Genomic DNA, 144,179 nt, shown 5'->3' on the forward strand with positions numbered 1-144,179 from the left:
GCACGTCTGATCTGCAACTACAGGAAACGTTTGGTTGAAGTTATTGCTGCCAATGGAGGTTCGACCAGTTATTAAATCCAAGGGTTCACATACTTTTTCCACCTGCACTGTGAATGTTTACATGGTGTTTTCAATAAAAACATGGTAACATTTAATTCTTTGTGTGTTATTCGTTTAAGCAGACTGTGATTGTCTATTGTTGTGACTTAGATGACAATCAGATCACATTTTATGACCAATTTGTGCAGAAATCCATATCATTCCAAAGGGTTCACATACTTTTTCTTGCAACTGTATATACTCTGGGGATTGATATCAGTATTATACTCCCCTGGGATTACAACATGGTTCTACCCACTGGAAGCTGGATCCTGGTCTTGGGCCCAGGGTGGGTGGAGGACAGCGAGAACCCAGCCAAGCTATAACGCTGGAAGTGGGGACTACAGTGCTGATGGTGTCCGGTGGAGTGCTTGTAAGTACTCAGTGAGCACTAGGAAGCATCGATTGGCGGAGGCACCCTGTCAGGGTGCCAATCGGTCCGTCACATTCTCCATATTACCACACACATCTCCATATCATACATTACCACATAATAAGTATACAGTACCTCCATATAACCAGAATATCTCCATATCACCACATACATCTCCACGAAATCAGTAAACAGCTCCTCCATATAACCAGCACATATGCATATCATATATCAAGGGTTGTGGAGTCGGTGTCCATTTTAGTGGAGTCAGAGTCGTTATAAAATAGACAGAAAGACTCTAAAAATATATAATAAATTGGTACAGTTAGTTCAATGCAGTATGTGCTGAATATATTTTCATAAGAATTTGGGAAAATGATGAAATGTCCTATAAAAGGTCTGTTCCTGTTCTAAGGATCTAGGCTTTTAGTTGAGATGTATGTGTGCTGCCCTTTATTTAGATTCTCAGTAGTGAAGCTCCTCCGCTAGAGATCAGAGGAGAAAGGCACTAAGAAGGAATGGCTGCACTCATCTCAGATCTGCTAGAGAAAACTTCCAAGAGCAAGAGGAATTGGGTCTTGACAGTGCTACTGCTACCATATCTTCAGCCTTATCAGATGAGGAGTTGGATGATATGGAGCAAGCAAAGCGTTGCCACAGGGAAAAAGATTCCGCTGCCATAGAAAACAGATTGACCGTATTTCAGCAAAATTTTTCACTTTCTCTCAAAGAAGTAGAGGAGTTCAATCGATCATCAAAACTGACTGTACAGGAGGCAATTCCTTTATACCCTGAGATTGTTAGAGATGTTGCCCATGTGGTCACCGCTTTGCCACCAACCCAAGTTAGTTTAGAGAGGCTGTTCTCTAGGCTTAAAATAATTCGAACAGATTTCAGGTCATCTATGAAGGAGGATCTGATAGAGGCAATACTATTTCTTAGAACAAATTCATAGACTTACCCCACAAATGTTATTCAGGACATTTTTGATTAACTTTTTTTTCCCACTTACTGCTGCGTTTACAATTTATGAAAGTTTTTTTTGTGTTCTAAAGTTGTAGCCAATTAATATATTTTATGTTCTACCTAAATAGCTTGATTTTTATATCATAAGGGTGATAAAAAGCTTAAATTAAGTTATCACTTAAACATGCGCCATGTATGAGGGAGTGGGAGTCGGAGTTAGGGGAAATTGAGGAGTCGGAGTTAGGGGAAATTGAGGAATCGGGGCTTTGGCTTACCGATTCCACAGCCCTGCATACATCACCATATAATCAGTATACAGTACCTCCATAAAACCAGAATATCTCCATATCACCACATACATCTCCATATCATGCATCACCACATAATCAGTATACAGTACCTCCATATAACCACAGAAATCACCACACAACCAGTATATAACTAATATACCTTTATATAATCATTATTATACATCATTATAGTGTTATGCACCACTAAACAATCGACAGGCTTCCAGCAATTCCCCTATACTAGTTATTGCTCAATAGCTACACTAGTCTTTTAGTGGTGTCCATACATAACATGCAAACAAAGGGGTTTAGTCAGCACCTCCCAGTGCGCAGGTGCACGCTGCCATGGCAAAGACCTAGAGGGAAAAAAGGGACAATGCAGCAGCACTCTGCGAATCAGACAAAGTACAACAATGCTTACAAAAATTATGGTGCTAATACTACGCTTATTTATAAAAGTGAGATGCTTGGACAATGCATTTTGTACAAAACCATCTAAGCCCGTCTGCCGAACGTCAAGGCGATCTCTGTTAGACGGGTCCTAACACTAAATACTACCTGTTATGCGCCATAATGACCGCCATAAAATTCAGGGAGTGTTGGACCCACATGCATGTTGGATCCACTCTGCCTTTTTCCATTTTTTGTGCCAAAATGGCCTCCATTACAAGGGAGGCAGGTACCAACATGCATGCTGACCCCACTCTATACCCTTCCTGGTGCTAGACAGCTTCCAATGAATGTAGTGAGAGCAGGCCACAGCTTTATACTGAAAGTAATTAAAATCAGCCTATGGGGCAGACAGGCTAATCAGGAGTGCACGACTCGCTGGAGTGCCACATCTCCAGCATTATAAATCTGCAAAAAAAGGGGGTTAGTCAGCACCTCCCAGTGCGCAGGTGCACGCTGCCATGGCAAAGACCTAGAGGGAAAAAAGAGACAATGCAGCAGCACTCTGCAAATCAGACAAAGTACAACAATGCTTACAAAAATTATGGTGCTAATACTACGCTTATTTATAAAAGCGAGATGCTTGGACAATGCATTTTGTACAAAACCATCTAAGCCCGTCTGCCGAACGTCAAGGCGATCTCTGTTAGACGGGACCTAACACTAAATACTACCTGTTATGCGCCATAATGACCGCCATAAAATTCAGGGAGTGTTGGACCTGTTAGCACCAGGAAGGGTATAGAGTGGGCTCAGCATGCATGTTGGTACCTGCATCCCTTGTAATGGAGGCCATTTTGGCACAAAAAATGGAAAAAGGCAGAGTGTATCCAACATGCATGTGGGTCCAACACTCCCTGAATTTTATGGCGGTCATTATGGCGCATAACAGGTAGTATTTAATGTTAGGACCCGTCTAACAGAGATTGCCTTGACGTTCGGCAGACGGGCTTAGATGGTGCATTGTCTCTTTTTTTCATACATAACATGCAGCCATATAGTTATCACTAAAACAGTGAGTGCTACTAACCATCATGTAGTGACCATAGTGATAACCAGAGTGAGCACTGACAACCATAACGTAGTACCCAAACGGTACAGCCAGCAACATAATAATGTTCATAGCGCCATTCACGGGGTATTTCTGATATTTTCCAGATAATAATGCCATATCTATAGTAATGACATCCACATACTTCCTGGTATTTTCTCTAGTTACTAGAAATAATGTTTATTTGAAAGGACAAAAGTTTTTTCGGTGATTATCTATTTTGAACCATTAAAAAACATTTTTCCCTTCACATTTTTTGGTCACTTTGTTCAGACTCTGATGGTATGAGATATCTGCTAGGATGGCTCAGGAGCAGACCCAGAAATGACGGTGCCCCCCCAGAATAATAAGGTTCATGGGCTCCTTACCACAACATGTGTGAGGAAAATGGGGAAATATAATTTGATGCCTGCTAATTTTCTGTCAGGGTTGATGAGCAGCTTGCATAGGAAATAGGTTCCCCATGTGGCCCAACCCTAAAAGCCTCAAAGTGATAACATTTCACACCTCCAGCAACCAGGCTGGAAGCAAGCTTCTCTGACAGGAAGACCCCCTGCTTGGGGGCCCGAGTTGGCCAACTGCATCAAAGCCCAGACAGTCTGGAACTGTGAGTTCATAAGGATTTATGAAATTACCGTACATCTTAGCCGTATACCAGTTACATCTTCGAGATCCCGGGAATGAGCTGGAAGTTCCCCTGGGCTTCCCTTGCTTACAAGACCCAGGGAAGGGGAGATATGGAAACTCATAGTAGAAGCCAAGTATCAACGTTGTGTTTGGTTTCCAAATGTACCAGGGATCCGGCCGGATCCAGTGGCACCATAACTGCCTCCCTACAGTATGACCTTTCGGTGTCATGATCCTTATTAGGTTTTTGGAGTTTTAGCTACCATACCCAAAGGGAGGTTGAATGTGACCCTCCCAGGGGTTATGAGGGGAGTTATTGACCAACAGTTTAATTGCCCATGCTAGGCAGTAGCGGGGTCTTTCTTCTGAAGGGAGGTCATGACGTGTATTGTGTTGGAAGAGACCATGCATGGTGGCCTTTGTTTTTGTGGCGCTGTGCTGGTGGGTTGGTGGGACCCAGTGCCATGGGTGGCATTGTCAGACAGCAGGGTTGCTGTTTTACTCCTGGGTCCTGCCGCCTACTAGGGCAATGCCGTTTTGTCACTACATTGTGCTGCGCCTTTTTGTCAGAGTAGGTCACACTCAAAGAGGCAACCTTGGCGTGGTGAGTGGGCTTAAGCCTTTTGATCAAAATGTACACTAATGCTTCTTGTACAGCATGCAGTATAGGGGGCTGTTAGCGTTTTTTCTCCAGGCAGGTTCATGATGGTTATACGATGAGGCATCAGACCTCCAACCCGTGAATATTTTCCTGTGCAATGAATATCCGATTTGCTCTGGCCAGGAGATAAGACAGCCCAGACTCAACTTAGGTTGTCAATATCTAAAATCTTTATTCCACAGCACATATGCAGCCAGCCAGTACCGCAGGGGCAACATGTGAGGTTCACGGTGGGCTGATGAGGGGCCAAACAACAACACAGTTCATCAGTTTACTCACGGTTAGCAGAAAGCCTCCCTGGGCTGGCAGCACAGTGTTGAGGAAGACAGCAAGAAATCCTCCGGGGCACGCTCTGTGGTAGGGAAGCATCAGCCAAGATGGAGGTTGAGGTGCCCTTGATGTCAGGGGTGCTTAGGGTGCTTGTTGCGGCTGAGTCCCTTGATGGTATTTGTCGTGACGCCAGTACCGTTAATGGTGGTACAACCAGTGGTAAGAATGAAGTAGACAGTGGTAGGATACAACTCACAACTTTTACTGATGTTGGTTCCAGTTGCAGCATTTACATCCAGACAGAATACAGTCTTTTGCAATTTAGAGGAATTCTGTTGATCCACTGTTAATAGGTTTGGCTGGGTTTAGCTTGGCTTGAAGGTTCTGTATCAGTAGTTCTGGTAGGTAACTTTGCTTCAGGTCCCTAGTAAACCAGAGCTATTTGGTGAGGTTGCCTGTGATACTTATTTGGTATGCTTAGTCCTTCTCGTTTCTGTGACTTCCAAGCCCTTGAACAGGTAGCTAATCTGTATTCTTCAAAGTATGGTGAGGCTGCCTGTAGCTAGATTGTCCTCCACCATGTGCAAAGGTGCCTATTAAGCCTTTAGTAATGGCTGTTGTCACCGATGTCTCTCTTTTGCTTGGTTAACTTCTTCCAGGGACGAAAACGCTATCCTCTGGTTGTAGGTTCTGGGATCTAAGAAGGTCACAGGAGGAAAACGCTCTCCTGCGCCTCATACCTTGGCTCTACCTCATTTCTGCATTTGGCTTACCCCACTAATCTGTGGTGTGTAGCCCCAGAGTAACCATTGACTCTGCTACTCTAACCTAATCTTCCAGACTCTAGAACTATCCCACTAATCTGTCTCACTAGGCTTGACCTAGGTATTTACACTCACCTAAAGAATTATTAGGAACACCATACTAATACGGTGTTGGACCCCCTTTTGCCTTCAGAACTGCCTTAATTCTACGTGGTATTGATTTAACAAGGTGCTGATAGCATTCTTTAGAAATGTTGGCCCATATTAATAGGATAGCATCTTGCAGTTGATGGAGATTTGAGGGATGCACATCCAGGGCACGAAGCTCCCGTTCCACCACATCCCAAAGATGCTCTATTAGGTTGAGATCTGGTGACTGTGGGGGCCATTTTAGTACAGTGAACTCATTGTCATGTTCAAGAAACCAATTTGAAATGATTCGAGCTTTGTGACATGGTGCATTATCCTGCTGGAAGTAGCCACCAGAGGATGGGTACATGGTGGTCATGAAGGGATGGACATGGTCAGAAACAATGCTCAGGTAGCCCGTGGCATTTTAACGATGCCCAATTGGCACTAAGGGGCCTAAAGTGTGCCCAGAAAACATCCCCCACACCATTACACCACCACCACCAGCCTGCACAGTGGTAACAAGACATGATGGATACATGTTCTCATTCTGTTTACGCCAAATTCGGACTCTACCATTTGAATGTCTCAACAGAAATCGAGACTCATCAGACCAGGCAACATTTTTCCAGTCTTCAACAGTCCAATTTTGGTGAGCTCGTGCAAATTGTAGCCTCTTTTTCCTATTTGTAGTGGAGATAAGTGGTACCCGGTGGGGTCTTCTGCTGTTGTAGCCCATCCGCCTCAAGGTTGTGCGTGTTGTGGCTTCACAAATGCTTTGCTGCATACCTCGGTTGTAACGAGTGGTTATTTCAGTCAACGTTGCTCTTCTATCAGCTTGAATCAGTCAGCCCATTCTCCTCTGACCTCTAGCATCCACAAGGCATTTTTGCCCACAGGACTGCTGCATACTGGATGTTTTTACCTTTTCACACCATTCTTTGTAAACCCTAGAAATGGTTGTGCGTGAAAATCCCAGTAACTGAGCAGATTGTGAAATACTCAGACCCGCCCGTCTGGCACCAACAACCATGCCACGCTCAAAATTGCTTAAATCACCTTTCTTTCCCATTCTGACATTCAGTTTGGAGTTCAGGAGATTGTCTTGACCAGGACCACCCCCCTAAATGCATTGAAGCAACTGCCATGTGATTGGTTGACTAGATAATTGCATGAACAGGGATACAACAGGTGTTGTAATACAAAATGACATGCAATAGGATAATGCCGTTTCACTGTCATTTTGCAGTTCCCACGTGTCCTGAGTGGGACGCTGCACATACTTATAGGGCTTTGGGGGTGGGAACATAGTGTCTGGCAAGATACAAGTGAAACTTCGTTAAACAATACTGGTATCTGCTATATACAATACATGAAAGGGTTATTTTACATATTGACCAAGGTTAATCTAAATGCTAATAAGTTGAATGACTCATCATAGGTTGCTGTCATTGTATGTGAGATGTGATTTTAAATAGCCTTATGTTAAGGGAGGAAGGTGCTATTCTGTACACCAACTGCCAAAGGGTGTGAGATGTGCTAATTCTGGGTACTGTATTCTACAAGAGATGAGGCTTGTAGACCTTGTATAATCTGTGATGTATCAATAGTAAAATTATGAAAAATCCCTTTCAACCCAACCATTGATCCCAACATACACTGTGTACAGAATTATTAGGCAAATGAGTATTTTGACCACATCATCCTCTTTATGCATGTTGTCTTACTCCAAGCTGTATAGGCTCGAAAGCCTACTACCAATTAAGCATATTAGGTGATGTGCATCTCTGTAATGAGAAGGGGTGTGGTCTAATGACATCAACACCCTATATTAGGTGTGCATAATTATTAGGAAACTTCCTTTCCTTTGGCAAAATGGGTCAAAAGAAGGACTTGACAGGGTCAGAAAAGTCAAAAATAGTGAGATATCTTGCAGAGGGATGCAGCACTCTTAAAATTGCAAAGCTTCTGAAGCGTGATCATCGAACAATCAAGCGTTTCATTCAAAATAGTCAACAGGGTCGCAAGAAGCGTGTGGAAAAACCAAGGCGCAAAATAACTGCCCATGAACTGAGAAAAGTCAAGCGTGCAGCTGCCAAGATGCCACTTGCCACCAGTTTGGCCATATTTCAGAGCTGCAACATCACTGGAGTGCCCAAAAGCACAAGGTGTGCAATACTCAGAGACATGGCCAAGGTAAGAAAGGCTGAAAGACGACCACCACTGAACAAGACACACAAGCTGAAACGTCAAGACTGGGCCAAGAAATATCTCAAGACTGATTTTTCTAAGGTTTTATGGACTGATGAAATGAGAGTGAGTCTTGATGGGCCAGATGGATGGGCCCGTGGCAGGATTGGTAAAGGGCAGAGAGCTCCAGTCCGACTCAGACGCCAGCAAGGTGGAGGTGGAGTACTGGTTTGGGCTGGTATCATCAAAGATGAGCTTGTGGGGCCTTTTCGGGTTGAGGATGGAGTCAAGCTCAACTCCCAGTCCTACTGCCAGTTTCTGGAAGACACCTTCTTCAAGCAGTGGTACAGGAAGAAGTCTGCATCCTTCAAGAAAAACATGATTTTCATGCAGGACAATGCTCCATCACACGCGTCCAAGTACTCCACAGCGTGGCTGGAAAGAAAGGGTATAAAAGAAGAAAATCTAATGACATAGCCTCCTTGTTAACCTGATCTGAACCCCATTGAGAACCTGTGGCCCATCATCAAATGTGAGATTTACAAGGAGGGAAAACAGTACACCTCTCTGAACAGTGTCTGGGAGGCTGTGGTTGCTGCTGCACGCAATGTTGATGGTGAACAGATCAAAACACTGACAGAATCCATGGATGGCAGGCTTTTGAGTGTCCTTGCAAAGAAAGGTGGCTATATTGGTCACTGATTTGTTTTTGTTTTGTTTTTGAATGTCAGAAATGTATATTTGTGAATGTTGAGATGTTATATTGGTTTCACTGGTAAAAATAAATAATTGAAATGGGTATATATTTGTTTTTTGTTAAGTTGCCTAATAATTATGTACAGTAATAGTCACCTGCACACACAGATATCCCCCTAAAATAGCTAAAACTAAAAACAAACTAAAAACTACTTCCAAAAATATTCAGCTTTGATATTAATGAGTTTTTTGGGTTCATTGAGAACATGGTTGTTGTTCAATAATAAAATTAATCCTCAAAAATACAACTTGCCTAATAATTCTGCACTCCCTGTATATATATATATATACACTGCTCAAAAAAATAAAGGGAACACAAAAATAACACACCCTAGATCTGAATTAATTAAATATTCTTCTGAAATACTTTGTTCTTTACATAGTTGAATGTGCTGACAACAAAATCACACAAAAATAAAAAAAATGGAAATCAAATTTTTCAAGCCTTGGAGGTCTGGATTTGGAGTCACACTCAAAATTAAAGTGGAAAAACACACTACAGGCTGATCCAACTTTGATGTAATGTCCTTAAAACAAGTCAAAATGAGGCTCAGTAGTGTGTGTGGCCTCCACGTGCCAGTATGACCTCCCTACAACGCCTGTGCATGCTCCTGATGAGGTGGCGGACGGTCTCCTGAGGGATCTCCTCCCAGACCTGGACTAAAGCATCTGCCAACTCCTGGACAGTCTGTGGTGCAACGTGACGTTGGTGGATAGAGCGAGACATGATGTCCCAGATGTGCTCAATTGGATTCAGGTCTGGGGAACGGGCGGGCCAGTCCATAGCATCAATGCCTTCGTCTTGCAGGAACTCCAGCCACATGAGGTCTAGCATTGTCTTGCATTAGGAGGAACCCAGGGCCAACCGCACCAGCATATGGTCTCACAAGGGGTCTGAGGATCTCATCTCGGTACCTAATGGCAGTCAGGCTACCTCTGGCGAGCACATGGAGGGCTGTGCGGCCCTCCAAAGAAATGCCACCCCACACCATTACTGACCCAATGCCAAACCGGTCATGCTGGAGGATGTTGCAGGCAGCAGAACGTTCTCCACGGCGTCTCAAGACTCTGTCATGTCTGTCACATGTGCTCAGTGTGAACCTGCTTTCATCTGTGAAGAGCACAGGGCGCCAGTGGCGAATTTGCCAATCTTGGTGTTCTCTGGCAAATGCCAAACGTCCTGCACGGTGTTGGGCTGTAAGCACAACCCCCACCTGTGGATGTCGGGCCCTCATATCACCCTCATGGAGTCTGTTTCTGACCGTTTGAGCAGACACATGCACATTTGTGGCCTGCTGGAGGTCATTTTGCAGGGCTCTGGCAGTGCTCCTCCTGTTCCTCCTTGCACAAAGGCGGAGGTAGCGGTCCTGCTGCTGGGTTGTTGCCCTCCTACGGCCTCCTCCACGTCTCCTGATGTACTGGCCTGTCTCCTGGTAGCGCCTCCATGCTCTGGACACTACGCTGACAGACACAGCAAAACTTCTTGCCACAGCTCGCATTGATGTGCCATCCTGGATAAGCTGCATTACCTGAGCCACTTGTGTGGGTTGTAGACTCCGTCTCATGCTACCACTAGAGTGAAAGCACCGCCAGCATTCAAAAGAGACCAAAACATCAGCCAGGAAGCATAGGAACTGAGAAGTGGTCTGTGCTCACCACCTGCAGAACCACTCCTTTATTGGGGTGTCTTGCTAATTCAGAAAAATATTTGTAAACTGGGATTCAATAAAACGTAACCTTTACTAGGTCAATTAAAATAATTGTCACACTGGGTGAGAGACGACATAGACAACACTTACAACAGTAAATTCCTCCACTGCATCAGTTCATATTCATATTCCATTTGGAAATAATAAAAAAGAAAAAAAGATGGGTGGATCTCACCTCGTCTGGGCGGGGTCCAACTGTGGAGGATGGTCCTGGCAATGGTCTTACCTTGGACCTGTGTGACCAGGTGCTGGTGTGGTTTTGGCACGATGTTATATCCTGCAAGGCCCTGTTATGGCTTTCCTGCCTGCCTAGGGGGATAGGGACTCATTACAAGCCTGCCTACCACAATGGAGCACCCGCCCCGACAGGGGCGACCCCACACCGAGCCTTTCCCTCAGTATGGGTCTTAATCCTATCAAGCCCTAACTACAACGCCCTACATGCCATGTTTCTGTCACTTCTGGACATCATCAGGGGACTTCATATGTATATTCCAGGGCAATCAGAATCAAGGTGGTTTTAGCCTCGTATTCTTAGGACAAGATGATGGATAAATCTTGTCCACACTGATGCAGGGGAAGTGTCCCTTGTCAGTCCGTGTCTCACCCAAAGTAACGGTGATTTGGGTGAGCCATTGCTAATTGCCTAAAATTTCCACCTGTTGTCTATCCCATTTGCACAACAGCATGTGAAATTGATTGTCACTCAGTGTTGCTTCCTAAGTGGACAGTTTGATTTCACAGAAGTGTGATTGACTTGGAGTTACATTGTGTTGTTTAAGTGTTCCCTTTATTTTTTTGAGCAGTGTATATATATATATATATATATATATATGGCTGTACACTTTAATATTGCGCTGAGAAGCGAGGTCAATTAGATCTAAGCATAGCATTGTGGATGTGCGATCCAGTTATGTTTTTCTCCCCTTGATATATGACTTTTACATTATGCACTAATTCTGATTACTACCACCTGTATTTTGAATCGCTGACCATTGTATATATACTTTGTGTATATAGTGTTGTCTAGTGTGCCCTTAAGGCTATTAAATATACAATTTTATCTTGGGTTGTTCTTTCATCTCGATCCAAAAATCCACACGTCCGAGTCTCGGATTAACTTTACATGCTACCTGGGCTGATTTCTGGCCTGATATAATCCCGTTAACGGACCGGGCTTATATCTAACGAGGAAATGGTGGCAGTCTACCGGACTGACAGGGCTCTGTTTCACTGGGGCACTGAAAGGTCTCTGTCTTTCAGGGTTGTCAGCGAGTGTTGTGCTACACGGGAGGTCACGTGGGCCACCCTCTCTCACTCTCCATGCCTCCCTGTGCAGATAGGGGGTGCCTGAGTAAAACTGTGCCAAGCTGACCTTACATACCCCCAGAGGGTGCGGAACCTCACGTCTTGGTGAAAGTGAAGAGACCTACTGCGTGCTCCTGACGTCGTAGTGACGTCTGGAGGAGCTGTGAGGTTCGGAGTGTAGTATTTCTTCTCCAAATCCTTCAATTACTTTAATGCTACAAGGCAAAATTGTCTGCTTGCAGCCACCATTAGTGAAGGCTCACTGCATGCACAATGACACAGCTCCCATTATTTTATATAAAGTGAGCTCCCTCCAGTGGTGACTGCTGCCAGACAGAATTCTCAGAGAATTTGTAATTCTGTGTAAGAGAAACAGAACCCTTATCCCCCATAAAGTTATAATGCATTTGGAAAGTCTTCAGACCCCTTCACTGAGAGAGAGAGAGAGAGAGAGAGAGTGAGAGTGTGTGTGAGAGAGAGTGTGTGTGAGAGAGAGTGTGTGTATGTATGTGTGTCTGTCAGTGAGTGACATGAGGGGGCGGCAAAAATTGATCTTTGCCTAGGGCGGCAAAAATCCTTGCACCGGCCCTGGTTACATCACACCTTACCATTCTTTCAGGAGAGAAGCAACACATGGTGACACCTTGATGGTGTCCAGAGGACCCAGCATAGCGTCGGGGCTACCCCAAACCCGGCCACTGTAACATAACAAAAAGTGAAAGGGTCTGAAGACTTTCCAAATGCCCTGTATATGGTGTGTCTCTTATATGTGGGGAGCTGGGGACCACCACTAACACTAACTGCCAGTTTGCAAGGGTACGATCACATGTGGTGGGGCCTCTGGCTGTCGTGTTTTTTTGTTTTTTTTTTGCAGTGATGCTTACTCCTGCCTTATAAAGTATATTTAATTCTGAGCACTATTAGGTTATGTTCATACACCAGATTTTTGGAGAGGGATTTCGCACCGAAAACCGTGCAGCATCTATGCCGAAACTGCCTCCCATTGTTTTCAATGGAAGGCCTCACCATAGTATGCAGTCTAGGATATTTTATGTGCGGTTTTCCAGACCGCAACAAGAATGGACATGTCCAAACTCGGACTGGCCCACCGGGGAGGTGGGGAATTCCTCGGTGGGCTCCTGCACCGTAAGTCAGCCTTCATGTTTGAAAGGTCACTGTCACTAAAACTTTTTCCTTGAGCTGCAGGCAGGTGGCGGTCAATGAGCTGAGGGGAGGGGCGGCCCGCCTCCTGTCTTCATCGGCCCTGCCCCCTGAACATATCCATGATCCCCTGCTGCAATCTGTCAACCACTGGGGGGGGCCACCATGCTGTCCCAAGCTGTAGTACAGGCAGTGCTTCCTTCCTGAATAGGACGGCTGATAAAAGTACTCGCAGGCTCTCCTCCGCTTTAACTGACAGGGGTTCCTCCAGTCCGCACTCCCACTCAGTGAGCTAAACAAGCTTATATCCACATGTTCTGATTTTCACAAAAATCATGGCAAAATGCAACATTTTTTGCCGCGATTTTTGTGAAAATCAGAACATGTGGCTACAAGCTCACTGACATGAAGTGCTGGCTGGATGCACCCATTAATTCAAAGTACTGACAGGCTCTCCTCCGCTTTATCAGCCTTCCTATTCAGTATGGAAGCACTGTTGGGCCCTGCTGCTAGGAGAGGGGGACACAACAGGATGCTGCAGCCACAATACACATGCCAGAGAGGGCCACCATATGAAGTAGGTGTCCAGTGTTAAAGGGTGTATAAAACCCTGCCTTATTGTATGCCTGTTAGGGCTTGTGCTCTACACCAACTTTGCCGCACAACACACACTGTGCAGCCAAAAACTGCAATAACAAAATTATTCTACATTGCAACTACCGAGAGTGAATGGTGTTGTGACTCGACAGTCACCCCATTCACTTAACTGTAGCACCGCATTGCTGTGCAACATGTGGCACAGGCCAATGATGCTGTGTAGCCCAAGCTTCAATGTGTGTCTATGTGGGTAAAAACGCCTGCCTATGTTGTATATTAAAGTGTGCCTTTATGTGTAGAAGCAAAAGGCATTACCATAAAATAGTAGTGTGCTACACTGGTTTTCCGAGTTCTATTTTCTTTTTTGGGGCAATGGCAGGAACATGAATAAAATAATAAAATAAACGCACCTCCCCACTCCTCTCCAATCCAGCACTACCACTTCCTATTCTTCCCCAGGCTACAACACTGATATACTGTTGTGGTTGCAGTGGTGACATCCCACATACCGCTGCAGCCAATCACTGGTCCCATTTGACGGCTGCAACCACAACAATACGTCACTATTGCAGCCTGGGGAAAAATTCTAAATATTGCATATAAACGTATGCTTGTGTGTAGAAAAAAAAAAAAAGAGCATGAAAGTTGCTTGTGTGTGTGAAAACATGCATCTTGGGCCTCATGCACACAGCCGTATTTTTCATTCGTGCGTTAGCCACATTTCATGCAGATCGCACACAGATGTCATCTCTGTGCTGTCTGCATCCCTATGTCCATTCTGAAAATTATAGAACATGTCCTATCCTGTTACGTATTGTGGACGAGAACAGTTATTTCTAGGGAGAGTGAGAAAAATGTGGAGCACACACTGAGGGGATCTGTATTTTGCAGTTCTGTAGTTTGAGGGACATACGAATACAGTGGTGTGCATGAGGCTGTGTGCCTGGATGGAGAAGATCCTATTAGGACCCTGAGAGATGCGTTCTTCCCTACATCACTTTAAATCAAAAGAAGCATCTAAGTGTGACTCAAAGGGGAAAGGAAATGTTCACTAATATTTTCTTAAGAAAAAGAGAAACCATTCCTAAAAACACACCCCAGTCCTCCTTTTGATCTGAAAACATGTAAGGGAAAACAATCTCCCAAATGTGAAGTAAAAGGGAATGGATTTTGGGGATAGACAGAAGCTGCATGCAACTTAGCGATTTCATAAGAAACAAAACTGCATACGAGTTGCATGGAACAGCTGACAGATCTCCCATCAAAATGAGAAATTTCTGTGGCAGTTGCCTGCAATGTAATCACTGCAGTATCAGTATTCGGTTATGTGCTGGTTGGTGCGATTGTCGACATATTTGAGACTGACTTCTGCTGCTTTATCTAAATGAGCTCGGTCCCGTTACCGTCTCTGTGCACAGAGCTCAGTTCCATTGACTTATCCAAGTACAACAGTTAGTTATGATGCCATCTGTTAGTGTATGATAGTTCTGAGCTCGGCTCCGTTATCGTATCTATAGGTTCTGAGCTTGGCTCCATTATCGTATCTATAGGCACAGAGCTCGGCTCTGTTATCGTATCTATAGGCACAGAGCTCGGCTCCGTTATCGTAGCTATAGGCACAGAGCTCGGCTCCGTTATCGTAGCTATAGGCACAGAGCTCGGCTCCGTTATCGTAGCTATAGGCACAGAGCTCGGCTCCGTTATCGTAGCTATAGGCACAGAGCTCGGCTCCGTTATCGTAGCTATAGGCACAGAGCTCGGCTCCGTTATCGTAGCTATAGGCACAGAGCTCGGCTCCGTTATCGTAGCTATAGGCACAGAGCTCGGCTCCGTTATCGTATTTATAGGCACAGCGCTCGGCTCAGTTATCATATCTATAGGCACAGAGCTCGGCTCCGTTATCGTATCTATAGGCACAGAGCTCGGCTCCGTTATCGTATCTATAGGCACAGAGCTCGGCTCAGTTATCGTATCTATAGGCACAGAGCTCGGCTCCGTTATCGTAGCTATAGGCACAGAGCTCGGCTCCGTTATCGTAGCTATAGGCACAGAGCTCGGTCCGTTATCATATCTATAGGCACAGCGCTCGGCTCAGTTATCGTATCTATAGGCACAGCGCTCGGCTCAGTTATCGTATCTATAGGCACAGAGCTCGGCTCCGTTATCGTAGCTATAGGCACAGAGCTCGGCTCCGTTATCGTAGCTATAGGCACAGAGCTCGGCTCCGTTATCGTATCTATAGGCACAGAGCTCGGCTCCGTTATCGTAGCTATAGGCACAGAGCTCGGCTCCGTTATCGTAGCTATAGGCACAGAGCTCGGCTCCGTTATCGTAGCTATAGGCACAGAGCTCGGCTCCGTTATCGTATTTATAGGCACAGCGCTTGGCTCAGTTATCGTATCTATAGGCACAGAGCTCGGCTCCGTTATCGTATCTATAGGCACAGAGCTCGGCTCCGTTATCATATCTATAGGCACAGCGCTCGGCTCAGTTATCGTATCGATAGGCACAGCGCTCGGCTCAGTTATCGTATCTATAGGCACAGAGCTCGGCTCCGTTATCATATCTATAGGCACAGCGCTCGGCTCAGTTATCGTATCTATAGGCACAGCGCTCGGCTCAGTTATCGTATCTATAGGCACAGCGCTTGGCTCAGTTATCGTATCTATAGGCACAGCGCTTGGCTCCGTTATCGTAGCTATAGGCACAGAGCTCGGCTCCGTTATCGTAGCTATAGGCACAGAGCTCGGCTCCGTTATCGTAGCTATAGGCACAGAGCTCGGCTCCGTTATCGTAGCTATAGGCACAGAGCTCGGCTCCGTTGACTTATCCAAGTACAAAGCCTAGTTATGATGCCATCTGTTAGTATATGATAGTTCTGAGCATGGTTCTGTTAGCATTTCTTAGTGCTCAGCTTGGTTCAGATATTGTATGTTAGTACTGAGCTTGGTTCTATTACTGGGTCTAAGTACTTGGCTCTTCTGCCATATCTATGTTTAAGGCTTATTTCTGTTACCATATCTTATTGCTGAGCTCAGTTCAGTTAGCATATCTAAGTAGCAGCTTAGGATAATCTAGATAATTTAGTGTATATATCATATGGATATGTTGCACGGAATTAACTTTACTAAAAATGTACTCCTTTCAAGACGATAACTTATATGTAACTCTAACAAACTAAACCACTTGCATTAAAAAAAAAAAGCCCTCAATCAGCTACACAGCTAGAAAAATAAGGTTATGGCTCTTGGAATACTCTCCACAAAACATGCTTTTACAGTTCAAAACTAGTAAACTATGACAATCTATACAAATCTTTTTAATAATGTTATTTATACTGCACTGTTCATGCAATAAAAAGCCATGTAATGATAGCGGTTTTACCATTTAAAACGTTGTGTCCTGGAATTCTGTGTAAAATTGCTGTGTCATAAAGGCCTAACAATGAACTAGCAATATTTGCATGCAACTGTAGGGTGGGCCCCCCAAAGTCCCTTCCACTGGTGGGCCCTAGGGTTCCCAGTCCGACAGTGGACATGTCCATTCTGGTTTCTGCCATGGGATATGCAGCAGATTTAGGGGATAACTATAAGATCAGTGGGGGTCCTACTGCTGGACACTCCCACCAATCACGAGAACAGATCTCCCTGCAGCCCCCTGAAATAAACGGAGCAGTCGGTTGCACATGCGTGTGGCCATTCCATTTATTTCTATGGAAGTTCCAGAGATGCCAAAACAGCGCTCATCTATCCTGGAACCCCCATAGAAATGAACGGAGCAGCCGCACACATGCCCAACCAGCCGCTCCGTTCATTTCAAGGGGGCCCCTGTTCTTGTCTCAGCGGTAGGGCCCTCACCGATCTAATAGTTAGCCCTTATCGTGTGGATAGGGTATAACTTCAAACAACCGGAATACCCCTTTAATACTTTCAATCCTTTTATGATCCACTCTTGATTTTGGCTTCAAAAAACAGCATAAAAAAACCTGTGCACCTTTAGGTCACAAATTTTTTTCAGTGCGTAAATTGACCTGCATTGTCAATTAGGATTGCGGTTTTAGCTGCAGAATTGCACATAAATCCGCACTGAAGTTCGTGTGGATCTTATGTGTGTTCGCCCACACCCGTGTTCAAGTAGCCTCTGGCCGCCGGCACACCAAGTGTGAGTAAACGCACATAAGATCCGAAAATTTCTGTGCAGATTTATAAAAGTTTGTCCACCATATCTGCAACAAAATCCCCAATTTCTAAAAGCAGTTTTCGGTGCAGATTTGATGTGGTTTTGCCATAGATCTCACCAGTCATTGGAAAAGGGTGAAATCCGCAGCTAAAACCAAACATAATTGACATGCTGCGGATTTGGAACACCACGCGGCAGGTGAGAAAAAAAAAAACGTAAAGTGTACATGAGATTTGTCTAATCTCATACACTTCGCTGGTGATGTAGAACACTGCACGTATTCCGCAGGTGGCAACTCCTGTAAAATATGTAAAAATGGCTATTGGTTATCATTCAGCTGAGCTGAAGAGACGTTGGTGACTATGGTTCGAGTACTTGTAATACTGAGTCCTCCTGGTGCCCACTGAGGTAACGCTTTAGGGGCATTATGTAGATACACTATGTGCAGTGCATTCATTATGCAGCTAATTCTAGGTCCCATGTCCGGTGCACACTGACAGTAAATAACTGACAAGTGACCACTGAAGCCACATTTCCTGCATGTAGCAGCACATAACCTGAGAACATAAGTAGCATTTACCCTATAATCACTGACAACTATGCATCAGGGGCTCATCACTGTTGGACTGCTCCTCCTGTTTCACCCAGGTAAGAATGCATCTTGTATACTGTATTTCCCCTGATACAACCAGTGTTCCATAGTTTTTCCCCAATGTTCTCCTTAAAAAGGGGCATTCATTTGAAAATGTATATAGAGCAAAGACTGTAGATTCCTAGATGATCTGTCAACCAACTTTCCCAGTCTCCTATACATCAAACCACTCAGGTATCGCTGCAGATTTACTGTTCAGGGCTCTAGTAAAGTTCATGATGGATTTGCAGTGCTGACACCAAGCCTTTCCAGAAACACATTTACAAATAAAATTGAACAACAAGGTGCAATCTAACTCTAATGTGTTTCCACAGCTTTCCTACGAACAGATCAGGTGCAATCATTCCCAGGTATTGTGCAGATCACCTGCAAGTATACGGTACACACACAAGTACAGCATGTGCTGGGGGCGAGGCGTCTGTTCACTTTCTAGCTGTAACAATGAGATCATCTGGACTGATGGCAGCAAAGTGACCTGGAGAAGATCTGACAAATACCAGCTCAATGGAGACCTTGAACAGGGCGACGTGACCCTTACCATCATCGGGGCAACTATGGACGATACTGGAAAATACTGCTGCCGAGTGGAGGTTCCAGGACTCTTCAATGACCTAAAGGAGCAGACCGATGTAAAGAGAGGTAAGGTCCTAAAGGCCAGAGTAACAACCTCGCCACAGAAGGGCAGAATTATAGTGCTTATAACTTGTACATAGGGGGCTGTATTATAGCAGTTCGTTTGTACACATCAGGCAGTAATATAGTGGTTATTTTTCTTTGTGCATAGGGAGTAGCATTAGAGTTATATTCTTAGACATAGGATGCAGAATTAGAGTACCTGTTCTATAACTGGATGATTTGCTTGGAGATCAGAATGGGAAAGGTGGATTTCATCCCATCAAGAACAAAATATATTCTCAAGGTGGCCATACACATTAGTCTACAGTTGATCAAAACCGACAATTTCAACCAAAAAAAAAAGATGGTGAAATTTAAAGGAGTTTTACAGGCTTTTAATATTGAGGACCTATCCTAGCTGTATGAAGAGAAGGCATGCGCCATGCGAGCGTGCAGTCTTCTCTCTCTTTCTGCTTGCCATAGACATAGCAGCAAGCCGGAAGAGACATGATAGCACTGGTGCACGGCACGTGCCTTCTCTTCATACAGCTGATTGGCGGGGGGCGGGGTGCCGGGTGTTGCACCCCACTGATTTGATATTGATGACCTATCCTGAGGAAGGCCACTGACACTGATGGCAAAACTGTTAGGAGGAGGGGAGTGTTGGGCGCTCCTTATACATATTGATCTGTCAACAAATTGTTCGCTGTGGGTTCGGCTAACAATACACTATGTATGGGGGCCTTTAAGGTTTAGCATAAATTCCTAGGAGATAATTCTCTAATTTCATGCTTTTCCATGGCTGAAGTTTACTATATTATATTATATTTTTTATATATTTCTAATTCTTAGCTTTCAGGAAGTCAGTTCAAAAAGTTCCACTAGACAGGAGTGTCCTCCCTGTGGGGTTACTTCTTGCCAAATCCTTATTATAGTGCTGCTAGCAGGGTGCAAGGAAACAGATTTCTAAAATTAATCTGTTTCCCTTAATCTTGCAGCACAAGATTCCTGTCTTAGTTAGGTTACTTTTTAATAAACACAAGGTGGGAGGGACTAAATGTCCTTTAATAGGCTCAATGGGCTCTAGTAAAGTAGTGTTTAAAAATTCCATTTGTCCTACTAGTAAACAGGGAAAGAAATATCCCATATTTTCCGCTGTTAGGACTAAGGGAAAACAGATTAGCATTAGAAATCTACATTCACACGGATGCCTCATTTACGGTCATGCACACAAAACCAGTGTTGGTTATATTCTTGTACATTGTGCAGTTATGTAGTATTTTATCTAATACACACATTCATTTATGCTATAGAATACAGTATTAGTGGATGTTACATTGTACTAGTGTAGTATTGGCTCTAATACATCACACATAGGATTACTGCAGCATATATGAACCTTAGTACTGGGATTACTGCAACATCTATGAACCATACCCAAAATTAATGTATATTCCAATTTTTTTTAATTTGTTTCAGAGCATGTGAAACATGAGGAGGTTCTGAATGATCCTAGGGTTGCTCTGGTTTATGTCCCTAAAGAATCTACACATCCTAAAGTCACTCACAAGGAAATTGAGGTAGATGCCGTTCTAAGTCAATGTCATTTACAGGGAGAGCAGAGGCAATACTCCCAGAAACTGGAAGGCACCACCATGTATGCTTATACAGATCTGTTCAAAATAAGTGTGTTTAAAAAAAGTGAATAAAGCTCAAAATGCTTCTAATAGCTTTTATTTCCATACACACAAATGCATTGGGGACACTACACATTCTATTCCAAATCAAAACATGAAGAAAAGTAAAAATATTAGACTGTTAAAAAAAAATATAAAAAAATAGCAGTGTTTGTATTAGTCTTTACAAACTCAAACATTAACTATATAAACCGAAAAATGTTTGAAGATTTTGCTTTCCTTTGAATCACTTAACTAATATTTAGTTGTATAAGCACCATTTCTGAGAACTGCTGTACATCTGTGTTACATGGAGTCAACCTCTGGCACCTGTGAACAGGTATTCCAGCCCAGGATGATGCGTCTACATTCCACAGTTCTCCATTTCTTGGTTTTGCCACCCCACAAGTTTTCTATTGGATTAAGATCCGGTGATTGGTCTGGAACCAAGATGTTGCACGTTTAGTGGTGTGTTTGGGTCGTTGTCTTGTTGGAACACTCATTTCAAGGGCATTTCCTCTTTAGCATAAGGCAGCATGACCTCTTCAAGTATTCTGATGTATTCCAACTGATCCATGATTCCCTGGTATGCGATAAATAGGTCCAACACCTTAGTATGAGAAATATCGCCACCATGCTTCACTGTCTTCACATTGTACTGTGGCTTGAATTCAGTGTTTGGGGGTCATCTGACAAGCTATCTCCGGCCACTAGACCCAAAAAGAACAATCTTACCTTCATCAGTCCACAAAATGTCTCTTTAGGCCAGTCAATGTGCTCTTTGGCAAATTGTAACCTCTACAGCACATGTCTTTTTTTCACAGTGGGACTTTGCGGGGGCTTCTTTCAGATAGCTTGGCTTCACATAGGAGTCTTCTCATTGTAACAGTAGTCACAGGTAACTTTAGACCTTCTTTGATCTTCCTGGAGCTGATTGTTGTCTGAGTCCTTGCCATTTTGGCTATTCTTCTATCCATTCGAATGGTAGTTTTTCGCTTTCTTCCAAGTCTTTCAGGTTTTGGTTGCCATTTTAAAGAATTTGCGATCATTTCAGCTGAGCAGCCTATAATTTTCTGCACTTTATAGGTTTTCCCCTCTCCATTCAACTTTTTAATCAAGGTACACTGTTCTTCTGAACAATGTCTGGAACGACCCCTATTCCTCAGAATTTGAGAGAAATGCATTGTAACCAGCATGTACAAAATTCGCTGCCTTCCTTCAAGGGCTTCCATCACCAGATTTGGTCCTATTTAGCTGACTGACACTAGCGATGTGCTAGTGTCAGCAGTCCATAACAGTGTTCTTACTTATCTGTCTGCTGCCGTTCACCTTAAAAAAAGCACTTTTATAGATATGCTAATGAGCCTCTAGATGCTATGTGAGCGTCATTAGCACCTAGAGGGCTCCGTCCACTAACTATTTCAGCCGCCCATCGCGTCCCTCCAGCCCGCCCCGCTTTTGTTGATGGACGTGAAACTTCTCAGTATCTCGCACCAATTCCCGCGCCTGCGCAGTGCGCTTCTGTATTCGGCGCAGTGAGTGAATGCCGCGCTCCTGGTGCCGGCTTCCTCACTGTAACGTAGTTGGTGCAGTGAGGAAACCGGCGCCGGGAGAATACAGAAGCGCAGGCGTGGGAATTGGTACGAGATACTAAGAAGTTTCACGTCAATCAACAGGAGCGGGACGGGCTGAAGGGACGCGATGGGCGGCTGAAATGGTTAGTGGACTGAGCCCTCTAGGTGCTAATGACGCCCACATAGCACCTAGAGGCTCATTAGCATATCTATAAAAGTACGTTTTTAAGGTGAACGGCAGCAGACAGATGATAAGTAAGAACACTGTTATGGACTGCTGACACTACCATATCGCTAGTGTCAGTCAGCTAAATAGGACCAAATCTGGTGATAGAAGCTCTTTAAATAAGGGCAATAATTGCCACCTGTTTTTCAAAGAATGAATGACCTCACTCATTGAACTCCACACTGCTATTTTGAACATGCCCCTTTCAATTACACAGAATCAGCAGGATGCATATCATGACTCTTGGGTCAGTTGGATTTCTATTACTCTACACCTGCTAGTAAATTATTTGCCATGTAGAAATATAATTTCTACTAAAAACAGTGATTGATCTGGTTAGTGATGTCTGACTGCTATTATTTTGAACACAACTATCATTTACAAGGAGTTCTGGTTTCTCACCATTTCTTTTATTTTTTAGAAAGTGTTTGATGAAGAGACTTTGAATCCCACAGAACCTGAGGGAACATTGAGAGAAATACTGCCAATTAAAGTAAGTGAACACATTAGTGTAGGCTATAGGAATGTGTAAACATATCTGCACAGAGTATTTCAGGAGACAAATGCAGTGGCAGAGGCGATGGGTTGTGGGTGGTCCTGACTTCTCTAATTATGCCTTACTAGTCTTTAGAGGAGTGTAATGGAGTGGGCTTTGGAAGGAACTTGCAGAGTTGTATAGGAAAAGATCAGGATTATGAAGTACTCAATGTGTGTGGTGCCCCTGAGCTAAATATTACAGAAACCATCAGTCCATTTTGTTTTTAACATTGCTATACCTTCCACAGTTAAAACAGTACCATCCAGTACTTAAATAGTGCCATATAAACTGCCACCTAGTGTAAAAATGTCCACATAATCCTGCATAAACTGATCATACAAAAGCACTGTCCAGTAGAAAAAGTGCGCTAGTGTCCAATTAATAGTGCCATAGTGAACACAGTATGATCTAGTGTTTAAATACTTTATGGTTAGATAGAGATGAGTGCATTTCATATTGTGAAATTCATTCACATTGTTTTGTGGTAAAAAGGCAAGTTGCGTTATGGTCCGTGGTAATGAAATCCATAACGAAATGCCTTTAGAGGCATTCCGTTATTCATCCCATCAGAATAGAAGTCTATGGGCTGCAAAACGGATCCGTTCCATTTCCGTTATGCAGGAGATAAATGCCTCTAAAGGCATTCCGTCAGAGAATTGCGTTATGGTCCGTAGTAACGGAATCAAGAACGCAATTCACCTTTTACCAGAATACAAAGGTGTGAACGAATTTCATGAAATTCGCTCATCTCTAGTTAGAGTTTAGATCATGAACACACACCAAGCTCATTCAGTGACCAACTATTGCTATATAAGGAATACACATCAGTACCATCCAGCAAGCAGCATTTTATTGTGGGAGTACAGCAGTAAAGTTCTCGAAATGGTGGACAGTCTGGGGTACGTTTCTCCCAAATTGCAGTTATCCCTCGTTTTCTGCTTCGGAGATCTGGTGCAAATGCTGGCAATCGGCCAGACACCGGACCTCATTGCAGGCAAAATAAAAATCTGTCTGTGCGGGATCTCCAAGCGGAGATGTGAACTAGGCCTGAGGTTGAAGAGTCAAGTGGACAGGGACTTGTTCTGCATATTTCATCAGAGGTCTACATCTTTCTTCTTTAGGAAGCATCACCTACAGAGATGAAGATAACAAGCACCCCAGAGGCAGCTGTAGAGGTGACCAAGTCCTTAGCCATTATAGTAAGTTTTCTCCTTAAAAGAACAGGTGAACACATGTTTTTCCATAAAGGATTTTTCCCATCCCTTATGAGATGACTGCTTCTGCTTTGCCCTGACTTCTTGCAAGGTCTCTGTGCTGATCAGCTTCAACGCTCCAAGTCCCCTGTATAGACAAGCATTAAAAAGACAAATCTGGCAGTTTGCAGCCACCACTAGATGAATAGCTCTTAAGGAGTTGCCTGGCCTAAGAGCCAACCACCCCAATGGTGGTAAGGAGCAGTGATGTGAAGTTCTTGCACTTGGAACCAAGCCACCTCCAGTCCATCAGGGGAGTCAGAAGGTGGACAGACAATTGTATTTATTTTTTTAAACTTGGCCACAGCTTACCACCACTGGGATTGTCTGCACATAGAGTAGGTAACCCATTTAATGCTTTTTAAGGGCTCATGCACACAAATGTATTTTTTTTGTCTGCATTTTGGATGCGGACCCATTCACTTCAATGGGGCTGCAAAAGATGGACAGCAGTTAGTCCGCATACGCATGTCCATTTCGTGGTATCCGCAAAATCATAGAACATACCCTAAGGAATTATATACATTAAAAGATTTACACTAACCACAGACCTGGTCTCCATTTGGGGCGACCCTAGTAAAATTACTAGGACACCTTAGCATGTAATATTCTATCACCCCGTGCCTGCATTATTCAAACCTGGGCAATGCTAGAGGAAATAACCACCTCTGCTGTATCAGATTTTTGACACATCACTAGAGGTCTTGTCCAGTAATGGATCCCTGTACCCCAAAATTAGATATCAAGGAGGACATTAAATTGGGAACCTGCTAATTCTAGAGCACTTGTACCTCTTATACATCAGGTGACCGATTTCTCCTTAGCAGTGGTGGCATAGATCCTCCTTCCCTCCCCTGACCATCCTGGTGGAAGGGAACACCTCTATTGCAGTAAGGCTGAGTTTTCATCACGTTTTTACCATCCATTTAACGTGCACAAAAAACATTAAGGAATGCCTCAGGCTGATGCCATACAGTGGCATCTGTTCACCATAGAGTTCCATTGTATATAAAAAGGGACATCGTATACTGGACTCTGCAGGATACAAGAGCGTGGTGTGCTTTTGGATTTTTTATTTTTTTTGTTTACTACAATGTATCTGTTAGGGTCCATGCACACGTCCATTGTTCTGGGTCTGCATCCGTTCCGCAATTTTGCGGAACGGGTACAGACCCATTCATTTCAAGATCCGTAGATCAGTTCCGCAGCCCCGCTAAAAATATAGGAGCATATCCTATTCTTGCCCGCATTTGCAGACCATAGGCAATTCTATTATTGCCTATTGTCAATGTGCAGTCTGCAAAATGTGGAACGCACACAGCCGGGATCCGCAATTTTCAGACCGCAAAACACCTACAGATGTGTGAATGGACCCTTAAAAGGGATGGCAAAAACATGATCTGAACCCACCCTAACCTGTTTCACTGTTACCACGCTAGCACAACAAGCTACCGTAAATTACTAAAATGACCCCATGCATTTCTAATGCCCATTATCAGGGGTCGGTGGGGCAGACTAACATTCAGAAACGAGCACTTGGTACTTTTTTTGATACATGTACTCCGCCTCTGTTCAGGGCACTGGCACTGATGGCAGCTGCACACACCAAATGCAACGCCCAGTATAAACAGGAGACCCCCTCCCCTCACCAGCCCACTCCCATTTGTCAGCATCATCATTATGCTACACAGAAGTCAGCCACCTTACAGCAGTGTGTGGAATCCCATTCAGGGCTCATTGCTAGGAAACCTAGGACCCTACATCAGCGCCTCCAGCAGGACCTGTTAAATAGTGCCCCAAATAATATTCTACATTTTTCAAACCAGCACCTGTATAGGAATACCTTTATAATTGTATGTAATAAATTTAGTATAGCCACTGAACTATTCGATAAAATGTAATTACGGTATAGCACCACCTGCTATTTGTTAGTTAGTTTCCTCATTTCTGTCCACCTCACTGAGATGGTCGCACACGCTCAGTTGAAAGCTACAGCTGCCACCATCCATATTGTGGCAATCACAGAAAGATAGATCCAGCAGAAGAATGGAAGACAGAACAGGGATGTGAATGCACCTTTAGAAAAAGATGGTCATGTACCATGTCTGATCATATGTATTTTAGCGGGGCGCCGTGCAGACCCAATGTTGGTTCAGTGAAGTCATTTCCTGTATTATGGAATTAACATAGTGTCTAAACGTTTGAACAATCTGGATGTTTTCTCATGCATTAGACTGGAGTAGCCAGCAAAATCCATTGGACAAGCGCTGACCACACATCCTGCAACCCCGCTCTGACCATGTAGGAGAGCAGAGGGCCTAAGCCGGCTAAGGAAGGCGTTCTAATAACGTTATAGGACCTGTGAGGGGGGAGAAGGGGGGGGAGCTGAGATCATACTATATTAAAAGGAGGTTGTCCACTTTACATTGATGACCTATATCAGGTTGGGAGGGGGGCTGACTCCTAGCAATCACAAGCACGCAGAGCTCATACGAGTACCGCCTTCTCTTCACGGTTTACCTGCTCACTGACATTTCAGAGGCGAGCAGGTGTAATTACAACTACACTGTCCCCATTCACTTCAATGGGACGGCTCCATACTATTTCTAGTGAAGGGGAAGTGTATGGGACTGAGGAGCTGTAATTACACCTGGTATTCTCTGCATTGTCAACGGCAAGCAGGTAAACCGTGAGGAACACAGTTCATATGAGCACTGCGTTCTCTTCAAACAGCTGATCGGTTGGGATGCCGGCAGTCAGGCCCCTGCTGATCTAATACATTGATCTATCCTCTGGATAGGTCATCGATAAAGTGGACAACCCCTTTAAGAAATTAATGACATTCAAGATTTCTTTACTCTTTATATTCTAGGAGATTACAGAGATAAATTACAGCTTCATTATAAGAGTGACCATCGTTTTTTCCCTCGCCTTCATGCCTCTGCTCATCTATTCATGTAAGTGCTGGAAACCGCAAGTTGTGATAGAAATACCGTAAAAATTTGCCTAGATTAACTAGTCCTGTAGGTGGCAAGCTGGGACAGACTGTCTCGACCTGCACCAGACTTATCACAGGGGCTCAGGCTGGATGATAAATGTGGTGCAGGGAAATAGTTCTCTCCGACTCCATACCAACTATTGATTAGCTTACCCCGAGATGGATTTTCACTGCAGAATTGTGGCGCCAAAAAAAAAATAGTTTTCCCAACAAGGCTCTACTTCTCCACTAGGCCCCACCCCTGGTCAAACATGTAGGGGGAGAGGTTTACAAAACCCTAGATGCACCAAATTGCACCACTTTAGATTTTTGGTGCAGACACATTAGTAAATCTAGGCCTTTGTGTCTGGAAACAAACATATCTGTTGCAGAAATCAGCTTTGCTTAGAATAAGCCATCAGTGTGTGATCTGTAATCCTGCTGGTTGGACCAAGGGGAAACAGTAGTCCCATCATGGTTATATCAGACAGTTGCATATTCCTACTTATAGCTTTGCCCTAGTCACTTTGAGAGGCAGTGTTCCAGCTCATTATTTGCACTGATCAGTGTTGAGAGGATTAACAGAACCTTATGAATTATACTCGACTGTCATTCTGATACTATTCTTTTGCAGATGTGATCAGAGACCATTTTTTAGAGTTAGTATTATGGACCCAAGTCCCAAGTTAAAAGGGGTTCTGCAGGGGGGCGCATGCGCGCGGCTTTCAGGGAGGACATGGCTCTGTGAGCTCCGCTCTGACCGCTGACAATTTCCCTACAACAGCGCCGTTTAATCGGCTCCAGAAGCCCTGAGCACTCATGCAGGGGTCACAGAAGGCTGCCTGAGGCAAGAGGGGAGCTAAAATCCCGGGAACATCGACGGCATCGCAGACCTTACCGGAGATCTTCCGGAGCACGAGGCATTCCATCATGGCGGACAAGGCAGTGTCCCCGGCAAGCCCAGCCTCTATTGAGAGCGAACCTCGCACTGACGCTGCGACTTCACAAACAGGTCAGGCAGATCTCTATGCTAATATAGCAAACCTTTTTAGAACCGAACTTTCCCAGGCGGTTGCGGAATTCTCCCGCCAGATAAATTATCTGGGGAACAGGGTCTCAGACCTGGAGTCCAAAGCGGACAAACTATCTGACGCCATAGGTGCCGACAGGGAGGACATTGACTCACACTCTCTCCAATTACAAGCACTTGAAATCGAAGCTTGAAGATTTGGAGAACAGGTCCAGGAGAGGGAACTTGCGGATCCGGGGCTTACCCGAGTCCTTCCAGGACCTCCCAACCACTATGGGCTCACTGTTTGCCACTTTACTGCCCCAGGCCCAACTGAGTCAGTTGCGGATGGACAGAATACATAGGTCCCTGGAAAAACCGCGCGTCCCGGACACCCCTAGAGATGTGGTTCTGAAATTCCACCACCCTGAAGTGAGGGACATGATTCTAAATGCCGCAAGAAATAGGTCAGCCCTGCCTGACCTCCCGCGATGCACCTTTATGCGGACTTAGCGCCTACAACGCTTCGGAAGCGCAGGGAAATGAGACCTGTGACACAGGCGCTACAACAAGCACAAGTGCGCTACAGATGGGGGTCCCCCTTCGCCCTGTCTTTTCAACTGAACTCTCGCTCCTATACAGTTCATACCCCAGACGAAGGGATTGAAAAATTACGCCAAGCTGGATTAAGGGTTGATAGCATGGAGAGACCAACTGCACCTCCAAGGCCCCAGCGCCCGGCCAGAGTCCGGACTCGGGTTCCCACCACCGCTTCATCAGCGAGTAAATCCCCAGGACACTGACCGAGCTGATCTGACTCACGCCTCCATGTCCATGGAAGAACGGGACACTAATCCAGCGTGTCATGTTATCACTCGTGATCATCCCTTCACTGGGCCCCCCGTGCAGCCTGGTATTGTTTTTTTGATTTTGGCCTCCTACACGAGTATCACTCAGGTTATCCGATAGGGACACAGCGATTTGGATTTCCATGTTGCCTACCGTTGTTGGGCTTTTTCTTGTGGATCCAGGGATAGATATTATTCCCCTGACACCCACATCTGGCCCACTTGTTTTTGCTGGCCATATTGGGCGCAGCCATTCCTGCTGTCTAACAGCATTGTTAGATTTACTGTCATTTATGTTTGTTAGTTTGTTTTCATTGAGATCCTTGCTTTCACCGTTAACTACATTATATGGTCTATACAATTTGATATACTAAGCTTCACTATATATATCTGGGATCATGTGTGAGTTGTTGTCACACAATGTACGGGGTCTGAACTCCCCCAAGGAAACGCAAAACGGCCCTTACATCCTATCTTAGGCATAATCCAGATATATGTATACAGGAAATGAATTTTACACCTACCTCCCATCCCAAATTCTTCCATCCCCGCTACTCCAGATTTTTCTCTTCCACGTTTCGCACCAAAAGTAAGGGGAGTAGTCACTCTTTTGCAGAAGTCTTTTCCGTTCCAGATAACTAATCATATCTCTGATCCAGAGGGGCGCTATGTTATCTTGCTAGGTGAATTTGAGGGGAAAATAATGTGTATAGTGAATGTGTATGCTCCAACTGAAGGCCCGATTACCTTTTTCACTCAAATGTGCCACATACTTGAAACACTACGGTATGATGAATTAATGTGGGCAGGGGACTTCAACTTTGTAATAAATCCCTTACTGGATCGCTCCTCACCTCCTAACACCCCACGTCCCACTGCCCAAGGAACCCAGATTAAGAATGTTATGGAATCCCTTTCCATTGCTGACTCCTGGAGGGAACACAACAGCACTCAGAGAAGCTATACTTACTCTTCACCCGCTCATCACCTATATACCCGCATCGATTTGGTCCTGATCTCCACATCCCTCCTACCGCTTTTAGCTTACTGCAGACACCAAGTGGTGTCCTGGTCTGATCACGATATGGTTGTTTTGGATGTAACCCCATCTACCCCCACAAGTCGTCTCTTCACATGGAGACTTAATGAATCATTATTGTCCAGACCTGCCGTGTGTGATCGGCTCCAGGATAATTTAAAGCAATTTTTTCCTGGAAAATACTGACCCTGATAGACCCTATTGTGGTCTGGCTATCTCACAAAGCTTTTAGGAGGGGTCAAATTATCAAGGAAGCCTCACTTTTAAAAAGAGAGACATGCTATCCTACTAAACTTTGAGTCCAAACTTAGTAGACTAGTAAGGGCCCATCAAAGAGCTCCCTCACTGTACCTGCTTAGAGAAATAAACACCAAACTACAAATAAACTTTATTCTCACAAACCATACAGAAAAAGCTTTACGTTGGACCGCATCCTATTACTACACTGCTCAAAAAAATAAAGGGAACACAAAAATAACACATCCTAGATCTGAATTAAATATTCTTCTGAAATACTTTGTTCTTTACATAGTTGAATGTGCTGACAACAAAATCACACAAAAATTAAAAATGGAAATCAAATTTTTCAACCCATGGAGGTCTGGATTTGGAGTCAGACTCAAAATTAAAGTGGAAACACACACTACAGGCTGATCCAACTTTGATGTAATGTCCTTAAAACAAGTCAAAATGAGGCTCAGTAGTGTGTGTGGCCTCCACGTGCCTGTATGACCTCCCTACAACGCCTGTGCATGCTCCTGATGAGGTGGCGGACGGTCTCCTGAGGGATCTCCTCCCAGACCTGGACTAAAGCATCTGCCAACTCCTGGACAGTCTATGGTGCAATGTGACGTTGGTGTATTGAGCGAGACATGATGTCCCAGATGTGCTCAATTGTATTCAGGTCTGGGGAACGGACGGGCCAGTCCATAGCATCAATGCCTTCATCTTGCAGGAACTGCTGACACACTCCAGCCACATGAGGTCTAGCATTGTCTTGCATTAGGAGGAACCCAGGGCCAACCGCACCAGCATATGGTCTCACAAGGGGTCTGAGGATCTCATCTCGGTACCTAATGGCAGTCAGACTACCTCTGGCGAGCACATGGAGAGCTGTGCGGCCCTGCAAAGAAATGCCACCCCACATCATTACTGACCCAATGCCAAACCGGTCATGCTGGAGGATGTTGCAGGCAGCAGAACGTTCTCCACGGCGTCTCCAGACTCTGTCACGTCTGTCACATGTGCTCAGTGTGAACCTGCTTTCATCTGTGAAGAGCACAGGGCGCCAGTGGCGAATTTGCCAATCTTGGTGTTCTCTGGCAAATGCCAAACGTCCTGCACGGTGTTGGGCTGTAAGCACAACCCCCACCTGTGGACGTCGGGCCCTCATATCACCCTCATGGAGTCTGTTTCTGACCGTTTGAGCAGACACATGCACATTTGTGGCCTGCTGGAGGTCATTTTGCAGGGCTCTGGCAGTGCTCCTCCTGTTCCTCCTTGCACAAAGGCGGAGGTAGCGGTCCTGCTGCTGGGTTGTTGCCCTCCTACGGCCTCCTCCAAGTCTCCTGATGTACTGGCCTGTCTCCTGGTAGCGCCTCCATGCTCTGGACACTACGCTGACAGACACAGCAAACCTTCTTGCCACAGCTCGCATTGATGTGCCATCCTGGATAAGCTGCACTACCTGAGCCACTTGTGTGGGTTGTAGACTCCGTCTCATGCTACCACTAGTGTGAAAGCACTGCTAGCATTCAAAAGTGACCAAAACAACATCAGCCAGGAAGCATAGGAACTGAGAAGTGGTCTGTGGTCACCACCTGCAGAACCACTCCTTTATTGGGGGTGTCTTGCTAATTGCCTATAATTTTCACCTGTTGTCCATCCCATTTGCACAACAGCATGTGAAATTGATTGTCACTCAGTGTTGCTTCCTAAGTGGACAGTTTGATTTCACAGAAGTGTGATTGACTTGGAGTTACATTGTGTTTAAGTGTTCCCTTTATTTTTTTGAGCAGTGTATAAATACGCTAACAAACCTGACAAGATGTTGGCCCGTCAACTTAAAGCTAGACAAAAAATGAACCAGGTGTTTCAGATTCGCTCAAGGTCAGGACAGGTATCCTCTAACCCAGAAACCATATACAAAACCTTTCACACATTTTACCAACAACTCTATGCTAAGCCGGGGAGTAGACAGGGACAAGTGGATAGCTATTTCCTGAACTCTATCAGGTTACCACAGGTATCTCCCGAAGCAGTGAATGACTTAGGCAAAGCAATAGTGGACGAGGAAGTGGAACTAACAATTAAGGCCTTAAAATTGGGTAAAGCACCTGGCCCAGACGGTCTATCAGCCCCCTACTATAAAAAAATAAAAATAATTTGCTTCACTGTTGACCCCCCATATCACCAAATTTTGTAACCATATTATGCAAGGCAATATCCCTCATCCCAAATTCCTAGCTGCCAACATTACGGTCATTCCCAAGCAAGATCACCTATCTCCGTCTAATTATAGGCAGATATCATTATTGAACCTAGATACAAAAATTCTCACATCCATCCTTGCTCGGCGACTTAATAATCTTCTCCCTAGTCTAATTGATAAAGACCAGGTAGGATTTATTCCAGGTAGGGAAGCCCCCGATAACATCCAAAAAATCCTTAATCTGATCATGGTCGCAAATAAACAGACCACTCCGTTAGCTGTCCTGGCTCTAGACATAGAAAAGGCTTTTGATTCTGTCACATGGGATTATTTAAATCATGTCCTTCAGTCTATGGGTATTAGAGGTCCATTTGTGCAGGCTGTCAGGGCCCTTTATTCCACTCCGGTTGCCTACCTTAAGCTTCCATCCATAAACCCTGCTCCCATCCAAATACTCAGGGGTACACGCCAGGGGTGCCCCCTCTCCCCGGCTCTTTGCTTTAGCAATGGAGCCCCTTGCCATTTCTATCAGGAAGGACCAGAATGTTACGGGGATCAAAGTAGGAAACACTGAACACAAGCTGAGCTTGTTTGCGGACGACCTCCTCTTATCCCTTACAAACCCTCTTGTTTCACTACTAAACCTTTTACAAATCCTGAAATCCTTTTCAGAAGCCTCTGGGCTTCATATCAATCATCAAAAATCAGAGCTTATGTTATGCAATGCCTCCCCATCACTAAAGTCACTCCTATTACAAAACCTCAAGTTCCAATATTCACCTAACCATATCCCATATTTGGGTACTGTAGTGCCCACCCAACCTCACATGATGTATAAGTTGAATTATACTCCTCTATACTGTGCAATTAGAGAAGATCTTAAATCCTGGAGCACGTTACCAATATCATGGATAGGTAGGATACACATAAGAATGGTAGTCTTGCCTAAGCTCCTATATCTTTTCCGTACCATACCATTACAAGTCCCAAGTCGGGATCTCCATGACCTACAAAAGGATGTAATGAAATTTATCTGGGGTAATAAACGTGCCTGTATCGCTCGGGCTACTATGTGTCGACATAAAACACAAGGGGGGGTCTTTCAGTACCCGACTTCATAAAATACTATAAAACCGCTAGACTAGCTCAGCTTTTCCTGACGCATTTGAAACCAGAGGCACACCCCTTATGGGTCTCAATAGAACAGTCACTTCTTACTCCTTGGTCGTGGAGAGCCCTACTCTGGACTACCCTACCTATACCGACGGCAGTTCGTTCCAACTCACCGCTATCATATCAAGCACTATTGATGTGGAGATCTGTTAGATTCAAGTTAGGCCTTCAGTCTAAGTACATACCACTTCTCCACATAATGGGCAACCCTGCTTTCCCACCAGGGCTTAGGGCAGCCGATTTCAGTTGGTGGATCAACAACAAATGTACAACGTTGCATAAGTTCTTGGTCAGGGGAAAATTGATCACACTGAATGACTTTAAAGATAGGTTTGATCTCCCTACTAGTGAGTCATTCGCAGCTAATCAAGTATTCTCATTCCTCCACTCTGAAGATTGACAATTTGAGTTTAGATTTTACTCCCTTTGAGCGCTTTGTTACTTTTTCTTTGTACAAACAGACTATATGGAATGCTTGATGCCTCACCTGAGGGATAATTTCTTAGAGACCACCTGAATCAATGGAGGGTATAGGAAAAGTGATCAAATTTAAAACTTAACGTTTAATACACAAAATATAGAATAATGGGTCCCATGATAATGTGATACAATTATAGAAACAAAAAGGAGCAGCGCGGTTGTACACCAACGGTAAGTAGGTGCAAACAGCCAGAACTCATGTACAAAAAACTGTGCTCGGCAGCACTCAAAATAAACCCGGTGGTCCTACCGCTTGGATGAGATGCTCCTTGGAAACGCGACTGCACGTCCAGTGCTGATGGATGTGCACACCATTTGATGACGGCAGACGTATGAAACAGGGTGTAGGGGTGCTAGGATTGCTGACCCTAATGATACCCTAGGGCCCTACAATGGCCTAGATGGCACGACCACGGAACCCCGCGATCAGCCAAAGCAGGAACCTACCCCTGGAATTGTTGCGCCCTAATAAGCCCTCAGCTGCCTAGTCCCTACACGCATGTTTCGCAGACATAGATGAGTGAATAGCTCATCAGGGGAAACATGGAGCCTGGGCTGAGACTGTGCAGGGAACGCTGACAATATGTCAGAAACGGACACTGCACAGAGGCAAGAGTCGACCACAATCTAGATACAGAGGGAGTGTGGCCAAACAAATTACAAGGTGGAGAGGGCAAACTGATACTTGTCCTAACCACTGTTAAATATTGCTGGCGCATGGGCTGATGTAGCCCTCAGAACGAGGCTTGGTTCGGACACTCCCACCCATGGGTGGGAGTGTCCGAACCAAGCCTCGTTCTGAGGGCCGGTCTTGGTTCAAAAGGCGGTGGATTCAAACACTTCCTCAGGCTACATCAGCCCATGCGCCAGCAATATTTAACAGTGGTTAGGACAAGTATCAGTTTGCCCTCTCCACCTTGTAATTTGTTTGGCCACACTCCCTCTGTATCTAGATTGTGGTCGACTCTTGCCTCTGTGCAGTGTCCGTTTCTGACATATTGTCAGCGTTCCCTGCACAGTCTCAGCCCAGGCTCCATGTTTCCCCTGATGAGCTATTCACTCATCTATGTCTGCGAAACATGCGTGTAGGGACTAGGCAGCTGAGGGCTTATTAGGGCGCAACAATTCCAGGGGTAGGTTCCTGCTTTGGCTGATCGCGGGGTTCCGTGGTCGTGCCATCTAGGCCATTGTAGGGCCCTAGGGTATCATTAGGGTCAGCAATCCTAGCACCCCTACACCCTGTTTCATACGTCTGCCGTCATCAAATGGTGTGCACATCCATCAGCACTGGACGTGCAGTCGCGTTTCCAAGGAGCATCTCATCCAAGCGGTAGGACCACCGGGTTTATTTTGAGTGCCGCCGAGCACAGTTTTTTGTACATGAGTTCTGGCTGTTTGCACCTACTTACCGTTGGTGTACAACCGCGCTGCTCCTTTTTGTTTCTATAATTGTATCACATTATCATGGGACCCATTATTCTATATTTTGTGTATTAAACGTTAAGTTTTAAATTTGATCACTTTTCCTATACCCACCCCTCACCTGAGGGAGTTAAACTTTCATATATGGTGGAGTGGGATATACAGGAAGAATACCCACTTTGAGTGGTTTCTCCATTCCCAAACCTTAACCAAAAATTCTTGGCAAACTACACTGGCAGAAACCTCTGTTAAAGTCCTTCACAGGACCCATTTAGTACCCTTCAGGCTGCATCGTATATACCCAGAAGTATCACCGCTATGTTTTAGAGGGTGTAGTGAGGATGGTACAGTCTACCATATCTGGTGGACATGCCCCCATGTCCGACTGTTCTGTTCCAAAATAGGCAGACTGATCTCTACAGTATTAGGATGCAACTACCAGCCCAATCCCTCCTTATGTCTTTTAGGGGATAAGCCCCCTTGGCTGACATTTGCCAAGTTCAAACTATCGCAACATATACTACTGGCTGCCAGAATCCATATTGCGTTTAAATGGAAATCTGATACGTTAAGTTTTCAGGCAGTTATGGATAGTCAATAGGATTCTATTATATGAAAAGCTCTCAGCCATTCGTATGGACACATTTGAGGCTTTTGAAAAACTATGGGAGCCATGGGTTTCCTCCTCCTACTCCGCCAATGTACAACACAGTATATCGTTGTAATACTTGATGCATCTTGTATGGAGGCCTCAAGTATACTAGGCCTATAGACCACTTGAACATGTACGGTTATGATACTCTATCATCTTCTGGCAAATAACCGCTGTAGGATCTCCCTTTGATTATTGTTAATGTAATTTTTTTTTGTTTTTGTTTTTTTATTCTATGTATGAACAAAATGTCTATACCATTGGTATCTCAGGATGCATTTATATGCTATAAATTTTCAATAAATCATTTGAAACATAAAAGGGGTTCTGCAGGAATTAATATTGATGACGTATTCTCAGGATAGGTCATCAATATCAGATCAGTGGGGGTCAGACGCCTGAGATCCCCACCGATCAGCTGTTAAGTGGCCAGATGCTTTGAGCGCTGTGGCCTCTTCCTAGGCCATGTGACATCACCGTACATTGTCACATGGCCTAGATGCAGCTCAGCTCCATTCAAATCAATAGGACAAAGCTGCAATACCAAGCACAGCCAATATACGGTGCTGTACTTGGTAAGCACCCGGGAGGCAGCTGCACTCCCCAGAGCGTCAGTGAATGCTGCAGCGTCTCAAAACAGCCGATTGGCATGGGTGCTGGGACTTGTGCCCCCGCCAATGTGATATTGATGCCTTATCCTTTGGATAGGTTACCACTATTTACCAGGTTTAATGACACATACATATGGAAGAAATGCAGTGATTTCTAAAATAGTTACCCCCTCCATGACCTTACCTACACTCAGTCTACATGAAGTTTATACAGAGCAGCCTGACAGGCAGAATTATTAATCTTCAGCCAGGAAGTTAGATTTTACATACCAAGGCTTCATGCAGACAACTGTCCATACTGTATTCAGTCTTCCTTCCATGTGCATCTCACACAGAAAGACTTGTCGCCCTCCGTACAAAGCATTCTATAATTTGCAGAAAAACTACATATGGGAAGGGAGGAATCTTGCTCAGAAATGTGTCAGTAAACCATCTGTAAAAAATAAAAATATAAAAATTTATATTTATATATAGATAAAATGCATGGAATATGAGTGCACATCTCCCATCTTGTGCCATTTTCTTCAATATCGTCCCTCTGAGTGATTTTCTTGTCTTTGCAGGCATCATGAAGGGGAACAGAGGCTAAGCCCTGAATGTCTGGCCCACATTATATTGGCTGCCATTTAACACATGTACTTTGGGCTTGTCTGCTAAAAACGGGCACTTATCACAGCCGCTGGAGAAGACTAGCGACCACTAGAAGGCAGTTTATTGGGGAATATATGTTTTAAATATTTTGAAGAAAAAAAAAAAAGCATATTACTTACCGGTAATTTCCCTTTCATAAATCCTCCATGACTGCATACTATGAGAGATGACCCGCCTCCAACCAGGTAGGGACAGGAAGATAAATTTGACCCTCCTCCGTCTCCTCCATGATGGCATACCATGAGATAACAGATTAATTTTTCTGGGGGTGGGGGGGGGGGGGGATATTGCAGAATGGTTCCACTATTTTTAGAGCTTGGATCTCGCTTACTCTACATGCTCAGGTAATTGCTACTAGAAATAGGGTTTTTTAATGAAATGTACTTCAGCGAGACTTCTGACAGGTGTTTAAAGGGGGGGGGGGGTATTGTTAACCCAGATAAAACTAAAATTAAGATCCCAGGGAGGAATCGTTGGTTTGAACCTGTCTGCCCCTTTTTAAAATCTGATAAACCATGGGTGATCTGCAATTTTTTCCATCGAACACCAAACTCAATGCTGAAATGTGGACTCTTAGGATTTGAGAGAGGATTGCGTCCAAATACCTTGTTTGCAATAATCCCAAAATAGCTTGAATGGAAAATTTCTGGAAGGAACTTCCAGATTGAGAACACCAACTACAGAACCTTCTCCAGACTTTAGAGTAAATCTTTGAAGTCACTCATACCTGCTAGCTGCCATGGTATTAATTATGGTGTCTGATAAGCCCTTCGACTTCAATGTCACCCTTTCAGGTTCCAAGCCGCCAGATGTAACCTTTCCACTTTGGGATGGTAGACTGGACCCTGCGACAACAGATCTTGACTCCAGGGAAGTATCCATGGGCTCTAAACTGAAAGGAGCTTCAGCAGAGGGAACCACTGCTTTTTTGGCCACAGAGGGGATGAAAAAAAATAATAAAAATGGGCCTTGTCTAGACGGATCTTTTTTAGCACACTGGGTACTAGTTTTGCGTTTTCTGCAGAGGCAAACAGATCCACCTGGGGAGTGCCCCATAAATCTAATCTGGAGAAAAACTTGTTTTTCTATGCTCCATTCTGTTGGCCTCAGCGAAATTCTGCTAAAAAATAAAATAAAAATCTGCTTTTGTATTTAAGGATCCTTTCAGGTGTACTGCCAACAGGGATCTAAAGTGAACTTCTGCCCAGGAAAATATTTTTTTCTGTTAATAGACTTAGACCTACACTTCTTGTTCCCAGATGGTTTAGATAGGCAACCACGGTCGTGTTGTCTGTTCTTACTTTAATGTCCTTTTCCTCTATATACTGGGATAAAGCTTTTATAGCTTCCCAAACTGCAGACAATTCCCTCCGATTTGAAGAGCCCTCTGATCTTTGGACCATTGTCCTTGGAAGGAGAGATGAGCAATGTGCTCCCCATCCCCACAACCTGCAAATGTTCTGGGGAGTGCAGCTGCCTCCCGGGTGCTTACCAAGTACAGCACCGTATATTGGCTGTGCTTGGTATTGCAGCTTTGTCCTATTGATTTGAATGGAGCTGAGCTGCATCTAGGCCATGTGACAATGTACGGTGATGTCACACCGTACATTTGCAGGTTGTGGGGATGGGGAGCACATTGCAGTCCCCACAACCTGCAAATGTTCTGGATTCCAGGAAACCCCTCTCAGATGGTTTGGATTTTTTTACCACTGTAGTGACTGACTTGTAGGGGAATTTGAATTGTTTCCTCTAACGAGTCCTATCTTCTGTTCCAACACCCTAACAACCATTGCTGGAGAATGAGTGTGGAACTACACCCATTTTACTGCCGGGATGCATGAAATTAATGAGCCTAGTAGCTTCATAGCCTCCACGACTGTGCACACAGACTTTGGAATCCTGAAACTTTCTCGCTTATCCCTGTCACTTTGTGGGCAGGAAGGGTTTTATGAGGGGTGGAGTCTAGACAGACCCCTAAAAAGGGTAAACTCTGGAATGGACAGGGGGTTTGATTTTTTCCAATTTATTATCCAGCCTGTTTGAGAATGCGTCTGACAGATTATGAACAGATTGTAGGAGGCTGAGAAGAAATTCTTAAGCAATTAAAGAATCGTCCAAGTAGGGATTTATTAAGATGTTTTGCCTTCTTAAGTGAGCCACTACTTCTAGCATTACTTTGGTAAACACCCTCAGAGTGGAGGCGATTCCAAAGGGGAGGACTTGGAACTGAAAGTCATGTAGTTCTTTCCCCAGGAAGACTGCTATGCGGAGAAATTTGAGCTCTTGCATACCAGAATTTGGTAGTACGCATATTTTAAATCCATTGATGCTAAAAAAAGTTCCCTTTTAATAGGTTCATGGTGGATCTCATGGTTTCCATTTTGAATTTCTCGTTTTTAATTTATCTGTTTAGGCTCTTCACGTTTATTAGACGGAATCCCCTGTAGATGGCCAGCTAAGACCTGTCCTAGTTTGCCAATATGACCTACATGTTTATACAGCTAGACCTGCCAATAATGTTAATACAGTTCCTATGTTTATATGTTAGACAGAAAAGGTTATTTACAGTGACTTAATGTTTCTGGATGTCAGTTATATATTGTGTTCACAGAAGCAGAAAGATAATATACCTTTAAGATTCAGTAAGTGAATGTAAGGTAAGCTCAAATGGCACAGCAGAATTAACAGAAAGCAGAGTTAAACTGTAGTTACTGCCCAGGGGTCTTGACCAATCACAGCCAGCCTCACACTGAGCCTGTGTGGGAAATCCCCTAGAAGAATCTTCTGGAGTTTGTATACACCAGAGAAGGAGCTGAATAGTTACATCCAGTCAGAGCTGTGTTTTATGGGAACAAGAGGCCAAATAGGTATTTAGAACAGTTATATGATGTTAATACTGATTAGAACTGTATACTGAACCAGTTATATGTTCATTCTACAGTTCCACCAAACCATGCACAAAAGCAAATAATTGCATACAAACAAACTAATAGCAAATCTCAGGTATGTCTCTCAAAGAATATAAAGTGCTTAAATAACTTAACCACCTCCGGACCGCCTAACGCAGATTCGCGTTCCGGAGGTGGCAGCCCTGCGCAGAGTCACGCATATATGCGTCATCTCGCGAGACGCGAGATTTCCTGTGAACGCGCGCACACAGGCGCGCGCGTTCACAGGATCGGAAGGTAAGCGAGTGGATCTCCAGCCTGCCAGCGGCGATCGTTCGCTGGCAGGCTGGAGATGTGATTTTTTTAACCCCTAACAGGTATATTAGACGCTGTTTTGATAACAGCGTCTAATATACCTGCTACCTGGTCCTCTGGTGGTCCCTTTTGTTTGATAAAAAGAAAAAGAAAACAAAACGAGCGGCACTCACCGTTGATAGGCAGGTAACTTTATTCCATGGCAGGAGGGGGGTGCAAGGGTTGCAGATACAGCAGCAAGTAAGCAACAGCCGTTTCGCGCGTGTATGCGCTTCTTCTGGCTTCTAAGCCAGAAGAAGCGCATACACGCGCGAAACGGCTGTTGCTTACTTGCTGCTGTATCTGCAACCCTTGCACCCCCCTCCTGCCATGGAATAAAGTTACCTGCCTATCAACGGTGAGTGCCGCTCGTTTTGTTTTCTTTTTCTTTTTATCATATATGCTCACTGCAGCTACAAGCTGAGCACCTCCGTGAGGCACCACTCCTCGGCAGTCACATCCTGACAATTTTAGGTTTGGTGTAGTGCCACTGGTTATCTGCTCTACATTTTACAGGTCCCTTTTGTTTGGATCGACCACCAGAGGACACAGGCAGCTCAGTAAAGTAGCACCAAACACCACTACACTACCCCCCCCCCCCCCCCCGTCACTTATTAACCCCTTATGAACCCCTGATCACCCCCGTCATTAATCACCCCCCTGTAAGGCTGCAGTCAGATGTCCGTATGATTTTTACGGATCCACTGATACATGGATCGGATCCGCAAAACACATACGGACATCTGAATGGAGCCTTACAGGGGGGTGATCACCCCATATAGACTCCCTGATCACCCCCCTCTCATTGATCACCCCCCTGTAAGGCTGCAGTCAGATGTCCGTATGATTTTTACGGATCCACTGATACATGGATCGGATCCGCAAAACACATACGGACATCTGAATGGAGCCTTATAGGGGGGTGATCAATGACAGGGGAATGATCACCCTATATAGACTCCCTGATCACCCCCCTGTCATTGATCACCCCCCTGTAAGGCTCCATTCAGACATTTTTTTGTCCCAAGTTAGCGGAAATAATTTTTTTTTTTCTTACAAAGTCTCATATTCCACTAACTTGTGTCAAAAAATAAAATCTCACATGAACTCACCATACCCCTCACGGAATCCAAATGCGTAAAATTTTTTAGACATTTATATTCCAGACTTTCCCCATTTCCCCATTTCGGAAAGAAGACACCCCAAGGTATTCCGTGAGGGGCATATTGAGTCCATGAAAGATTGAAATTTTTGTACCAAGTTAGCGGAAAGGGAGACTGAGAAAAAAATATATATATATATCAATTTCCGCTAACTTGTGCCAAAAAAAAATAAAATTTCTATGAACTCGCCATGCCCCTCATTGAATACCTTGGGGTGTCTTCTTTCCAAAATGGGGTCACATGTGGGGTATTTATACTGCCCTAGCATTCTAGGGGCACTAAAGCGTGAGAAGAAAGTCTGGGATCCAAATGTCTAAAAATGCCCTCATAAAATGAATGTGGGCCCCTTTGCGCATCTAGGCTGCAAAAAAGTGTCACACATGTGGTATCGCCGTACTCAGGAGAAGTTGGGCAATGTGTTTTGGGGTGTCATTTTACATATACCCATGCTGGGTGAGATAAATATCTTGGTCAAATGCCAACTTTGTATAAAAAAAATGGGAAAAGTTGTCTTTTGCCGAGATATTTCTCTCACCCAGCATGAGTATATGTAAAAAGACACCCCAAAACACATTGCCCAACTTCTCCTGAATACGGCGATACCACGTGTGACACTTTTTTGCAGCCTAGGTGGGCAAAGGGGCCCACATTCCAAAGAGCACCTTTCGGATTTCACAGGTCATTTACCTACTTACCACACATTAGGGCCCCTGGAAAATGCCAGGGCAGTATAACTACCCCACAAGTGACCCCATTTTGGAAAGAAGACACCCCAAGGTATTCCGTGAGGGGCATGGCGAGTTCCTAGAATTTTATATTTTTTGTCACAAGTTAGCGGAAAATTATTATTATTATTTTTTTTTTCTTACAAAGTCTCATATTCCACTAACTTGTGACAAAAAATAAAAAACTTCCATGAACTCACTATGCCCATCAGCGAATACCTTGGGGTGTCTTCTTTCCAAAATGGGGTCACTTGTGGGGTAGTTATACTGCCCTGGCATTTTAGGGGCCGAATGCGCGAGAAGTGGTTTGAAATCAAAATCTGTAAAAAATGGCCGGTGAAATCCGAAAGGTGCTCTTTGGAATGTGGGCCCCTTTGCCCACCTAGGCTGCAAAAAAGTGTCACACATGTGGTATCGCTGTACTCAGGAGAAGTTGGGCAATGTGTTTTGGGGTGTTATTTTACATATACCTATGCTGGGTGAGAGAAATATCTTGGCAAAAGACAACTTTTCCCATTTTTTTATACAAAGTTGGCATTTGACCAAGATATTTATCTCACCCAGCATGGGTATATGTAAAAGGACACCCCAAAACACATTGCCCAACTTCTCCTGAGTACGGAGATACCACATGTGTGACACTTTTTTGCAGCCTAGGTGGGCAAAGGGGCCCACATTCCAAAGAGCACCTTTCGGATTTCACCGGCCATTTTTTACAGATTTTGATTTCAAACTACTTACCACACATTTGGGCCCCTAGAATGCCAGGGCAGTATAACTACCCCACAAGTGACCCCATTTTGGAAAGAAGACACCCCAAGGTATTCGCTGATGGGCATAGTGAGTTCATAGAACTTTTTATTTTTTGTCACAAGTTAGTGGAATATGAGACTTTGTAAGAAAAAAAAAATAAAAATCATCATCATTTTCTGCTAACTTGTGACAAAAAATAAAAAGTTCTATGAACTCACTATGCCCATCAGCGAATACCTTAGGGTGTCTACTTTCCGAAATGGGGTCATTTGTGGGGTGTTTGTACTGTCTGGCCATTGTAGAACCTCAGGAAACATGACAGGTGCTCAGAAAGTCAGAGCTGCTTCAAAAAGCGGAAATTCACATTTTTGTACCATAGTTTGTAAACGCTATAACTTTTATCCAAACCATTTTTTTTTACCCAAACATTTTTTTTTTATCAAAGACATGTAGAACAATAAATTTAGAGAAAAATTTATATTTTTTGCAAAATTTTACAACTGAAAGTGAAGAGTCATCTTTTTGCCAAAAAACGTTAAATTTTGATTAATAACAAAAAAAGTAAAAATGTCAGCAGCAATGAAATACCACCAAATGAAAGCTCTATTAGTGAGAAGAAAAGGAGGTAAAATTCATTTGGGTGGTAAGTTGCATGACCGAGCAATAAACGGTGAAAGTAGTGTAGTGCAGAAGTGTAAAAAGTGGCCTGGTCATTAAGGGTGTTTAAGCTATAGGGGCTGAGGTGGTTAATACTGATTAGAACTGTATACTGAACCAGTTATATGTTCATTCTACAGTTCCACCAAACCATGCACAAAAGCAAATAATTGCATACAAACAAACTAATAGCAAATCTCAGGTATGTCTCTCAAAGAATATAAAGTGCTTAAATAACTTAAAGTGAGAGAGTACAGATAATGGAAAAATATAACCACCATTTATGTTGAACAACAAGATTGAACAGTAAACCACCATTTTGGGATACTTTATGCAACACATGTTTGTACATGGACTATCTGCTGCGGAGGTGGCAGTGTTCTATATGAAGAAAAGTTGAAGTTAGTTATTTTTTTAAGTATTTGGTGTGCTCTTTAAGCCTACTGTTTCCATAGAACGGTGTTAGAAGAATTAAAGCAGAGTAACAGACAGACCATCTGGTTGGAATAAAAAAAGTTATATATAAAATTCTTCTAATGCCACAGCACAAAAGACACTTCAGTGTGCTGTGCCCCTTACATTCTTCCCCCCCCCCCCCCATCTTTTTTTTTTTTCCTAAAAAGACTGTTTAATAACCCCTTTCTTGCTGTAAAAAAGGAACCCGGGACAATAGCTTTTTGAGCCAACAGATTCCGAATACCTTCCCCCAATTTTCCTTGTAATGCCACCGATTTTTGAATTGGGGTTACTTTGAAAACGTCTATGGGAGGAGAGACAAAGAAATATCGTAACCCTTTGATGCAATCTTTAAAACGCAAGGATTTATGGTATTTACCATTCTTTTATGAAACATTTTAATCTTCCTCCCACCTGGAGCCATTATTTGGAAGATTCTATATTTTCGGGATTAAACAAAAACCCTCTGGACCACTGTCCTTCTCTAGTTCTTTTGGCCTGGAAGGAACTACCTTTAACTCTCGGAAATGTTCTTATTTTTATCTCTAGGAAAAGATTTTTTTAGAATCTGATGCCTTTTCTAAAATAATTTCTAGGTCATGGCCAAACATTCGGTTACCATAAAATGGCAAACTACAAAGTTTCATCTTGGAGCAGATATCACCCGACCAAGATTATAACCAATGAGCCCTTCTGGCCACAACCACTGGTTTAGTAGATCTTGCCATCATTCAGATTCCGCCGTGGCACCAGACCAAAGAAATCCACTGCTTTTAATAAAAGAGGGAAGGAGTCTTTTAAAGAGTCATAAGGAGCACCTTCTTTCAAAAGGGATTCTAACTGCAATAACCATCTTTTAAAAAGGCATCTAGCGACTGATGTGGCCGCTAGATTTGGTTTAAACAAGGCAGCAGCAGACAGTTATTTTTTTTAAACCTGAATCTATTATCCATTAAGTCTTTTAGGGACCCCATGGTCTTCAAAAAGGAAGGGCATTTGCCCCTTTGACCAATTTTGATAGATATACTTCTACTTTTGTGCAGGAAGTTAAGGCCTCATCGTCTTCACTAAAGGGAAGGAAAAAAGTCAGTTTTTGGAATAAATAACTTCCTATCTGGAGTCTTCATCCCTTTTTATTAACTCCTGCATGTTTTTGTGGACTGGAAACAATCTGTTCCAGCCCACTAAACATCTGTTCCTGAACAGACCTATGACCTTCTCATCCAAAGGGATCCATGGTCGTCCTGACTGCTTCCATTAACTTTAGTATCCTCCGAGGAAAAGAGAAAGCTTTTAAATTCCGTGTCAGATCCAGAGGAATCAGAGTCAAGACCTTCTGAATCCAAGTCCTGCTCTGAATCTGAAGACAAGGAACTGGAGTAACCCAGTTTAGGATCTGTATGTTTTGAGGTAGATGTACCAGGGATAGGCGTAGGATTTTCCAATAGGGCAGCACACATCTCTTCCCTGATTACATCCCTTAATTCCTCCAATAGAAGGAACCAGGTCCTTTGCCATATCAGTAAAGTAAAGAGTTTTTCACCGAACATATTACACTTAATTTTTGGACTGGATTTAGCTCTGAGCCCAGTCCTCATCTCTCTACATGCACACAGGAAGAGAGGAAGACAGAGGTACAAGGGGGTTAGCATAAATAAATATATACAGCATCCCCCCCCCCCCCCCATAAGGAAGTAACTTACAATAGTAGGACCCTGAGAGGTGTCCATTTGGTTTGTACCCAATTCAGACATGCTATCTGGCCACTTTACCTCTGCCCCCTTTCAATGCCTCTTACCTGCAGACCTCAGGTCAGAGGGCGACATCCGCCCTGATCCTGTGCACCAATTTTAGCTCTGCAACTGCGAAAATATTAGGTTGTGATGAGGAGCTCTTCATACGACTGGAGGAAATCCGAGTGTCCGGTCCACAAATGGCCCTCCCATCCGGCACACAGAGTGGGAGATAAGGAGCAGGGATCCCTGTAGGATATCAGCACCTCAAAACCCAAATAGGGCATGGGTGCTGCCTGCTTCCCTCATGTGGAGAGGCATTCAACCTTCTCCCAGCTGCCTCAGACTCAGCAAATGCCATGAGAATAATAAGTCTCCCACCTGGAGGGACAAGAAGCCTGAGGAGCTGGAGAAGGGTCAAATTTATCTGCCTGTCCCTACCTGGTTGGAGGCGGGTCATCTCTCATGGAGGATGAAAGGGGAGGGAAAAAAAAGTTTGTTGTTTAAAGCTTTCCTAACAGCCATATTGGAAATATTTCCTTGAGCTTGCCAAATTCAGTGGTTACTGCTAATCTACTGTGTATTGGGGGGGGGGGGGGGGGGGGGGGGGAATCTGTCAGCTAAATTTCAACTGCCTGATCCTTTTGTTTTCCAGGTTCAGGACACCTGCATTTTTTGTCAAATTAGTGTTCATTCAACAGCTGTCCAATACTTGTTAACCCTTGGCTAGGTTATTACTTGCAATGTCCTCTAGGATAAAAGGACCCAGTTCTACACCGCAAAGCTATAAAGTGAGCTGCAGCAAACAGTGTCAACCAATTGTGTGCACGCCCATATTAAAATTTTCAATGTTTAGCTTTAGAGGGACTACACTTCGTTTATCAACTAGCAGCAAGTATTTCTTTGAATGTCAAAATTTGACAGGGTGTCCAGAGCGGTTCAGATGGCTAGGATTGCCAAGATTCCAGTAGTGGACAGGTGATCACATGGGTACTTTCACACTTGCGGCAGGAGGGATCAGACATGCTGTTCACCATGTCGGATCAGTCCTGCGGCCATTTCGCTGTGCCTCCGGACCGCCGCTCCGTCCCCATTGACTATAATGAGGATGGGGGCGGAGCTCCGGCGGTGCACGGCGAAAGCCGCCGGACTAAAAAACCTGACATGCAGTAATTTTAGTCCGGCGGCCTTTCGCCGTGCACCGCTGTGCTGCGCCGGAGCTCCGCCCCCATTATAGTCAATGGGGACGGAGCGGCGGTCCGGAGGCACGGCGAAATAGCCGCAGGACGGATCCGACATGGTGAACAGCATGTCGGATCCGTCCTGCCGCAAGTGTGAAAGTACCCTAGATGGAATTATCTTGAGTGCATGACTAATAGAAAGGGACCGGCCACCTCATTACCAGAAAAAGACAACTGCACAACTGAACTAGCCAAACTGCAGGAGGATGGGCTTTGGGTCTGTCTTTATTCAATGGATCAAGCTTTTATATAAAGTCCCTACTGCTAGGATTAGGGTTAATGGGGCTCTCCCACTCTTTCCCACTATACAGGGGAACGAGGCAGGGATGTCCTCTATCACCCCTACTTTTTGCAATAGCAAATGAGCCGCTGGCAGCGGCACTGAGGGAAGCACGCGAGGTTCAGGGTTTTAGATACGGGGGGTTAACTGAAAAGGTGGCCCTCTATGCTGATATGCTTCTATTTCTTGATAACTGGAACTCCTCTCTTCCGGCAGCCATGAACATCATAAATGGGTTTAGTAGACTGTCAGGTCTGTGTATTAATTGGTCCAAGTCTGTACTTATGACGCTCTCGGCTGATGAGGGGCAAGGTCAATGTTCCACAGAGGGCTTGCAACTGGTCAGGTTCTTTAAATACCTAGGTGTTCAGGTCACCATTGATGTAGCGGACTATGAAAAGTTAAATCTGACTCCGTTGTTAGAGATTGACAGAAGGTGCAGACTTGGAACAAGTTACCACTCAGTAATGGGAAGAGTCAATCTTATAAAAATGATTTTAATGCCACAGCTCCTATACCTGCTACATAATACACCTATTTGGGTTCCTGTCCGATTTTTTGTCACGGTTAACGCTTTATTCAGGGACTTGATCTGGAAGAGGGGAGTTCCACGTATTAAACTGGCCACACTTTGTAGGCTAAAGACGGATGGGGGACTCTGTGTTCCGGATCCGTGGATCTATTATTTAGCTGCCCAACTTCAACAATTGCGGGGATGGGGGATGGAGGATGGAATTAACACCGCAGGGAGAATAGTGCGGCATTATGTAAAGGGCAAGAACCTAATAACGGCACTGGAGGACGGATCATTGGATAGAGTGGGAAGTGACATCCCGCTACTTCGGGTGGTTCATAAAGTCTGGTGGAAAGGTAAGACAATAGCTGGGATACACTAGGTTTACCGCAATTTGGCCTAATCTTATGTATATGGAACTGCACAAAGTGTCTGATGTTCAGGTCTGGGGACGTTATGGACTCACATACATCAGCTGTATGAGGGGGATACCCTGAAAGATTATGCTCAATTACAAAAGGAATTTCTGCTCCCACACTCCCAATTTTACTTGTACTTACAGATACGGCACGCTATTCGTGCCCAGGAAGCAGCGGGGGAAGGGGGGGGGGGGTTGCGCTGGCCTCCAGGAATCAGATTATTGATTTAGCAGGCTCTGGGGGATCTACCTGTGGGGTTATATCGTTGCATTATAGCAGTTTTATGGAAATGCAGCTTAAAAAAAGCAACCTCTTTGATTGTACGATAAGTGGAGAGAGGATATTGAAGACTTGACAGAAGAGCAATGGCGTACAGTCCTGGAGGGGTTCACGGATGTAGCGGTTGGCGAAACACACAGAATGTCACAATTACTGTTGTTACAGAGTTTACCGGACATCTGTCCTCCTGAGGAAAATGGGGTACAGGTCAGATGACATGTGTCCCAGATGTGGTGCACCCAATGCTACGCTGATACACCTTATGTGGAATTGCCCTAGGCTGAGGAGATATTGGGGGGATGTAACAGATTTAATACGGAAAGTATTTGAGACACGAGTGGAGGCAGATGCCAGGTTATGTGTACTAGGCTGTGTTGAGTCGGTACAACTACTTGCTGAGCAGAGATTAGCGATTATTCGTATAGTGTATAAAGCAAGAAAGGTGATTGCGTACTATTGAGTGGATCATGATCCTCCAGAGGTGGGGGAATTTGTTCATAAGGTTCACACACTGTTGCAAATTGAGAAATTTGTATACCAGAGGAGGAATAACAGCAAAAAATATGAGAAGATTTGGGGTAGGTGGAGGCAATACTACAATATTGTAGATTAACGTTGCTTAAGTAGATACTGGAGTCCAGACCGCCCCGGGTTTACTTATGCTTTTTGAGGTCTCACATGAGGGACATGGGTGTCATTGTTCACTGGGAAGGGGTGGGGGGTGGAAGATGTAAGAGGGACTAGGGTAGAGTATTTTGGGGTGAGGGGTGGTGTATATGTTTTATTACGCTGTCGTGTAATGTACTGATTTATGCGGATTGACGATATATATGTGCTTGAGAATTATGTACCAGATTTTGAGCGGTTTTGAACTACTATTGCATTTCAGGATCGGACTCCTTATGGAAGGGACTTTTGGAGATCTTCTCCTTGGATCTAGGACGTTTGGGAATGGGGATCGTTTTGTTGTATCTCTAAAATGCTTTGAAAATCTCAATAAAAACAATCCGATTTAAAAAAAAGAACTAGCCAAACTGGATTGCAATCATTGTTTATTGGAGCCACTGTCTCCATACCACACCAATAGAAAGTCACTACACACCAAAATCTGCATTATTTTTGACACTGCAACAACATCTTCTGCACAATATCATACTCAAGTCCTTTGGCTTTATCCATGTCACTGGCCAAGAAAGGTGCACCAACTTCTACCCAGGTCAGATGCGAAAAGTCTCTGGACCAGTTAAGTTCTTCATTGGTACCTTAACAGAATTTGGACTCCCATCATAACCACAAACCATTCTCCAATTTCAATTGCACAACTCATTCCAGTGATAGGTCTGAAGAAACTTAGTCCTGATACAGCAAATAGCCAGAGAAAGTAGAGTATTTCCAGCTGCTGCCATAAATGGCTCCTCTGTGCAGCCGTAGCCAGATCTGGTCACCCTGATAGAGTTGCAGAACGGCATGGTTACTGGCTGTCTCATGGTCTGGGGCTCCATCATTGGCATAAGCAGATACCATCACCTCCTCATTCTTCATCAGGTTCACATACAAAGGAACGTTCACGGCCAGTTTTAACATGTGGAATATGAACACGTAGGTGCCATTAACTGGACACATAAAACGCCCAACCTGGAAGTCAAAGGTATCCCCCAGATTGTTAAGCAACAGTTCAAACACAATTGGTTGATCTAGTGTACCAGGGGTAAAGTTAGATGTTCTGGCTGCAGAGAACGCTACCCTCATTTGCTGAGGAAGAGGGTAGACGTGGACTGGCAGAATGGTGGCAGCTTGGCTGCTAATGGACATATCAACAGAGGTCATACTGCGAGAGTCCCCCTGTCCAGAGTCTGTACTGTTGAAACTTTCCTCCATCTCTGGGCTCCCGAGCTGGGCAGAGTCATTCCAACCTGCAAAAAAAGGCCATAGTTTAATTATAAGAAAATGCCATTTCTATACAGAGTAGTTTTACCTAGAAATTACATACCTGTTAAAATCAGTACTGCTCCTTAATTGACAAAGACATTAGCTTAAAGGGGTTATCCGAGTTAAATCAATATGTGTTAAGGTGGCTTAAAACATTAATACATTTCTAATGTACATTCGTTATTTATTCTGCTGTGTTTCCATACACCCAATGTGGGTCACATGACCCCTGACATCACTCACCAGGCTCTGGCGGTGACGTCTTGTTTACAGGCTTCTCCCTGCTTGAGGGAGGGGCCTGGCTCCGTAAACAAAACATCAGAGCCTTTGGTGCCCGCCCTCTGTATCTGGCTGCCGCAGCTTCTGTGAGGGATTGCTCATGAGCGATCCTTATCAGTGCCGGCAGCCGTGAAGAAAGATTCCATGGATTCCAAAGCTCCCTCCCTCTGGTCCACCAGTGTGCCCGTTGCCCTGCATCTGGCGATCTTTACTAGCCTTAGATGGTAGCTCAAAACCATCCCCAGTAACATCACAAAGTAAATCATTGTCCATAGTAGATATTGCTGTGATATAGCTTAGATAGATATAGGTGTGCTCTATGATGGCTATATCCATCCAAGCTCTATGACTGCTATATCCAATAGAGCTTACATACATATAGCTGTCAGATATAGCAGTCTTAGAGATATATTTTTTTCCCCATAACTCAGATAACCCCTTTAAGGGTTTCCCCTTACCACTGGGCAGTATCACAAGTTTTTCAGCCAGGAGGTAATCAGTCTGCTTATTTGATATTTAACAACTACCAGCTAAATACAGGAGATAGACCCAATAGAGAAATCACTTTAGCCAAACTGACACTTATTAGGACCTCCATTACTGGTCCAGACTCTACAGTACTCACCCCTTGAAGTCAAGCGGCCAGCCGGTGTGACAGATCCTCTCTTATGGCAAAGATAGGAGTTTGAATCCTAGGAAGTTAAACACAGCATTTACTCACAGAAGCCCAGGTCACCCTCCTCCAAAACTCCCTCCTCCAAATATGCCCTAATACACACACTACGCCTGACGGGGCTGCTAGCTGCTGGAGAGGCAAAGGACCTGTGATGACATGACCATATGACGAGTCACGTGGGAGGGGTCAGATGTGCACAGCAGCTGGTAGAGTGTACAGAACTGTAGCCATCAAATAGAGCTGTGTACTAGAGATGCATGTGTAACCTGCAGGTAGCAGTGCTGTGTACTGTGTAGTCGAGATGTGTATGTAACCTGCATGTAGTAGAGCTGTGTACTGTGTATCAGAGATGTGTGTGTAACCTGCATGTAGCAGAGCTGTCTACTGTGTTAGAGTTGTGTGTGTAACCTGGGAACTATAAAAAAAAAGTGTAAAAAATAAAAAATTCAAATTACCCCCCCTTTTCCCAAAATGAAAATAAAACTAATATACATCATGGGTGTCGCAATGTGTAAAAACACCCATAGTATAAAAATAAATCATTCCCCATATGACAAACAGCAAAACAGAAAAAAATTAAAAATATTATTTTTAAAAAATTCCAAATGTCCGATTCGCTGTTTTGGGTAGCTTCATTTGCTACAAAAATTTAAATAGAAAGTGATCAAAAAGTCTTAAACATCCCAGAATGGCATCAGTGTAAAGTTCAGATCACCCGGCAAAAAATGAGCCCCCAACCAGCTCCGTACACATTTACAAAAAAGTTATGGGGGGGGGGGGGTCAAAATATGGCGACAAAATAAAATCAGATTAATTTTTTTTTTTATCACTATTAAAACGCAAGAAAAACTATACATATAAGGTATCGCTGGAGTTGGTCTGACCTGTAGAATAAAAGTAACCAGTTTTATCACACATCGAATGTCGTAAATAAAAATCCTGTAAAACTGGTGGAATTGCTTTTTTTCACCAGGAAGAATGGGCAGTTTTACCATCTGAGAAAATAAAGAGCCTCATCCACAACTACCACAAAAGACTTCAAGCTGTCATTGATGTTAAAGGGGGCAATACCCGGTATTAAGAACTGGGGTGTGTAAACTTTTGATCAGGGTCATTTGGGTAGTTTGTGTTGTGATTATGACTGTAGAGTAAACAGTTTGACATAAATGGCTTCAACCGACCACTAACCATGAGCGAGAGAAAAGTGTCTGTTATCATTCATATTCTCTGCAAAATGGTTAAAGAGGACCTTTCACCGATTCTTACCCTATGAACTAACTATACAGACATGTGGAGCGGCACCCGGGGATATCACTGCACTTATTATCCCCGGGCGCCGCTCAGTTCTCCTGCTATGCCCTCCGGTATCTCCGCTCACTAAGTTATAGTAGGCGGAGATTCCAGTCCCTAAGTTATGGTAGGCGGAGTCTGCTCTAGCACTGGCCAATCGCAGCGCAGAGCTCACAGCCTGGGAGGTTATTTTCTCCCAGGCTGTGAGCTCTGCAATGCGATTGGCCAGCGCTACAGAAGAACAAGGGCAGACTCCGCCTACCATAACTTAGGGAACGGAGATACCGGAGGGCATAGCAGGAGAACGGAGCGGCGCCCGGGGATAATAGTAAGTGCAGTGAGATCCTCGGGCGCCGCTCCACATGTCTGTATAGTTAGTTCATAGGGTAAGAATCGGTGAAAGGTCCTCTTTAAGAAATCATAGATTCTGCAAGGATATGTCAACTTATCAGCACAACTAAGTAGCTGTGTGATATAAATCTGTCGAATATGGGAAGCATAAGAGGATGTGCACCATAAATCCCATCTTTGTAAGGCCTCTTGCACATGGCCGCTGTGTGCCTGTGGTCGTATTGTGGACCACATACGGCGGTTCTGCAATACACAGGGCACCAGCCGTGTGTATCCCGCATCCGTGATGTGGACCCATTCACTTAAACGGAAACACAGATCGGATCCCCATAGAAGCACTACAGAGTGCTTCCGTGGTGTTTCTGGCCGTGCCTCCGCACAGCAAAAAAGTAGAACATGTTCACGGACCCATTCATGTTGAATGGGTCTGGATCTGTCCCGGCCGACTGCAAATTGCTGTCCCCAATGCACCGAATGGACCAACGTTCATGTGCAAGAGGCCCAACACTTGTGATCTAGTTTTGTGTGAAGCGGCATATATGCATTCATGTTGCATGTATTTATTAATTAGGGCTACCAATTCTGAGTAACTCAGAGTGACAGGAGATTTCCAGAATCTGATTAATTTTTTTGTCGCCATATTTTGACCCCTATAACTTTTTTGTAAATGTGTACGGAGCTGGGTGGGGGCTAATTTTTTGCGGGGCGATCTGAACTTTACACCGATACTATTCTGGGATGTTTAAGACTTTTTGATCACTTTTTATTTAATTTTGTAGCAAAATCGGACATTTGGACTTTTTTTCTGTTTTGCTGTTTGCCGTATAGGAATATATTTTTATACTATGGGCGTTTACACATTGCGACACCCTTTGTGTATTTTTTTTAGTTTTTATTTTGGGAAAGGGGGGGGCGATTAGAATTTTTTTTTTTTTTTATAGTTCTCTGTAACAGTACACAGCTCTGCTACATGCGGTTACACACATTTCTATGTACACAGCACTGCTACCTGCAGGTTACACATACATCTCTAGTACACAGCTCTATTTGATGGCTACAGTTCTGTACACTCTACCAGCTGCTGTGCACACATGACTCGTCACATGGTTATGAGGAAGTTTTGGATGATGTCTGACGATGTTTTAATATGTATGCCGTACAGGTCATATGTACTATATAGACTATGCAACCTCAATAATGCCATGTAGAAAAGGCACAGACTCAGGTTAGCACCATCTACCATCCTAATAGAGTGTTGGAGCCATTCAGACATTGGACTACTGGTCTTCTGTCTTAGGGTGTGTTCACATGTCTTTTGCAGAATACAGGTGGTTTCCACTGCAAAATACAAAAAAAAAAAAAATCCCAAAACACCTCTAAATCCACCAAATTAGAACTCTGCCACCAAAAACAACCAGTTTTCAGCTAGTAATCTAGTACATAATTTTCTGTGGCTCATTTTGCTGTACAAGCTTAGCCTTCGAGACAGGAAGCATTTTCCTACCCCATATAACCCTTTCAGTACATGCAGCTAGTCTTACCCGTGGTATATACTGGGTAACTGGATAGTCTCGCCCAGGGCAGGGTGCATAGCTTCCACCAGAGGGACACTGGGTTCCTCTATAGGTCTCAGGACCTGCACAAAAAAAAAGTGTCAATTCTATTAATTATAAGCCACCAAGTCATGTAAAACAGGGCAAGATATAGGTTTACATAGCTTGAAGAAAAAAATAAATCCACTGGCCTTTAAAGCTTGTCTGGCAGCGATAGCCATTGGTCATTACCCGGGCTCCACGACTGGTCCCTCTCACCATTCCACCTCTGTTACTCATGAATTGCTGGGGAATACGAGGCATGAGGTTGGGGGTGGATGTGTAACCAGGAACACTTCCATTGCTTACTGGAGGCATTCCAGAAGTATAGGGACTCCCTAAGATAGAAAAATGAAGGGTGTTTTCATCCTAGGACAGTAATGCATGTCTAGCCTTTGCCTAGAAAGGCCATTGCCTTCACATACCCACTAGTGGCTCCTGCATGAGCGAGTGCTGTTCACCATTCAGCTCTAGTAAACCATATGGAAGGGTCTGAGTACTTGCAGTGCTGTAGGTCTGCTGGTATTCTGTAGGATACGGTGGATCGTCTTTAATTTCTTTACGAGCTGCCAAGGGTGGATTCACTTTAAAAACCTGAGGAACGTGACATTTTAGAATATATTTTTCCAGTAGATTGAGCAATTGTTGCTCGTAGAAGTATTGTTACTACTGTTTTTCCAACAATTTTGTTGCCTGTTAACACCACTATATAGCTGTGTACAAAGCCCATAGCGGCAACAGCAGGCAAAAATGGTGAAGAAAAAATAAATATAAAATGTGGTCTTGTATTAAAGTAGCACACCATAATATTTCCATTATGTTTTCATGGAACCTAGTTTACTAGGAGTAATGACCACCACTATGTGAAGCCACTAAATGAAACAAGACTCACAGCCTGCATTCCTTGGAAAGGAGAATTATGGGAGGAGACTGGAGGGCTCCTGGCAGACAGTGGGGTTTCTTCTCGTTTGAGCTGCAGCAGTGGAACGTTTGTTGGAGTCTTAGGAGACTGGAGCTGCTCAGTTTGTAGAAGCACAGGAGTCTAGAATGACAAAGTATATACAGCCAGCACACATCCCCATATGGTCTTAGTCTTAACTGGCAGCTTAGATTTGATCAAACCTATAGACCATTGTTACTCAACTCTGGTCCTCAGGGCCCACCTGAAGTCATGATTTGAAAATAATCCCATAGAATGAATACCTGTGGTAAGTCCTGATTCATTGACACCAATTTTATCACCTGCTCAATACTAAGGAAATCAAAAAAAAAAAGTGGGCCATGAGGACTGGAGTCCAGGAACACAGCAACTGAGGACCCTAAAAAGGTTGTGCTCTCCAAATGCTGGAGTTTAATTCAATAATAAGAGCACAGCAAAAAAAGTATCAAAATAATAAAGTTAGGGAATGCTTAAAAGGTCTCGCCTCCAAAAATCAGATTCAAGGTAAGCATACTGTCATGTAGGCCAAGTTCCCTGAAGCAACCAAACATTGGTGAAATGCTGTGCCTCTAAACACAAATCTGTTGAGTAGCATTTTTGTGCACTTTTGCCCGCCTATCCCACAGGCAACCTTGATTAGGTGGTACATATAGTGGTGCGGGCTCCTCCTCTCATTGGCTGCTGATGCACACAGAGGCAACTAGGAGCAGCACATATGTGCAGGGTCTGCTATTGTGAATGTAGATGCCCAACAGCATAGGCAGGTTTAGAGTTATTCCAGCCTGACAGACTACCTTGGCACTGGTAGATGGGCAGATATGTTTTGATCAAAATACGTTGACCGAGTCAGATTTTATCATATTAGAGTGAGGGCCTAGTTGATATATAATGTTCGCATTGTGTGTTTTTTTCTGTGATTTTTCTTTAATAAATGTAACCATGCACATCCGCATATTCATTTATTCCATCGTTCATGATGTTTTGTACCTCTATGATTTTTGATAGAGAACAAGAAGTCTGACGACTAAATGTCAGATCAAGCTGCATGAGTTTTATTACCTGAGCGTAGTGTTCTACCAGGACATCATTAAGGTGTAAATGCTTGAATTGGGCCATAAGTACTTAAGCAACTCTTCCATAAAGCAGCTGCTGTGGACAAGTCTCCTCTCAGACAATATATACTGCTATTTGATATGGGAAAGAGTCCCCATGCCTGGGACACAATATATGACCTTGCCCCCTTAGGAGCACACCTGTGAACATATGATTATGCTTCTAGACCTGGGGGAGCCAAGAACTGTGCTGACCTGTTCTGCAAGTTCGACCTTTAGAGGAAGGACCGCTCTGAATTAGAGGATGCCATCTACAGGAAGGTGTTGACCTCTAGAACCATGTCTACAAACTATAACTAGGCTGTGCCAATTTGCTAAGATAATATCTTTGGTGTCTCATGGATGGGTGTAGGGCTAGTACAGAAAACTGCACATAGATAGCTACTTAGGCACTTCCTTCCCAACCCCTTACCTGCATGTTCTCTCCTTTTAGTTGGCCATTTATAATACCCTGTAACATGAATAAATCCCTTTTAAAGATCTAGTAGCCATTTTTTGTTAAAATAAAATTAACTGCCAACCCAAAGCTCAGCAGATTTTACAGTAACATGCTGTAAGCAAACTTACCGGACTTCTCTCTGGAAGAGCCTCCGTTAGAGGAGTGTTTGGAACATAGATGGGATCTGTAGACAGCGTTTCCACTTTACGGACTGGCGACACAGGAGGAACCTACCACAAACAGGTGTGGATTGAACTTTTTTCATCTAGCATGCTTACCCTCACCTGTATACCAAAAGTTTCATAATTACCTTAATGGGGGAGCATGCAGGTTCTGGAGAATCATCTGGTTCTGACAGAATGGGGCAATCTGGGTCAACTACTGGTTCCATGGACTTTTCTATCTTCTCAACCTTGAAATAGCACCATTCAGTAGAGAGCAAATGTATTGTCTAGACATCTTTATGTGAAGAGAAACAGTTTACTAATTGGTATTATTAGTTGTCAAAATGCTGCCAGTGTCTGGATTTTGGTGGAAAGGATCAGTGTCAATGGGGGCTGCAGGTCCTAAGATCACATCCACTGACTTCTTGGCATGAAAAATAACCCTTCTACTGTGAATACCGAGATGCCTCAGGTTAAGGCCATATTAGCAGAACATGAGTTACCTTTTCAGTTAGCACTGTTGGTTCCTTCGGGCCTTCAATGGCCTCAGAGATAACTGCTGGAACTAGAAGGAATGGATTCCATGGTAAAGGATTAGAGCATACATCATGCAATGTAGTAACTATTGCATCTTTTTGTAGTTCATTGGCAACACAAGCTCAAACTGATGCAGCCACTGCATAAATGAGTATATACCACTGGTAGTTGTCTACTACTGCACTTTAAGTCTATTTTCTCTGCAATGGGATACAATCTATTGTTCCCTGTTAACAGCTAGTCAGGCTGAATATAGGATGCCACACATTAGATACAAAAAGCTTCATGCCTCAGATTCACAATTTCAACTACAGGTGTTTTGTTCAGCATCACTGACCTATAAGAAGCTTTGGAGAGGCTGTTCCTGGAGGTGGCAATTCACAATCCAACATGGAGTCCTGTATTAAAAGAATAAAATAAGATGACACTAAACTGAATATTACTTCGAGTCACCATTTTTCCCTAGGGGGGGGGGGGATCTCCAGGCTCATCTTACCTGCATGAAGTTATACGTGCCTTTGATCTCATCGATCAGATCCTCCAGTTTTTGTTTCCGCAGTTCTGGATCCTTAGGGAGAGTTGGTGAGTAGGAGTACTCAGCAGCTGGCTGAGAGGCCACACGGTGGGGCTGGGAGGCAGAAACATTATAATAGTCAGTAGTCCATTGCTCAAATAAAATAAAAATGTACTGTAGGCAAAACAGTGCAATGCCTGAAAGGGCAGTGCTTGGGGGCTACCTTTAAGCAATAGCCCAACAACTTCAGCCATTTTATATCCCACCCACCATTTATTTAAAAAAAAGCCTATAGCAAGTCTCCATACAACAGACCTGTGTGTTCACAGCTGGTGACAGCTGGTCGATACAAATGGATGCAGGAGGTTCCCTCTTCTTCACTGTAATCTGCACATTTGGAACAGGCAGCATCTTAGGATCCTAACAGGAGCATTACGCAAGTTACTATGACAAAACTTTAATTTCTTTAAAGTTTCTAGGAAAACAAACACTCATCAATTCATGAAACTAAAGTCAGCAGTGGGCCCATCATACAAAGTGTTATTGTACAGGCAGAAGACAAGCTCTGAAACATTTACCTTCAGCAGGGTCATGGACTTCACTTCCTGCTGAGGCTTTGGTGCCCGCTCACGTCTCTAAGGGGAAAAATAAATCAACTGAAAATTCCTGGCCACAATACCAAGTGTCCTCTGCTCTCAATCACACTGCATTTATACTACTGCAGTCCTCCAAGAAAGCAGAGATGCAACATGTATGCTGTCACTAGAGTCACCATGACTGCCCCACATTAGAAGTAAAATTTTACCCAAATACAGACAGAGAAATTACAGGATGGGATTAAGAATTACTGTATTCCTCAAGGTTAAGCATGAAGGCATAGTTGCAATATTTTTTTTTATTAGCTTGCCTTCTAATCATACCATTTTTACTTCTTTAGGGTTTACACCTCCCTAAAGCAAGCCAATTTTTGGGAAGAGACTGCTCCTTTGACAGTCGGCTGCTTGTTCATTGAAGGAGACAAGGATAGCTATTGCTCATCCCCATACTGCTGCAGCAGATAACTGTTTAGACAACACAATCTGCGGCCCAGAAATAACTGGTATGCCTGCACGAACAGGATCACTTGGAGCGTTTCTCTAGTTTATCAGGTGATTGGCAGGACATTTAGAACTGCCTGAATATTGGGCAGTATAAATCCACCTTTAGACAGAACCCAAGGTGCACCGCAGCATTTTCCTTTATCTAGTATGACATTTAGATTCCAACCAGGCATGCTACAACCTATAGCCACCCAGGTCACAATGTTAAACCAGGAAGCTGGAGAAATTATGGCATGCCCCACCAGCCAGGACTTACCTCCTTTGGTGGCCCCAGGTCACACTTCGCAGGCTGATGGACCGCAGGCTGATGGACCGCAGGCTGATGGACCGCAGGCTGATGGACCCTTGTAGCTTCCCAAGGCTTATTCAGTGGCACCAATGTTGCTGGAGGTTGCCACCTCTTTGGTGGCTCTTGTAGCTTCACATTAGCAGCTACTGCCCAGGGTTTTATTGCCTCTGGTTTCATGCATTTTACTTGCACTGAATTAATCATCTCTGCAGCTTTAGACATCTTCTCAACTTTTGGCATACAATGCCTGATTGGAAGCTAGAACGTAAATACAATTGTTCAGATTTGTTCAACACTAAAGCAACCAAACACTGGATAGGCACTTATCCCAAGAGACACTGGAAGGCATTGTACTCATTTTGCGCTAAAAATCTTTTCAATTAATCTATTAAGAATATGGATTTTTTTGGTGTTCATAGCTTAGATCCTCAACTAGCTGTGTGGATTTTCTGTCTTTTATCTGGGAAGGACATGGACTCATCTCTGCTCTGACCTTATAAACACTCATTAAAAGCTCAATCTTTAACTTGCTGATAAGAATGTTTAAAGGGGTTGTCTCACTTCAGCAAATGGCATCTATCATGTTGAGAAAGTTACTACAAAACACTAATGTATTGTAATTGTCCATATTGCTTTATTTGCTGGCTGGATTAATTTTTCCATCACATTGTACACCACTCGTTCCTAGTGTGCAAGCACGACCACCACTAATTCATTGCAGGGTGGTCTGTAACTATGGAAACGAGCAGTGTATATTGTGATGAAAAATGAATCTAACTAGAAAAGGAAGCAATATGGATAAGATAAGTTAGTAAGTGGCTTGTATTAACTTTCTCTACATGATAAATGCCATTTGCTGAAGAGAGACAACCCTTTTAAATAAGTGTTTATGACTTCTTAAACTCTCTAAAGTGAAAGTACCAGTTAAAAAAAAAAAAAAAAGTGTTAAGTTTTCTGACAGAATGGCTCAATTTTTAATAAAGGCCAACTGAAAATATGATTTTTAGCCAAAAGAGTAAAAATGCAAACAAAAATTGCCTCCAAAGTTGTACAGCCTTAAGAGCTGTCAGGAGTTCAGAAATTAAGGTAGTTAGCAGTAACAACTCATAACTTAGTATGAAACTGAAAGAAAAAGGACAAAAGCTAGTAGAAGCCTGAGTCCTAGTTTGTTAGTAGGAAAGGACAAAAAGCTGTTAAACACTTCAAATAAAGACCAGCTGAAAAGGTTGATAATCCAGAAGGGGGAAGGGGAGAAAAAAAAAAAAAAGTTTATAGCCTTTAATGGAGAATGTACCCATATACACCCATCTTCTCACTATTACCTGTTGGGGAGGAAGAGAGTCCAATATCACATGTTCCTTAGACTCTGCAAGGGAAGGAAAACATTGCACCAATTGATAATATGCACTTCAGGTTCTCCAGTAACAGTACTATGCCATTAGAACACACCCTTGATCAGTGGGGGAATATTTCAAACCCTGCGTGCTTCTAAGATGACAGATTTGCAAAAAATAAATAAAAAAAAACCCTGGATTTATGACACCCACCACTTTGATAAAAACAGGCAGGGCTTAGTGTAGCATACGGCTGTGGGAGCCATTCCTCCTCCTGCTGACACAAGTTAGATTCCTGTAGTTACCTGGTTCAGCTTTAGATACTTTTCTGGTTTCAGTGTTTGGAGGTTCTTTAGGCAATGTTTCTGGCTTCTTTGGAGGAGGAGGATCAGGGACACTTTCAAAATACCCACAATCCAGCATCCTGGCCACCAGATCCTTCAGGTACTTGTCTAAGAGTTACATATACAAGAGTTACTCAAGGCTAGAGGAAAGTCAGTCACTTTATATTTGAAATCAACGATTTTCATGTAACCATGCTACATGTTAGAAGTCTATATACTGTATGCTTAGAGGGGTTCTGTTATTGTCTATCCAGTATGGTACAGTAGGAGCAAAACAGTCTACTCACAGTTCGCTCCTGCCACAGTTTTTTCATTGCCTTCCAGTAGGTTCCACAGGTAGATAGACAACTGATCCATCTCGTCTTCAAGACTGGAGAACAATAAGCGAGGAAGACCAAAAGTCATAATGGGGAAAAATAAAAAATTCTTGAGTCTAACATTTTTATAAATATGTTGGGAAAGCTGGGTCACAACCAACATTCCAACAGCTTTTCTAAAGACCTGAGAAGTACATCTGCTGCTCTCCCCTAATGTATACTGTATAAGTAGGCACTTTCTGTTCAGAAGTCTAGTAAAGATATGCTATAAGAACACAATTCATATTTCCTGGAGACTTAAAGGAGGGAGTTGCTTTTAAATAAAAGTTCAGAACAAAAATGTTCTTGGAGGAAAACATACTTGGCATAAGACCTTCCCTTGAATTATGCCCATTTTCTTATGGTCATAAAATCAGCAATTCCTAGGCTAAGAAGAGCACCTATCATACCAGTAGGTGGCCCGACCACCACAGTTCAAAACCTGCCAATATGGACCAAATCCAAAAGTTCACATGACCCCTGACCATTATGGAAATTTAAAAATCGGACTGAAGAGACAGTGCCTTTAAGGCAGTTGCTGCCAAAACACCTTTGGCTGAGTCTTATTGTCTGGAAGGCAAAGGGATCAGACATTGAAATTCAGAGACTGTCAGCTGATTCTGCTGAAGACCACAGGTTTTGGCTGACAAGCTAAACAAACAAGCTTTATCAAGAACGAGTGCAGCTATGAATGCTTGTTCTCTGGAATACCATTCAATCTAATGGGGCCTTCAAGAAAGCAAACCACACAAGTTTTTGTTCTGATGTACATGATGCAAGTTGTAATGAAGGCAATGTTCTCACCAGTGACTAAATTTGAGTCATCTGCTCCCTTCTGATCCTCAGCTGTGTCATGTGGCCAACACAGACTTTCCAACTGACAGCAAAAGAAGTCAGTTACTTCTCTATACATTCTATTACTTTACTACGAGAGACATTGAGGATCCCATAGGAATACATTGAGAAACTGGCTGCTGGTCCATAAGATGCTCACTCAAATACAGTGACTGGCAAGAAAATACCTTCACTATGGTTTACATCATACCTTTCTAACAGGTCAGAATAAAATTTGTGGGAGTGCTTCTAAGTTTACTCCAGTTTAGTAAATCTGTCCCACTGTAGTCTTTAGATGACTACTTTCAGCAATGTTACTCTTGTTCTTCTGAATAAAGTCTTAGCATAAAGTTCAGTAGCTACACATTAATTCAGGGTCAGTACAGGATACCTTTACATGGCCCAATGATTGGGAAAGTGTTCAACATATGGATAAGCGATCACTAGTTCCCATATATTCTTTGTTGACTAGAAGCAGATCCCCATTTACACATTGTGATCTGCTGCCAAAAAATCTGATGTGCCACATAAGTGGTCATCACTGAGTGTTTGCCTTATTTGTCAGGTTAAACTTTTTAGATGTGTCAATTAGGAACAAGTGATCATACACTTGTCCCCCCTCTTCTCAGCCTGGGCAAGAGGACCTACAGCCTCACACCACACTTTCGTATAGTTAGACCTGTTTTTATTGGTATGGTCATCTAACAGATTACATTGGGAAGAAAAAGTATCAGGCAAGTTAATTTATCAATCCTTTTGTTCTCCCAGGGAGATAAGTTGTCACTAGTGTTCAAAAACCATGTGAATCTTAGCAGAATGTGTATGAGGGAGTCAGGAGGAAAAAAAAAAGATATTTATTGAATGAATGGTTCTGCATACGGTCTGAAAAAACAAACAAAAAAAAAAAAAACATTCATGCGCATGAGCCCTATATTTCTGAACCCACATTTGTCACATCTCATTTCAGACATTTATGAAGCCAGTAAGACAAAATAGAATAATCCACTACTAAGGGAAGAAATACTTGGTTGGCCCTCTCGCTGCAGTGGTGTTCGTGGAGATGGAAAGTTCCTGGTCAGCATGTGATAGAATTTGAGCCCTCACTTTTCATTGACCCGTTTATTCTGTCTCACCGCTTACCTGCTTAGGTAGCATGGGTAAAGAAGCAGAATCTTGCAAAGTTTTGACACAATTCTGTCAGTGCGCCAGCTGATAAGTGGCCAATAAACAAATTGAGAGCCTTTAGATTGTCCAGTCTAAAACACAGACCTTGTAAACTTGAATTACACATCTTGTATTGAGCCTTTATTACATCCTATAGTATACTCCAGAGCTGCAACACTCCTCTTGGCTCCAGTGATGTTATACAGTTTGACATAACCACAGCCTGCAGTGGCGTTAGGCTCCCCTTACAACCATTTGTCATAACACAAGGGGAACCTGACCCCAACGGAGCCTGTGATTGGCTGCAGCAGTGTCAAACCGAATGTTGACATACTGTAGATTGAGCCCAGAGATGGAGACCAAGTCCCTTTGCAATTGCAAGCCAATGGTGTCTCCAGTCATGCACATTGAGACAAGTGAAGAGAAGTTACAGGCCATGGTAGCACATTTAGGCCATGCAGGCTGCTCACAGAAGCATGAGCAGCAATGTATGGCATTTGTCCTTTTGATAAAACAGCTCCTGGGCACTTTGGTCGGTGAACCAGTGGTATGGTCATGTCTCCAATCTAATGCCAAGTTGTTAGCATACTCAATATGAAGACTAGAGGACCAGCTACTGTACATTAGGTCATCCCACACCATAATCCCAGGTGAGGACCATACGACATTCCCTTGCGAATACCTCTTCATGGCATTGCCCAGTCTACAGACTGGTCTCCAGCTATCAATGTGTCCGATACAAAAGTAAGACTTATTGCTAAAGATTAGACCCTCATTCCAGTCTCCATTGCCATCTTGCTAGGCACCATGAGTCTGATTGCATTGGTGTGAGGTCAATGGGACATCTGGCTTGTAGCCAAATGTCATGTAAATGCCTTCTGATGGTTTGTGTGAACACTGTTTCCTGCTCTAGACTTGGGATGTCCAGTTTCATTTGCAGTACAGAATGGATCAGAAGGTGCCAGTTTTCCAGTTAGATGATCTGTCCATGCAGCGGTTAGTCTCTGTGCACCTCTTGCAGTCACTCTAGTTCATACTTTCTCCCAACCACCGGGACACCCATTAAACAGTACTAACATACCAGCCAAGGTACGTAGTGATAGTCTGGAGTGATAAAGCAAGGTCTCAGTTCAAGGATTTTGTACCCTGCAGTTTGCGAGAAGTTGCGATAACTGGCACATCAATTAACAGGAGGTATCACACATATTCCCACAGGACTTGATCTGATTTGAGTTCATGTGGCCAAAATAAACAGTTTTAAATCTGGCTTTTATGTCCCTTCCTCGATTTGGACAACCCTATGGCTTGTCCTTCTTGGCGTTGCACTTCTAATGGTGAGGGATGTTTAGCCCAAATCTAAAAATTCAAGGAGCAGTTTTGTCTAGATGAACGTACAGGGCTTGACAAAAACATTTCCCAAAGCAAGCTCTGAGTAGACACTTAGCAAGCAAGGCCTTCTGGGAGATTTTAGCTCTGAAGGCAAAACAAGTGCTGGTCTGGAGTACAAGACAGGATACATCTGTATAAGTAATGTAGGTAAATCGATTTAAACTTCAATAACTAAAATAAAGTTGACAGTAGCAGGCATTTTACCATCTCACCTCATGTGTTTAAACCTCTGGTGACAAATTAGTTTGGCAAACTTTGAGAGACTGTCCAGCTCCTTGGAGGTGATGTACATGGCCCCGTTTAATCCATCTTTGAAATCTTGCTGCACGTGATCTTGACAGAACGACTGTAATAAGTACTTAACCTGGAGCACTGTACGCAGGCGCTTTTTCTCTGCTTCAGTCTTCTGCATGTGCTCACGTCTGAAGGCCTTCTTCTGAGCCTTTATTAACTGGAGCAAGTGCGGTAATTATGTACAGAGTTAACAATTATCAGCAAGTATCAGGTAATGGAGGGCTCTCACAATGTATCAGTACGCTATGAGCTCTAAACATATGCAATACTACAGTGCAACAAAGCCACAGATGTGTGTCAGAACTCAGTTATGAGTGTTCCCAGTCACAGGTCAGTAAAACACATGTTTATGTTTGAGGGGGCAATGGGGTCATCTGAGTGTTCCCTATTATGATAGTAATATGTAGTCAAGTCCCAGCCCACCACTTCATTTCAAACTTACATCTTGACTTAGAGCTGTAAAGATTTTTTGAAGTTCTTTGGCAAAATCCAGATTATGAATGACAGCCTCATACTTTTCAACCGCCTCCTACAAGTAAAGCAATGATCTATGAAAACCCTAGAGTTTCTTTAGGTTACTGGACAACAACCTGTGGTTCTCTGGCTGTTGTGAAACTACAGGTCCCAGGCCTTGTAGGTGCACAACAGTTAAATAGCCTCAGATTGTTGCCTACCATTGTGAAGTGATCTGCACTTCAATGACTACACAGTAAAAACTAGTTCCAACTTAAAGGGAGCCTGTCACCGGGATTTTGTGTATAGAGCTGAGGACATGGGTTGCTAGATCGCCGCTAGCACATCTGCAATATCCAGTCCCCATAGCTCTGTGTGCTTTTGTCTCAAAAAAAAAAATTGATACATATGCAAATGAACCTGAGATGAGTCCTGTCCCAGACTCATCTCAGGGACAGGATTCATCTCAGGTTAATTTCCATATGTTTAAAATCATTTATTTTTTTACACAATAAAAGCACACATAGCTATGGGGACTGGGTATTGCGGATGTGCTAGCGGCCATCTAGCAACCCATGTCCTCAGCTCTATGCACAAAATCCCGATGACAGGTTCCCTTTAATTATTCTTGATTACTGCACAGATTTATAGTTCTTCAGCTATAAAAACCTTCTAAAGTTTGGTTCCTACCACACCACTAGTGTTCTTGTATGGACTTCAGGGGTGTCTCACTTCAGCAAATGACATTCATCATAGACAAAGTGTAAGTGTGGTCACCACTGCTGTAACTCATGGATACAAACAGTGTCATTGATGTAAAAGTTAAACGAGGCAATGGACAATACATTAGCAAGTGCCTTGTATTAACTTTCTCTACATGATAAATGCCATTTGTTGAAGGGAGACAACCACATTAAAGGCAACAATAGAGTTCCTAGAGCACAAGAGTAGTAGGTGTCATAGGGACACAGAAGACATGGAACTCAGATGCAACCAGAATATGAGGGCTCAAAGCGGTTAGCCAACACCCATAATGACCTCCCTAATGCTTGAGCCCTTCATATAGGTTATACTTACCCACTCCCCAGCACCCATGTAGCTTCTGATCCCCACACAGCCGTGCGGATCAAAACATCTGGCAACAGGAAGGAAGGGGGTTGGGGCAGCAGGCCATGACAAGCCTCCCTAGCATTGCAGGTGAGGCTCATCCCCATCACAGCCTGCTTTTGGCTGCTCCCCTGTTGTGGATTCTGGGGAGCAGGGTGAGTATAACCCATACACGAGGGGCCTGGGCGTTAGGGGTGGCCCTTATAGGGGTTGGATAACCTCTTTACAGGAGAACCAGTTTTGTTTTGTTTTTATGGTGGATCCCTGGTTTGTCAACTACATAAGGGATAAGGTACTGCAGTGACTTACATTACTGGCTGTTTTATCGAATTAAAAATTCCTAGGGTGCCAGACACGTTAAATTGTTGCCACTAGCCTTGGACAACCCCCATGTATGAACATCTTTTACAGCCAAATCATACAATAGTAAGGACAGTTGGTAACAGTGACATGACTGCAGAGTCACTACACAGCTGGACTGGAGTTTGTTGCCACAGAGAAAGGTCTAAAGATTGCAAAACAGTAGGTGGTCTCATGAAGGCCAAGATACACACCAGCTGGTCCTCATTCAGCGCCTCTCCATTTCTTAGACGGTCTCTGTAATCTTCTAGTTTTACCTGAAAGTGGAGGATAGAATGTTACTGGTGAAGCATCTGTCAGCAGATTTGTACCTACGAAACTGTCTGACCTGTTACATGTACGCTTGGCAGCTGAAGGCATCTGTGTTGGTCCCATGTTCATGTGTCCGCATTAGGCTACTTTCACACTTGCGTTCGGAGCGGATCCGTCTGATGTTTCATCAGACGGATCCGCTCCGATAATGCAGACGTTCGCATCCGTTCAGAACGGATGCGTCTGCATTAAAACTTAGAAAATTTTCTAAGTGTGAAAGTTGTCTGAGCGGATCCGTTCAGACTTTACATTGTAAGTCAATGGGGAACGGATCCGCTTGAAGATTGAGCCATATGGTGTCATCTTCAAGCGGATCCGCCCCCATTGACTTACATTGTAAGTCTGGACGGATCCGCTCGCCTCCGCACGGCCAGGCGGACACCCGAACGCTGCAAGCAGCGTTCAGGTGTCCGCTCACTGAGCGGAGCGGAGGCTGAACGCTGGCAGGCGGATGCATTCTCAGTGGATCCGCCTCCACTGAGAATGCATTGGGGCCAGACGGATGCGGTCGGGGCCGCTCATGAGCCCCTTCAAACGGTGCGCACGAGCGGACACCCGAACGCTAGTGTGAAAGTAGCCTTACTGAGAAAATGGATTACACTTACCGTTAATGGCTTTTTAATGAGCCAGTCTCCCATCCATGACCGGAACTTCCATGGACAGCTTTAGGAGGGGGGGTACTGCCCCTATAAAATTAGTTAATAATGAGAACTTGTCCCATTTCTTTTTCTTCCCATTAATCTATCCACACATACATATTCAGAATTTTTATTATAGGGTGGGGGATTTAAATAATTTAAAAAAAAACTAGAGTGAGGGACAAAACTGCAGATGTGACGACTCTTGCCCCCCCATGGGGGAAGTAGGGGTGCCAGAAGCCAACAACCCTGAACTGCATACCAGATGAGAAGAACACTTCAGCAAGACCATGAACAAGTCAGGACTAGAGGACCTGGATGTCTGACATGACCATGGCCCACAAGAAAAAGATCAAGGGAGAGAAGAGACAATGGAACAAGGCAGTGGAACTGACCAAACTAAAAATTAGGGATTAACCAGTTAGGAAAAGTGTCCTCTGGGATAAAAAAAATAAAAATATATAAAAATTCCTTTCAGACCTATGGCTAAGGGGTTTGCCTCAAGTGTTCTCCAAGGAAAATGACAATGTGGAAAGCAGAGGTATGTAGGGGAGGACGTTAAGCTCTGTAACGAGAGGAGAGAAGCCGCCTGATACCTATGGAGGGCTGCCTGGACTGGAAACTAAAGAATAAAATAAATCACCTAGTCCAAGGGAACAGGTAGAAGCGATGTTGATGTCTGAAAACATGAAGGTTGTGTAAATCCATCAGACACCAACAACCGCCACTGTGGAACCTCTCCGCCAAAAGGAGAATGTGGCTATCAGAGGAATGGACAAAAGGGCGAGACAGGAACCAGAGATGGTAGAAATATTGTGCCAGGGAGTGTGGACATCGAACGCCACAAAGTCCCAGGTAGGGAAAAAAAATAATAAATAACCCAATGGCTATGGAAACTGGCCAAGCAGGCAGAAACATCTGAGGGAAGTGCAACTACTCACAATGTGGAAGGGGAGAAGCAGAAGAGGCTGATGCGGCTCAGTAGAGAACCAGTATTAGTGGTGACCATAAGGACAGTACAACTGCTCTACCTGGCGAGGGAAGAAATGCAGACAACATTTAACCGGATAAGTGCATACCCAAACTCCACCAGGAGGTAATGCAGCCACCACAGCAGATGCTAGAAGTGATGCATTACATGTGAAGGGAACAAGGTGCTAAGCCAACAAGGTGCTAAGCCAGCTCCATAGAATAGGTAGGTTATACCAGAAAAAAAAAAAAAAAGGTTTTAAATGCCCACCAGAACTGAACAAACATCACCTGCAGCATGGCTTGGTATGGGCATTTGACCAGCACCATAAGGAGAAAGTGTACCTCTCAGCCCCATCTCAGGAACACAATACATACAATGCTTGGTGGACCTACCACACCCAGTGATGGCAGAACAGGAGTACAGTACCAACTGTACGAGAAGGAAAAGTAGACACAAGCACAGCTACAATAAGCAGGAAAGTTCTACCCCCAAAAAGAAATGTTTTGTAGAAACCACATGAAAAGCTAGGGCCGATACCCCCTTCCTCCATATGCAGTATGGCAAGAACTCCCAATGCCACGTCCACTGACAATGCGTCCTGTAGCCAGAACACAGTAATTGCTGCCATTAGAAGTAGGATTGCAAACACTCCCCGGGAAGGGGGTCACAGTAGCCCAAAGATTCTACAGCCAGCCCAAGATTGTCTCATGGGGAGGCCATACCAGCACCCGTGGCCTCAGAGGGACTCCACCTGAAAATGAGGTCAAACAGCAGTAGCCACCATGAGTTGGTGCTAGAGTGTACTCCACCTGAGAAGGAAGAAAACTGGCACCCAGTGCAGACGTTTCACCTACTGAAGGAGTGTGGAGGCTGAGCATGCCAAGAAACATTAACAAAATTAGAAGGCTCCCCATAGGGACTTAAGGCACAAGGAAATTGGGTCAACACCCTGGGAAGACAGAGGCCACACCAATGTGTACTTCCATTCTTTTTGAATTAGATATTTAATATTTTTATTAAGGGGAAACACTCTGGATTTCCTATGCCCTAGATCCCAAACATTATATCCTGTATGGATTCTTGTTCCCTACTGTTAATTGTAGTTCTTATGGCTTTGAGGAGGGAATCCTTATCAGGGGAAAAATAGCAGTCTACCTGGGGATTCTTCGTCAGCTTAAGTGATCCAGCATTTCTCCATGGTCATACTCATCTGAGGATTCAGAATCAGCATTGGAGTGGCCCTTCTTGCTCGCAGCAGGTGAAGGGAGGCATTTTTTAAAAGCATTCATGGAATCAGACTTCTGACTCAATGCTCTGAAGGGATGGGGACTACTCAACCACTGACACAATGCCGATATAAGATCTTAGGCCAGGAAAGGGCGAGTTTCTTGCTTACACCTCATTCCCTCCCTTTTGTTCCAGCTGTAGCTTTCCTGGGACCCTTCTTGGTACAATGACAGAAAATAAGGCAGAGTGGGGTATAAACCCCTCACCCCCCTTGGGACTACTGGTCTGCCATCATGGCCCTCTGGGATATCAGCATGCTGACTGCCTTCCTCCTCCATACTTCCAGACAGAGGCTTTCATAGGAGGATCATAGGCTGGCATGGCTGCTTCTGTGTTCTCTTCCCCTTTCTTTTTAGGGATTTTAAATCAAATGCTGGCATTCACATTCAGCCAAAAACCTGGAAAATGCACGTCACTTCCAGGGCACACCCCCCATTCAGAAACACACGAGTTCTGAACACTAGAAGTTGTGCCCCACGCATCAGTTCTGGTATTCTGATCCATGCGTGTTCCAAATATCGGAAGTTTCGCTCTGAGCATACTTCCTGTGCGCACATCTCGCAACTGCAGACAGTGAAAAAAATAAATAAATGCAAAACGGCCCAGACCTGCTCAAGGAAATGATCTGGAATGCCTGGGTGACCTCAGTCACTCAGACTGCAGAGAACGCTGGCCCACCCTTAGGGCTTATGCACATAAACGTTGTTTGGTTCTGCATCCAAGCCGCATTTTTTGCGGCTCGATACGGACTCATTCACTTCAATGTGCCCAAAAGATGCAGACAGCACTCCGTGTGCTGTCCGCATCCATTGCTCTGTGGTCCCACAAAAATAAAAATTGAACATGTCCTACTCTTGTCTGTTTAGCGGACAAGAATAGGCAGTTCTATAATGGGTGGCCCGTTTTGCAAATTACAGAATGCACTTGGGCAGGATCTGCAATTTGTGGACTGCAGAATACTGCACAGTCGTGTGCATGAGGCCTTAGTCCAGGACCCAAAAGGAGTGCCCCAGAATTTGCAAGCAGCTCCTAGTGGAGCACACCAGAACCTCCAGCATAAGCAAAGTGAGGTCCTGCAGCCTAACACTTGGCTCTCTACAGCAACCAACCATTCTATAGGACAGGAAAAAGGAATTGTTGTAGGGGCAGTACTCCCTCAGAGCTCTCCAAAGAAGTCCCCGATTCCTGTCCTGGATGTGAGGTGGTCTGAAGGGTGCAGTCATAGGCGTAATGGAAAAATTATAACGTATGCAAGTAACCCTAATGGAGCAACAGTTGCTGTTCCACTTAGAGGCTTTGCTCTCTGCAATTGCCGTGCCCTCTGACAGTGCCAGGCAGTGAAATAATCATGTCTGGCAACCCGACTTCTCCTCAAGTCAAAGTGGAGAGGGCACAGCAGTTAGAGAGAGCAGAGCCTCTATGGGTAATGGCAACACCCCTCTTGCTCCTAGAGGCTCATTTGCATATAATAAAACACTTCAGCAATGCGGGCACATATCACCATGGGACCAACATAGATGTTTTCAGCTGCCAAGCGCACATGTAACAGGTCAGCCAGTTTCATAGGTACAAATCTGCTGACAGATGCCCTTTAACATAGCTAACCAAACCCACAAAAAAAAATTAAGTGCACAAGAATTAGCAACCAGTTTCAGGTAGACTTCTGGTGTTAAAGTCTCCAACGCCTAATACAACGGGCCAAGTTCATGAAAGCTCCAGCAGATTAACTGGCTTTATGACCACAGGATCAGCTTTCTTCTTCGAGCAGTTAGAGGAGTACTCTAGTTGTGGCATGTTTACCACCATCCACAATATAGGATTACTTAGATTGGTGGGGGTCCTATTGCCCGCTGACCGTGCTTGGCCATTTCCAGAACTCCCATAGAGATGAATGGAGCAGCAGTGCCCATGCTCAACTGCCGCCTTGTTCTTGCGATCAGTGGGGTTCCTGGTGATAGGACCCCCACCAGTCTAAGACTTATGCCCTACACCGGAACAGCCGTTGAAAGACATGACCACGGTCTGATTGGTTGCAAATATCTGGATAGTTTCCTGACCACTTTAGAATAAACAGTTTGCCATCATTGAAGCATCACTAACTTTTCACACAACTCTGTTATGGAGGCATACCAAAAGTTGGGATCAATGAGGGTCTGAGTGCTGAGACCCCCCACCGTTCTCTAGAATGAGAGGAGAACACACATTGCACTACGCTCTGCAAGAGACAGGCTCCATAGAGCTCTACAGGCCCATCTCAATTCAGTCTTCAGCAGTTAGGAGATATGTGCACTTCTCTCCACAGTGGGGGTCTCGGTACTCAGACCTCCACCGAACACAACTTTGACATATCAAAAAGTGTGAGAAGTTAATATCAGTTCGGGTTTCTGTTAAACCCTTTATGCTCTCTAAATTAGTCTCCCCTCATAATCAGAGAAATCTTGGTCTGTTACATCGGCCTCTACCTTCTTTTTCTCAATGTTGCGGATCTTATGTTTCAGGCTGATGAAGCCGTTCTCTGTGTACGTCTCATAGACCTGGAGCGGAGTCTCAGAGGACAGGGAAGACTGTAGCAAACTGAGATCCCCAGACTGGTGCTTGGCGTCACCCATGATGAGAGACAGCTGACCATTATTACCACCACGACTGGATGGCGAGAGCTGGACCATTGTTCAGGATTAGCCTGGAGGAAAGAATAAATCAATTACATAGTTTAACAGCAGACTTTAAACCACTATAACCCCCACTCAGTAGCTTCCATCCAAGACATTCTGGGAGTTGTAGTTTTGCAACAGAGCCACGGGCATTTAGTCAGAAGCTGGCACTGGATTTGTATGTTTGCCAACACAAAAGGCCATCAATTCTCTGACTCAATGTAGTCTCAGGCAGGGGGTGTAAAACGCAACCATGGGGCCCTAAAGCAAAACCTGGAATGGGGCCCCATAACACCATGGCCACTCACAGCAATGATCGGTCTCCCTAGTGCACAAGGCTAAGACACACTGATAGTACAGGTAGTGCACACAGTGATGTCACAACTCTGAAGTTATGCAAACAGTGGCATCACATGCAAGTCAAGGACCTCCTTCACACACGTGCGATGCGTGACGTGAACGCATCGCACCCACACTGAATCCTGACCCATTCATTTCAATGGGTCTGTACACGAGCTTTTTTTTTCATGCATCAGTTCTGCGTTGCGTGAGAATCGCAGCATGTTCTATAGTCTACGTTTTTCACACAGCCCTGGCCCCATAGAAGTGAATGGGGCTTCAGTGAAAACCGCATTTTAATCTGGATGCAGTTTGGGTGCAATGCGTTTTTTAACTGACGGTTGCTAAGAGATGTTTGTAAACCTTCAGTTTTATCACGCGCGTGAAAAATGCATTGCACCTGTGCGGAAAATACTGAATGTAATCAGACAGAACTGACTGAACTTGCTTGCAAAATGGCGCGAATTTCACTGAACGCATCCCGTCACGCTCAAGTGAAAGAGGCCTAATGCACGTACAATGTCACAGTACAGGAATATATGATCTCAGCACAAAAAAAACACAAGTAATGGGTGAACGGAAGGGAAAAAGCAGACCGATGTAACCTTGAGGCTCCATAGTAAAATTTTAAATGGAGTCATATTAGAATTCTTGCATTTTTACACCGTTTACCACTAACTGGACCTTATGTCAGGGTGAAAATGGGTCGCCTTAGTTGTCAGGCCCCATTGCAGTTGCTATGTCTGCCATCCTAATAGTTATGCCTATAGTCTTTACTCTTGTTGTCAGTGAATAGAAACATTTATTACAATTGTATCAACTGAAGACAATCATCTGCACAAGACTCTTGCCCTGATGGTTACAATGTATCAGCGCAGGTAAAATGCATCAGTCTGTTCATCTCAGGATTGTTTAGACTGGATACAAATATGAAAAGATGACAAAGCTGATAATTGTCGGGAAGGAAGCTTTCCTGAAAAATCTGCTCGTCAGTGGAGGAGACTGCTGCCATTACATACAGCGATCTCCTCCACAGTATGGGGAGGATAGATCAAATGCCATCGCTCGTCTCCACACAATCATTGCCTGCCAGCAGCGGAGGCAGTTTAGGCGGCACAATCTGTTGCTGGAAAAGGATTGTTTGGTGATCCGAGCGTGTCGCTCATTCATTGGGTAATCGTCAGCTCCTTTAGGCCGACAGATTCTCTACACCGTTCATCTAAACGCTTTTTACCGATAATCTGCCCAAGATATCCGAGCACTATACTCTACGGGGTAGCTGTTCTCATGATCAGTGAAAGGACATCTAACTGATAGAGGATATCTTTCCATAACCGGAATACACCAAGTTTACACAGCAAAATCTGTGCAAGTTAGGCTACTTTCACACTGGCGTTTCTGGGTCCGCCTGCGAGATCCGTTTCAGGGCTCTCACAGGCGGCCCAAAACGGATCAGTTCAGCCCCAATGCATTCTGAATGGATAAGGATCCGCTCAGAACGCATCAGTTTGGCTCCGTCCACCTCCATTCCGCTTTGGATGTGGACACCAAAACTCTGCTTGAAGCGTTTTGATGTCCGCATGACGAATCGGAGACAAACGGATCCGTCCTGGCACACAATGCAAGTCAATGGGGACAGATCCATTTTCACCGACACAATATAGTGCAATTGAAAACGGATCCGTCCCCCATTGACTTTCACTTAGAGAATAACACAAACGGATCCGTTCTGAACGGATACAAGCGTTTGCATTATCGGTGCGGATCCGTCTGCAGATACAAGATGGATCCGCACCGAACACAGGTGTGAAAGTCGCCCAAGTCAGCAGCAGATTACTAGCTGAAAACAGGCTGTTTTTGGTGGCAGATTTCTAACTATTGGAGTTGGTTTTTTTCACGCACACGAGTATTAGGTTGAGTTTTCTCTGACTTCTTGGAAGCAGATTTGATTATGCATTTCATAGAAAGGTCACTTCAAGGTGTTCAAGTCGGCTACTGAAAAACCCTACCACACTGTGCACAAGGTGGAGTTAAAGGGGTTTTCTCCATCACAGACAATGGGGCATATCGCTAGAATATGCCCCCATTGTCTGAGGCGTGGGTCCCACCTACACAGAACGGAGCAGGGAAAGGTGGTGGAGGGCACACTGTGCAGCCACCCTCTATTCATTTCTATGGGGCCACCAAAAGTAGCTGAGCACGAGCCCCATAGAAATGAATGGGAATGGTGGCCATGCAAGCACAGTGCGCTCCCATTCACTTGTATGGGGAGAGCGCTTTGCTGTGGCCGGACCCCGGGAAACCTGGCGTCCTCCAGCCACCACTCAGCAAAACTAGCCAATGGGGGCATACTGGGATAACTGTTGGTGGAGTTTTGGTTGTGGCCCCTTTGCTGCTGCTGAATCAGTGGCAGATTTTAGCGGTGTGAACACACCCTGAAGGCTAAGGCCAAATCCTCTACTTCTCCTCCGGACCCCCATTGACTGCAATGAGATCTGGCAGTGATAAGGCTGACCTCCAGCATAAATGGCAGATCAAGCAGCCCAATATCCTTAAATAACATTGTAAAATCAGCACTGAAATCACTGTCCAACCTGCACCAAGTAAAGGCCCTAGCAGCAGAACACCAAGAATACTGACCGTCCGCCTTCACCAGACCCCCAGGATTTCACGCCCAACACTGCACTATCCACTTCCCACATCAAACGAATCCAGTGGCTCCAGAAAAGCCATCCTGCCCCTCAATATATACACCTGTGCTGGGCGGGGCTATGTTTTCCCCTTGGCCACTCCCCCAGACACCTGGGCCCTTTGTGTCCTCTAATTAGCTGCAGATATGGAAGAATCCTTCTATTTCTCAGGGTAGAACCAGCCATGGTATCTGGTGGGCAGAACAACCAATCATTTCAATGGGTCAGCAAAAAAAATAATAAAAATGATTCCATGTGCATCCCGTTTCCGTATGTCCGCATGTCTGTTCCGCCAAAAAATAGAACATGTACTATTATTGTCCGTTTTGCGGACAAGGACAGCATTGTCACAATGGAACCGCAAAAAAACTAATGCAACACGGATGCAAAATACATACGACCGTGATTTCTTTTTGTGTCCATTCCGTTTTTTTTGCGGACCGTATGCGGAACCATTCATTTCAATAGGTCCGCAAAAAAAAAACGGAAGTTACTCCGTGTGCATTCCGTTTTTGTATGTCCGTATTTCCGTTCCGCAAAAAAATAGAACATGTCATATTATTGTCCGCATTACGAACAAGGATAGTACTGTTCTATTAGGGGCCAGCTGTTCCGTTCTGCAAAAAATACGGAATACACACGGACGTCAACCGTATTTTTTGTGGATCCGTTTTTTGCGGACCGCAAAATACATACGGTCTTGTGCATAAGCCCTAAGGCTGAGTTCACACTTCAGTTATTTCCATGAGTTAGGGCTCATGCACATGATAATATTTACTTTCCATGTCCGTTCCGTTTTTTTGCAGACTGTTTGTGGAACCATTCATTTTAATGTGTCCGCAAAAAAAACAGAAGTTACTCCGTGCGCATTCCATTTCTGTATGTCTAATCCACAAAAAAATAGAACATGTCCTATTATTGTCCACATTACAGACAAGGATAGTACTGTTCTATTAGGGGCCAGCTGTTCCGTTCTGCAAAATACAGAATACACACGGATGTCATCTGTATTATTTGCGGATCCGTGTTTTGCGGGCCCCAAAATACATACGGTCGTGTGCATGAGGTCTTATTGTGAGCCAAAACCAGGTGCGGGTCAGAAACACAGAACAGCTGCAGCTCTTTCCATTACACCTGATCTCTGTGTAGGCTTCACTACTGGTGTTGGCTCACAATAACTGATCAAATAACTGAAGTGTGAACTCAACCTAAGGCCTCATACACACGAACGACTGTTATTTTTTGGTTCGCAAATTGTGGATCTGCAAAACATGGATACCAGCTGTGTGCATTCTGTATTTTGCGGAACCCTAAAAGAACAGTCCTATCCTTGTCTGTAATGCGGACAATAATAGCATATGTTCTATTTTTTTTAGTCATTTCCGTTTTTTGTTTTTTTTAGGTCACTTTGAAGTGAATGGTTCAGCATACGGGCCACAAAAAAAAACGGGCCACGTAAAAAAATACACAACGCTATCAGTTTCTGCGGTCTGTAAATCCTGGATCCGCAAAACACTGATAACGGCCATGTGCATTCCTCATTTTGCGGATCCGCACGTCCTTCCCTTTGTTAGAAATGCCTATTCTTGTCATGCCGCAGAACAGACTTAGGCCTCATGCACACGACCGTTGTTGTGTTCCGTGTCCGTTGTTCCGTTTTCCGTGATTTTCTGCGGACCCATTGACTTTTAATGGGTCCGTTGAAAACTCGGATAATGCACCATTTTTCATCCGCGTCCGTAATCCGTGTTTCCAGTCCGTCAAAAAAATAGGACCTGTCCTATTTTTTTCACGGACAACGGTTCGCGGACCCATTTAAGTCAATGGGTCCGTGAAAAAACACGGAGGCACACAAGATAGTCATCCACGTGTCCGCGTCCGTTTCCCCATTGAAGTCAATGGGCAGCAACAGTTGGTGGTTTAATTGTGGATTAAACCGCAGGAAACGTCCGTTTTCCATGACAAGATCTGCAGTAGATTTTACCTGTGTGAACAGTCACATTAAAAGTCGCAGTCAATGTTTCCTTACAGCATAAAAAGTCTCAAGCAGCCTTGTGACCACTGCAAAAAATCCGACAAGCCCCCAATTTTTTAAAACTGCTTCATGATGGAGGTTAGAGATGAGTGAATGTTTCCTGTTCGTATGTGCTGGATAGACTGGTTACAGCTTATAGACTGGAGCTTGAGGTGAAACGATGGGGGTCATTTATCCAGGGACGTGCGACTATTTTAGCTGTAAAAAAAAGTCCCCTTTTTGACCGGCCATGTGACAATATTAAGTCGCACAGCTGGTGTCAAAGTTTTCGACAGTTGGACAGGACAGGGGTGAAGTGGAGGAGTGTCAGGGGCCATGCCGTGCCAGGTGTACATGTCAGCGAAAAACTATGCCAGTCTGGGGCATGGCTGCCTTAGGGTACTTTCACACTAGAGTTTTTCTTTTCTGGCATAGGGTTCCGTCCTAGGGGCTCAATACCGGAAAAGAACTGATCAGTTTTATCCTAATTCATTCTGAATGGAGAGTAATCCGTTCAGGATGCATCAGGATGTCTTCAGTTCAGTCTTTTTGACTGTTCAGGACGGAGAAAATACTGCAGCATGCTACGGCTTAAAAAACTGAAGACTTGCTCCGGCTTAAAAAACTGAAGACTTGCCTGAATGCCGGATCTGTAATTTTTTTCCATAGGAATGTATTAGTGCCGGATCCAGCATTCAAAGTACTGGGAATGCCGTTCCCGTCCGGTGAAAAAAATAAATGCAGGATCCGTTTTTCCGGATGACACCGGAAAGACTGATCAGGCATTTTTCAGACTGATCAGGATCCTGATGGTGGTAACATTATCAAGAACTCACCAGGTCATGGGCGGCGCAACAGCACGGTCACGTGCCTACATCATCTCGCCTCCTGTGACCTGGCGCAGGAGGTTGAGATGATGTCATTGCCACCGCCTGCATCGCAGACAAAGGGTACTTTCACACTAGCGTTTTTGTTTTTTGTCACAGGGGCTCAATGCCGGAAAAAAACGGATCAGTTTTATCCTAATGCATTCTGAATGGAAAGCAATCTGTTCAGGATGCATCAGGATGTCTTCAGTTCAGTCCCTCTTACGTTTTTTGGCCGGAGAAAATACTGCAGCATTAATTTCCAGATCCGGCCCCAAGTGTTCCGGCAAAACGGATCCGTTCTTTCTGTCCGCGCATGCGCAGACCATTAAACAATTAATCTGTGGAGAAAAAAAAATACCGGATCTGTTTTTCTGGGTGACAACCGGAAAGACGGATCCGGTATTGCAATGCATTTGTGAGACGGATCTGTAAATGCATCCATTTTCGTCCAGATTGCCGGATCCGGCAGGCAGTTCCAGTGACGGAACTGCCTGCCGGAATCCTCTGCCGCAAGTGTGAAAGTATAATGTTTGTGTTTTTAGATATATCTATGTATGACATTACGGGGGTGAAGAGAGTTTTATCTGTGGGAGCATTATATATGGGTGCATTATACTAGAGGGGGAGAGCATTATATATGGGTGCATTATATTAGAGGGGCAGAGCATTATATATGGGTGCATTATACTAGAGGGGCAGAGCATTATATATGGGGGCATTATACTAGAGGGGCAGAGCATTATATATGGGGGCATTATACTAGAGGGGCAGAGCGTTATATATGGGTGCATTATATTAGAGGGGCAGAGCATTATATATGGGTGCATTATACTAGAGGGGCAGAGCATTATATATGGGGGCATTATACTAGAGGGGCAGAGCATTATATATGGGGGCATTATATTAGAGGGGCAGAGCATTATATATGGGTGCATTATACTAGAGGGGCAGAGCATTATATATGGGTGCATTATACTAGAGGGGCAGAGCATTATATATGGGGGCATTATACTAGAGGGGCAGAGCATTATATATGGGTGCATTATATTAGAGAGGCAGAGCATTATATATGGGTGCATTATACTAGAGGGGGAGAGCATTATATATGGGGGCATTATACTAGAGGGGCAGAGCATTATATATGGGTGCATTATATTAGAGGGGCAGAGCATTATATATGGGTGCATTATATTAGAGGGGCAGAGCATTATATATGGGTGCATTATACTAGAGGGGGAGAGCATTATATATAGGTGCATTATACTAGAGGGGGAGAGCATTATATATGGGGGCATTATACTAGAGGGGGAGAGCATTATATATGGGGGCATTATACTAGAGGGGCAGAGCATTATATATGGGTGCATTATATTAGAGGGGCAGAGCATTATATATGGGTGCATTATATTAGAGGGGCAGAGAATTATATATGGGGGCATTATACTAGAGGGGGAGAGCATTATATATGGGGCATTATACTAGAGGGGGAGAGCATTATATATGGGTGCATTATATTAGAGGGGCAGAGCATTATATATGGGTGCATTATACTAGAGGGGCAGAGCATTATATATTGGTGCATTATACTAGAGGGGGAGAGCATTATATATGGGGGCATTATACTAGAGGGGGAGAGCATTATATATGGGGGCATTATACTAAAGGGGCAGAGCATTATATATGGGTGCATTATATTAGAGGGGCAGAGCATTATATATGGGTGCATTATATTAGAGGGGCAGAGCATTATATATGGGGGCATTATACTAGAGGGGCAGAGCATAATATATGGGTGCATTATATTAGAGGGGCAGAGCATTATATATGGGTGCATTATATTAGAGGGGCAGAGCATTATATATGGGTGCATTATACTAGAGGGGGAGAGCATTATATATGGGTGCATTATACTAGAGGGGGAGAGCATTATATATGGGGGCATTATACTAGAGGGGGAGAGCATTATATATGGGGGCATTATACTAGAGGGGCAGAGCATTATATATGGGTGCATTATATTAGAGGGGCAGGGCATTATATATGGGTGCATTATATTAGAGGGGCAGAGCATTATATATGGGGGCATTATACTAGAGGGGGAGAGCATTATATATGGGTGCATTATACTAGAGGGGGAGAGAATTATATATGGGTGCATTATACTAGAGGGGGAGAGCATTATATATGGGGCATTATACTAGAGGGGGAGAGCATTATATATGGGTGCATTATATTAGAGGGGCAGAGCATTATATATGGGGGCATTATATTAGAGGGGCAGAGCATTATATATGGGTGCATTATACTAGAGGGGCAGAGCATTATATATTGGTGCATTATACTAGAGGGGGAGAGCATTATATATGGGGGCATTATACTAGAGGGGGAGAGCATTATATATGGGGGCATTATATTAGAGGGGCAGAGCATTATATATGGGGCATTATACTAAAGGGGGAGAGCATTATATATGGGGCATTATACTACAGGGGGAGCACTATATATGGGGGCCTTATACTAGAGGAGGAGAGCATTTTAAAAATGGGCATTATAATAAGGGAGGGGAACACATTGTACTATATGGGGACAATATTATATATACAGGGGCATTACACTACAGGGGAGAGCATTATATTACAGGGGGAACATTATATATAGAGAGGCATGATGCTACAAAGGGAAAGCATTATGTACTACCGCTGCAGGGGGATATGGGGGGGTGAGAGCATTATACATATTGGCACTACAGAAATTGGCATTATACTGTAGTGGCCACTGTAGGGGAGGCATTATAACACAGGGCAGACAACTACAGGGAGTATTATAATACAGATGAAAATACAGGGAGGCGTTATAATACAGGCCGGAGCACTACAAGGGCCTTATACATACTGGCACTACAGGGCGCATAATACAGGGTACACTGCATTATAACCAAAGGGACACTGCATCATGGACACTTCTTAGGACTCTAAAGGGGTACCTTATAAGGGGGCCTTGTTACTGCTGGGGGCACTATAGGGGGGACTTAATTCCCTATGGGGGCATTATTAATATCAAAGGTACTGTGGAGGCTTTATTGGGCACAATATGGAGGGCACTACTATTGGGCACTATTACTATTGAGGGCAATCTGTGAGTTATAGAGTGGGGAACTATCTGTTTAGCGCTATTATTTCCGCCCCGGGTGCCTGCACTTAGGTGGGTACCAGAGCCCACAAGTAATGAGCGCTTCCATCAATACAGATGGAAGCGCTCATTGCTGGAGCACAGGGATCTGGGTCCTGTCACTCAGCTCCCCACACTCCATCTCTCCCGCACTGAATGGTGAAGCAGGAAGACTTCTCTCTGCTCCACCATTCAGCCTGCAGATACAGATCGCGCTGCCTGCCTGTGTGGGCAGAGCCTGCAACTTAGGAATCTGCCTAAGCTCCTCCCATACCGTGCTGCAGAGCGATCTGTGTTTGCAGGGGAGAAGGACTGTGAGCTTCAGAAACGGGACAAGGTGAGTAGGTACTGTGTGTGTGTGTGCGCACAGATGGCATTTTGACCATGGAGGGGGCACAGAGGGCATTTTGACCATGGAGGGGGCACAGAGGGCATTTTGACCATGGAGGGGGCACAGAGGGCATTTTGACCATGGAGGGGGCACAGAGGGCATTTTGACCATGGAGGGGGCACAGAGGGCATTTTGACCATGGAGGGGGCACAGAGGGCATTTTGACCATGGAGGGGGCACAGAGGGCATTTTGACCATGGAGGGGGCACAGAGGGCATTTTGACCATGGAAGGGGCACAGAGGGCATTTTGACCATGGAGGGGGCACAGAGGGCATTTTGACCATGGAGGGGGCACAGAGGGCATTTCGACCATGGAGGGGGCACAGAGGACATTTCGACCATGGAGGGGGCACAGAGGGCATTTCGACCATGGAGGGGGCACAGAGGACATTTCGACCATGGAGGGGGCACAGTCTGTGCCCCCTCCATGGTCGAAATGTCCTCTGTGCCCCCTCCATGGTCGAAATGCCCTCTGTGCCCCCTGCATGGTAGAAATGCCCTCTGTGCCGCACAGAGGGCATTTCTACCATGCAGGGGGCACAGAGGGCATTTCTACCATGGAGAGGGCATTTCTACCATGGGCAGGGCACAGAGGGCATTTCTACCATGCAGGGGGCACAGAGGGCATTTCTACCATGCAGGGGGCACAGAGGGCAATTCTACCATGTAGGGGCCACAGAGAGCATTTCTACCATGCAGGGGGCACAGAGGGCATTTCTACCATGCAGGGGGCACAGAGGGCATTACTACTACAAATGGGGCACAGAAGGCATTACTATTGTGGAGGGGGAACAATAGGCAATACTTCTGTGGATGACGCACAATTGGCATTACTACTTTGGAGGGGGCAGAATGGGCATTATAACTATAAAGGAGGCACAGAGGGCATTACTACTATGAAGGGGGCACAATGGACATTACTACTATGAAAGGGGCACAGAAAGCATTACTCCTGTGACGTGGGTGGGCATAACTGTTATGGGACACTGAGTGGGCATTATTACTGTGAAGGAGGCACAATGGGCATTACTACTATGAAGGGGCAAAGAGGGAATTATTACTGTTATGGGGGCACAGTGAGGGCATAACTACTCTGAAGGTGCACAGATAGGGCATTACTACTGTGAAGGGGGCACAGATAGGGCATAACTACCATGAGGGGGCACTTATCTCGACAAAACTACTGTGATGGCTGTCGTTCATTTCTAAATCTGTGTGCTGTCTGCATCCGGACAAGAATAGGCATTTCTAGCACCGGACACACACAGACTGTATTTTGCAGGTCCATGATTTGCAAACAGAAAAACGGATATGGTTGTGTGCAGAAGGTCTAACAGTAGGGCTCTGAGGAGGGGTGGATTGAGAATTTGGGGGCACCATTAACATTTTTGTCTCAGGCAGCAGAAAGGCCCCGAGTGACATCATAGGAGCGGTTGTACTTTATAGCTCTGAACGCTTCTAAAACGGGCGCAGCGTAGGCGCATACAGTGGGGCCACAACGAGATGTTACTATAATGCATGGGGGCCACAGACATTTAACTGTATAAGCGCCATTCAGTATACTGTCTCCTTGTGGCCCCCATACAGTATATTGGCTTCAAGCGTTTTTAATTTTTTTTCTTCTATATGGGTATTTATCGCAATCATCTGAGATAGGTGTCAGATAATTGTGACTTTCTATGTTTTTATCTTTATTATTGAAGACTTTTTTTTCTTTCGCCCAGCTTATGAACACTCAGCATTGTTACAGCGCCCCCGAGAGCTTGGAGAAGTGGTCGGTGAATCTAAAGAGAGCTTGACGTGTGGATTCACTGAACAGCAGCCCTAGCTTCCCCTCCTGTATTTTAAGGCCTCCCCCCCCCCAGTATTATAAGGCCAGCATTGTCCCCCTCCTCCTGTGGTAGTAATATTATTTTCATTGTCGCTAATTTAATTTAAAAAGTGGCTTCAGTTTAAAGATTTATACTGTTAAAGAGCAGCTGTCAGCAGGACCAACCCTATTAAAGGGAATGCCACCTAATTTTACTATATGTAACCCATGGCAATGCAATGTAGCGTTACCTAACATAATTAAGAGTACTTTCACACTAGCGTTATTCTTTTCCGGTATTGAAATCCGGTAAAGGGTCTCAATACCGGAAGAAAAATGCTTCCGTTTTGTCCCAATGCATTCTGAATGGAAAGCAATCCGTTCAGTATGCATCAGGATTTCTTCCGTTACGTCCCTTGTGCGGTATTTGACCGGACAAAATGCTGCAGCTTGCTGTGGTATTTTTTCCGGCCAAAATTCCGGAACACTACCGCACTTGCCCACCTGCATTAATTTCCTTTGAAATGTATTAATGGCAGATCCGGTACCAAGTGTTCCGGAAATTGCCGGATCCGGTTTTCCGGTCTGCACATGCGCAGTTCTTTCTAGCTTTGAAAAAATTAAATACCGAATCTGTTATTCCGGATGATACCGGAAAGACAGTCTAATGGGGAAAAAAATATCCGTTTGCATACGGATTTCCAGATCCAGCAGGCAGTTCCGGCAACGGAACTGCCTGCCGGATCATCATAACGCTAGTGTGAAAGTACCCTAAAACAGTCCCTCTTCCAAGAGCGCTTCCCCCTAAAAGGAATCTGTCACCACGGTCTTGGACTGTTATCTGCAGTAATATATGAGGAGTCCTGCAAAGAAGAAGTCTAGATCTTTATTTTCCTACTAACCTCGGTTCCTCCGATGTCAGCGTTCAGAGTTGCAGTGAAATACAGAGTCCAGACCGCCGTGCTAACGCTAACAGAAGTCCCCTCGATTAGCACGGCATGGCAGTCCAGGGTGTTTATTTCAGGGCAGATTTGAGTGCTCAGGGGCATAATGGGGAGCATTAGAAAAAAACTAGTGTTCTGTAATCCTTATCTGCAGCACTACTCACGTATTGCTGCACGTCATAGTCCAAGATCTTGCTGACAGATTCCTGTACCTTACATACAGCCTAGTAGGGAATTAAATGAGCCCTATGTTACTGCAATATCATGTGTGGTTATAGCAAGATCTTTCATTTTGCAAATGAGGTGCTCAGAGCACTGGGAGGCAGGCCTATCCCCACGGAGCACCACTTCACCTTCTCCTCTTCCCCCCATTGCCATTACCCTCATGGTCTGATTGACAGGGTCATGCATCCTCATTATTCGGAAGCCCGGCCCTGAAATCTTGTGCTTGCATCAGTGAGATTCATTGGCGCATGTACGGTTGATCTTACAGGGCTCTCCCCACTGATACCTGCACTGCGCAAGCGCTGATGTTGGTTTCCTCCAAAAGGAAGAAGACTCTTCTGAAAGGAGACTGACATCATAGACGCTTACCTAGTGCAGATCTCAGCAGGAAAGCCTTGTGAGATCAACCGCACATGCCAATGAAGACTTCAGGGCCAGGCTTCCGAACAATGAGGATGCATGACCCTGTCAAATCAGACCATGAAGTGTAGTGGCGATGAGGGAGGGAGGAGGTGAAGCGGTGCTCCGAGACTAGGACAGCTCCCCAATCAACCAATTTGCATATTGGTAAAGATTTTGCTGCGACCACACATCCGTTTGCAGCAATACAGGCTAATTTTAAAGGAGGTTATCCAGGGATTGATAATGATTTACCATCCTCAGGATAGTTCTTTATTATCACTTTGAGGAGGGAGGATTCCAGCACTCCCACCAATCAGCTGTTTCTGAAAGCCACAGCGCTCACTGCTCAGCTGGCGCCCTGGCAGCTCTCCAACCACAGCACAGTACATCGCATAGTGGCTGTGCTTGGTATTGCAGCTCAGCCCCATTGACTTGAATGTCATTGGCCTAGAAAGAGGCTGCGGCACTCACGGACCGCCAGCATCTTTTAACAGCAGATTGTCAGAGTCCTGGTTGTCGGACCTCCACTGATCTGATATTAATGACCAATCCAGAGGACAGGTCAATATAAATTCCCAGATAACCCCTTTAATTCACCATGATCTATTCTACCAGGCAGTATGAATGCTTTAGTACAGTGATCACGGTGACAGATGCTTGTTAAGTTTTATATTTATTGAAATATTTCTGTCTTGTGTGGTTTATATTTTAATAAAACAGTTGGATGAGAAAGTTTTGATTTTCTTTTTTTCTCATTTTATTACAACAATAAAGCTGGAATCGGGCTACTTTCACATCTGCGGCACAAATTCAGACAGGCGGAGTTCTCCGCATCCAGCACTGCCGGATGCTACCGGTTCCAGCACTGCCGGATGCTACCGGATCCAGCACTGCCGGATGCTAGCGAAATGCCCGCCAGCCCCATTAACTATAGTAAACTAGAGAGGGATCTGGCAGGTAAGTAATCATTTATGGGGTCATTTATCAAACTGGTGTAAAGTAGAACTGGCTTAGTTGCCCATAGCAACCAATCAGATTTCACCTTTCATTTTTGACAGCTCATTTGGAAAATGGAAGGTGGAATCTGATTGGTTGCTGTGGGCAGCTAAGCCAGTTCTACTTTACACCAGTTAGAAGATTGACCTCTAATAAAGAGTAGTGGGGTCATCTATCATAGTTAACTGGTTTCCTTTTAAAACCGGACAACCCTTTTAAATATGTTTAGTTGGCTATGTACTTCCATTCTGTCACTAAGGAACTAAGGACGCCATGTTGTCTGAAATGTTTAGGGCACCTGCACACAGAATTTTCACGTTTTTTCTATGTGGATTCCCATGCACTTGTGATAGAAGTAATGGAGCAGCAGGTCGGTCAGGAAGCCAGTCATTTTCTTTAAGACAGCCGGAGATAGTCGAGTACAACACTGGGCAATTTCAGGCGGCTCCATAGAGAATGAATGGAGTGCAGGGCACATGGCGACCTACTGCTCCATCGGATTTAGACAGTTATCCCCTATCCTGTGGATAACATACACAAACTCTTTCAAAACCACTATTGTGACACATTATAATGTGGACCCCATGAATATGGAAACATTTAATAAATGGGGAGCAAATAATATTTACTATAGATTTCTATTGGTAGCACATCAGAGCTGGGGCGTTACCCGTCTGATATCTCTTATGTGACCAGAGTCTAACTCCTACCAGACTGCCTATGTGACCAGAGTCTAACTCCTACCAGACTGCCTACGTGACCAGAGTCTAACTCCTACCAGACTGCCTACGTGACCAAAGTCTAACTCCTAGCAGACTGCCTACGTGACCAGAGTCTAACTCCTACCAGACTGCCTACGTGACCAAAGTCTAACTCCTACCAGACTGCCTATGTGACCAGAGTCTAACTCCTACCAGACTGCCTACGTGACCAAAGTCTAACTCCTAGCAGACTGCCTACGTGACCAGAGTCTAACTCCTACCAGACTGCCTATGTGACCAGAGTCTAACTCCTACCAGACTGCCTACGTGACCAAAGTCTAACTCCTAGCAGACTGCTGGAGCGAAGATGCCATTCACAGAAGTTGAAAAACATTACACTGCAAGTATCTGGCCGGCGGACAAAACGAATATTTGCTTATTAACACAGTGCTCAAAAGCTCAATCTTCCATATTATCTAGTCAGGCTAGAAGGTATAACAGTTGTGGACAGAAGGGGGGAATTGATATAGATGTCTGTCCCCACCTTGCATCTCTCAGTGGTTAGTTGCTAGAGACACTCATACAGAAAAATCTTCCACCTGTTAATACCCTATAGAGAGGATCAGTGACACTATGTGCAATCACTATAAAGATGGTGTCACTACTACCACATAATGGTGTATCTGTTAATGTATGTATACACAGGTACACCGTTAACCCGTTCGCTACCGTGCAGTGGGCGCCATGGCCGGCAGATCTCTGCTGTGCGGCTAATTACAGTGACCGGCAATAATTAAATGCTTTAGATGCCGTGGCCAAGTGAGATCACGGCATCTAAATGCACAAAAACCCGGAAGCTCGGGCTTCCTACCAATGCCCCGTGTGGACAATTGGGGCATTGGTAGTTGCGCTGAACACTTTCAGCCTCGCTGACGAGGCTGAAAGTGTTCATGCTGCAATTCTTATTTTGGCCACCAGATGGCAGGCCAGGATAAGAAATTAGCAATATTGAGTTTAAATGGCATTTTAAAATTCCCTGATAGAACAAAATTAAAAAACATAATTTATAGGCTCATATATGAGCCACAAAATGATTACAAACATTTTTAATATACTTTTTTTAAATATATAAAAAATATAAAAGTTTAAATCACCCCCCTTTCCGTATAATGAAAAAAATAAATACCTAAATAACAATCAATATAAACATCATGGTTATCACTGCGAATGAAAACGCCAATACTATTGAAATAGAAAAAAAAAAAAATTCCAATACCGCGAATGGCCGATTTGCCATTTTTTCATTGCTTCTCTTACCCCCAAAAAATGGAATAAAATGTGATCAAAAAGTCACGCACACTCAAAAATGATATCAATAAAAACGACAAATTTATTTCTACACTATTTAGACATAAAGAACCTATACATATGGGGTAGCGTTGTAATCTTACTGACCCAGAGAATGAAGGGCATGGGTCAGTTTTGCCGTAAACGAAATGCCCTGGGAACAAAACCCATAAAACAGTGGAGGAATTGTGGTTTTTTTTCCAATTCCACCCCATTTGGAATTCTTTTACCGCTTCCCACTACATTTTATGCCATAATTAATAGCATTAGAAAGTACAACCTGTCCCACAAAAAAATAAGCCCTCATACAGCTATGTGACCGGAAATATAAAAAAGTTATGACTCAAGGAAAATAGGGAACAAAAATGAAAACGAAAAAACCTCTGATATCCTAAGGGTTAAATCCAATATAGCCTCGAAGACTTTTCCCTGAAGCAACATAGGCTGTGCAAACGGCCCGCCTTTAATATGAGTGATCATGTTATGCACCTAACCTACTGCCTATGTGATACAACTGACCCCACTCACAGCTGCCCCACTCGACTTGTTTCTATGCGGATGTAGAACCGCATTTCATCAGGAGCAGGTCTACAAGTTGCAGATCAACAAGATAAGCCTAAATGATATGTGGTATAATAGCACAGCACATAGTGGTGTGCAGCGCTGCAGCATCGCGGCGCTGTGATGGCCGCACACACACCGGCATTAAATGGCCCAGAGCTCCACCCCCAGCAGGCGTGGTCCACACTGGCAACCAATTGCGACGGGAGGGCATGCTCAGTCTCCTCCAATCGCTTACCGCCAGCGTCTATAAGAAGTATCAATGCTGGGGAAGCGCATGCACTGATACCAGGGGGAACTTATTAGCGACCTGAGACATATACCTAGCAGGTATCACTTAATGTATCCTATGGATGGAGATCCATCATATAAGGATCCACAATGCAGATCTGAAGTTGATCACATGTCATGTGGTGATAATCTACAGTTACTAATAATACTTACCAAAAAGCACAGCACACGGGGTCATAAATACCCCATATAAACGATGTATGAAAAACATTATACCCCTAAATCAATATTTTCAACAAACGGCAAGTAGGTTCAAAATGATTTTGTCGTATCCTAATTAGGGTACAGAGCATACCCGGTTGCTCAATGCTCAAAATGTGACTGGGTTCGATAGAATAAGTCAAAGTTCATTGTGGCATATAGAACCTCCCTGCAGCAACTCCATTCTAGTCAGTGTAGTAGTAGTCACCAGCTAGAATGGAGGTGCTGTAAGGAAGACCTCCCTATAACAACTACCATCTGCCCAGAAATGATGAACCTCCCTTCAGCAACTCTGTTCTAGTCATTTCAGTAGCAAACCAGCTAGAATGGAGTTGCTGTATGGAGGATCTCCCTGTAGCAACTACCGCCTGCCCAGAATTGATGAACCTCCCTTCAGCAACTCTGTTCCAGTTGTTAGGGCAATCGGCCCTTCTCTATGATTGCCGGGGTCCAAATCAGACTGCAGAGTTTTATGTGCGCGCAGATAAAACCGACACAGACACAATAGCTGAATCAAGCAATCTGTTTATTGTTTCAAAACACACACTCCTTATAGCAAGTTTATTGGCCTTCATCCAAAGGCACAAGACAGCTTGCGTATCTTGTCAGCAAAATCAAATTCAAGAAAAGTTATTATACAAGGTCATGAAACTGAAATGTTGATTTCAGGGAACAGGACACAGATGCATGTGAGTGCCATGTCAAGACCACCAAGACTCTTTGTACTCAGAGACAAAATGGATTCCCATCTCTCACAATTCCCCCATTTTGAAATATCTGGGGACCGCAAGACTCACCTCAGTTACTTCAGACGGGCTAATCCCACCTGGCGGTGTAAATCCTGGATTCCCTGAAGGTGACGCTGTCATCCAGATTGTCTCAATAATCTCGATACTGTCCCTTTCTTGTACACATTTTATTGACACATACTAAAACAACTTTAATAATATATATTACTAAAACTATTATATCTACTTGTACTATTGCCTGTAGAATTCCCATGAACCAAACTCCAAGACCTTTGAACCAATTTGCAGGATTTAGGAATGAAAATGTGTCACCCCACCAATTATCATTCTTGATACTGTGTGCTTCTAGCCACTTCTCACGCATCTCCTTCATTTTCTCTATTCCTGCTCTTACCCAGAGATTACCTTGGGGGTCTATATAATGGCAACAGGCGGGACCTATTACCTGGCACATTCCTCCTTCCTTGGTAGTAAGATAATTCAAGACTAGGGTGTGCTGGTTGGTTACCACAATTAGCTGGGACTGAACATCATTGGTCTGGTTTAGCATTCCCAACACATCCCATATAATCTGTGGCCACCACCAACTTGTCCCACATCTGCATTATCATTGGATAGATAAACAGAGTACTAAGGAACTTGTTTGAAATACTCATCTCCACTACATGAGGTCTCCCATTAGGTCTGGGATTGTTATCTGCAGCTCTTCTATATAGTGTATGTTTAGGCACAGAATTTATGTTAAACTTATCATGTGACAGCATAAATGTGTCTGGAGTCAACCGGACAAGAGTACAGGCTCCAGGTGGAATCCACTTATATGCTGCCACTCCACAAGCAAAATAAAGATCACCAGGAAGAGTATAGTTATAAGTCAAATGATAGAGGAGAATATAGGTAGCCGCAGTGACTGCTATAGAATTAAAGTTGAGGCTATCACTTTCTGGCCTCCTGGTCGATAGGAAGTTTTTGCCGTTCATATCGGCTAGCTCTGACCACGGTACTGGAATGGCCAGATAAGGCATAGTCCTTGAACTCACAGGACTGTGAGTGCAGATCCAACAGTTTTTATATTTATCCACACCTGTCATGTTCTTCAACATGACCTGATGATGCTTGATAAGGGCATTGTCCCAGTCATTTTTCAGGTTCATATTCAGAGCTTGGATGCTCAGAAACAGAACTACCAGTACAAGGATCCGCATCTTCAGGACTCGGCACCTTCTTGCAGTGCGAGGCATGAATCCAGTTGGGTTTTCCCTCTACTTTCACCGCTGTGTGTGTAGTAAGTAAAACTTGGAAAGGACCATCAAATCTGTTTAAATTCTTTTTTTTATTAAGGACCATCAAATCTGGGATCCAGGCCTTTTCTCACTTGCCTCTTTATCACCACCCAGACTGTGAGTGCCTTCTACTGAGTCAGGATCTGGAAGTGAAGCAAACACTTGTTTATGCGTTTTCTTATAACCTTTTTTGTGAGGGCCTGCATATAACTAGTCAGACTATCATTATTCATATACAACTGTTGAGGGAAGTACAACCCTAGCTTCGGGGCACTGCCAAACAGTATCTCAAAGGGGGTCAATCCTGTCTTTCTGTTTGGTGTTGTCTCCTGCATGGCTTTCTGTATCTTTAGCTTCGATGTGCCATTCAGGTGCTCAACACGGCCGCTGATTTGGGGATGATAGGTCGTATGAAAGGCTTGGGTCACCCCTACTCCCTGCATGATCTCCCTCATAACTTCTGTAAAATAAGAACCTCTGTCTGACTCAATGACCTCAGGAACACCATACCTGCATATCAGTTCACTTACCAGTTTCTTTGCAATGTCCTTAGCACTTGCTTTTGCTATGGGAAAGGCTTCTGGCCATCCTGAAAAGAGATCAACACACACAAGAACAAATTCATATACACCTACCTTAGGCAGCTGTATATAATCTATCTGCACTCTCTGGAACGGGTAAAGTGGTCTGGGGGTGTGCTTGCTTGGAGTCTTCACCACCTGGCCGGGATTGTTCAATGCACAGTCCATACATCCTTGCACAAATCGAGCAGCTGTTGTGGAGAACCCTGGGGCAATCCACCCTACACTTACTATGGCACCTTTTGACAGATGCGTAGGCTCATGGGCCTCCTGTGCCATAGCTGGATACATGAGGCGGGGCAGACACACACTGTCCTTATTTCTCCACAGACCCTCACCATCAGGGCGAGCTCCTTGCTTAGTCCACAAGTCTTTTTCCTCAGGTGAGGCTTACTCAAAGAACTTGATTAGAATCTCTCTGGCCACTTCCACAGGTTTCAAGGCTTATTGGGGTGGCTTTGGCATTCAATGGTTGGAGTGAAGCTTGCTTGGCTGCCTTACCTGCCCGATCGTTGCCTCTTGCCTCTGTTGTGATGTGGTAAGTATGAGCCTTTACCTTTATGATAGCAACTTCTTCAGGTAATAACAAAGAGTTCATTAATTCAAACACAGAGTCTTTGTTCCTAATTCGCTGGCCTGCTCATGTCAAAAAGTCTCTGGCCCACCATATTGGTCCATAATCATGCGCAATACCAAAAGCATACCTGGAATCTGTGTAGATGTTCGCCTTCTTCCCCAGAGCCAATTTACACGCCTTAGTGAGTGCCTTCAGCTCTGCCTCCTGCGCAGACATGTGCGGAGAGAGTGGTTCAGCAACGGCTACCTCATGCTGTGTGACCACTGCATATCCAGTGTGGAACCTGCCATCCTCTCCCATGAACCTACTTCCATCTACAAAATACTCAAAATCAGGGTTATCAAGGGATTTCTCCTGTACATGATCAAAACCAGATGTTTCTTGTTGCATTAACTGCACACAGTCATGTGGATATTTTTACAAAAATTGACTAGTCCCACTACCCTCACCCATTTCTGAATATGTAATTGGTAACAAAGTGGCAGGATTCAGAGTAGTACACCTTTTAAAAGAAATATTGTCTGGCATGAGAAGGGCACATTGTAGCCTAAGTTGTCTGGCCATGGAAATGTGTTTTGGCTGTACCTGTGTAAGAATGCCCTGGATATCATGAGGAGTTAGTGTTAGACTATCCAGTCATTGTACAATCTCTGAAGCTTTTTCAATCATTGTCTGCAGTGCTGCCACCGCCCTGACACAAAAAGGAGCGCCTCTAGCGACCGGGTCAAGGCGGGCTGAAAAATATGCCACAGGGCGTTGACGGTCACAATGTTTTGGGTTAGGACAGCAGTGCTGTGGCCTTGCATCTCAGAACAGAACAAATTAAATTCTTCGTCATATTTTGGAATACCCAGGGCAGGTGCGGATAAAATACTCAGTTTGAGCGTATGAAAATTATTTACAGCTTCCTCAGTGAGATAAAAGGGCTCTGTGGACAGACAATCATATAATGGCTGCATCAACATAGAAGCATTTCTGATCCAGAGACGGCAATATGATACTAAACCTAGGAAAGACGCTAGCTAATAGGGCCACAAAAGTCATTTTAAGGACTAGTATAGGTGTGCTATCTATATGTGTGATACACAGAGGGGTGCGATATACTTATACTTTTATAATGAGTCAAAAACACATAGATCTATACAGTATAGTGATCACCTGGAAGTCAGGGGCCTAGAGGCTAGGGGCCTACCAGGGCCATTTATTATATAGGGTAAGGTTCCGGACGGGGTCGCTCTTATCAGGGCGGGTGGTCTGTGGTTAGGCTATCAGGGCCAGAATAGCACCCCCCTGTAGGGCAATATAAGGGACAGTTCTTTGCCCACGCTGTCCTTCAATACCACATCATCATCTAGCCCATTGATGTGCACCTGAACCCCCCGGTTTGTGGTAGGACATATGGTTTCTGATTTGGTGCCGCCGAGCACCTGATTTAGTGCCGCCGAGCACTTGTTATTGCCTACCACATCTATGCTTTTTGCTTAAAGGGGTTCTGCACTTTGTTTTAACTGATGATCTATCCTCTGGATAGATCATCAGCATCTGATCGGCAGGGGTCCGACACCCGGGACCGCCGCCGATCAGCTGTTTGAGAAGGCAGCGGCATTTCAGCAGCGCCGCGGCCTTCTCACTGTTTTCCGCTGGCCCAGTGACCTCACAACTAGTATCAACTAGCGTGGGCGGGGCTAAGCTCTGTTCACTTGAATGGAGCTTAGCCCCGTCCACGCTAGTTGATACTAGTCGTGACGTCACTGGGCCAGCTGTAAACAGTGAGAAGGCCGTGCCGCTGCTGGAGCGCCGCTTCCTTCTCAAACAGCTGATTGGCGGGGGTCCTGGGTGTCGGACCCCCGCCGATCAGATGCTGATGATCTATCCAGAGGATAGATCAGTTACAACAAAGTGCAGAACCCCTTTAACTTTAAAATTTTTATTTATTTTCATTTTGGAGGGATATCTTTTCCATTCACACGTCCGCAAAATGGGTCCGCATCCTTTCTGCAATTTTGCGGAACGGGTGCAGACCCATTCAAGTTCAATGGGGCCGGAATTTGCTGTCCGCATCCGCATTTGCGGATCCGCACCAGTGCTTCCGTTTCCGCAAAAAAATAGAACATGTCCTATTCTTGTCCGCAATTGCAGACAAGATTAGGCATTTTCTATTATAGTGCCGGCGATGTGCGGTCCACAAATTGCGGAATGCACATTGCCGTGTCCGTGTTTTGCGGATCCGCAAAATACTTACGGACGTGTAAATGGACCCCCATAGTAAAATTATTAAAGGTTACGTTTTATCTTCATGTATATTCTAATGGATTGTCTTCCTTGTACAATGTTATAATATACTTTCTATGTTAGAAAGTATATTATAGTGCATTTGTATTGTGCGGCAGTTGTGTGCAGTTTTGCTACGATATTGCAGGTATGTAGAGGGACAAGCGTCATTGGAACAAATAATTTCTACTGGTGTGATATACCAGTTGCCCCCTAAAAAAACTGATTGAAGCGGGGTCAGGGTGTTATATACCAATATACTTTCTTTATAGTGCATTTGGGTACTGTATAGTGCATTTGCGCATGCGCGTACGTGAAAATTATATTGCCGATATTTTGCATTGAAAAAAATTATAAATGGAGATCGCAAATTCTAATAATACATCTGGTATGTCACTGTCCATGTTGTGGGACTATTTGAGCACTTCTAGTAATTATTTCTTGGCTGCAAATATGAGCTGAAGGTTTTTCAGGTTCGCCTGCCATTAAAATGAATGGGACCCGCCGCGAACTTGCGGTTCGCGAACATTTGATCGCGATCGCATTCGCGAACCGTCCCGGCAGGTGTTCGTCCATCACTAGTCATTTGCTGCCAGCCCAGAAGAGGGGGAGTTGACCCATCCCAGGGGCCAGCTACAGGTTAAAAGGCTTGTGCCAGCAAGCGGGCGTGTCTTTTCTCTGAAGGAGGGTCACATCGTGCCATGTGTTTAGAGGGACCTGCAACGTGCTGACATCACTGCCTTCCATGTGACTACAGCAAAGGACTCATCCCAACCTAAAAGGTCTCATCCAGCTGGTAAACTGACTTTCGCTCTGTTTAATCCTGTTCTTACCATACCACCTGTATTTGTAACCTCAGACCACTGTATATATTATTTGTGTGTATAGTGTTATTTCTAGTGAGCCCTTAAGGCGATTAAATATATAATTTAATCTTGTGCTGTTCTTGTATCTCAATCACGAATCCCCACATCCGTGTTTCGGCCTAGTTATATGCTACCGCGGGTTGGTTTCTTACCCTATATAATCCCGTTAGCGGACCAGGCTTATATCAAACAAGAAACTGGTGGCAGTCTTCCCAGGCTGAGAACGTACTATTTCACTGGGGCAGTGAAAAGGCTCTCTGTGCCCGTGTGGACAGGAGGAATCTGTGAAAACTGTACCAAGACTGACCTTATCCGCTCCTCCAGGAGGGAGTAACGTCACGCCTTGGTAACCAGTGACCATACTATATCTCGTGAGCTTGACGTACTTGACGTCAGTCGGGGTATGGTATTCGTCACAGGATTGATGGGGGTCTGAAGGACAGTCACTGTTCACTTTCCGGAGATCATGCACCATATGGTAAGTTACTGGCTGCCCCTTCAGCCCCTTTTTCTTTACTGTAAACAAGGGAGTGTTTGCAGGGGACTGTCACAGATGTAGTAGGGAAGAACACCAAAAGACAACAAGAAGGAAGGGGAAAGACACTAGGCCTCACCGCTAGGGAAGGAAAAAGGTCACCACCTATAAAACCCTGCTCCTGGCCCTAACTCCTATCCGTATGGGCACCTCTCGATGGTAGAGATACCCATACACAGGAACCTAGAAAACCCTGGTGACCCTCAGATGCCCTAAAGATAATGACAGGACAGAGACCACCCATTCCTTCCCTGGTGAAGGAACTAGCGTCTCACTGAGGCCTAGTAAACAACCAGGGGGGAAGCGGGCGGTGGAATACAAAACACAACAAACAAAACACTTAACTTGAGAGGATGATAGATGAACAGGACACCAACAAGAACCACACTCCAGCTCTTCCAAGACCAAATGAAGCTATCCCAAGCAAGGAGTGATGGGTAAAGTCAGACTAAATAGGGTGAGGTAAAGGTCACATGATCCACACCTGAATAGGAGGTGTGGACATACCAGCAACACACAGACAAAGTGAAACCGAAAGAGGCTGTCAGATCACTAGTGCGTAGATAATCTTTCAGACCTTCTGAGACCTGTCACAGATGTGACAGGGACGTGGTTTTTATGAGGACCCCTGCTTAAAATCTTTTATCTGGCTGTCAATCGCAAATTCTTGGGCAGGACTAAGGGGATACTGCTTGACTCGAGGGGGTTGACAGCCGGGCTTAAGATGGACAATCACGGGGGCTACTGGTAATTTCTCAATATCTGTTTTGAAGGTTGCCCAAAGTTTCTGGGGTACTACCTTCAGAGCACTACAATCACCAGCATCCATACCACAATCAAGTTGATTGCTGGCTAGGGAAGCGATGAGTGGACACAGGATTTCTTCTGGGGTCCCAAAATCTACACGGGTGGTGCCATCTGGATAAAACTGTATATGGGCTCCTAGTGCTTGTAGTACATCAGTGCCCAAAAGAGGTTCAGGAAGAACCACCGTAGAATCTTTAATTTTCAATTTGACAGGCTCTGATTCTTGCATATACACCGTATCCCCAGTAAATCCCATTGTTGGGACTGACCAGGGATTCATTTGATCTTGCCTAAGAAATGACTAATCAACCACTGGTTTGGCTGCCCCGTGTTGATCAGGAATGGTACGTAATTGATCCCCACATTGGCAGCCTGAGCAAGCAGTGCCGGCACAGGGTTGCCACTGTCCTATGCTTGGGACCCGGCATTGTTCCGAAGGGGGAACATCCTCCTGTCTGCGAGGAGCACGACAGTTCCTTTTCATATGACCAGGTTTCACACAATTGTAACACTTGAAATCTGGGTTGCGGGGCCTGCGTTGGGGTTGACCAGCATACTTTACTGGAGCTGGGTTTTGTTTCTTCATATCTAGCTCCAGTCCTTTAGCATCAGAAATTAATTGGGGCAGCGGTGTAACCCGCCACTCTGGTTTACAGGCTTTCAATTTTGCCTGGAGGGTGGGTCAAAGAGCCTCCATAAAAGCAGATGTCAATAATTATTCACCCATAGTACCTGCTTAATCCCAGCCCATGTCAGTGCATATGTTCCTTAGATCTGCAACATACATTTCTACAGTCTCCTGTGGTCCTTGAATTACGTCCTACAGGCTCCTAGCCCTTTCGCTTTATTTTGAGCCCAGTCAGTAAACAGACGACAATATTCGGGCCCCTGACTCATGTGTCTTCTCCCAGTCATCTATAGTCATCGCTACTGGTCCTGCAGGTCTGACAACTCGCTCAAGGAGATAAGTGTCCACAAGCTGATATTGGGCTTCTCCCAACTTTAGTAACATTAAATCCTTCAAATCAGCCCATGCGGCATGTGGACTGGATCTGTTGCAGCATCCTAGCAGTAGGCATGGGTCTCATTAGGGGATGTGGCAGTCTGGTCAGGAGTCCTAACTGGTCCTTCGGTCTCGAGGGGTGATACTCTGTTGTAGTAGCAATAGAGTATGGCAATCCTCCTCCTGCCGCAGCAGCATCGGGCTGACCTGGCACACCATCCTGTACGTCAGCCGCTGGGGCAGTTGGCTGGGGAGTGGGAACAACCTGGGTTCTGGTTAGGAATGGATATAGTCCCACTCTCCCTTGGGGTGCCACAGACCCTACAAGCTTCAGCCCAGTCTGGGTTTTGGTTAACACAGACTCGGCATGCCCAGCCCTCTGGTCCATTACCAGAGGGTGGATGGCCGGACGCTGTCTTACGATTGGTAAGACTAACCCTCCTCCTCCCTGAGTCAGTCTGTCTTAGTCCCGTCTTTGTGTCATAGTAAAGTCGACCTTTTACACTACAGATTTCTATCCTTCTTTACACACCTGCTCTGCCACTCTACACCAGCTAGATTGAATGTGCTTTATGGAGGACTTGCCTTTTGCAACTACCGCCTGCCCAGAATCAATGAACCTCCCTTTAGCAACTCCATTCTAGTCTTTTCAGTAGCGAACCAGCTAGATTGGAGTTGCTGTACCGAGGACTACGTAGGGGTGGGCAATATAAACGATATAATCGCCATAAATTCGGGCAACGATATAGATTTTAGCTATATCGCCATATTGCGATAGATGACCACGGAGTGGTAGTAAATTGAAGAAGCTTCTCACTCACCGCTCCGTGGCCTACCGACTCTGCACCGCGTTGCACTGGCCAGGGCCTTGCATGCACACATCGTCAGCGCTCTTGCTGACGCTGTGTTTGACATCAGGTCCCTCCCAGTGCATGCTGGGAAGAAGACGTGGTCCGTCTCCTGCGGACTCCATCAGCCAGCTGCGCACCCTGCAGGAAAGGTAAGCATATTAGCAGGAGCCTGAATCTACCGGTGGGAGGATGGCGCTGGCTGGGGGACATGATGATGGTGGCAAACTGGCAATGGCATGGGCAGGGGCGTCGTTGGGTCAAAACATTCGGGGCTGGAGCCCTGGATGTTTTGTCCAGTGCCCCGAATGCAGGGCGCCTCCTAGCTAATTTATTCACTTCACTTGCCTCTGTGTAATCTCGAACAGGCGCACTGGCAGAGGCATCGTCTAGCGAAGTGCGCATGCGCCATCTTCCAGCGCACCTCGTTCGACGATGCCTCTGCCAGTGCGCCTGTGCGAGATTAAGGCGCTTCTCTGCAATTACAGAGGCAAGTGAAGAGAATAAATTAGTTAGGAGGCGGCGCAGGGAGGGGAGAGGATCTGTGGATGACACTTAGGGTGATCTGTGGATGACACTTATGGGGGATCTGTGGTGGATGACACTTATGGGGGATCTGTGGATGACACTTATGGGGGATCTGTGGATGACACTTATGGGGGATCTGTGGATGGCATTGTTATGGATGATCTGTGGAGTTGCCCAGACGGCTAGACCCTTCACTGTAGTTATTAACCCCATTCACTGAAGGGGGGACTGCTGAAAGGAGTTAATAACTACTGTGAAGGCCCCCCCCCCCCTTGGTGGTGATGAGGGCGTGGCTTCATGGGGTGGGGGCGTGGCTTCACGTGGGCTCGTGCCCCGGATCTCTTTAGACTCTAGCAACGCCCCTGGGCATGGGGCTGATGGCGATGGCTAGGGGACATGCATGATATGGCAATAGCATGGGGATGATGGCGCTGGCTGTGGGACATGATGATGGTGGCAATGGCATGGGGCCGATGGCGCTGGCTGGGGGACATGGATGATGGTGGCAATGGCATGGGGCTGATGGCGCTGGCTGTGGGACATGATGATGGTGGCAATGGCATGGGGCTGATGGCGCTGGCAGTGGGAGATGATGATGGTGGCAATGGCATGGGGATGATGGCGCTGGCTGGGGGCCATGGATGATGATGGCCATGTAATTTGTATACATACAGAAGAAAATAATATATTGCGATATATCGTTATATCGCACATGCTTCAAATTATATCGCGATATAGATTTTAGGCCTGATATAGAAATATTAATATTAGAAATCCACTCTAAAATGTCTTTGTGTAAGAACAGGCAAATCTCTCAACCGCAGTCAGACAAAGGTGTTACCATCTTGAGTTCTTCTGAGCAACTGCCCCTCCTCCACAGTCCGCTCACCTTTTATTTAGTCACCCGACCACTTACTTCATGTAACAAGGATGCAGGAAGTGATGACATAGGAAGATGAGAAAGTTGAGGTACTTGTCAAAGGACAGGGGAGGGCATCAACGTGGCTGGACAGTGCAATGCACACACCCCATCCCTGTATAAGGAAGGATGTCATGTCCATTGTCTGACCAGCCAGGTGGCCGCCCATCCCCCAGCACTGTCAGCATGGATCCCATTCAATACTGCTCAAAGTGACCAGTATCTAGTGAAGATCATTCTACTGGTTCTTATAGGTTTGAGACTATCTGCGAGACATTGCTACGGCTATTGTCAGTGTACGGTACGAGTATACCGACAAGGCAGATATGCATGTCTTAAAAGCAGATATGTATCCAGAAAGGGATAGCGAAGCCATATCAGAGGTATAATATGTATCTCTCGTTGTGCAGACTTTACTTCTCTAATGTGTATAGACATTTGAAGGGAAGAAGCCCAGTGCATTGCACTTAGTGCTCACAAACCGGCTACACACTGAGAACACGTCGCCAAGCCCATGTGAAGGTTTTCATACTGACGGTTTTACCACTGGTCCCGATTCAGCCCAAAGTACCCTCTGCTAGAGCGCTCTTCGGTTAAATCCGACACAGGGAGACAGGTGACAATCTATAAAAACACACACACATCCTAAGATAAAATGTCCGCATAATAAAATTTCCACAACAGGCCATATCGCCCAGCTCTATCTTCAAGTCCAAAAATATCAAAATGAAAAAGATTTTTTTTTTACAATGTGCTATTAAAGAGTACAACATGTCGCTCTAAGTCTAAGACATAATAAGGCTACGTGAAAAGAAAAGCAAAAAGTTATGGATCTAGGAAGGCAGGGAGGAAAAAACAAATAAAAAAGTGAAAAAGACTATATATATATATATATATATATATATATATATATATATATATATAAAATCAGGTAGGAAGGAAAAAACGAAAACGCAAAAACTAAACATTTGCTTTATATAAAATTCATGTTAACCAGAATAAAAAAGGATAAAATTATAAAATTCACATTACATGTAAATATATTTATAATTAATACCCATTAATAAACTGATAAATGTGCTTCATTTTCTCATTTCATCAGATCCTCCAATTGAGTCTGTTCTGTAGAGGAGACTAGAATGGAGGTTCTCTGAGCAGCTCCTGGTAGATCCGTCTAGATTGGAGCTGCTGTAGGGACTGGGAGGACCTGTCTGTCACAAAGATTTCATGCACACACGAGCCCGTACAAATTGAGCCACAAGCCGATCCGTACTAACTGTCCCTCGCGTCACTCCCTACTGTTCTTTATGGCATGGCGCTCGTCTTACATTTTGCGTTCCATGCAGTGTTATTGTCTGTCATTTTGCGACAGCCGGAAATGAAGGCAGACAGATGAAGCGCTCCTGCTTTACGGCCGTGTGAACCCGTTTAGATTCCAACTGTTGTTGTCTATTCGGGTTCGTCATGGATCCGAACCGCATTATCCAGGCCCTGCGGGGTACCATCGACCCCAAGATGCGCCTGGCGGCTGAGACTGAGCTCAACCAGGTGAGAAGGAGGGCAGTGCACCCCTCATGGATAAAAATCTCCTGCCCCAAAACATTGCAAATAATTGCCTGACAAGGGAGGAAGATCTTATTTCCTGAGTTTGTGGGGGACAATAAGTCAGTGACACATGACTGTAAAGCCTGGGGCAAGGGATTTGCATAATTATCTCATCTTGTGACTTTTGTGCCACTGGAGTGACATAATGTGATGATGCCTGAGGCTGCACCCATGTGCTGCCAGTCCTTTGAGGCACCCAGTTGTATGACATGGGCAGGGGATGGATAGGTTTCCAGCTGCCCGAAAGGTTGGCTATCTACTACCACGGTGGGCACGTCGTCATGCACTGGGCAAGTAACTGGTGGGATGCTGCTAGGCTCATGATGGCGGCTATCAGTATGGTGGGTCATGATGGCTGCTGGCGGCTATCAGTATGGTGGGTCATGATGGCTGCTGGCGGCTATCAGTATGGTGGCTCATGATGGCTGCTGGCGGCTATCAGTATGGTGGCTCATGATGGCTGCTGGCGGCTATCAGTATGGTGGCTCATGATGGCTGCTGGCGGCTATCAGTATGGTGGCTCATGATGGCTGCTGGCGGCTATCAGTATGGTGGCTCATGATGGCTGCTGGCGGCTATCAGTATGGTGGCTCATGCTGGCGGCTATCAGTACGGTGGGTCATGACGGCTGCTGGCGGCTATCAGTATGGTGGGTCATGATGGCTGCTGGCGGCTATCAGTATGGTGGCTCATGATGGCTGCTGGCGGCTATCAGTATGGTGGCTCATGCTGGCGGCTATCAGTATGGTGGGTCATGATGGCTGCTGGCGGCTATCAGTATGGTGGGTCATGACGGCTGCTGGCGGCTATCAGTATGGTGGGTCATGACGGCTGCTGGCGGCTATCAGTATGGTGGCTCATGACGGCTGCTGGCGGCTATCAGTATGGTGGCTCATGATGGCTGCTGGCGGCTATCAGTATGGTGGATCATGACGGCTGCTGGCGGCTATCAGTATGGTGGCTCATGACGGCTGCTGGCGGCTATCAGTATGGTGGCTCATGACGGCTGCTGGCGGCTATCAGTATGGTGGCTCATGACGGCTGCTGGCGGCTATCAGTATGGTGGATCATGACGGCTGCTGGCGGCTATCAGTATGGTGGATCATGAAGGCTGCTGGCGGCTATCAGTATGGTGGATCATGACGGCTGCTGGCGGCTATCAGTCTGGTGGCTCATGACGGCTGCTGGCGGCTATCAGTATGGTGGCTCATGACGGCTGCTGGCGGCTATCAGTATGGTGGCTCATGACGGCTGCTGGCGGCTATCAGTATGGTGGATCATGACGGCTGCTGGCGGCTATCAGTATGGTGGATCATGAAGGCTGCTGGCGGCTATCAGTATGGTGGATCATGACTGCTGCTGGCGGCTATCAGTATGGTGGCTCATGACGGCTGCTGGCGGCTATCAGTATGGTGGATCATGACGGCTGCTGGCGGCTATCAGTATGGTGGATCATGACGGCTGCTGGCGGCTATCAGTATGGTGGATCATGAAGGCTGCTGGCGGCTATCAGTATGGTGGATCATGACTGCTGCTGGCGGCTATCAGTATGGTGGCTCATGACGGCTGCTGGCGGCTATCAGTATGGTGGCTCATGACGGCTGCTGGCGGCTATCAGTATGGTGGATCATGACGGCTGCTGGCGGCTATCAGTATGGTGGATCATGACGGCTGCTGGCGGCTATCAGTATGGTGGCTCATGACGGCTGCTGGCGGCTATCAGTATGGTGGATCATGACTGCTGCTGGCGGCTATCAGTATGGTGGCTCATGACGGCTGCTGGCGGCTATCAGTATGGTGGCTCATGACGGCTGCTGGCGGCTATCAGTATGGTGGATCATGACTGCTGCTGGCGGCTATCAGTATGGTGGCTCATGACGGCTGCTGGCGGCTATCAGTATGTGCCAATGTTTTCTGTCCCGGGAATAATCTCAGGGAAGAGGCTGATATCAGGAGTCATATATGTGAGGTAATTATATGAGGCCATCACGCTGTTTTGTCTTTTCACTTCTCTTCCAGTCCTACAAGATCATCAGCTTTGCGCCAACCCTGCTGCAGATCATTGTGTCTGATGAGGTGGAGTTCCCTGTACGCCAGGCAGGTGAGTTGCCAGCTTTCTTTCTTGCATATCCACATGCGGCCTGACAAGTGGCGCTGTAATGTGTTTCGTTCCAGAGCTTAGGACACGGCCATATGTCTGGGTATCTTCATGCAGTTTTGGACGCCAAAACCAGAAGTGACTTTAAATATGAGGAGAAGTCGTATCTGTCCTTTTATTACTTTCTCTCCTTTTATGATCCACTCCTTATTTTTGGCTTCCAAAACCGCATCACGAAACCTGAATGTGTGGCCATACTCTTAAAGGGGTTGTCACTTCAGCAAGTGGCATTTATTATGTAGAGAAAGTTAATATAAGGCACTTACTAATGTATTGTCATTGTCCATATTGCCTCCTTTACATTATACACTGCTCGTCTCCAGGAGTTATGACAACCGCTGCGGTGCAGATGTGAGGTTGCCGGCATGGGAACTGCTGCGCATGCATGCCTATGTGAGCTCCCACGGTCCTGGCCTCCAGCGGGGCCAGTGCTTTTTCCTATAGTGTGTAAGCACGACCACCGCTGATGGATTGCACAGTGGTCTGTAACCATAGAAACGAGCAGTGTATAATGTGATGGAAAAATGAGTCCAGCCAGCAAAGGGTCATTCACTCATGCCACAGGGGGAACAAGATTTGACAAATGTACACTTTGCTTTTTTCTTCTGTGAGGCAATTGACCTGATGTGCGGATTTTGAAACCTGCAGCATGGTAATATGGAGATCACAATACATTAGTAAGTGCCTTGTGCGCAGCGGTTTTAGTCCGTATGTTTGCCGGGTTGCGTCCGAATCTCCGCCGGTCCCCATTATAGTTAATAGGTCCAGTGGGTATCAGGTAGCGTCCAGCAGTGCCAGATCCAGACATCTCCGGCAGGCTGCTCCCTGCCAGAGGTGTATAACGCTGGTGTGAAGCTAGCCTCGTCAGTGGAGGACAAAGCTGCATTTCCATGCAGCAATCACCCCCACTGTGTAGGGAGGAGCAATGTCCTAATGCTCATCCTCATACAGATTCATTGTTCACACAGCACAATCTTTAGGTGTCCACATAAACGATGATTTCACCCAATCAACGAGCATTTTCCTTGTTCAGCTGGTGATTTGCGGCACCTTTACATGGCCGATTATTGGGAATGATTGTTCGTACTAACATTCATTCCCAATAATCAGACCGACAATTGCCCTGTGCAGTAAAGATAATCATTAGGCTTATATAGCACACGTTACCTGTAGGGCTCATGCACACGACCGTAGCCTGTTTTACGTCCAGCACATTGCAGATCCGCAAATCACAGATACCAGCCGTGTGCGTTCTGCGTTTTGCAGAATATAGCACTCTGTCCTCTATAGAACAGTCCTATCCTTGTCCGTAAAATGTTCTAATGTTTTGCGGGCGCAACAAAACGGACAGATGCAGACAGCACGAAGTGTGCTGTGCGCATCTTTTGCGGTCCCATTGAGATGAATAGGTCTACATCTAACCTTCACAAAATGCGGATCAGCTATGGACAAAAAACAGTCGTGTGCATGAACCCTTAAGCATCCTTTTCCATTTTCTATAGAAAAAGTTGAGTCACTTCATTACTTATCTTGAATTATCCTTCATATTTTTAGTGCATGTATCCACAGCTGCACTCAGTATTCTGCTGGTGGAGTCCCTGTGTACATACATTACATTACTTATCCTGTACTGATCCTGAGTTACATCCTGTATTATACTCCAGAGCAGCACTCACTATTCTGCTGGTGGATCTGCAAAAAAAGGGGGTTAGTCAGCACCTCCCAGTGCGCAGGTGCACGCTGCCATGGCAAAATCCTAGAGGAAGACAATGCAGCAGCACCCTGCAAATCAGATAAAGTACAACAATGCCATAGTCACAGAAATAATGATTACAAAAATGATGGTGCTAATGCTACACTTATATATAAAGTGAGATGCTTGGCCAAAGCATTTTGTACAAAACCATCTGAGCCCGTCTGCCGAACGTCAAGGCGATCTCTGTTAGACGGGTCCTAACACTAAATACTACCTGTTATGCGCCATAATGACCGCCATAAAATCCAGGGAGTGTTGGATCCACATGCATGTTGGATCCACTCTGCCCTTTTCCATTTTTTGTGCCATAATGGCCTCCATTACAAAAGATGCAGGTACCAACATGCATGCTGAGCCCACTCTATACCTTTCCTGGTGCTAGACAGCTTCCTGATTTTAGGCTGATTTTAATTATTTTCTGTATAAAGCTGTAGCCTGCTCTCACTCCCTGAATTTTATGGCGGTCATTATGGCGCATAACAGGTAGTATTTAGTGTTAGGACCCGTCTAACAGAGATCGCCTTGACGTTCGGCAGACGGGCTCAGATGGTTTTGTACAAAATGCTTTGGCCAAGCATCTCACTTTATATATAAGTGTAGCATTAGCACCATAATTTTTGTAATCATTATTTCTGTGACTATGGCATTGTTGCACTTTATCTGATTTGCAGGGTGCTGCTGCATTGTTTTATTTTTTTCCTATTCTGCTGGTGGAGTCACTGTGTACATACTATCCTGTACTGATCCTGAGTTACATCCTGTATTATACTCCAGAGTAGAGTTGTTGCGATACCAAAATTTTGATTCGGTTTCGATACCATAAAAAAGTATTGCGATACTCGATACCATTCGATACCACGCGAAAAAAATAAAACAAAAAATGGTGAATGCACGTGCAGATTTTTTAAAATATTTTAATAGTTTGGACTTTTCGGACGCAGCGCTATGTAATATGTTTATTTATTTATTGTTTTATATATTTTATATGTAAAATTGGGAAAGGGGGGATTTAAACTTAATATTTTAGGGTACTTTCACACTAGCGTTTTTTTCTTTTCCGGCATAGAGTTCCGTCAGAGGGGCTATATACCGGAAAATAACTGATTAGGTATATCCCCACGCATTCTGAATGCAGAGCAATCCGTTCAGGATGCATCAGGATGTCTTCAGTTCAGTCATTTTGACTGATCAGGCAAAAGATAAAACTGCAGCATGCTACGGTTTTATCTCTGGCGAAAAAAACTGAAGACTTGCCGGAATGCCGGATCCGGCATTTTTCCCCATAGGAATGTATTAGTGCATGTGCGCATTCAAAATACTGGATCCGTACTTCCGGTCAGCGCATGCGCAGACCAGTAAAAATGGTGTAAAAAGATACAAGATGGATCCGTCTGTCTGCATGACAAGCGGAGAGACGGATCCGTTCTTGCAATGCATTTGTGAGATGGATCCGCATCCGGATGCGTCTCACAAATGCTTTCAGTCACATCCAGATCGGCGGATCCGGCAGGCAGTTCCGACGACGGAACTGCTTGCCGGATCACACTGCCGCAAGTGTGAAAGTAGCCTTAGGCCTCTTTCAGACTGGCGTCACGTTTTGGCTCCGGATACTTCCCGGGTGCATTGCGGCAAACCTGCGCGGGTAGGTACGCAATTACAGTGCACTGCGCCACCAATGTTTATTATTTTGGGGTGGGGGGGCGCACTGCACCACCAATATTTATTATACTGGGGTGTTGGGGGGGGGGGGGGGGGAGCACACTGCGCCACCAATGTTTATTATACTGGGGTGTTGGGGGGGGGGGGGGGCGCACTGCGCCGCCAATGTTTATTATACTGGGGGGGGGGGGGCGCACTGCGCCACTAATGAAGATAACTGACCTGTTAACACAAGTACAGGAGGCGGGTGCTGGAATCAAATAGCCGGCACCCAACCTCTATGACAGGGAGCTGCGATCCGCTGCAGTTAACCCCTTAGGTGCCGCACCTAAGGGGTTAACTGCTGCTGATCGCAGCTTCCTGTCAGAGTCAGGGTGCCGGCTATGCGATTCTGCTGCCGGCACCTGCCTCCTGTATTAAAAGTTAAAGACGACCTTATATGGGTTCGGAATTTGTTAAGCAGCAAGCTACACAGAGCGGCACCCAGGGATGTCCCAGCACTTACTATTATTCCTGGGCGCCGCTCCGTTCGCCCGCTGTGCGCCTGTGCCCCATTACAGTCTCCTGCAGTCCTGCTCCATATGCTAATTACTATCGGAGCAATGGGGAGGAGACAGCAGCTTCTCTAGTGGGCGTTCCTTCTCCCTGCGCTGTGATTGGACAGCGCTACAGCCAGGGGAGAAGGAACGCCCACTAGAGAAGCTGATGTCTCCTCCCCATTGCTCCGATAGTAATTAGCATATGGAGCAGGAGAGGAGACAGTAATGGGGCACTGCGGGCGAACGGAGCGGCGCACAGGAATAATAGTAAGTGCTGGGACATCCCTGGGCGCCGCTCTGTGTAGGAAAAGTCCTACCATTGGTGGCGCAGTGCGCCCGCCCCTCTTTCCGTTCATTGGAGGCAGCAGCACAGGGGGGAGAATAGTGAATACAGCTCTGGAATATAATACAGGATGTAACTCAGGATCAGTACAGGATAAATAATGTAATGTATGCACACAGTGACTCCACCAGCCAAATAGTGAGTGCAGCTCTGGAGTATTTTAGAGGATGTAACTCTTAATCAGTACAGGATGAGTAATGTATGTGCACAGTGACTGATTTTTATATATATCCTAACTTTTACTTGATGAAAGAGATCAAGTAAGCTATTGATTTAGTTCACTTACTTTGTTTATCCTGTACTGATCCTGAGTTACATCCTGTATTATACTCCAGAGCTGCACTCACTATTCTGCTGGTAGAGTCACTGTGTACATACATTACTTAGGCTACTTTCACACTTGCGGCAGAGTGATCCGGCAAAACGTATGCCAACTGATGGGATTTGTAAGACTGATCAGGATCCTGATCAGTCTTAAAAATGCCTGGTCAGTTAAAAAAATGCATTGAAATGCCGAATCCGTCTTTCCAGTGTCATCCGGCAAAACGGATCCGGCATTTATTTATTTTCACCTTTTTTTTCGGTCTGTGCAGACCGGAAGTATGGATCCGGTATTCCGGTATTTTGAATGCCAGATCCGGCACTAATAAATTCCTATGGGGAAAAATGCTGGCATTCCGGCAAGTCTTCAGTTTTTTTTGCCGTAGATAAAACCGTAACATGCTGTGGTTTTATCTTTTGCCTGATCAGTCAAAATGACTGAACTGAAGACATCCTGATGCATCCTGAACGGATTACTCTCCATTCAGAATGCACAGGGATATAACTGATCAGTTCTTTTTCGGCATTGAGCCCTTTTGACGGAACTCTGTGCCGGAAAAGAAAAACGCTCGTGTGAAAGTACCCTTATCCTGTACTGATCCTGAGTTACATCCTGTATTGTATTCCAGAGCTGCACTCACTATTCTGCTGGTGCAGTCACCGTGTACATACATTATTTAGCCTGTACTGATCCTTAGTTACATCCTGTATTATACTCCAGAGCTGCACTCACTATTCTGATGGTGGAGCACTGTGTACATATTACTTAAGTAATGTAATGTATGTACATAGTGACTCCACCAGCAGAATAGTGAGTGCAGCTCTGGAGTATAATACAGGATGCAACTCAGGATCAGTACAGGATAGTTAATAAAATAGTAAGTGGTGAGTGCAGCTCTGAGGTACACAAAGTGAATCTTGTCATTTATGGCTGCATCATTCAGAGAATGATTACAAAGAGCAGTGCAGTCTCTTCTGTTGGCTCATCTCATTGTTTTCTGACGTTGACCTCTGCTGCTTATGTCTGTTCCTTTTACTTGTGACAGCGGCAATCTACCTGAAGAACATGGTGACTCAGTACTGGCCAGACAGGGAACCCATGGTAGGTGAAATCGTATTCCCATTCAACATCCATGAAAATGATCGTCACCAGATCCGGGAAAACATAGTGGAGGGCATCATCCGCTCCCCTGACCTTGTGAGGTATGGAGCGCTGCAGTTTGGTGGATTCTGTGGTTACTGATGTGGAAATTTAGCTTGGACTTCAGGAAATAACCTTGTTTTATGTCCCCAGGGCTCAACTGACGCTCTGCTTACGTGTCATCATTAAGCATGACTTCCCTGGGCGCTGGACTGGAGTGGTTGAAAAGATCGGCTTCTATCTGCAGTCATCAAACTCAGGGAGCTGGCTGGGCAGCTTGCTGTGTCTCTACCAGCTGGTGAAGACATACGAGTGAGGAATTAATGAATGATGGCTACTGAATGTGAAGGGCAAGGCTGAGACGTGGAGAGCATTGAGCGGACGTCAGGAAAGAGCAGGAGTAATGTGACAGCACGGAGGGCATTTAGCGCTTTGTAATAGGGAAGGGAATAGGGAGTGCGGAAAAGTTAAAAATGTAGTAGATAAAACTGAGTAGCGTGTAATATATAGGATAGAGGAAGATGAATGAAAAATAGATACCGTAAGATGAGAGCGTAGATAATAGGAATAAACGGAATAGGCAGCACAGAGTATAATAATAAAGAAGAATGTAGGGAGTACTGAGTAGTTTAGCAGAGGAGAGAGTAGGGATTACTAAAAAAGTTGAGAATGGGGAAATACTGAGTAGTATAATAAAGTAGACAGTAGGGATCTCTAAAAAGGAGATTGTGGAGATTACTGAGTAGTGTAATAAAGTAGGGATCACTAATAAAAGAGAGAATGGGAAGTACTGAATAGTGTAATATAGGAGAGATTAGATAGCACTGAGACGTATACTAGAAGAAAGAATGGGGACACTGAGTAGTGATATACAAAGGAGAATGGGGACACTAGTGTACTAGAGGAGAGAGTAGGGAGCACTGAACATTGTACTAACGGAGGGAGTATTGAGAAGTGTAGTGGAGGAGAGAGTAGGGAGCACTAGTGTAGTGGAGGAGAGAGTAGGGAGCACTAGTGTAGTGGAGGAGAGAGTAGGGAGCACTAGTGTAGTGGAGGAGAGAGTAGGGAGCACTAGTGTAGTGGAGGAGAGAGTAGGGAGCACTAGTGTAGTGGAGGAGAGAGTAGGGAGCACTAGTGTAGTGGAGGAGAGAGTAGGGAGCACTAGTGTACATTGTACTATAGGAGGGAGTAGGGAGCACTAGTGTACATTGTACTATAGGAGGGAGTAGGGAGCACTAGTGTACATTGTACTATAGGAGGGAGTAGGGAGCACTAGTGTACATTGTACTATAGGAGGGAGTAGGGAGCACTAGTGTACATTGTACTATAGGAGGGAGTAGGGAGCACTGTGCAGTGTAGTCTTCTATCTATAACGTAGCTGAGTGGTTATCAGTTCTTGAAACTGTGACTTCTTGTGTTCCATCTATTCTTTGACTGCCTTCTAGGTACAAGAAGGCTGATGAGCGGACGCCCCTCATTGCCGCCATGCAGATGTTCCTACCCCGTCTCCAGCAACAGATAGTTCATCTGCTTCCAGATCCCACTCACTACTCTGTACTGATTCAGAAGCAGATCCTAAAGATCTTCTATGCCCTCATTCAGGTGGGTGAACAAATTTTACTGGATCCCCAGCGGCTTTTGGGATATTTGGCTTGTGGGTGAAATTTCAGGTTGAACCTAAAATGTACTCTAACCTTTGCAGGTGAACTTAATGTGACCTTGTCCAACTGTTCAGTGTTTCAGTACTTTTTGCACAACTTGCTGTTCTCAAACAAGGAGCCTAACAGCTAAATTCACAACAGGTGTTTGATCCATGAATCGCCCAAAAATTTTCCAGGTTTAATTAGAATTGGTATTTAAACAGTCCTCCTCATCATGCTGTTAACATTTTGACATCATGAGACCTAGACGACACTTAACAATTGATCAACAGTGCCTCGCACTGGCGAGGCTTCAAGCAGGATGTTCTCAGACGGAAGTGTCACAGAGTGGCATCAGCAGGTTGCAACAGAGATACAGATACAGAGAGACTGGAAGAGTCACAGAAAGGCATAGAATTGGGCAGGTGTGCCTAGTCAATACAGAACTGCCCTACACTTTGTGACTGGTACAGTGACAAGCCCATACTACTTGAATAACATCATTAATAGATATATTAATCAGCACTGGCAATAATGGCAAACCTTCGCAAAGGATAGGTGCAAGCCCAAAGGGGAGCTTTTGGGGAGCTGTAACCATAGTGATTCTCACTAAGCTTTCCTAGAAGCATATAGAGCTGGTCATTGACTAAATAATGTATTACCCGCACCATAAGACCACAGATCCCGTGTCTTCTTCTGCCGACACTGAGCGTTGTGCTGTGACCTGACCTCTCACAGCAGCAGGTCATAGTGCATGCTTACGCTATTTGACGTCAGGTCACACACAGCACAGCGTGCATCGCCAGCAGACGACCAGGGAGTGGTGCGTACAGCCAGCAGAAGGAGCGGTGCAGTACTGCTGTGTTCTAGTTAGAGCTTCCATAATAGAAACGTCCACTGGTATTCACTTCAAAAAGCGCAGTGCCATTTTCCTACATTGTTTGGGGGGGGAGGGAAGTTTGTCTTATGGAGCCGGAAACACAGTAGTTTTTTTACACTCTGTAATGATGTAGACTTGAGACTTGTATTTACTGGCGATGTCTTGAGTTTTGGGAGCATATGTATTAAACACTTTTACATTGGGCATTATTGTGGTCACCCATGTTCTCAGTGAACAGTATACTCACTCACTTGAATGTATCTGCAGTACTCTCTGCCGCTCCAGCTAGTGAACAATCAGATGATGACTCAATGGATGGGAATATTTAGCAGCATCGCTGATCGGGATGTACCACCGGTAAGTGTCCTCTGCCAGGACCCCTTCCATTTCAGGATCAGCTGACATCAGCCGAAGCATGATGGTCCATTCATTGGTCCATTTGTATAATGCCCAGATGAACCGGGTCCGCAAGAGCTAGAGCTTGTCTTTTACAGTCCTTCTGACCAATAATGTATTGATCATCTAAGTTGGGGACGCCCATTTTAAAACATTCATATGGTTTTAATAGGTTTTCTAAACTAAACCTTTTGACTCGGCACCAGACTCCCAGACCTGTTTGTTTTAGTAAATACTATGTATATATTTCCTCCTGGAAATGTATGAATAAAGTGACAATTGGGTATTAACCATTTTCTTTGCCGTTTTGCCTTCAGGAAACCATGCAGGTGGATGAAGATGATCGTCCAGAGCTGGTGTGGTGGAAGTGTAAGAAGTGGGCCCTCCATATCATCACGCGCCTTTTCGAGCGGTAACGTTATTGATTGTGTTATAACAGATCAGCCCTGTAATAAGGAGCTCATCCTACTAATCATGATTCACATTGCTCGGGTCTAGGAAGTTAGGATGCAGGCTGTTTTATGAAGGGTAATTACACTGGAAAGGCATTTAAGACTTTTAAGGCTTGTTAATTACAGAGGTTGCTCTAACCAATCCTTAGAACAAGAGATCCCAACCCCCTGTTTATTTTCTCAGAAGACTGGCTGTGCACCTCCAATCTCCATAGAGTTGAATGGGTGCAAAAGAAGAAGCTAAGTGTGAGTCCATTTATCTCTTAGGAGATTAGGCACTTGGTTCTTTAATTTTTGGGATTGGGAAGGATCCAGAGGTCAGACTACCAGTTACTGTGATCTGCTCAAGTATTTCCAGTCCCTCCCTTTACAAGGGTAATCCAGCCCATAATATTGATGAACTATGATCAGGATAGGTCATCAATATCTGATCGGCGGGGGTCCCACACCCAGCACCCCTGCCGATCACCTGTGGGAGGAGGACGCAACACTCCATGCGAGCACCCCTTCCTCATCCTCACACCACGTCTTGTCTCCAATGAAGTGGTGGCGTAGTGTAATCACAGGCACCATTTTGATTCACTTGAAGGGAGCAAGTGCCTGTATTACACTGCACTTCTGAGAAGAGGAAGTGGCGCTCGCACGGAGCGCCGCCTCCTCTTCAAACAGCTGGTCGGCGGGGGTGTCGGACCTCCGCTGATCAGATATTGATGACAAACAAGCATTTTCTCACTTGTTTAATCACCGGACATATGTACAGCGGGCAATGTCCAGGAATGTACATTCATACAGCTGCTTGTTGTCCCGTGTATTAGGAACTTTAACAATGGACTACTGTGAAGAGATCTGTAACATGTTGAGCATGATGACTATCATACTGTGAGGGTGCACCCCTTGTAGGTTTGTGGTTTTCCTTAGTCTTCAGCTGGCCTTTCTCCGCCTTTGTTCACATGCAAAAGATCAGACTGTTTCATAGGTACAAATCTGCTGACAGATGGCCTTTAACTGTGCTATCTAACAGGTTAATAGCAGTTTGAGATGCAGCACATATATGTGCAGTATATACAGCATTATTACCTCCAGCAGCATCTCATCATGTCTGTCAGTGTAGAATCTTAGATTGTTCTCCCTATCTCCCCTGAATGTGCTGCATTTGTAATTTTTTTTTGTTTTACAGTTAACTTTATTAACAACATGACAACATCACCTAGAGACAGGCAGCCATTTTACTGATCACCTGGAAACAGGCAGCCATGTAAACACGCATACAGTGAAGTGCTTGTTGTAATAGCCACAATGGTTACCACCATTAGTCCTATGTAGCTATCCCATAGAGGTGTCCGTTGTGCTGACCCAGCACATATGTTATGTAATCGTACTGAATGTTAGTAACGTCACCATGGATCTTGCTTATTTACCTTGTCATTATTACCCACTTACTGAAGTTTTTTTTCTCTTTAGGTATGGCAGCCCTGGGAGCGTGACAAAAGAATATATTGAATTCTCTGAATTCTTTCTGAAGACTTACGCTGTTGGGGTTCTGCAGGTAAAGGGTCCACTTGGCTGATATACTAATAAACAGAGATTAATGTGAAAAAAAAATCTAGATTTACTGTGCAATCTATTGTTCCCTGTTATCAGCCACTGTATCACCTGGCTCCTGTATCTCCTGAAACACTGACATCCTGCTGTGTGACTGTTATCATCCACTCTTTTTATAAATGCTGCTGCGCTGTTATAATGTGTATCATTAGGGTGTTTACTCCGTATTTGCGTCTGCAGTGTTAAAGAACGTAAAGAAAATACTGACACATGGACATAAGCGCATATTGTGCAGTTCATGTGAAATGTCCTTAGGTCTCGAATATCATCTTTAGACTTCTGACACATTTAATGGTGGTAGCAGGTTACAGACTGATCTGAGGATATTGACTTGGGTTGTGTGTTACTTCTCCAGGTTCTTCTGAAAGTCTTAGAACTTCACAGACAGAAGCAGTATGTGGCCCCTCGAGTTCTACAGCAGACCCTAAACTACCTGAATCTAGGTGTCTCTCATGCTGTCACATGGAAGATGCTAAAGCCAAGCATGCAGGTGAGATCTAGATAACATGTGAATGACCAGTATAAAGTCCTATTATCCCTGAATACTCGGCAAAATGTGGGGGGTGTATAAAGCATACTGCATAAGTGTTATGTAATGCATATTTAAAGGGGTTATACAACCCCTAAAATGCCTCCCCTACTGCACAGGGCCCTCACACTAATTGTACTTACCTTGCTCCCTGGCTCCCACATCGCTTCTGCCGATGCCAAGGAGGCTCGTCCCTGTCATGGCCTGCTATTGGCTGCTCCCCCCCATCACCGGATATTTTCATCTGCACAACGGGGAGATGCAGCGGCGGCTGTGTGGGTGTCGGAAGCTGCACGGGAGCTGGGGAGCCAAGTAAGTAGAATCGGTGTGAGGGGCCCGGGCAGTAGGGGAGGCATTTTAGTGGTTGCATAACCCCTAAGTATGTGTTCCCCTTTAAAAACTATTATACTCTAGATACATTATGTTATTTATCCTGTAATGATCCTGAGTTACATCCTGTGTTATACTCCAGAGCTGTACTCGCTATTCTGCTGGTGGAGTCACTGTGTACATACATTACATTACTTGCACTGATCCTGAACTACATCCTGTATTATACTCCAGAGCTGTACTCACTATTCTGCTGGAGGAGTCACTGTATACCAGCAGAATAGTGAGTACAGCTCTGGAATATAATACAGGATGTAATTCAGGATCAGTACAGGATAAGTAATGTAATGTATGTACACAGTGACTCCACCAGCCGAATAGTGAGTGCAGCTCTGGAGTATTTTAGAGGATGCAACTCTTAATCAGTACAGGATAAGTAATGTATGTGCACAGTGAATGCTTTTTATATACTTCCTGACTATTATTTGATGAAAGAGATCAAGTAAGCTTTTGATTTAGTTCACTTAAATCCATAAGTTAGTAGATTTGTTGTGACTCACTTTCTCCTAGAGCATTTCCGAGGAAGTTATTTTCCCTCTTATGTGCTATAAAGATGAAGATGAGGACTTGTGGCAGGATGACCCCTATGAGTACATCCGCATGAAGTTTGGTAAGACTTGTGCACCAGCCCCCTCTCATTGTCTCGTCAGAACAACCTTCATATTATGTCGACTATCACATACTACCCTAACACGAGCTCCTCTTTAGATGTGTTTGAAGATTACATATCTCCTGCTACAGCAGCTCAGAATTTTCTCTTTACGGCCTCCAAGAAGAGGAAAGAGGTGAGATACGACCGTGCAGAACATTTCCATCAATTGTAACCGTGAAGAATTACTAATTGTGTCTCTGTTGTAGGTCCTCCCAAAGATGATGAACTTCTGCTACCAGATCCTCACCATATCCTCTGTAGACCCTCGTAAAATAGATGGGGCTTTACATGTTTTGGGGTCCTTAGCAGACATTTTATTGAAGGTAATGGTTGTCTGGCCTTAGATCCCTTTTAAATGGGTTAGTACAAATTCCCCTCCTATAGACGATACTTACCCGATTCTCGGCACCTGCATCCCTCCGGATCCATGCACGGCCACCACTCCATCTTCCCGTCACACAGATCAAAATATCCGGCGATGAAGGAGCAGCCAATAGCAGGCCGCGACGGTGATGAGCCTCCCTAGCGTCGCCTACGTATTGTCTCTAGGAGGGGCCTGGGTATTTTAGGGTGTATTTGTACTATTGGATAACCCCTTTAATTTAAGATGCCCTTATAAAGAGAAATTAGGGGTTGCGGCCCCCTCAGACAGTCATAAGTGCAAGTTACCCGCACAGACACGTATTTTACCATATATTGAAGCCTCTTGTTGGCCCTTCAGTTGCACCTACTAACTTAGCTATAGTGGGGCAGCGTAGAATAACAACTAGTGTAGCCTTTATGTAATAAAATGTATATAATCTCTTACAGAAATCTGTCTACAAGGATCAGATGGAAATGTTCATTCAGAATCATGTTTTTCCCCTGTTTTTGTCAGAGCTGGGCTATATCCGAGCACGGGTAAGTCTGCTGAAATATGGGGTACAGCCATTCCTTCCATTAAAATTATCCATCCATCATATACAAATTACACAATGTTATTGATGTCACTGTCTTCTGAATTTGTGTTGTAATATCTTTCATTTCGTCACGTCACCCTCTCACCGTTTCATGTATACATCGCACAGTCCTGTATTCCAGTATCCTATCCTTGTATTCCTTCCTCTTCCAGGTTTATTTTTTCCTTTTTATCCTATGTCGCCTTTCTTCCGCTCTGTCTTCCATTATCTTTATCCACCCCATCAGATGTAGAGTTTTATTTTTATTTTTTTTCCTCCTATACGTAACCTTTTTCTCTCTTTTTCGGCCAGTGTTGTTGGGTGCTTCACTCATTCTGTACACTAAAATTTCACAACGAGCTGAACCTCAGAAATGCTGTAGAGCTGGCCAAGAAAAGCCTGCTAGAGGATAAGGAGCTGCCGGTGAAAGTCGAGGCCGCCATCGCCATGCAGACATTAATAAGCAACCAAGGTGCAGGTAAGGGCAATCACTGTGTCTAATAAGTCATAATAGACACTGTAGAGAGTCGGGTTCAAAAGCCGAACTAATGTCCCTGCATCTCGCAGCTAAAGAGTACATGAGGCCGTACATCCGATCCGTCATGCAAGAACTTCTACATATCGTCAGAGAGACCGAAAATGACGACCTAACCAATGTCATTCAGAAGATGATCTGCGAGTATAGCCAGGAGGTGGCACCCATTGCAGTCGACATGACCAGGCACCTGGTAACTGACGATTTTAAAAAGGATTTTGGGAAGTTTTGGCTTACTAAGTAAAGATATACAACTATCGGACTTAAAGGGGTATTCCGGTGGTTTGAAGTTATTCCCTATCCATAGGATAGAGGATAACAGATTGGTCGGTACTCCTACTGCCCATACACATTACAGCCCCCCTTAAATGAACGGACCGGTCGATTTCCCATGCGTGTGGCCGCTCCATTTGTTTTCATGGGAGTTCTGGAGATAGCAGAGTACAGTGCTCATCTCCGGAATAACCATAGAAATGAAAGGAATGGCCTCACACATGCCTGACTGGCAGCTGAGTTTAATTACGGGGGGCTACAGTGGGTACAGGTCCTCATTCTCGTGATCGACCCCCACCCATCTAATAGTAATCCACTATCCTGTGGATAGGGGAGGGGATAACTTCAAGCAACCAGAATACCCCTTTAGAGGGGTTGTCTCATGCTGAACACTAGCTCGCTGTTTCAGCAGCTCCCATTGCGAGTTTGGGAAATGGCGTAGCTTTGTTACACTATGTCCCTATCTCTTATGCACCTCACTGGGAGCTACTCAAACAGGGAGCGCTGGTGCGCTGTGCTGTTTCCTGGACGCGTGGTGGTCGAAACTGTCTCATGTCACCTTAGCAGCAAGATGAGACAACCCCCCTTAAATGTTAGAACCATAGGCCCCTGTCTTGCCACCAGTACAGCTCTGGCCCATCCGGGCATGGACTTCAAGACTTCTGAAGATGTCCACGAAAACTTTACCAGCAGATTCTTTAAGTCCTGTAAGTTGCAAGATGGGCCTCCATGTATAAGTCGTATTTCTCGGCACATTCCACAGGTTTTTCGGTCATTTTGAGATATGAGGTATTTGAAGGCCAAGTCACCACCTTCTACTTTTTGCTCAGTCTGTGACTACAGGTAGCTCAGGTTTTCTGCTTCTGGTTGTAAGGTTAAACATTCCCAATCACTGACAGAAAGCAGAATCTTGAAAATGGCAAAGAATTGAAAAACAAAGTATATTTGAAATTAGCATTTTCAGTAGTAAATATTTCCTGTGGTTTTTATAGTTTCTATACCTGGCACATTGTACTTTTTATAGGCAGAAATCTTTGTAAAAGTGCTGCAGAGTGAGGAATATGAAGAAGTAGAAGACAAGACTGTGATGGCGTTGGGAATCCTGCACACCATTGACATTGTCTTGACAGTTGTAGAAGATCACAAAGAAGTAAGTTTCCACGTTATGCTCATAGTTCTCCTCGCCAGGTTTCGTTAAAAAAGTATACAGTATATTACTATATATAATATAATATATTATATTATTATCATTATTATTATTATTTATTTATTTTATAGGTGAAGGAGCAACTGGAAGGAATATGTCTGCAGATTGTGGGCCTTGTGCTCCAGAAACATATTATAGGTATTATTTCTAGATAAACATGGGCTTAAAAAACATGAACTTAAATCGCAAGCTATTCATCATCATATAATACAAATAAATTATATATGATGTGACTCCACTTATTATGAAGATAAGATATATAAACTGTAATGACGTCATTGAGGAGAAAAGTCCTTGCAGGACTGAACCTAAATCTCATATCATGTGGAGAAATCCGAGGAACTGACAGTCTGTGTCAAAACAGCCCTGTAAGAGGGATCGGTCAGATCTGTTCTACTCTCCTTTAATGTGGCATTAGATCAAGTTTTACATGGCTTTCTACCCCCTAGCTTAGCCCCTCTGTCCTATCCTTTTCTTTTGCAGAATTCTACGAGGAGATTCTGTCCCTGGCTTACAGCCTCACCAACCAGACCATTTCACCACAAATGTGGCAGCTCCTTGGGATCTTGTTTGAAGTCTTTCAGAGGGACTGCTATGAGTATTTTACAGGTTCGGATTCTCATTGACTTCATTATATGTCTTATTGAACATCTGCCCCTTCTGCTGTCAACTCCATGTTTCTCAAAGTCTGCAGATGTCAGCACCACTCCCATAGACTTGAAAAAAGCTGCATCACCCTTAAGGCCCTTTTACATGGTCTTAGGATCAGGGCAATTAGTGGGTATGAGCAACTGTTTCCCATAATTGACCAATGTAAATGTACTGATGATCACGCTTGTACATGGAGTGATCGCATATTTTATTCAGCACATAAAATCATCATTTGTCAGCACTCTGTGTAAACTATGAATTGATGAGGAGGAATGATCACGGTAGCGATCGCTCCTTCCCGTACAGAGCGGATGATTGTTGCATGTAAATGCAGCTATCATCTTCACTCATGATCGTGAAATAATTGGGAATGTTTATTTCGTCTCCGACAATTGCCTGGGCATTGGCCCATGAAAAAAAAGCATTTAGGGGGTCGTTTATTAAGACCAGTGTTTTAGACGCCGGTCGTAATAAAGCCCCTGCATTGGCGGTGGATCCACCAGAGTTATGAATAGGTGCTGACCTTTACATAACTTGAGCACATCCATCGCCGGTGTAAATGTAAGACAGCTTCCGAGCTATCTTACATTTAGACCGTTTTCTAGAAGAAAATGATGAATGAGACGGCCTGCTGACCTGTCACACCCACTTTTTTAGACCTGCCATGAGCGGGGAGAAGTCGCAGATGGCTGAGCTGCCATCTGCACCTGAAATAAGCCTAAAATAGGTGTATTTCAGTATAATAAATGACCACCTTAGTTTGTGAGTCATTTAAAATAATTGTAGTGATAGCGTGTCTTCTTTGCTGCAGATATGATGCCGCTACTGCACAACTACATTACTGTAGATACAGAGACCCTGCTGTCAAACCCCAAGCACCTGGAGATTATTTACACTATGTGTAAGAAGGTAAGATGGTAACAGGGGGGCGACCATACATGGGTGCATTTGTCAACACTATTGCCAGTAAAGTATGTGCCCAGTCCTGGTTTGCAAATTCACACAATTTCTAGCAACCTTTTGCTCCATAAGAAAACATTGAGGTTGTGTGAATAAAAAATTTGCAGCTGACTGTACTGTATGTCCCTTACGCTACATGCACACGAATGTTGTTTGTTTCCGTGTCCGTACCGTTTTTTGTTTGTTTACGGATAGGATGCGGACCCATTCATTTCAATGGGTCCGCAAAAAATGCAGACAGCACCGTGTGCTGTCCGCATCAGTATGTCCGTTCCGTAGCCCCACCAAAAAATAGAACATGTCCTACTCTTGTCCCTTTTAGGCATTGTTACAATGGATCCGCAAAAATGGATGGCATACAGATTTTTTCTGGATCCAATTTGCGGACCGCAAAACACATACGGTCGTGTGCATGTAGCCTTAAAAGGACTCTCCCATGATTAATGTAATGAAAACCATATAGAACATGGTCATCTCTTTCTAACAAGCTTAGAACCAGCTCTGTACCTCACATGGATCCAGAGATCTCGCTATTCATTGCTTCAGTTTTTCTGCTAGATTTATTTCAAGCTGGCAGCTTAGGGGCATGCACTTTCCAAGGAGGGGTGTCCTTTCTGCTGCAGCTGGTGGCAGTTGAAGGATGGAACTGAGCATGTGCTTCCATCTCAGTGAGCAGGACAGAGAAATTAAAGGAAAAGAGCAAACAGCAGGTGGCGCTATACAAATAGATTTCTGTGAATAACTCAGTGGCTATACAAAATGTTTAATTACATGCAATTACAAAAGTATTCAGGTGCTTGTTTGAAAAATGTAGAATATTTTTCGTGGGGCAACCCCTTTAAATAACCAGTGTCCCAATAACTATACTTTCTCCAGGTGCTGATGGGAGATGCTGGTGAAGATGCCGAGTGTCATGCAGCCAAGCTTCTGGAGGTCATCATTCTGCAGTGTAAAGGAAGAGGGATCGACCAGGTAACTTGGAATAGGATTGTTTGTCTGGCTCAGGTTTACATTGTGAAGGTTTTTCATGATATTGTTTTATTACATTATTATCTGCACATATATATTTTTTCTCTTGTGGACAGAGAGCAGCCTGTTATGCCCCATTAACACATCAGTGTTCGGTCAGTGATTTCCATCAGTGATTTCAAGCCAAAACCAGGTGCGGCTCTAAACACAGAACAGGAGCAGATCTTTCCCTTATACCTTATGTGTAGCCTCCACTCCTGGTTTTTGGCTCACTGATAGAAATCACTGACCAAAACATTGATGTGTGAATGAGTCTTTAGACAGTGTCTGGTAGAGAAGTCTAGGAAGAGAGGGGAGGGGGAGGAGCGGAGAGCTGCAGTTAGAAAGTGAAGTTGGCCATACACAAGATAACTGTCTCCTGATCCTCACATGCATGTGTAAGTAATGGGGAGAGGGTAGAAAGTCGCTGCTAGATACCTCTGGCAGTGGCTTATCTCCTGAGAGAAAATAGATCTGGTTGAAATCCAGTGTGCCGATCCTTATCTCCTCCAACAATCTGCCACTTCTCCCCGCTCAAGACAAGTCTAAAACAGAGGGCGGAAAAGGGAACGGATTGGCAGGCCTTTCTCATTTACCATTTTCTACGCCTGTTTCAGACGTAGAAAAAGGTCTAAATGTAAGACAGCTTGGACGCTGTCTTACATTTAGAACTGGTGGAGGACGACTCCTCTTCTCATAACGCCTGCGGGTCCACCGCCAGCTTAGGGGTTTATTAAGACCGGTGTCTAAAATGCTGGTCTTAAAAGAATGTGCCCCTATGTGCTTGACCAGAATTGTCAGGTTCAGCCAATGCACATATGTATGGCCAACTGCTCTGTACTTCTGTATAATGTCTTCCATGTTCTGCTGCTTCTCTGTACATGAGAGGTACTCTATGGGAGACATCATAGTAGCTAGTCTCCACCCAGTAGCTCAGGGCCATGAGAATTATGCCTCATTCACACGTCAGTGTTTTCCATCAGTGATTTTGAGCCAAAAGCAGGTGTTGCTCTAAACACAGAACAGGAGCAGATCTTTCCCTTATTTCCCTCTGTTATAGGAGCAGAAGAATAAAAATAATGAAAGTGCTGGATTCTACACATAACTGAACGCAACAGACCCTAAAAAATCCCATTGACTATAATAGGATCTGTTCAGTTTTCATTTGGGAGAACATTTTTTTTAATAGAGAAAGAAGTCCTGAATGTAGGATTTTTCTCCTCGCTATTTTTGACGAGCTCTGTGATGGAGGCCCCGAAAGAAGCCTCCAACACAGATGTGAACATAGCCCTATTCTGAGTTATCGAATAGCTGCTTTAGATGCTGCTATCTCCTGAATGGTAGCAGCTAGAAATATGCAACTGGTCTTGTTTGAAAGCTGACATTCCAGGCTTTCTTTTTTCCAAATTCTTTCCAAATGACAGCTAAAGTCCAAGCAACAGAGGAGAAATCACTGTTAGAAATCGAGTCGGGAATAATCGCGTGTAAAACCTGTTTTTACTATCACTTTCAGCTGCATTCTATCAGTGATATCTTCCCCTGTACTGAACATATTGCTGTCATTCTGGAATTGTCTGAAAGCTTTCAGCTTTGTCAGCTTTCAAACAAGACCAGTTGCATGTTTCTAGCTGCTACCATTCAGGAGATAGCAGCATCTAAAACAGCCCTCTCCTTCCAGTTAGCTACTTTTCCCACTGCTGGAGCTGGACTGGGGCAAAACAGTTAGGTGGTTAATGCTATTAGGATCCTTTAGAAAATGCGCGCTAGTGTTCACATGATGACCCACAAAGGCCAATCAGAAGGCAAGAAGGGGCTTAGAATGCTCACAAGCTGTAATGACTCCACTCTGTAGACTCTGAATGCGTCTGTGAGTTGCATCTTGAATCCTGAAGGATTTGCATTCGCTTTTGAGGGACCATTTAGTTGATGGCACCTTCTCCAATTTGAAGGAATCTGGCCTAATGACAGCTGCTCAGAAGTAACCTGTAACATGTCTTTGTTTTTTCAGTGTATCCCGCTCTTCGTAGAAGCTGTGCTGGAACGCTTAACGCGAGGTGTTAAATCCAGCGAGCTGCGCACTATGTGTCTTCAGGTGGTCATCGCTTCTCTGTACTATAATCCACCACTTCTCTTGAATACTCTGGAACAGATCCGATTCCCCCACAGCTCAGAACCCATCACAGCGCAGTTCGTCAATCAGTGGGTCAACGACACTGACTGCTTCCTGGGGCAAGTTCTCCTAACTTATATAGCTTACAACCACTGGCAACCAGTGTAATGCATGGTGCTATGAAATTTAGGGTATGTACATGGTAATAGCTGTATTTACCTGCAGGCTTCATGACCGAAAGATTTGTATAATCGGCCTCAGCATCCTCATGGAGCTTCCTAGCAGACCCCCTTCAGTAAATGCTGTTGCCTCAGTCATTGTGCCTTCCATTCTCCTCCTGTTCCTTGGACTGAGGCAAGTGTGCTCGCATCGGGACCATCCAGATAGGCGGTCTTCGTCTCGTGCCACCAAAACTGAAACTGAGGAAAACGGTAAATGCATCACAATCTGTTACACACACTGGGATTTCCTCCATGTGGATGTCATTCAGAATATTTAGCTGGTTAGAAATTGGCAAAGCCATCAACATCACTATTTTGAGTATGTTGACATGTCTTTTCCTCGTTTATAAGGCTATGTTCATCTTTGGGGGCAATTTCTTTTTTATTATTGCATTGTACTCCTTTTGAGCTAAAAGTAATTTTTTCAATTGGTCTTCATTACAAATATCGAACTTTTTTTTCTATACATAGCTGAGATGCCCTAGAAGCAGCCTCTGGATTTTCTCTCTTTTCCGTCACTTTGGGGAGCTGACGGACTCCTTATCTCTGCTCTCTGACATTATAAACACTCACACTTATGGCTCAGTTCTTATCTTACTTATAAGGATGTGGCTTAAATAACTGTTTATGACCGCTTAGTAGTTTAGCGATAAGGGTTATTAGATGACCAGCAGAAAGTTAAAGTACCAGTCACACAGTTAGAAAAACAGTTAACCCTTTGTGATGGAACAGCTCAATATATTTAATAAAGGCCAATTGAAAATATGATTTATTTATTTTTTTACAAAAATTATTAAAATGCAATATTGCCTCCAAAAGCGTACATAGAATTTAACTTGTTGCCTCTATTGGACCCAGCGATCACATTGTCAGAGCTGCTGGGACTTATCAGAGAACTATAAAAATGTATTTAAAAAATGTATATATTTTGACACTTTGCCCCTAATGAAAAAAAGTGAGGGTTGTTTAACCAGACGGCTATAACCTACTTAATGTCTACACCTCACTGCAGTGGACTGAAGCCGGCGCACTGCTTGTGACATGCTGCGTGCTGCTGTACAGTGCGCTCTTCAGCCTCAGGTGTAATAAAGCCTGATCCTGTAACATTATAATAGGAATTTATAGCTAAAGTAGTAATCATCCAATACTGATGTCGATGTTCCATTTAGAGGAGATCCCAAGTGATGAGGAGGAATCCAGCAGCCAGGCAATGCAGGAGAATGCTGGGAAAGAGGAAGAGGAGGATGAAGATGAGGACTGGGATGATGAAGCCTTAGAAGAGACGGCACTGGAAGCGTTCAGCACACCCCTAGATTGTCAGGAGGCCCTGGATGAGTATCAGCTCTTTACAGACGCATTGCTGAGTAAGTGCCTGCAGTACATTGCTGTGATGCCTGCTTTATAAAGACCCTCAGAGACCTGACCCACTCTCATTCACAGGTGTGCAGAGCAGAGACCCTGTTTGGTATCACTCTCTGACAGCGACGCTCAGCAACGACCAGAAGAAACAGCTGCAGGAGATATACACGTTGTCGGAGCAGAGGAAGGCTGGTGAGTAACAGGTGACTGGATAAGAATCCTTTTTAAGCACGTAGCAGCCAATAAAAGTTAACTTTTGCCTGGAGAAGGAAACATATCGGTGTGGGCAGCGAGGTCAATACCTGGAATCCAGTATGAAGCACAGCACCTGCTTCAGTTGTCATAAGACTGTCACTTAGGGGGCATTCGCACGACCGTATGTATTTTGTGGCCCATAAAAGGCGTATTCGCAAAAAATACAGATAATGTGTGTGACATCCGGGTTTTTTTTCTGACCCATTGTAACAAGGTCTATTCTTTTCTTTGAATCGAATGTGGACCAAAAATATGGTTGTGTGAATGGGGTCTTAGGCTGCTTTCACATCTGCGTTCTCTTTTCCGTTCTTCTGCTCTGTTATAGGAGAAGAAGAATGGAAAGGACGGGTTCAGCACATAACTTAAGTTGAACGGAGCCTACAGACCCCATAGACTATAATGGGGTGCGGTAGGTTTCTGTTCAGGGGAAGGTTTTTGTAGCGGAGACAAAAGTTGAGCATGCAGGACTTTTATCTCCTCTACAAAATCGATCCCCTGAACAGAAACCTATCGGACCCCATTATAGTCTAAGGGATCTGTAGGCTCTGTTCTGCACAGTTATGTGCCGAATCCGCCCTTCCTGTTCTTCTGCTCCTGTAATATGTGAACTGGCGGCTCTTCTCCAGGCAGTGTTTGCGGTGAAGGTGATTGGAGCAGAGCCGCTGATTAATAGGGGCCAGGTGCAAAAACTACACGTCTATCCAAATCGGGTGCCCCTAAACCAGGGATGGCCAACCTGAGGCTCTCCAGCTGTTGCAAAACTAAAACTCCCAGCATGCCCAGACTGCCTACAGCTATCAGCCTCCAGCAGGGCATGGTGGGAGTTGTAGTTTTACAACAGCTGGAGAGCCACAGGTTGGCCATCCCTGCCCTAAACCCTAGTCTGTGCACCTGCTGCCATTCACCTTTATGGGTATCTTATAGACTACTGACTTGTGATACCTTGAGGTCTCTGCTATATGGCAGACTGCTGTGCGGTGCTCGGTGTAAACACTGTGAGGGACACGTCCACATAATATGTGTCTTTTTAAGCTTCTTGGCACTTTTCCGAAAGGCTGAGAGAGGGGGCGAGCTTTGCATCACCTGCCGCATTTACTATAACTTTCACCAGAAAGTGGCAGCAGATATAGCTGAAGTCTATGCCAGTCTGTAGCTGGCATAGATTTCCGTATCTGGCACAGGGCTGGGCAGAGATGTGCCTAATTTATTAAGAGGCGCATCTTTACCAGTGTAGGGAGATCAAGACTGGCGTATGAATGCATCAGTCTTGATAAATGTCCCTCTGTATCTCCCACAATGCACCACAGTGGAGCATACTCCGCAGAATCAGTAAGTAATTGTTGCATTCAGCCTGAGAGCCGACAAGAACCCTGCAGAATTTTCAGTGCCATGTGACTGGGGTTTTTTAGTTCTGCAACTTTCTAACATGCTTTGTGTTTTGTTTCCTCACCACCAGATTTCTGCTTGAAAACCCTACCTGATGATTTATTTCACACAGCTGAGGGTTTGCTGCAATTTCTTTCAAGTCTAGACAATCCTGTTTGAGCGAAACACCTTACACTGACACATTGTAACGCTTTGGCAGGACAGGAGTAGATTTATGTGGCTGTTGTAATTACCTCAGATTGTCTGGATTGAATATAGTTGCAGCAAATCTTCAGCTGTGAATTGTGTGAGTTCTAGGCAGGTTTTCAGTCTGTGAATGTAAGCAAGAATGCTCCTATTTACTGACAGCAACCAGAGATCTGGATGATGTAGAGCAGTGATGCCCAACCTGCGGTCCTCCAGCTGTTGCAAAACTACAAGTCCCAGCATGCCCTGATAGCTGTAGGCTGTCCAGGGATGATGGACGTTGTAGTTTTGCAACAGCTGGAGGGCCGCATGTCGGGCTTCCCTGATATAGAGGAATCAAAACACAAAGTAGAGAGCATTTCATTACAGGGTGGCATGTAATTTTATTCTAATGTATTGTGTGAGATATGTTAATATTTAGACATCAGACTAATCTGTAGTTTTCTCCCTCTCAGCGTCACAGAAGCTTGAACAGCAGCTGTCAGCGCAAACCGTCTGCACTTCCCATCTTGTAGGCCAGTGAAGAAGGACATTGGAAGGAACCCTGGGACATCTCCATTTACATATTTGTAAAGCCTATTGACATTGTGCAGAAGATGGGCAAGGCACTGGACCCATGACATGAGGAGATTGCCCGCCAAGTTCTGCACTATGAGTGTGTTGGAATAAAGGACAAGGGGGTGTTTGTTTCCCCCCCCCCCCCTAGGATTCAGGTAATTGTGCCACAGACTGAGGACTATCTGCAGCTAGAATCTCAGTTCTTATTCACTTTTACTCATTCCTCATATTTGCCACTGATCTGTGACAGACTGAAACACTGCAGCTCTTGCTCTTGATAACCTTGATGTGCTGCTAGCTCCACCCCCGAGGAGCAGGAAGATGGACTGAATTACATGTCTTTCAAGTCTAATTATTCATGCTAACACTGAAGGCCAGGCTTTTCCATCTTCGTCTTTAAATAAAGAAATGTGTTAATTCACAGAACAAACCCTAAGCCACTGATTTCCTGCAGAGGAACCTCTGAAAAATGGTTACACTCCTGAAGCATCTTAGTGCCATTCCTGCCTGGCCTTGGGGTAGCCTAAAACATAACAGAGAAAGAAAAATCACATGAGGATAATGACCATAAAAACCCACATTCGTCCACATAAAGGACGAAGGGGGAAGTGGCAACTTACTGTTTGATGGCTGCAGTCAGCGTATGGCTGTGGACCCAGTGGGGGGGAAACCAAGGTGATTGTGTCCACCTAGATGGAAAGACCAGCGGCCTCTGTGGCCGAGCAGCCCCATTATATAGGCAGAGGGGCCAGGCGAGACGCATACCTGACTTCCGTATCACGTGACCGGGCGCCGACCGCTGACGTCAAGGGCAGCGACGGTGCCTTCACGGCCACGTGATCGGGAGACCGCCGGCCGCGCATGCGCAAAGATGCGGCGGTGAGACATGTAAAGCACCCGAAGCCTGGTAAATGCTAACAAGTGAAAAGAACAGTCCCTAGCCGCCGCATGTATGTGCCATATAACATATGTATATATGGCACAGTACCAAGGGCGACCCCTATTGGTCACATAGTAAAAATATGACCAAAAGAAGGGCCTCCTGCTGAAGCTATCCTGAAGGACCAAACAGGTTAGGTAATCCTCCCAACTAACCCTACGGGCAGGTTACAGGGGGTATTAAGACACATTTTATAGCAAGCTAAAGCCGCTAGCTTGATTAGTAATGACGAATTTGATTTCTCTATTCTCGTCACCCAGTAACAGCTACTTTTTATTGTTTGCCGAAGGTCCACAAGGGGACCTCCCCATTAAGGGATGACCGATCGTCTCTGGGGTAGGCAGCCTATCACAAAATTGTGGTATTTATGTAGACCAAGTGCTGCACCCTTTTGTACAGTCTTTACCCTCTTATGTGAGGGACACAGGTGACCTTTTAGGTAAACTTGAGGACATCTGTGTAGAACCACATTGGTTCTTGGCCTCCATTGATGTAGAGGCACTCTACTCTATCATCCCGCACGAGAAGGGTTTAGAGGCCACTAGTCATTTTCTTAAAACGAGGGGGCAACAGTTCATGATGCATAATACCTTTATTCTTGAACTGTTGGACTTTTTCCTCTCAAGTAATTTCTTTCTGTTTGACAATTGGATATACGACCAGCTCAGGGGCACTGCTATGGGCAGTTCTTGTGTGCCCTTATACGCAAATTTGCTCCTGGGCTGGTGGGAAGAATCCGTTGTCTTTGGCGAACCCTCACGGTGGTTTATCGATCATATCACTCTCTGGTCTCGCTACTTCGATGACATTTTTTTGTTGTGGAGCAGGCCAGAGAGCGAATTCAATAGACTTGTTTCTGAGCTGAATGAAAATAATCTAAATCTCAGATTCATCTCAGTTATTGTTAAAGACTGTCTCCCCTTTTTGGATGTTCTCATTTCCAGAGATGATAAGGGCGGACTGTGCACATCTATCTATCGGAAGCCTACATCTACCAATTCCCTCCTTAGATTGATATCTTAGATTGAATCGGAATTGCTCAGAGGAAATTGACTTTAAGTGCCAGGCAAGGGACTTAAGAAACAGGTTTAAAGAAAGGGGGTATCCTGATAAGACTTTGAGATTAGCCTACCAACGAGCACAAGTACTCACACGTACAGAACTGCTTCACCCTACGACTCGTACAGTGCAGAAACCACAAGACACTATTCGGGTCATAGGTACATATGATGCGGCTGCATCCCAAGTCAAAAAGATCTTAACACGCCACTTGGACACATTACTGATGGACCAGGATCTGGCGGAGGTCCTTAGTCCCTCTGTTTCAGTGACTTTTAGGAGGGGCCATAACTTAAAGGACAGATTGGTACATAGCCATTTTACCCCCCACCCCCAGAAAGACCTCGTACATGGTTGGATATGCCATTGACAGGTTGTTACAGATGCGGTCATTGCAGCTTCTGTGACTACCTATCACAAGGGAAAACTTTTAGGGGCGAACCTAATGACACCGTTTATCATATACGAGATTTTATAAGTTGCCGCACAACTGGCGTAATTTATTTAATGACATGCGTCTGTGGACTACGCTATGTCGGTAAGACCTTTAGAGAACTGCGCAGGCGCATGTGTGAACACATCAGTGATATACGGAACAACAAGGACACTCCTACAGCGCGACACGTACAGAGCTCTCATAATGGCCATATTTCATCAATCAGTTTTATGGCCATCGAACATATCAAAAAACCACAACGGGGCGGGGACTGGGACAAGCATATTCTTCAAAAGAATGTTGCTGGACCTTCACATTAAATACTATCACCCCCTATGGCCTCAACGAGCAATTGAATTTCGGTTGCTTTTTATGATCATTCTTGTTTTTCGTCAGTCCCTTGGTCTTATATCCTGTCAATTAATACTTCTTTCTTACGGTCTGCTTAGAGGGGCATTATGTATATTGTTGTGTCCCTCAGCATTTATGGAGGTGGTTGGTTGGGGTTGTGGTCTCCTAAACCCAGTGTGAGGTATCTTTTCCTCCTCCCCCCCCACCTGTAATTGTTGACACCGGGTTTATGGCCTTCTTTTGGTCATATTTTTACTATGTGACCAATACGGGGCACCCTTGGTACTGTGCCATATATACATATGGTTATTTGTTATATGGCACATACATGCGGCGGCTAGGGACTGTTCCTTTCACCTGTTAGCATTTACCAGGCTTCGGGTGCTTTACATGTCTCACCGCCGCATCTTTGCGCATGCGCGGCCGGCGGTCTCCTGATCACATGGCCGTGAAGGCGCCGTCGCTGCCCTTGACGTCAGCGGTTGGTGCCCGGTCACGTGATACGGAAGTCACCGCCGGCTTGCGTTCTACCAGGCCTCTTGTTATATACTGGGGATGTCTTCTTGCGCATGCGCGGTCACGTGACCGCTGTACTTTCGATCACAAGACCGCAATGGTGCGGTCGCATTCACTGACGTGATCAGCGGATGTCCGGTCATGTGACGCGGATGTCGCAGGTATGCGTCTCGCCTGGCCCCTCTGCCTATATAATGGGGCTGCTCGGCCACAGAGGCCGCTGGTCTTTCCATCTAGGTGGACACAATCACCTTGGTTTCCCCCCCACTGGGTCCACAGCCATACGCTGACTGCAGCCATCAAACAGTAAGTTGCCACTTCCCCCATCGTCCTTTATGTGGACGAATGTGGGTTTTTATGGTCATTATCCTCATGTGGTTTTTCTTTCTCTGTTATGTTTTAGGCTACCCTCTTTTGTTGAGCCATACGCCAGCTGGGGGTACTATCGTTTTGCCCCGTGTCCCCTGAAGAATCTAGGGGCTCATTTTGAGGAAACGCGTCGGGACACTTTTCATTCTTATAGGGTTTCTACCATTTCATTTTGACCTAATTAGCTCTCAGACACTAGCGATCTGCTAGTGTCTGATCTACCTAACCATGCTATTCTAAGACCTTTGTGTGCATCCGTTACACTAAAAAACCAACTTTTATTGGTATGCAAATGAGCCTCTAGGTGCTATGGGGGCTTCTTTTCAGCACCTAGAGGCTCCGTCCACTCACCCTGTATTCCGCCCCGCTCGTCCCTTCAGCCAGCCCATTTCTCGCGCCTGCGCCGTGTGCGTCTGTATTCGGCGCAGGCGCAGTGACTGTCTGACCGCTCCCGAACAGACGACGCCCGGCCGGTCAGACAGTCACTGCGCCTGCGCCGAATACAGACGCACACGGCGCAGGCGTGAGAATAAGGCCGATGGATGAGATGGAGGCTGGCAATCTAGAGATGGGCGGGCTGGAGGGACGAGCTGGGCGGAATACAGGGTGAGTGGACGGAGCCTCTAGGTGCTGAAAAGACGCCCCCATAGCACCTAGAGGCTCATTTGCATACCAATAAAAGTTGGTTTTTTAGTGTAACGGCTGCACACAAAGGTCTTACAATAGCATGGTTAGGTAGATCAGACACTAGCAGATCGCTGGTGTCTGACAGCTAATTAGGTCCAAATGAGGTGGTAGAAACCCTTTATCTACAAGCCTAATCAAGCTTTTTTAGCCCTAATCTGTATCCCCTTACTGGTATATGGTTCTTTCAATCGCTGTTTAGGGCCTCAACAGGGCGTCCAGCGTAGGACCAGAGTTTCAGCCGGGGCCACCCCTTGCAGGGTTTTTTTTGGACCCCGTTCCAAGGATACATTCGTAGGGTGGACTAGGCCAAGTAGGGTTCTACTAGGGTCAGTGTACACATCATACTATCACCCACCACCATTCCCCTACTTGGCTCTTATCACTTGCTAGTCCATTATTAGTGCCCACGGTGATATTTTTAGCACTCTCTTGGTGTCCTGTTATTCCTCATTTCAGGTATATAGTTGAGTGCTCTATTCTGTGCTACGCATTGTGTGGGCACCTCCTCCACTTGACGGTCCTATTGAAGCCCTATATGGTCTTAAATCCATGACCATACGGGCCTCTATACCACCATTCCTTATATGTTTGTCTGTCTGTAGGGGCCTTTTTTATCCTTATATCTATTAAAAGTGATGTTTTATTTAGTTACTGACCCCCTCTAATAGTTCATAACTCTGTACCCCAGAACCTCAATGACCTGAGGGCTGCCCTTCAAGAAGAGTGGGATGCCATGCCTCAGCAGACAATAAGTCGACTTGTGAACAGCATGAGATGTCGATGCTCAAGGCCACATGACAAGTTTTTGAGACATTGACATTTTTGTGATGGTATACCCACCACTGTTGTTGGCTTTTGCTTCAATAAATTGTTTGAGATTATGAAATCACCATTGCATGCTTCTACTTAGGGTACTTTCACACTTGCGTTCAGAGCTTCTGGTATCTGCACAGACGGATCCGCTCCTACAATGCAAATGCTTAGATCCGTTCAGAACGGATCCGTTTGCATTACCATGAACAAAAAAAAAATAATTTTTTTTTTTTTTTTTGTTCATGATAATGCAAACGGATCCGTTTTGACTTTACATTGAAAGTCAATGGGGGACGGATCCGTTTGAAAATTGAGCCATACTGTGTCAACTTCAAACGGATCCGTCCCCATTGACTTACATTGTAAGTCTGGACGGATCCGTTTGCCTCCGCACGGCCAGGCGAACACCCGAACGCTGCAAGCAGCGTTCAGGTGTCCGTCTGCTGAGCGGAGCGGAGGACAAACGCTGCCAGACTGATGCATTCTGAGCGGATCCGCATCCACTCAGAATGCATTAGGGCTGGACGGATCCGTTCGGGGCCGCTTGTGAGAGCCTTCAAACGGAGCTCACAAGCGGAGCCCCGAACGCTAGTGTGAAAGTAGCCTTAAATGCCTTACTTTCATGGTATAATATCACTATAGCGGAAAGTCTACAGTTTCCATAAATTTCATCCAAAAGCCAAATATCCCTAACTTTTTGTGTAGTGTGTCTATTAAAATATCCATGCAGAAAAGCATAAGTAGCACAAACGGCCAGGCAGATTAGAGTATAATTAAAAGAACATCATTCCAACGTTAGAATGGATCCTGAGAATTGAAAACAGGTGAATGACGGAACAGATGAAGAAAAGATGAATGGGACAAGTGTAGTGCGGCATTTTTATGAAAATCAGGTGAGGTGTTTTGGATAATGAGATTAGAAATCGCTGACCAAAACACTGATCTGTGAAGGAGGCTTTCAGCTGGGTTCACATCTGCGGCATGGTGATTCGGCTCAAATGCCGGAAAAGCATCCAAATTCCATTATAATCAATAGGGATCCAGCAGTACACTGTCATATCCAGCAATACTGGATACGGTGAGCTCTGGTAGGCTAATCTGACTGTGAACATAGCCTTGGATGGGACGTGTTGCTTCAATATATTAATTTTTCTGAATCGCGTGTTAGGAGCATTGGTACACAAAATTGTAACATCTGTAACAAGTTTTGATAACTCATGCCTTTTGTATAGGTTTTAACAATATGTAGAAGCCAACATGGTTACTGTAGATGATCTACCTCTTAGGTCAGATGTGGTGAAACTACAACTCTCAGAGTGCACACTTGCTTGGCCGTTCTCAGAACTTCTATAAAAGTGAATGGAGCATGCTTGGATTTGTAGTTTCACAACAGTTGGAGTGCCAGAGGTTATTGACTCCGGTATTAGGTATTTTAAACCTCTTAAGAACACAGGAGTGGAGGTGGAGTATTCCTGAAACATCACATCCGGCAGAGCAGGTTGGATGGACTCTGTATTCTTAAATGTTTCCATGTAAAGGAACTTGTTTGTTTATTCAATAAAAAGCCAATGGGAAAGATTATAATTTTTTTTTTTTATCTTTATATCTTTTTATTGATATTTTATATAGAGTACATAACATATAAAAGGTGTCAGAGCATCATATAATAGCAGTGGAGCAGAATGAACAAACTACAGATCTTTCAGAACTTTTCAAGACCTCTGAGGAGAGTAAGGCTGCGTTCACACGGGCGAGATTTCCGCGCGGGTGCAATGCGGTAGGTGAACGCATTGCACCCGCACTGAATCTGGACCCATTCATTTCAATGGGGCTGTTCAGATGAGCGATGATTTTCACGCATCACTTATGCGTTGCGTGAAAATCGCAGCATGCTCTATATTCTGCGTTTTTCACGCAACGCAGGCCCCATAGAAGTGAATGGGGTTGCGTGAAAATCGCATGCATCCGCAAGCAAGTGCGGATGCGGTGCGATTTTCACGCACGGTTGCTAGGTGACTGTCTATACACTGTATTATTTTCCCTTATAACATGGTTATAAGGGAAAATAATAGCATTCTGATTACAGAATGCATAGTAGGTGATCAGTTGAGGGGTAAAAAAAATAAAAAAAATTAACTCACCTTCTCCGTTTGTTCGCGTAGTTCTCCCGGTCTTCAGTTCTTTAAAAAGATGAACTATGGGCTAAAGGACCTTTGATGACGTAAGATCACATGCTCCAATCACATGGTCCATCACCGTGGTGATGGACCCTGTGATTGGAGCATGTGATCTGACGTCACCAAAGGTCCTTTAGCCCATAGTTCATCTTTTTAAAGAACTGAAGACCGGGAGAACTACGCGAACAAACGGAGAAGGTGAGTTAATTTTTTTTATTTTTTTTACCCCTCAACTGATCACCTACTATGCATTCTGTAATCAGAATGCTATTATTTTCCCTTATAACCATGTTATAAGGGAAAATAATAACATCTACACAACACCGAACCCAAACCTGAACTTCTGTGAAGAAGTTCGGGTCTGGGTACCACAGTCGGTTTTTTATCACGCGCGTGCAAAACACATTGCACACGCGCGATAAAAACTGAACATCGGAACGCAATCGCAGTCAAAACTGACTGCAATTGCATTCCTACTCGCGCGGGTTTGCCGCAACACACTGGGACGCATCCGGAACTAATCCGGACACGCTCGTGTGAACCCAGCCTAACTTGCAGGAGCTCCTTGTAGGTTTTTGCCAATGTTCATTTGATGCAGTTGTAGACACCCTAGAACAGTGATGGCGAATCTTTTAGAGACCGAGTGCCCAAACCGCAACCCCAAAACCCCCTTATTTATCGCAAAGTGGCAAGTTAACCTGAATCCTACAGTCCAATATACACTGCTCAAAAAAATAAAGGGAACACTTAAACAACACAATGTAACTCCAAGTCAATCACACTTCTGTGAAATCAAACTGTCCACTTAGGAAGCAACACTGAGTGACAATCAATTTCACATGCTGTTGTGCAAATGGGATAGACAACAGGGGAAAATTATAGGCAATTAGCAAGACACCCCCAATAAAGGAGTGGTTCTACAGGTGGTGACCACAGATCACTTCTCAGTTCCTATGCTTCCTGGCTGATGTTTTGGTCACTTTTGAATGCTGGCGGTGCTTTCACTCTAGTGGTCGCATGAGACGGAGTCTACAACCCACACAAGTGGCTCAGGTAGTGCAGCTTATCCAGGATGGCACATCAATGCGAGCTGTGGCAAGAAGGTTTGCTGTGTCTGTCAGCGTAGTGTCCAGAGCATGGAGGCGCTACCAGGAGACAGGCCAGTACATCAGGAGACGTGGAGGAGGCAGTAGGAGGGCAACAACCCAGCAGCAGGACCGCTACCTCCGCCTTTGTGCAAGGAGGAACAGGAGGAGCACTGCCAGAGCCCTGCAAAATGACCTCCAGCAGGCCACAAATGTGCATGTTCTGCTCAAACGGTCAGAAACAGACTCCATGAGGGTGATATGAGGGCCCGACGTCCACAGGTGGGGGTTGTGCTTACAGCCCAACACCGTGCAGGACGTTTGGCATTTGAGAACACCAAGATTGGCAAATTCGCCACTGGCGCCCTGTGCTCTTCACAGATGAAAGCAGGTTCACACTGAGCACATGTGACAGACGTGACAGAGTCTTGAGACGCCGTGGAGAACGTTCTGCTGCCTGCAACATCCTCCAGCATGACCGGTTTGGCATTGGGTCAGTAATGGTGTGGGGTGGCATTTCTTTGGAGGGACGCACAGCCCTCCATGTGCTCGCCAGAGGTAGCCTGACTGCCATTAGGTACCGAGATGAGATCCTCAGACCCCTTGTGAGACCATATGCTGGTGCGGTTGGCCCTGGGTTCCTCCTAATGCAAGACAATGCTAGACCTCATGTGGCTGAAGTGTGTCAGCAGTTCCTGCAAGACGAAGGCATTGATGCTATGGACTGGCCCGCCCGTTCCCCAGACCTGAATCCAATTGAGCACATCTGGGACATCATGTCTCGCTCTATCCACCAACGTCACGTTGCACCACAGACTGTCCAGGAGTTGGTAGATGCTTTAGTCCAGGTCTGGGAGGAGATCCCTCAGGAGACCTTCCGCCACCTCATCAGGAGCATGCACAGGCGTTGTAGGGAGGTCATACAGGCACGTGGAGGCCACACACACTACTGAGCCTCATTTTGACTTGTTTTAAGGACATTACATCAAAGTTGGATCAGCCTGTAGTGTGTTTTTCCACTTTCATTTTGAGTGTGACTCCAAATCCAGACCTCCATGGGTTGAAAAACTTGATTTCCATTTTTAATTTTTGTGTGATTTTGTTGTCAGCACATTCAACTATGTAAAGAACAAAGTATTTCAGAAGAATATTTAATTAATTCAGATCTAGGATGTGTTATTTTTGTGTTCCCTTTATTTTTTTGAGCAGTGTAGTATATCTTTCATGTACTTTATCATGTAGTAGCTATAATAGCCTGTCTACATTCTACATGCTGTTCATGGTGCGTCCTGCGCTGATGAATGGCAGGAAAGGTCTAAGGCATATTGGTACACTCAGACTTTTTCCAGGGTGTGGGTGCCCACAGAGAGGGCTCCGAGTGCCGCCTCTGGCACCCGTGCCATAGGTTCGCCACCACTGCCCTAGAACATAACAGAGTGAACTATTCATATAACACATAGTGACAGTAAGTATGTGGTCGCACCTGGGGCATTCAGGCAAACAAAGTAATTCATCTATAGGTTTTGTGGTTTATAGGTGTGGAGGAGGAAGAAATCCCTCTCAGATCTTCCATTTAACCATGTGTGTGTTCTATATTTTCAACTAGTCAGAGGGTCTGTGAGATAGGTCACTTTTGAGCGTCGAAAGAGTGAGGATATTTTTTAACTCGTGTTTTTGCTTTTGTATTCTTTTCAAGGAGCCCAAGTTTTTAGGAATCTGGAGTGAGTTCTATTTGCCCAGCTTGCTAATTCCTCCATGAGGCACAGCTGGTCGATTTCTGACTCCCATTGAGTAATAGTTGGGGGACTGGGGCTAAGCCAGTGCAAGGGGATTAGGTACCTAGCTGCTTAGACCATCCAAGTAGGCAAATCCGATGCCCTTGGGGTCTAGTTGTCTGACGGGATCCACAATAAGACCAACAAGGACGATAGATGGATGGAGGTGCCACATATTTGGTTTAATTTGTGTTCTACTTGTTCCCAGAATCCCCTTATTTGAGGGCAAAACTAGAATATGTGGCTTAATGTGCCCCCTTCCTGAGAACATCTCCAGCGGTCGCCCGACTCCCGTAATCCCATTTTAGGAAGTTTGTGATGGTTGTTGTACCACCTGGTCATTGTTTTATAGGAGTGTTCCTGGATTCTGACACAGCGTGAAAAGTCATGTGATCTTAAATGTATTTGGTCTATTTCTGCTGTAGAAAAGGATCTCTCTAGGTCATTCTCCCATTGCCTGATATAAGCAGGGGTTCCCATGGCAACCATGGATTGCAAAGTCGTGTGTTTAGGAATCGTAGGGTTGGACGCTAATTTCTCAAACTATGTTGCTTCTTGTGTTTCGCTGCATTTAGTTTGTAAGGTGTGGCTTCTATCAGGAGGAAGGTGTTATTGAGGGAATCGATTTGCATGTCTATGCACTGCAACACAGCTGCTCCGTGGCTTGTTAATAGTCCCTGGTTGCACTCCAGAGTTTTCCAGGGTTTCTACCCGGTGACCGAGTGAACTCAAGTCCTGCCTTATGTCTTTTATCTCCTGAACCAAGGGAGTTAAGGCTTGTGAGAGGGAGTCTTTCAAGAAGGACCTTGTTAAAGTATAGTTGTCCTCTACCTGCGGTGTGTCTCTAATTCTTGACCTCCTAGCACCGGCGTCCTCCCTGTCTTCTTCTTCCTCTGATTCAGGCCTCGAGGACTGTAGCGCCATCTTGTTTGTTCGTGCTGGGGAGAGCGCTAGTTGTCTCCTCACAAAGCGGTCCATCTCGGCGTGCCCTTTCTTGTCTCTCCCTATTTTGACCATTATGGCCGAATTTAGGGCGTCTTATTTGTCAGCCATCCTATAAGTCAATGTTCAGCTCTTAACCGCCTCCGGACCGCCTAAGGATCGCGTTCCGGAGGCGGCAGCCCTGCGCACAGTCACGCATCTACGTGTCATCTCGCGAGACGCGAGATTTCCTGTGAACGCGCGCACAAGATCGGAAGGTAAGCGAGTGGATCTCCAGCCTGCCAGCGGCGATCATTCGCTGGCAGGCTGGAGATGCGATTTTTTTAACCCCTAACAGGTATATTAGACGCTGTTTTGATAACAGCGTCTAATATACCTGCTATCTGGTCCTCTGGTGGTCCCTTTTGTTTGGATCGACCACCAGAGGACACAGGTAGCTCAGTAATACCGTAAGTAGCACCAAGCACCACACTACACTACACCCCCACTGTCACTTATTAACCCCTTATTAACCCCTGATCACCCCTAATCACCCCATATAGACTCCCTGATCACCCCCCTGTCATTGATCACCCCCTTGTAAGGCTCCATTCAGACGTCCGAATGATTTTTACGGATCCACTGATACATGGATCGGATCCGCAAAACGCATACGGACGTCTGAATGGAGCCTTACAGGGAGGTGATCAATGACGGGGTGATCACCCCATATAGACTCCCTGATCACCCCCCTGTCATTGATCACCCCCCCTGTCATTGATCACCCCCCTGTAAGGCTGCATTCAGATGTCTGTATGTTTTCTACGGATACATGGATCGGATCCGCAAAACACATACAGGCATCTGAATGGAGCCTTACAGGGGAGTGATCACCACATATAGACTCCCTGATCACCCCCCTGTCATTGATCACTCCCGTGTAAGGCTCCATTCAGACGTCCGTATGATTTTTACGGATCCACTGATACATGGACCGGATCCGCAAAACACATACGGACGTCTGAATGGAGCCTTACAGGGGGGTGATCAATGACAGGGGGTGATCACCCCATATAGACTCCCTGATCATCCCCCTGTCATTGATCACCCCCCTGTAAGGCTGCATTCAGATGTCCGTATGTTTTTTACGGATCCACGGATACATGGATCGGATCCGCAAAACACATACGGACATCTGAATGGAGCCTTATAGAGGGGTGATCAATGACAGGGGGGTGATCACCCCATATAGACTCCCTGATCCCCCCCCTGTCATTGATCACCCCCCTGTAAGGCTCCATTCAGACATTTTTTTGGCCCAAGTAAGCGGAATTTTTTTTTTTTTCTTCTTATGTGAGAGACAAGATTTGATTTCTCCATGTAGTACACATTTGTCTCCACTAGATGGCCAGAACCATATGTATGAGAAGGTCAATAATGGAGGGGGAAGAAGGGATTACATTACAGTCTTCAAATACACCTATAGACTCAGTGAAACCACTCCTATCAGGTTAAGGAGCCAATAGTCTCTTCTTAAGGAACACCCCTTTTGTGATGTCATGTCTGCTATTTAAGTGAATGTACTGGGAATAAAGGCTCTCTTCTACCAATGGCTCAGGGAAGATGAGAAGATGCTTTCATGAAACCACCTAGAGTGTCTGGTCTCATTATAAGGCAGTATGGTGTACACATACTTATTCTTCTAATTGATTTGGCACCACACAAAGAAGAAGGAGAAGCGCATGAATTGCGCTAACACTTACAAAGTCTCATATTCCACTAACTTGTGTCAAAAAATAAAATCTCACATGAACTCCCCATACCCCTCACGGAATCCAATCCAATTTTTAGACATTTATATTCCAGACTTCTTCTCACGCTTTAGGGCCCCTAGAATGCCAGGGCAGTATAAATACCCCACATGTGACCCCATTTCGGAAAGAAGACACCCCAAGGTATTCGCTGAGGGGCATATTAAGTCCATGAAAGATTGAAATTTTTGTCTCAAGTTAGCGGAAAGGGAGACTTTGTGAGAAAAAAATAAATAAATCAATTTCCTCTAACTTGTGCCAAAAAAAAAAAAAATTCTATGAACTTGCCATGCCCCTCATTGAATACCTTGGGGTGTCTTCTTTCCAAAATGGGGTCACATCTGGGGTATTTATACTGCCCTGGCTTTTTAGGGGCCCTAAAGCGTGAGAAGAAGTCTGGGATCCAAATGTCTAAAAATGCCCTCATAAAAGGAATGTGGGCCCCTTTGCGCATCTAGGCTGCAAAAAAGTGTCACACATGTGGTATCGCCGTACTCAGGAGAAGTTGGGCAATGTGTTTTGGGGTGTCATTTTACATATACCCATGCTGGGTGAGATAAATATCTTGGTCAAATGCCAACTTTGTATAAAAAATGGGAAAAGTTGTCTTTTGCCAAGATATTTCTCTCACCCAGCATGGGTATATGTAAAATGACACTCCAAAACACATTGCCCAACTTCTCCTGAGTACGGAGATACCACATGTGTGACACTTTTTGCAGCCTAGGTGGGCAAAGGGGCCCACATTCCAAAGAGCACCTTTCGGATTTCACAGGTCATTTACCTACTTACCACACATTAGGGCCCCTGAGATGCCAGGGCAGTATAACTACCCCACAAGTGACCCCATTTTGGAAAGAAGACACCCCAAGGTATTCCGTGAGGGGCATGGCGAGTTCCTAGAATTTTTTATTTTTTGTCACAAGTTAGCGGAAAATGATGATTTTTATTTATTTATTTTTTTCTTACAAAGTCTCATATTCCACTAACTTGTGACAAAAAAATTAAAACTTCCACGAGCTCACTATGCCCATCAGCGAATACCTTGGGGTGTCTTCTTTCCAAAATGGGGTCACTTGTGGGGTAGTTATACTGCCCTGGGATTCTAGGGGCCCTAATGTGTGGTAAGTAGTTTGAAATCAAAATCTGTAAAAAATGGCCTGTGAAATCCGAAAGGTGCTCTTTGGAATGTGGGCCCCTTTGCCCACCTAGGCTGCAAAAAAGTGTCACACATGTGGTATCGCCGTACTCAGGAGAAGTTGGGCAATGTGTTTTGGGGTGTCATTTTACATATACCCATGCTGGGTGAGAGAAATATCTTGGTCAAATGCCAACTTTGTATAAAAAATGGGAAAAGTTGTCTTTTGCCAAGATATTTCTCTCACCCAGCATGGGTATATGTAAAATGACACTCCAAAACACATTGCCCAACTTCTCCTGAGTACGGAGATACCACATGTGTGACACTTTTTGCAGCCTAGGTGGGCAAAGGGGCCCACATTCCAAAGAGCACCTTTCGGATTTCACAAGTCATTTACCTACTTACCACACATTAGGGCCCCTGAGATGCCAGGGCAGTATAACTACCCCACAAGTGACCCCATTTTGGAAAGAAGACACCCCAAGGTATTCCGTGAGGGGCATGGCGAGTTCCTAGAATTTTTTATTTTTTGTCACAAGTTAGCGGAAAATGATGATTTTTATTTATTTATTTTTTTCTTACAAAGTCTCATATTCCACTAACTTGTGACAAAAAAATTAAAACTTCCACGAGCTCACTATGCCCATCAGCGAATACCTTGGGGTGTCTTCTTTCCAAAATGGGGTCACTTGTGGGGTAGTTATACTGCCCTGGGATTCTAGGGGCCCTAATGTGTGGTAAGTAGTTTGAAATCAAAATCTGTAAAAAATGGCCTGTGAAATCCGAAAGGTGCTCTTTGGAATGTGGGCCCCTTTGCCCACCTAGGCTGCAAAAAAGTGTCACACATGTGGTATCGCCGTACTCAGGAGAAGTTGGGCAATGTGTTTTGGGGTG

At 44.8% G+C, this 144,179-nt stretch overlaps 3 protein-coding genes across 4 annotated transcripts; 2 read left to right on the plus strand and 1 right to left on the minus strand.

The window, feature by feature from the left end:
* Positions 1-18,565: 18,565 nt before the first annotated feature.
* On the plus strand, positions 18,566-37,405 carry LOC120986930 (hepatitis A virus cellular receptor 2 homolog). The gene is made up of 4 exons (XM_040415615.1): positions 18,566-18,871; positions 20,327-20,427; positions 26,987-27,071; positions 37,320-37,405. The coding sequence occupies exons 1-4, from the start codon at positions 18,631-18,633 to the stop codon at positions 37,343-37,345; spliced, it is 453 nt and encodes a 150-aa protein (XP_040271549.1). The 5' UTR covers positions 18,566-18,630; the 3' UTR covers positions 37,346-37,405.
* Positions 37,406-50,018: 12,613 nt separating this feature from the next.
* CAPRIN2 (caprin family member 2) lies at positions 50,019-73,592 on the minus strand. The gene is made up of 21 exons (XM_040432111.1): positions 73,389-73,592; positions 67,911-67,973; positions 66,239-66,325; positions 65,715-65,953; positions 62,047-62,129; positions 61,721-61,867; positions 61,404-61,447; positions 60,049-60,339; positions 59,271-59,327; positions 59,008-59,112; positions 58,675-58,806; positions 58,516-58,576; positions 58,145-58,206; positions 57,788-57,889; positions 57,606-57,707; positions 55,879-56,028; positions 55,412-55,580; positions 55,139-55,324; positions 54,936-55,030; positions 51,703-51,769; positions 50,019-50,782 (listed from the first exon to the last, which is right to left on the minus strand). Exons 1-21 carry the CDS (start codon positions 73,590-73,592, stop codon positions 50,220-50,222), a joined length of 3,009 nt encoding a protein of 1,002 aa, XP_040288045.1. The 3' UTR covers positions 50,019-50,219.
* A 29,239-nt stretch (positions 73,593-102,831) lies between these two features.
* On the plus strand, positions 102,832-129,709 carry IPO8 (importin 8). Of its 2 annotated transcripts, none has more exons than XM_040436080.1 (25): positions 102,832-103,042; positions 105,119-105,200; positions 110,922-111,078; positions 111,170-111,328; positions 112,462-112,618; positions 113,804-113,893; positions 114,250-114,344; positions 115,846-115,930; positions 116,342-116,476; positions 117,416-117,515; positions 117,614-117,690; positions 117,764-117,880; positions 118,368-118,457; positions 118,808-118,973; positions 119,063-119,223; positions 120,328-120,453; positions 120,582-120,648; positions 120,994-121,119; positions 121,973-122,070; positions 122,998-123,093; positions 125,138-125,358; positions 125,465-125,670; positions 126,630-126,824; positions 126,901-127,022; positions 129,102-129,709. In XM_040436080.1, the coding sequence occupies exons 1-24, from the start codon at positions 102,959-102,961 to the stop codon at positions 127,017-127,019; spliced, it is 3,009 nt and encodes a 1,002-aa protein (XP_040292014.1). In that variant the 5' UTR covers positions 102,832-102,958; the 3' UTR covers positions 127,020-127,022; positions 129,102-129,709. The 2 variants fall into 2 exon arrangements, with proteins under 2 accessions (XP_040292014.1, XP_040292005.1); XM_040436071.1 differs by having other exon boundaries at positions 102,833-103,042; positions 126,901-127,011; positions 129,102-129,708.
* Positions 129,710-144,179: the final 14,470 nt, after the last annotated feature.

Source organism: Bufo bufo, chromosome 1 (assembly GCF_905171765.1).
Source record: "Bufo bufo chromosome 1, aBufBuf1.1, whole genome shotgun sequence".
NCBI classification, from domain to species: Eukaryota; Metazoa; Chordata; class Amphibia; order Anura; family Bufonidae; genus Bufo; species Bufo bufo.

Bases quoted from the DNA above. Each gene is read 5' to 3' on its own strand.
- CAPRIN2 (XM_040432111.1), bottom strand. From the start codon at position 73,592: ATGGTCCAGCTCTCGCCATCCAGTCGTGGTGGTAATAATGGTCAGCTG. The intron at 58,207-58,515 runs GTCAGTGATGCT...CATTCCTTCTAG, and splicing joins CTCTCCAAAGCTTCTTATAG to TTCCAGCAGTTATCTCTGAG. The intron at 50,783-51,702 runs GTGAGTACTGTA...CTTTTTTTGCAG, and splicing joins TGGCCGCTTGACTTCAAGGG to GTTGGAATGACTCTGCCCAG.
- IPO8 (XM_040436071.1), top strand. From the start codon at position 102,959: ATGGATCCGAACCGCATTATCCAGGCCCTGCGGGGTACCATCGACCCC. The intron at 105,201-110,921 runs GTGAGTTGCCAG...TACTTGTGACAG, and splicing joins GTTCCCTGTACGCCAGGCAG to CGGCAATCTACCTGAAGAAC. The intron at 121,120-121,972 runs GTTCGGATTCTC...TCTTTGCTGCAG, and splicing joins CTGCTATGAGTATTTTACAG to ATATGATGCCGCTACTGCAC.
- LOC120986930 (XM_040415615.1), top strand. From the start codon at position 18,631: ATGTGCTGGGGGCGAGGCGTCTGTTCACTTTCTAGCTGTAACAATGAG. The intron at 20,428-26,986 runs GTAGATGCCGTT...TTTATATTCTAG, and splicing joins TCACTCACAAGGAAATTGAG to GAGATTACAGAGATAAATTA. The intron at 27,072-37,319 runs GTAAGTGCTGGA...TTGTCTTTGCAG, and splicing joins GCCTCTGCTCATCTATTCAT to GCATCATGAAGGGGAACAGA.